Source organism: Pagrus major, chromosome 1 (genome assembly GCF_040436345.1).
Source record: "Pagrus major chromosome 1, Pma_NU_1.0".
Lineage (NCBI taxonomy): Eukaryota > Metazoa > Chordata > Actinopteri > Spariformes > Sparidae > Pagrus > Pagrus major.
Genome location: NC_133215.1, coordinates 28,294,214 through 28,430,094, shown reverse-complemented (window position 1 = coordinate 28,430,094; position 135,881 = coordinate 28,294,214). Strand labels below are relative to the sequence as shown.

The following is a 135,881-nucleotide window of genomic DNA, read 5'->3' as shown; positions in this document are numbered from 1 at the left end:
ATACCCTTATCCACCTGTGTTGTGGATTGAGTGTACGGTCTATTTGTCGCTCATGTTAATGACTTTTCTGAGTGTCAAGTTGAGCATATAAACAAACATGTTGCCAGAAATCTTGGGCCCCCTGACAGCAGGTCCCAGCAGCTTGGACACAATAAATATCTTCTGTGTAGTCCCTGACATTTTCCAGGATCCCGCTCCAGCTCTTATTAATCATAGACCCCTGATTTATTCATGGTTTCCCTCCTCTAACAGCTCTTTTAACCACACAATGGGCCCGGGGAGAATTCTACATTTCAGATGAATGAACTGAGAAATCTTTGAAATTCAAAGCTAATCATCAAAGTCCCTGAATTTCCACCCAGCACCAATAGTTCAATGAAGAGCTTTACCTCCCCTTCCAACACTGTATAACCTTACACGAACCATTTTTAACTTGGTAAGAGACACCTTAGCTCTGCTCATTACAGAGGAGCGCCTTGGCCAAAGAAAGTACGCTCCAAACCAGTGTGGCTGCTGTAATGTGGGAAACAGTGTGCTGTAACCGAGCAAAATGGATATTTCACTTCCAGTCCCCCAAAAACAGGAAGTCACTGGATCTAGCAAGAGTTTTCATTTAACTGTCAGAGGAGATTAACCCTTGTGTTTCATTGACTTTGGCTTAACATTCTCATTGTTTGGTGTCCTACAAACTCCACCACTGTAGGGGTAGAAAGAATTATAATAACTGCAAATTCAACATTTCTTTTTCTTTTTGTTTTTACATATTTATAGTTTTCTTCTGACTTTAAAATCCAATATTTAGAAAAATATTCATGTGCTAATTCTTCGCTTTTTCAGAAAATGGGTTCACACAGTTGATATAGAATACAAATACAAATGACTAAAAGGCTTTATTAATACACCAAATGAGTATTTATACATGTATATATGTTACATTATGAACAAATATATTTTCCTTTTGTTTGCCAAAAACTCATTCACAGATAAAGAAATGCACATCGTGTCACTCACATAGTGATGTCACTTGTGTTTGCGGTCACTCAAATTAACTTAAGTCATGAAGTATCAATGTGATAAATCAATGTTAAGAATTGAATTGATATAATAAAGTAAAAAGCATTGACAGAGCTGTTGAATAGCAACATACAGTTTATTCCTTCTTTAAAGCAGACAGTTAGACTTGTCATGGCAGGAGAACCACGTGCTCCTACTGACATTAACGACGGCTCTGTTCTGTTCACTGTCCAAATAAGATATGACAGTGGAGCTTTGTTGGGAATGGGTGAGCCCACTGATATCAACATACCAAAAATAATATGTGTCTCCTAAAATTTCTACAAAGAGTGGGAGACGTCATTAAGAGTTTTTTTTAACGCCTACGCAGTCGTGACAAATAGTAAGTTAGATGAGATAAGATAATCAATCACAAGCATGTGCGTGCATCCATGTGAAACAGTTTATTTATTTATGAGCCTTTTTGTCAGTTAATCAGCTTTCCTGTCCTCAAATTTTGGGGACCGACCAACCGACTGATCGACCGACCAGCTGCTGGTCACAGCTAATAAATGTAATAGCACTAAGTAAAGGTGCATACCTCTGCTAATGCCAACAGTAAACAACAGTCCCCTTTAATTCAAGCCTATTTCTATATCAAATAAAACATTTAAATCTGCTAGAGCCATGTTTTTATTTGGTTCTGCATCTAATTTGCTCAATCATAGTTAACAGCCACCTGAATACGCCTGACTTTTTCCATCAAGATCCAAGCATTAACACAAAACTAAAAGTTAATGGGGTCTATTCTGGGCCGAGACCCATCCTCCATCCAAGTATCATGGAAATCCATTCAGCGGTTTCTGTGTAATCCTGCTGACAAACGAACCAACTAACTGACCCACCAAACTGGGTGATGGATAAAGTCTCTTGTGTCTGCAGCAGTATTAGCAGTTTCAACAGAAGTGTGTAAAGCACGGGTTCCCAAGCCTCTTCCCTTGGATGGCCAAAATTATAACTAAATGGTGGCCCATGGGCCAAAAGTAAGCACCTACTGTATTGTATTGTTAAGATGCAGAATTGTGCTTTGGCCTAGGACAATCTTTTGTTCACTTCCCTCTCAGGGACTCTGTAGTACTTGGATCCAGAGTTACATCAATTGATGACTTCCTGAAATCAGGTGTCACGCTGCCCACCATGCTCAAATTATAAAAGATTGATAAATAATCAGGGATAGTGCATATTTAAGGAGGAGTTTTACCTGACAATAAAGACAACTACATAAACAGTCATTTAATTATTATTTTTTAAAATTTGTATGTAATTTTTGCTAGAAACATCTGCCGGGCGAAACCAAACCTTACAGTGGGCCAACTTTGGCCTGTGGTGTACAGTCTTATCATGCAAGACAATCCTTCTTTACTGAAGTCAAACATGTCAAATGTCACATAAAGATTAAGACAGCAGTTCAAATTGAATGCTGTAGATTTGTCTATCCAGATGTATTTCATGCTTGGCCCTGCCTCTTTACGAGTATTAATAACTCGGCTGACATATACAGGATATGTGCAGCTATTTATACTTTGTAGATTAGGATCCACAGGGCTGTGAGGTCTCTGCCTGTAACTGATGCAAACTGAGCTCTCTACTCCACAGAAGCGCTGGACTCCACATGCTGACTCAACCAAGTAACACAGGCAAATTCCAGGAAAGTCGTACACTACAGTACATTTGGGGGTTATGACTATTTAAACTGTTTGTTTTTTTTCTTTTTTCCCCCATCAACGCTTTGGTATGGTTCATCTGAGAGTCAGCGGAGGGACATACAGCCAGTGGAGAAGGTCCAGACTCAGTGGATGAACAGTGAGTCAGACAGTGTAACACACACACATGTGCAGGGTATTTTGGGGTAAAGCTAGACAGTAAATTAAATTGGTACCTGAATGTTAAACTTAAATAAACACAGTATTACATCTGATAAATTATTAAAAATGCAACACCTGCTTTATTTAAGAAGTGAAATATAATAAACTCAGTGTAATCCCATATTCTATACACACCACACACACCAAAAATACATGCAGGACTATTTATAATAGATAACAATAAAACGTCTTCTGCAGAATTAATCATCAGCCGTACATTCCTGAATAAATACAACCTCGTGTCACACATTTGTAAGTCTCACATCATTTACAGCACAGAGCAGTGAAAGTATACATTTGGCGATTTTACATAACTTCCAGTGACTCTACATTGTGTCACATAAACAATTGACTCCTCCACAGTGCCGTGATGATCAGCGCGGCAGTGCGAGCTCCAAATATGGAACCAAAAATATTGGGGAGCGACCAAAAATCTCTAAAAGCTCGCTGTAGGATTTTATTTCTGTGGTGTTTATACTGATGCCTCGTCCAGGCTAATGTAGCTGTCTCTTGATCCTGCTGAGGGAACAAGCAGATTTGGCTCCTGAGCAGCCGTTGACTCATGTTGTTTCGTAACGTATTGTTCCTTCTCCTCTTCGATTTGACTCACCTTGTTCCTCAGCCTCAGTCGGGGATTCTTAAAACAATCAAAGCAAGTTAAAGAAAGAAAAAAAAAACACCTTTATGTGAGATTACAGTTTTCTAAAAAGCTTTAAATTTGATGAATTTATGTTTTTAATTGCTTTATTTCTACATGAGTAAACAAACAATCCATATGTAAGTAAAACCAACACACTGAAGCTGACTGATATCGTACATAACAAACCAACTACAAGACGGATCGTTTCTGAGGCCCTCAGAGGTTGCAGACAGACACTAATGACCTTTTCATGATAAATCGTGTTTACTCTCTGATGTCAGAGCTATATTGGCGGACATGCTGGTGGAGGGTAATTTATGATGGTAAGACACGGATCAATCTGGTCCGACTCAAGTCAGGACTTTGTGTTAATTGTGTCAAAGGAAGAAGAACCCCGACTGAATTCACAAACAAACAAGGTGGCTAACAGGTCAATCAGTCTCATTTTCTGTCAGTGTCACCGCTGTCACACACACTCCTCTCCCTGTATCTCTGTGTGATGCATCTTTAGCTGCTACCCTTCAAATCTCTCATGAGCTGTTTATAGACGGTCATGGAAGTCAGCCAGCAGACTTCGCCCGCTCCCTTTGTGACTGGATGACACCAGTGTCCTCTCCACCGACAGTACAATGAGATCAGTCAACACATCAACACCGAGGGAGTTTTATATCCTCTAGCTGGAAAGTACGCCCACCATTTCTTGCCTACACATACACAATGTTTTTGGTGAATCTGAACTTGGGACTTCCCAAAAAATTCAAACAATGATCTCTTTAGGACATGCTGCACCGTCCGAACGGTGAAGACTAAAAATATAGATGTGTAACGATTCATAAAAACTGACCCGCCCAAAATAATTCCAGCATGTACCCACAGAAAAAAGAGAGAAAACATGACCTGAAATCTCGTGTGTGGTTTAGTAACAGAATATGAATGTGAAATGTGCAGCCAACATGGTGGACAAACTGCCAAAATGAATGTAATATACTTACACCCATGAAACTTTATTTTCAGCTTCACACCCATTGGATCAACCTTGCATGGAGTTTTTCACCTCTCTCACCTCTCTGCTTCGTTTCCCCTCCTCATCCTCTCCACTGGGATCTGTGAGTCATGGATTCAGGCCTGTGGAGGGCTGAGGTGGGTTGAGAAATTCACTTCAGTGCTGCTGCCTCGGGGTTGAAATACTCTTGTTATGATTACAAAGGACTGAAAATTCCCAGTAAGACAGAACAAAAAGAGCCAAACTAACGTTTCCACCCCGGTTGCACCTGCTGCACACTTTCATGTCAGTTTAACTAATTTTGAAATGTTTTTTGTTGAGGTTTGAGATATAAACTGACTGCACACCAAGTCCTGCTCCCCATAGCGCTGCACCCATCAAGCTCTTTGTGCCGTTTACAATGAAAATGGTGGACAATTTTAATGTTGAAATTCATAGTGATTTGTGAAACAATGGGTTAATCATTTTTAGACAGCATGAGACAAAAGCCAGCTTCCCTTTTTGTAAATGACAACAGTAAAACTATCAGATGTAGCTAACCAGCTTATTAAGCTAACGCTAACTCCGCAAGTCAAACCCATTTTTAAACAACCTAATCTTTTATGAAAGGCTCTTATACATATATGCACTTAATGACACATGATATCGTGCTAAATGACTGAGGCTAAAGCTGCAAGACAAGAAGTTAGCATCCTTACGATCCACATAAAAAACGTGGAAATAAAGAAACAGCATTGTTCTTATATTGCAGTGCGATGTTAGAAGTATGATGAGCAAAAATGTTATTTTTTTCTATCATAATCTTGTTTGGCTCCTCACATACTTGTTTGTAATGCTAGTGTATAGCTTAATTTACCTGCTTCTGCACAGTACTATAGAGCGGTTGGTCAAACATGCAAAACAACATGTGGAGAAATTTGAAGCTGAAGTCTTCCCTTCAACATGCCAGTGAGCTTAAAGTATTTTACATTGATTATAGGACAACTGATTAACAGATCTCGGTGAGTAAAACTTTGGGATATTGTGAAGACCTGGGTCCCATTGATTAAAAGAAACCTTTTGTTAGTGCCCAGACCAGCCCGGTGAGAGTCACAACACAAGCCTGAGTCGCTCTTCCTCTCAGCCTTTCCACATTACCATAGCAATCTAATCAGCACAAGTGTGATGTTTTACCCAGGAAGCCCAGTGATTAATTAGCCTTTTGCTTTTAGACAGATGTGTATTGAGCATGTGTAAATCAACCCAGATTTTGGAGCAGGGTCTCCCAGACAAAGGTGAGGGGTGAATGGTCAGTTGCGCAACAACGATGGCTGAGATATAGAAGGACGCATCTGTTATGATCTTTATCTTCCAGTTCAGTTTCAGAGGTTGTCAACACAGTCACAATGTGACAATTATCAGCAGGGATTATGCATCTGACAGACTCATCATGTAAATATTTAATGGGTTTCCAAGGGCTGTTGCAATAGTGTGGATATCCAGTAAATGTGGGCTAGAAGACAACTCCATTTCCTGATTCGTTGCAACTGCAAAGTCCAACAGTGGGTTCATTCATCTCTTGATATTAGCTTAATTCAGATTCCAGATTTTTTTTAAATAAATCCAGCCAGGCACACGGATATATACAACTAGCCAGCATTAGCTGTACGGGTAATTTCCTCCTTTAATAGCTGATCACTAGGAAGATGATCGGTTTGCTATCCAAGGCATCTTTTTTTTCCTTTTTCTTCTTCTTTTGAATTCCAAATTTACAAAAGTGACTGCCAGTGTAGCGAGTCAGACCTGAATTCACAGGAAATAGATTTTGTCTGGCAAGAAAGTGCTGTTATGGTGTACAGATGCATGAAACACAGCCGAGTTCAGAAGTCTGCTAAATGTCAAAGTAAAGATTGTGCACTTCCAGTTCTTGAGCACTGTATTTTTGGGTTTGTTTGGTATTTATGTCACCACTGCACTGAACGCAGCTGTTATCAAAGAAAAGCCATGTGTTGTTAATTTTAAAAGAAACAGCAAACAACTTTCCAACACACTGTTCATTTAACAGGAACTCAGACTGGTTTGTTTGACCTGTGTCGAAGGGAGGACAAGTCAGTGCTGGACCTACTTCGGACTGGCTTGAACATCACAGAGAATTGTCAGACTGACAGCTGGCTCACAGAAACTATGCGACATTGCACCGCCAACATTCACCTCAGTGCCTTTAGGGGAAATGTTAGTATTTATATGTTATCATGCTGATGGTGAAAACAAGCACACAGTTGGAACAAATTATATTAATCTTTCTTATGAAGTTATTAATAGACATCTGGATGCTTCTCCTCTTTCTTTTGGACTGGAGGTTTGATGTGAGCCTCCTGGGGGATTTGATAATGGTCATGATACTTAACTGTGGTGATACATGATATTTCTCATTAACTTTGCCCCTAAGGTTAATGACTGTCTCTGAATGTGGAGAAAAGTTTTAGCCCAAATGGCTCTTACTGCATGTTTTTTCTATGACATGTTTGTTATTGCAAATATTTTCCTTCCACTTGGCCTTCAGCGTGAATATATTTCGGCAAGGCCAGATTCATTACAAGTGCTAATTCGATAGTAGGGATGATAACAGGCCCATTTATTATCATTTTCTGGCAGAAAGTTGGTGCCTGTCAAGTCACTGGCCGTATCTATCTGGACTACAACAGTCACACCCATCAGCACATCTGTACTGCTGACTACTTCCTTTGTTTGCGTTCTTTTGGACTATTAGCTTCCTTATAGCCAAGTTTTCCATTTTTTTGTGATAAAACATCAGATTGTACAGCGACATTTAATCTGCAATATACATTTGTTAGAAGAAAATGTTCAAATAGGCATGAGGTATCCAACAATGTAAGATACCTTTGGGGCAATATATAGTCACATTATAATAAACTTCAACAACAAGATTGCAATCTACCACTGACTGAATACCAACATCACTGAGCATCCTCACACCTTTCTCCCTAAAATGCAGCGGATACACATAGATATAACTTGAACTAAGGTGTAAGATGATGGACAGACCTCCACTAATGGGACTGGTGCAGTGAAATCCTTGAAGGTGTAGGAATTTTAGTTAAAAACATTCAAACCAAACTAAAATTATCTATGAAGTTAGCATGCTAACCAAACGTCCTCCTTCCCGTGGTCTAAAGCTCCTGTGCTAGTGGTATAAACACCAACACTCTAAAAGTGCTTCGAGTTCTAGTCAGTTAATAGGATTGCTCGCTCCACTGCTAACCGAGCTAACTGAGCTAACAGCAGCTACAGTTATTAACAGTTAGTAGTAATATGCTGCCCCCTATTTGTTTGGAGTATGAATTTTGTGAAGGTGGCCAATTCTTACGTATTGCACCTTTAAACACCATTCATAAAAAATCTACAGCTAAAAAAGCTCCCAGCCTCCCGTCAAAACAACCAGAGTTGGAAAGTAACGTCCTCTCACACTGAGTTAAAATAAATCGCTGTGTTTTCCTCTGAAATGCTGCCAAATGATACACAATACACAGAGCACAGTGAGGGAAATCTGATCACATGCAAGCTAAAATGACAAATGAAGGCTAATCTCTGGTGGAGTGATCATCTGATACATCATTTATCTTCATCAGCGTTTCTTAATCAAGAGAAGCCAAGATTCATATTTTAATTTTTGAAATTTGACACCTTTCTTACTGTTTTTGAACTTGTATCCATTTGAATATGAATTTATTACTGGCACCTGCTCACAGTATGTTTGAAATGTGAAAAATCTCATATCTTTCCCAGACCTTGTAGGAACACAAAGGTATTATTTGTTCCAGATGCTTTCAAGTCTGGATCACCACATTGTGCTTTGAACAACCTGGATCTGGACCTTTGAGTGTTTAACTAACACCTATGGTAAAAGGTATTTGGCTCATTTAAGACTGACTTTTTTCTTTATTTGTTGCTTATCACATTACTACCGTCTTATGACTAACAGCACAGAGGGAAGCCTAGCTAAAACAATTTCTTAACCACATAAAATGTGTATCGGTCTACCCTTACATGGATGTAGCGGTGATTGGCTCAGGCTTGGGTTGTGGTAAGGAGCAGCCTGTGCCGAACATGGTTTTAGATTTAGTGTGTGAGGGTGCCAGGGCGCACAGATTTCTTTGTGGTAACACACACAAACATACAACCAGTAGTTAACTTCCTTGCTTATATTTCACTGAGTTACTGAATTGAATTTAAGTTTTGAGTTTACAGTGTAAGAAATAAATAAATGACTAAATAAGGCGTGCAAATTCAAATAGCTCATCTCTTCTTCACATCAAGTTCACAGCTGTTGAGGTTGTGTTGCAAAAGGAGGGGCAAGAGTCGTTTTATTAACTCATATTAAGTTTATTGAGTTTTCTTGCTGAAAGTTAGATGAGAAGATTGACACCACTCTCATGCCTGTATGTTAAATAGGAAGCTACTACCAGCAGACAGTTAGCTTAGTTTAGCTTAGCTTAGCTTAACACAAAGACTGGAAACAGGGAAACAGCTAGCCTACCTGAACCTGTTAAGCCCACTAATAGACACTTATACCTCATTTAATTAATCCATACACAAAACATGCTTTAAAAACAAGACGTTGCAGTGTAATGGGAGGTTTTGCTGTGTCTTTACCGGGGTGCATAGACTTCCTGTTGTCCTGTCATCACCGTAAGGGTGCCAGGCAACCATCAGAGACTCTGCAAGATGTAACATGTTGATGAGTGAGCTTTAGAGGTGCTAGTAGGTGGATTTAGTTAGCTTTGGACAGAGTCATGCTAATTCTTTTTCTATGCTAAGCTAAGCTAACTAGCTGCTGGCTATACCTTCATATTTAATAGACAGATATGAGAGTGGTATCAATCTTCTCATCTAACTCTTGCCAAAAAGTTTCCCAAATTGTCCCCAAAGTGTTTTTATGAACTGTAGGTGTATAAATAGTTACAAATTTACAGAATCAGGACTGAATATTGTCTTGAATCATGCAAGATACGACCCTTATGCATACGCACACACATGCGCACACTCTCACACACTTAATATTAACCTGTGTTTTCCTGAAAGCTTGTGCCCTTTACAGTAGGGATGGTAGTAATTTGGCAGAAGCTGCTTCAGGCCGCCTCATCTGACCTGACTGCAGTTTACCAAAGTTACACTGAAGCAGATTTACATCATTGTCTCCATCAGAGAAACAATGTTCTTTTAGTCACGCCAAAGATCAATTAAAGAGTGTGTGAATGTATGTCTTTGTGTGCTTTTGTGAATTAATATATTGGCGTGTGTGTGTGTGTGTGTGTGTGTGTGTGTGTGTGTGTGTTAGCTAATGAGAGCGTTCCTACATAAAAACATGTTTAAGTCTTTAAAATTAAGGAGGTCCTCACTGATATTTGCCCTTTTGATGTTTCATAAAGAACACAGGACTATAAAACGGGATTATGTGAGAATAGCAAGATGTATATTCACATCTAGAGTCAACAGATTTTATGACTATTTACAGGTCGAATATTAGTATTATGTCTCATCACTAATTCCCTGTATGAGCTAATGTTCCTGCCTTAAACCCTTTTATAGAAAAGTCTAACCACATTGTTTATCATCAGCTCGAGTGTCTCCTTTTGATTCACAAAACATGTTTTCGTAGAGAGAGTAGATTTTTTTATCCATTTATTTTTTGACCCTGTAGAAACTCAACTTGGAAAAAGAGAGGGGTTGAAAACGATGTCTCACTGCAAACCAAGGGTTGCTAAATGTGTATCTTCCATATGTATGAATGTCAACATCTCTACAATATGTGTTTTATCATGTTCAGATTACATCTATAAGAAATTACTTTCATGTCAGCATTAGAAGGGGATGGTGGTGGGGTGAGAGACCATTGTTTGAGATGGCATTTTACCGTTTTATTCATTAGTGTGAAATCACTGGATATATTTTACGAGACATCGGGACATCTCCAGCCTTGTTTGCGGTGACCAAAACAGGCATTTTAAGCCAAAGCATGATCTTTTCCAACCCTAACCAAGTGTTTTGTTGTGCATAAACCTATCCAGACCATAAGCACAATCTTGTCACGATATAAAATTGAAAATTGAATGAAAACGTAAAGTTGTAACATTTACAGTAACATAAATGTCAATTTCAACATATGGAATGTAAAGTTTTAACATATACAAAGTAATTGAGTAAATGAGACCAGAGAACACCAGTCAAAGCAACGATAGCATCAACAAACAGAGTTAAATTAAATTACTTAAAATGTTTAAATGATACCAGTTGAATTTCAGAAAATCTTGTGTCTTGTCTGTTGAATATAAAATCCAGGAAACATGGAGCACTCACCAGCCCTGTAACTGAGAGCTGGTGTTTCTTTTTACAAACATGATTGAAGGTAAAAGAGCAATGTGGAAAAAGTTTGTGGTTTCTGGAAACAATGTTGTTCAGCTGTGTTCCTCAAATCACCCTTCAGACCGTGTTTTGTCTACCTGACAGGGAACCCGAGATGCCAGCCCGTCAATTTGAACCGATGCTGAGGAGACACTGTGGGAACAAGGCTCAGTGATGAGCCCTTGATCCTTTCGTGAGGCTTCAACAGGTCCCCAAAATAAGGGCAGCACGCTGACTCTTGTGACTGCTCTTCCGCCCCAGCTGTTTGTGATCCATCTGCAACGAGAGACAGAAATAGAGAAACAAACAAGACCCTCAGGGAACCTGGAATATTGAGAAAACAGTGTCACTACTATTACGATAATTGAAGACTTTCATTTCACTTTATGTACAAATTCTGTCTGTGTTTGTTATTGATCCAGTTGTGTGATGTTATGACCTGCATTCACCCTCCAGATGATTTGGATTAACTGTACCACGACCTTCACGAATTCAAATCGGTGTACAGTGTGTACTAGTGTAGGTGAGATCTCCTGGTGAGTCAGGGGGATGTGAAGTTATTTTGGTTTTACTCAGGCTGGATTAGTAAAAAGGGCAAAACCGGAATCTCCCTCTGGGGCCTGGAAAGCTCCAAATTCAGTGTTTGTCAAAGGGTTTGTTGCCAGTTCAATTTAAACTTCATTTCAGAGCTGCAGCCCAGCTCTATATGGACTAAATATTATTGGGTCCTTGACATATATAAGATGATTGATGATGAGTTTCCAACAGGGCAGCCTGTTACACTCATTGATTTGATTGGATATTCGTATACACATTGAACTAAATAGGAGAGAAAACCCCATTGCTTACATGAAACAACAACATTGCCCCATTTAACATGCACTGTCTGACGGGCACACCAGAAGATATGTGTTTTACTTGGAACACCTCTAGCAAACAATTTCAGGAATCATTTTTCATTCTGTCAAAGGCCTTGGATGCATCAATAAAACACATACATACAGTAGAAGTTTGGCTTCCACTGTTTAGCAACTATCTCCTTTAGAGCTTTTAAAAGCAAACTGATTATCAGTAGTGGGAACAAACATTTTGTTACCAGGATTCTTTCCAGCACTTTAGAGAGAATACTTGCAGGGGTAAGAGGTCTATAATTATCCACGATATTTAATTTACCAGCGTTGTCCTTAAACAGGCACTTTGTCCATTTTCAACCGTGTTTGTAATCACTATAACTTTGGCAATGTATGCAAATGAACAACGTTAAACTTCTCAACATTTTGCCTGCACCTAGAGCCCAAAATAAAAGACAAAAGTCTGCAAAAACGTGTCATCTGGGGGACTTCTGACTGTTGTATCAACCACAGATTGTTGTTTTGCTTCTGCTATGTTCTGCTTTGACATAAATAACAATTGAATGATTTATTACATAATAGTATAACGATCACTACAATTTTGGTAGTATGTGCAAATCAACATTGTCCCCCACTTTTTTACCATCAAGAAGCAGACAGCCACAGTATTCACCATCTGGGCTGTTGTATCAACTACAGATTGTTGTTCCACATTTGTATGCCTGCATCCACGGGCGCAAGGAGTTGTATAGAGAGAGAAAGAGCTGCTGCTCTGTTTATTGATCAGTTACAGACACTTTACATGAGTTATAATTGTTGGCAAGTAAATAAACACTGTTCTTCTATCTGCTTGGAACTGTGTTAAATTAAATTATGAATTATTATGAATGAATGTCCCACTTTTGGAGTTAATTTAACTGATTATTTATTTCAACAAATTAAAAATGCCACAATTTAGAGAATCGATTTACTTTCTAAAATATATATAGTTTTTTTTAAACAAGTACAGTACATCATGACCCTGTTAAAAGCCAAATTATCATCAACTTTTACAGAGGAGCAATAGAAAGCATCCTGACTGGAAACGTCACGGCCAAGGAAAGGACGGCTCTACAGTATTACACTGTTGTACTCTTTTTCATTTTTTATTTTAATTTACAGAAACAGTCAACGCTGTATGTTGTTGTTTAGTGACGCTTTCTACTTTGTTTATATTATAATATCTTTTGTAACCTACTTATGTGTATATAATAGTCAAATGTTTGTTTACTTCAGCTTTGTTGTTATTATTTTTAGCTGTATGTCTGTTTCTGTCTAAATACATTAGGCTCAACAGAAAACTGGTTTCTGTTTCCTTGCTTGTGTACAGATACTCGTACTTGTATATATGAAGTAAAGCTGATTCTGATTCTGATTTATTAGAGTCATGACAGTTTCAAGCCCATCTGAGAAATAAGAAAAAAACATCTTCATCAATCTGTGAGCAGAGTAGCGGTCAGACTGGAGGTAAACAAAGCATGATTTACTATCAGCGGTATTACCAGAATGAATGAGCTGGCATGTTATATTCGCTGTGTCACCAAGGTACACTGTGTACCTCTGGGAGAACTATGCTGAGCAAGTTCAGTGTTGTGGTGCAGCATAAGTGTTAAGGTCAGGAGTGTGAGTTATCTGTCCGCCTGTCTCCTGTAGCGTCACACAGCTGCACAGAGCGGCCTGCACTAAATCTGTCATACTGTACTGTACACTCATCCCTGCATAACCACTCAGACTGAAGACAAATGCAGGGCTCTCCACAAACCTTTCCTAATCAGGTAAACCCCACAGTACCATTTATTATTAAATATGAACATTGTGAGATGCTCCTGTTATTGTTTGAGTTCAGTACTTTATGTGAGGAAGCACATTTTGATCCACGAAAACACTCGCTGCAGCGTGCTACCACTCACATTTCATCATGGCAGCAAGAAGGATGATGAAATGCAAATGAAATGAAGGGAAGGAGCCGTTGTGAAGAGATGGATGGCCTCAACATCCTCAGTCCAGACCAGTTTAAAGGAGTAACAGCAACACATAATTGATCCTCTCCTCAGGCTCAAAGGTTAATCGCTACCTGATCAATAACCATCTGCCTATTTCCAAACTGGTCACTTTTATCTATTCTTCAATGGTGACCTGCCATTAAAAATCAATCTAACCTGTGATAAAGAGGTTTTATTGAAGGATGCGCAGTAAATTCTTAAATGTTAACGCCATGGTTACACAACTCCATTTGCTGGCTGTATAGGCAGAGAAAATTTCCATCACAAAATCATACACGCAAACACGCAAAGAATGTCAAACAGCTGAATTTAAATTTAGAAACAAGGAGAAATTAAACAAATATGTGGTGCAAATGGCCACAGTATCACTCTGGATTGAATGCGGTTGGTCAAAAATGATTTCTTCATCAGTCTGGTCACGTAGTTTCCATGGTTTGGTTCTGACAGATGAAACATATGATGTGGGAAAACAGGAATTGCCAGTTAGCCAGGCAGGGAAGAAAATGTGATAACATTTGTGCTCTATTAAATGCCACCCAGCATTTGTGGACACAGTTTGAGTGTTTCTCACTTGCTACTGTGGCACGAGTCAGAAACAGAAATAATAATGGTCCTGGTTTCATTCCCCTGGCTCACCACCATGTGGTTCTGCGAATCAAATAATGGCTTCCCTGTGTCGGACTGGATTAAATTTGTCTTCATTAGATAGTTTGTTTCGTTCTGTCAGCCTCTCTTACTAATTTGATTTGAATTGATTCTGTGTTGATACAGTACCTTCGAGCCCACCTGTCTCTTATCAATAACATGCTTCACTGAGCAAAATCCTCAAGGAAAACTTGAATTTAAAGGACTAGATGACATTTTCAAAGATGCACATTCACTTTTGTGTCGAGATTTAGGCGGGAAGATCAATACCAATCTTATGTTTGTATGTTTAATATGAAGCTATATTAAGCTGTTAAATACCACTGCAGCTCCAACCCTGCGTATGACCCTGCTGCCACCACCTCTAAAGCCCACTAATTAACTCATTATATCTTGTTCATGTGATACATTCAAAAACCAAAGCATAAAAATGACAATTCACAAATTTTTTGAAGACTATTTCTTGACTGAGTAGTTGCCAGGCAACAGGTGATGGAAAGTCAATTGGGTTACCTTTGATACAAACATGAGGGTGGCATCGATCTTCTCACCTGACTCTTAGCAAGAATGCAAATGAGTGTATTTCTAAAAATGTCCAACTTAAACTTTAATGTTTTAAGACGGTGAAGGACATACAGCACATTACTCTATTGGCCATCGGGATTATGAGCTGCAGAAAAGAGCAGTTCGAATGAATCCAGATCCAATTAAATTGACAGCATTCACTTCCCTTAACAAACAGCGCTGAGTAAATACTGCCATCGCAAATAGTATTGAATGGAAATCAAGCCTAGAATCAGATCAGAATGAAAAGAGTAACACATTGTTTCTGGGCACATCTGAAGCACTTGTTGGTGTTTTCAGGGAAAAGGTTAATGTGTGTGACTTGATTGGTGTGTTGGGCGCTTGTGTCACAATCAACTATTAATAGCATCCCTGCTGATTTGATTAGCGGGCTGTGGTTCTTAAATCTTTCTCCGCTGCAGATTCACTTTAATTACCACTTCCCCTCTTTCATTTACACTGACAGGGCCACTCATTAATCACGACACAGAGGCGAGCCCTTCACTTTTATTACCGCAGACATCAGCAAAGCAACTAAGCACACGGCCAATGTGGTTTGGTTGTGGGCACTGTCATGGATCAGACCGTTCCCTGTGCTACGTCCTCCAGCTTATTTCTTTACTAAACAGGCTGAATGGCTTTAAAAATGTGTGTGTCTTTCGTTTTCTTTGTTTTAATTGTCGTGGAATAGGAATATGGAAGTCATATTAATCAAGTAGCACATAAAGAAATATGTCCTACACGAAGAATTTATGTTTTTCATTGTCATTCAGGCCTACATTTTATGTCAAGGCAAATGGCCATCCAATTTAAACCTCACCACAAGCCAAGCACATTAGCCAACACAGATGGAGACAGCCAGAGTCCCCTTACAGATTTATCGTATAAGAGGACTCTGTTATTGACTAAACATGGGTTTAGTTTGGCCGATGCAGTGTAGGGGAGATGTAGACCATTAAACACTGATATGGAAAACTGTCATTGGTTTTCGCTGCGACAGAAATGATTTATGAGTAAAACAGCCACAGAAATGTTCCGGTTTTACTGTTTGCAAAGACAACAGGAAGGAAGAAGAGGAAGAAATTCCAGTTCACAGAAATCTCAGGAATACATTTGATTGAGAAACTGTCTGGAGATCCAGTTCTGGATGTGTTTCCTGGCACCTGCAGACTTCCAAGCTGCTGAATTACATCATGACATTGGACTGAAGGTTAACTGTGAAAAGAAAAATGTTAACGCCTTTGCTGTCACAGTGTTCTTCCTCTGATCTAGGGGAATATACGGCATGGTCATTTACCGAAATTAGAGTCCAGAGAGCTCAGATTGTTCTGTGCTTAATGTTTTTTTAAAAGGCTGATGTTTGATTTTTTGCTTAAGCTTTAGCACTCAATCAAATGTGCGCTACCGTGCATCACATCCAGAAAACTAGTAGCACAAATCTTTTGTCTGATTTATTACAAATGAAGCTGTTGTGCACAGTTGAGAAGATGGTCTGTGACAGGATAAGGGAATGAATAAAGGAGAAAGTGAACACAAGCCAAGCAGCAGACAGAGAGCCTGTGCTTGTACTTGTACTAAAACAGCATGCATGTCTGTGTTTGGATGGCCACAGAGGCTGGCGTCCCAATCACTGTAATTTCTTGTGTCCTTTTTTACTTAACATTTCATGGAGTGCTCCTCTCCCTCCAGCTTCCTAAACCCCAACAATTAAATCCTGACAGTGATCATAAATTTTCCCATAACAGCCACATTGTGTTGGCTCTGCTAGTGCTAGTATCCAGTTACTGTGACATACTGATCCATTTTAGCCTTTTTATCATCCACTCTGGAGGCAGATAATACTGATGCCTTGTTAGGTCGTTGTCTTTGCTGTCCTGTTTTACTTTACTGACCTGAAGGTCAAACAATTTACGAGAAGGCTGAAGAAACAAAGATAAAGAAAGGAATTGATAATCTTGCATTTAGGCCTGAGAGCACTTCACAGATACATTTGTTTCACTGTGCACGATAGTGTCAGATCCTCGACCAGCCACTGACCTTTGTTTGAAAATCTTCACGGACATGGCAGCAGTAGACACAACATGGTGATAATGTATAGCAGAGGAAGAGACGTCATTCAGTAAGACATCTCATTTGAGTTTAAACCATTCTCCATTTTCCATGTATGAATGTAATCATATCTTTCTATTTTTAGACATTTCTATTTTTTGCTATTACATTGCACTGATCAATAGAAAGTGATATCATTCTCTTGTGTACACCTCTGATACAGTGACAGTTCAGAGTGGAGCCCATTGACAGACTGCATATGAGAAGAAAAAAAGCTTTATTGGACAGAAAGTCTACAGGATGCTGGGAGCTCTGTGAGGCTGTACTCAGGCTGGTTCTTTGAGCTAACATTAGCATGCTTACAATGTCATTGCTAACATGTCGATGCTTGCCAGGTAACGTTCACCACATTTAGTCACCAGTTACTTTACATATTAAGGTTTTTACATACTGAACATATGAAGCGTTGATAATGTTGTACATGATGTTCACCAGTACAGCTGAAACAGTTAGCTAAACTATCACTAAGTCGATTGACAGAAAATGTATTATTTATTTTAATAGGTATGAATTTTGTATTGTGAAGGTTTCACTTTGGGCTTTACAAATTAAGCAATCAATCAATCCATCGAGAAAAGAAATCAGCCTATTGATCCATAATGAAAATAAACATTAGTTGCAATGCAAACTACTGGTAAAAAACAGTGAAATCCTGATTTCACATTAATACATGAGAAATAAAAATCAAATGATTTAATGTATAATAGCATTACAGTCACAGGGGACATTTTATAGCATTTAGTGCTTTTAAAGTACAATAAGTTCCCCCAAAAAGGAAAATACAGTCATTATCTACTTACCCCTGTGCCAATGGAAATTCGGGGGAAGTTTTGTAGCTCACAAAACATTTCTGGAGCTCAACATATAAATAAACAGCTGTAACCCTTTAAGTTACATTTTAAGTGCAGGACTTTAGTATTTTTACAGTGTGTTGTAATACTTTTCCTTAAGTAAAGGATCTGAATACTTCCTCCACCACTGAATATGATATAAACCTGTTTGAATCCGCTCTGCTGTGGGATAGCACTGTGTCATGTTGGTTAGTTCGTAGTATCCAGGCTTTTCTATCAAGCAACTCTTTGTTTGGCATAAATGATAATTCTTTAATTTCCCATTTAAAGCTTTTATGAAGAACACCACAATCATCGTCCTAGGTTCACTGAGAATAATGGCTCTGAATATCTTGCTAAATGTAGTCGTTTGGAAAAAGCCCAACAAATCAAGGCCAAACTTGAACTAAGACATTTGTTCTAGCACTGAAAGAGAAAATGTTTGGTCTGGTGAAGCTTCTGCGAGGTCTAAATAAAACACCTCAGAATTAAAGTGATGTGCTCCAGGACCTTGAGCTTGACACATCCCTTTGAAACATTGAAGCCTTTGTTTTCTTTCACATCATGTCACATCAGAAGACCGAATGGGCCAATCCACTGAAGCGCTTCTGTCTAAACACTGTTGTTCTGTCTGCTCAATCGCTCCAGTGACTATAACAGGTCAGGTATGTTTCTGTGCAGGTATTTTTATTATAGGCATAACGTTGTTTAGTTTACTGTTGAAAACACTGACAAACCATCATCCTGAACAACCAAGTTGTCCTCAGTGTTGTTGGCTTCGGTTGACAAGTATTTGCTGTCACGTTATCGCTATCATTGTTGTTCTAGCCGTTGTACAGTGTTGACTGTTGCGAGGCAGGCCCTGCTATTGCCTCTTCTTAGTAACTCCAGTTCTGCAATAAAACAGCATGATTGCACTGTTTTCCCCAAAATGTTAACCTTGACCTTTAACTTGAAATCTGTGTTGCATCACCGGATATCTCACTATTGTACCCGGAGAACACAGTTTAAGCACTTTTTTGCTTTTAAATGCTTTTTTTTAAATGTTGACAATAGTGAGTATTATTGGATTTCACCATACTGAGACTTTTCTGTTTCTCTTGCCACAGTAAGCTCTCCCAGAGACATACAGTAGGCAAAACAGTAACTGAATATTAGAAATGACCTCTGGATTCCAGCCAGACAGCAGTTTTTAACAATTTGCACTACAAGGAGTGTGTGTTTCAAAGTAGTTGAACTTGTTTCTCTCCTTGACAGCTGGTTCGCCTCCCTCGGCTAAATATTCTCATGCAAACATTCCACTGTTTTTTTTTTCTGGCCGGCCGTTTCTGAGGCGCCCAGACAGATAGCATGTGGCTTTCCACTCATAATAACCAGCATCTCCTTAAAATGTCAATGAGGAATGCACATGCAAGTGACCCCTTGGTTACCATTGTTACACTGAATGCATCTACATGATGTTGCGTTGTTTGACTGAAACTAGCACGCTGGATTTGTGAAAATAACCATTGTATCTGAATACCCTTGCTGTAATAAGATCAAAACAATTTTCAAATATTTGATATCATTTTTGAGAGTTAGCCTGCTGGCAAACCAAAGTCTTGTCAGCTTCAAAGCTTCTCAAATGGTAAGAAATCTAACTGACATAAAAGCATGTGCTCTGCAGACGGTTTTTGGCAAAACGGGAGATGTAACGAACCGTTAAACATTTGTGGTGGGAGAGTTTTGAGTCTTGAAGCCAAGATGAAATACTTGTGTGCACATGCAACAAGAAAACTCATGGCTTTTTCTTTTTCAAACTTCAAGAAAGGATAGCGATCACACCCTAAACTTTTCTAATCTCAAGAGCTCCTTCATCTAAGAATGCTCAAAGGTCATCAGGTATGCAGTCGGGGGGTTTTGTACTCTTTGTGGTCAGTGGAAGGGGTGTAGGAGCCTAAAACCCATAAACCCCAGACTTAGTATTGGACGAGCCAATGGGCTGCAGAGGCCAAATGGCACCATTTGTTGGAGCAATTGATGAGGAAAATGGGGGCAACAGGGTCTTCTGTCAGAACGGCAGGAAAAACACACATGGCAGCCAAACGCTTGATTGTTGCACTTAAGAGTCTAAATGGGCGCTGGGAAAGGAAGACAATCAGAGATTGATTAGCGGCTCTTTAGTCCAAGATCAGCACACACTGAAACACACCGATGTGTTCATAAAATAAATGCATCATTCCAGTATAATAGAAATCAGTTTAATTCAACACGGACTCCCTAATTTGCCATGTCTGTTCTATCTGAATTCCTTCCATGGGCTTTGAAATAAACAGTGGTTTGATCAGAACTGCTTCTGTTTTGACTGACTGTCTTTTAACTGTTATGTGAAAAAGAGTCAAAGCTCTGTCCAAATGACTTCTGACTAAAATATCTCAACAACTACTGAATGGGTTGCTCTGAAACATAGTACAGACATTCGTGGTCCCCAAAGAATGAATCCTAATGACTCTGATAACCCCCTGACTTTCCTGTAATGCTGCTGGTATTTTGAGGTATTTTTTGCCTTTATTATGGCTGTTTTCATTGAAATATTTCATCAAGTATCGTCAAAATTGTTGTAAAATTTGCCACAAATGGTCATGTTCCTTGAATTAGAAACTTTTCATCCAGCGCCATCATCAAGATCTGTTCATTCCCATCAGCCTCAGCGATAGGCTACTTTGTGTCAAGTGCTAATTAGCAAAAGTTGGCATGATAACATGTTAAACAACGCCACTCAAGGTAAACAAAATAACTCCAAATTAGCATTGTTAGCATGTTAGCATGTTGAAGTCACCATTTAGCTCAAAGCACTGCTGTACCTAAGTAAAGCTTGACAGAGCTGCGAGCATGACTGTCAACTCAAAGTAAAGATCAGGAAAGTGGTTCTCCATCCAAACAAATTGTGAACCCACCGTGACATTACCCATTGGTTTGTGGACTACTGTTTTAAGTTTGGGGCCGAAACAGACCATATTTGGAAAGGGTGGAGCTGGGGAGGATACTGTGAGTGGATCTGACTAAGAACCCAAGGACAGGCTAGCCAGAGCCATTGAGTAGAGAGAGTCATGTCATATCCCTTTACTCCAGTGGACCATTTTTTCTAAAGCAGTGGTGATTAGCTGCAAACACTACCAGACCAGTACTGTAAATCAATAAATCATGTATTAACTACAAAAACCATCGTACTTCTGTCTCTTCTGTATTCATGCATTTAAATCGGATGTTAGAACGTACTGGAACTATCTGAAGTCTCTGTGAATCACATGACGATTGGCATTTTGAACTTCCGTTGTTGCGACTCTCTCTATTCAAGGGCTCTGGTGCTTGCAACTTGTCAATCATAAGGTAGCCATGCCCTAAAGCATACCTTGCTTTAGTGAAAAAAGTTTAAAACCAATGTATGTGTCAGTGCCGACCTCCTCTCTCCATCCTGTGAACCAGCAGCCAATTTGAGATGTTGCATTAACTTTCCAAACCACAACTTGTGCAACTATGTGTCCAGCTGGGCTGCCAGCTTCCCCTGTAAGATTAAAACAAACATGACCACCTGTCGCCCATATGCAGCCAGGACCAAAACTAGACATACATGGTTTTCCTGCTCAGAATGTCAAACAAACAGAAGAAAAACTGACATGTTTTCCATAATGCAGCTGCAAAAACCTTCAGGACTAACATCAGAGTCCTTGAGGAACATCTGGATCTTTCGTGTTTGTGAATCTGACTTTTCCTATTAGCTTCCATAATATTCAGGTATGTGGGTCCAAAATACAAATGCAGACAAATATCTCATAATCTAACTTAAAGGTGCACTAGGTAGTTTTGGGGAAGATGAGGAAAATCTTCATCAACTGAACACAATTTCATACTGTTGTACTTACTACATATTGGGCGGACACTGCCACCTTTTTTCTGGGAACCTTATTTTCCTCTGAGAACAGCTTGTTTATTCAGTTATGGAAAAAATGATAATAATCTGAGTTTGTATTACTACTATTGCAAACATTAAGTTTGAATTTATTTTTCCAAAACTACATAGTTCCCCTTTAACATAACCTTTCTTTCTTTCCATCTGTCTCCTTTGTGATGGAGACATTTATTCTGAGAAATGAAACAAAAACAAAATCTTTCTAATAACAGACTGATAAACAGCATATATCTGTGTGTGTATATATATATATATGTATAGATATATATATATATATATATATATATATATATATATATATATATATATATATGTGTATATATATATATATATATATATATATATATATATATATATATATATATATATATATATATCATGCATTGCATCTTTATGGATAAATGATACCCCAGTTTATTTCGAGCACGGCAAAAAAAAATAAAGGGGGTAGAAGAAACTGAATCTGTTCACATCGATCCAGTCTGCAGAAAACAAGAAGCTGAACAATGTCTTCACCCCTCCAAGAAGTAAAATCCAATGTTAATCTTGTTAGCAGAGTCATGATCTGAAGTCTGAACATTATGGTGACATTAGGTGACAAATATAGTTGTAATATCTGCTGCAATGTAAATCTCAGCAGTGCACAATGTGCTGCCTAAAGATAAAAAATGACCGTTTTGAGATAATTTCTAAGAAATGTAGGTGACACACATGAAGTGAGTAAGGAAATGAAAGAGTGCTGCTGAATGACTGAACTTTTAATGTAAACACAGACAGCTTCAGAAGGAGCAGCAGAGGGCTGAGACGTGAACTTGACTCAGGAGGCGCGCAGCACAGCACAGCACAGCACAGCAGCAGAGACGCCCACACACACACTGAAAGCAGAGACACAGACACAGCGTTATAAAACCTCCGCTCGGTATGTGAGTGTCAGAGGGGACACTTTACTGCCATGAAACACACCGACACGTTGAGACATGGGAAATACTCTGCAGAGGACGTTAATGTCTTGGAGTTTACCAAAAGGAAAGATGCTTTCTGTTCTTAAGAAAAAGACATTTTTTCATCTGTTTGTGGACTTTGCTGGGATCATTTCATAGATCTGTCTGTCTGTCTGTGGACATCTGCTTCTGTCTACTGGTTGATCAGCTGGACTGAGAAAGATATCTGAACTGGGTAGTGGTAAGTCATTTTTTCTTCATTTGAAATCTAACAATAAATAAGAATAAAGTTTAATAAAGAGATTGCCTAAATGTATAACATCTGACAATGATTTGATAAATATGATTTATAGGCTTTTGTTTTATTATAGTTGTCCTGTTCATACTTTCTTACACATTGCAAAAGTTGGATGATGGCATTTTGTCCAAAATTGCCAACTTGTTAAGTGAGAGTTTGTAGCCTATGGGGATGGACAGTAGGGCTATAATGTTTCTAAAATGAATAAATATGAATAATAAATAATGAATGAATAAATCAAACAAATAACATGACATGATCTGTGTATGTGCAGAAAGTCAGCTATTAGGTTTTCTACATTTGATTCACATCACAGTAGACCCCATGATAATCAGATCTGAGACATTGTCAGCGGTTAGTTTTCTCAAAAACTCATTTTGGGGGAGAAACCCTGGTAATTGCCTTGTAGGGTTGCCGCAGTAAACTGGTTTCATGGTCTACTGTGGTATGAAAATTGGCGGTGATCACACCATTTGCTTATCTAGGGATTGGAGCTCTACCATACTAGTGTCATTAAAACAAATATTTCAAGTATGTGTCACGTTTCCTGTCTGTCAGGTCACAATATTTTAGTAAATTATGATAAAGTGTCTGTTGAACAAAAGAACACATTTTTTCCTTCCTTAATTGTATAACACTGTGATACTGTGATACATTTCTGAGACGGTTATCAAAATGTCACTTTTGCAGCCTTGTAAGATCAGTTTAGATAAAAGGAAAAGGACTGCCTGATAGTGAAAAAATCCTCTATATGATTATGATAAAACAATATACAATATAACAATATACACATCAATAAACCATACTGTGTGTTGTAACTGTGTTATGTTCGTGTATTGATGTGTGTTTGACCTCAAGCCAAAGTAAACCTAAATGATCAGAGTCCATCAGGCAAACTGGTCACATCGTTAGTTAGTCGTTAATCTTAAAAGAAAATATACCGACTGTTTGGGTCGCAAATTAAATGAAGAGACAACATAAAGATCTTTAAAGAGCTGCCAGAACAGCCTCAAAGCTCTTGCTTGCATTCTCCAAGTGTGTGGAGGGATTTCACACCATTCTTATCATTTTCACACCATTCTTAATTTAGTCTGCATGGAAACATCTGCATTCCTGATGTTCCTTCACTCATTTATTCATCATTTTCCTTTAATTTTCACTTCTATGCATGTGCAAATGTGCAAATCATCAAATCAACAGTTTTGTTGATCCACGGCTCATTTACTTACAAATCTTCTTTCTCTTGCAGCCTCCCTTAACTATGGACCTCATGACCTTCAGTGTTCAGTGATGTTAGCGTTGAGCCACTACAACTCCTCAGCCTCCCCGCTCCTCCCTCGGCTCTCTAATGACAGCGCAGGGAAGGTGGAGGCCCGGGTGGCTGTCGAAGAACTGTCGCAGCAGGGAAACTCCACCTTGCTGCAGCCCACCACCAGTGGTGTCATAGTCGTCATACTGTCCATGACACTGGGCATCATCTCCAACATTGTGGCCCTCTTCATCCTGGTCAGTGCATACTACCGTCAGCGCCGGCGCACCAAAGCCACGTTCCTTTTGTTTGCCACTTCACTGGTGGTCACAGACTTCATTGGCCACCTGATCCCTGGTGTCCTGGTTCTCAGACTCTACCTCTCTGGAGGTGTGGCCCCCAAAGACTTCAACTCCTCTGACAGGATGTGTCAGTTCCTAGGTGGCAGCATGGTGTTCTTCGGCCTGTGCCCACTCTTCATGGGATGTGCCATGGCCGCTGAGCGCTGCTTGGGTGTCACCAGGCCGCTGCTGCACTCCTCCCTGGTCACCAAAACCCGCACAAAGATCTGCCTGTCTGTCATCTGGCTGGCAGCTCTGTGTGTGGCCCTGCTGCCGTGCTTCCAGCTGGGCTCTTACACCTATCAGGAGCCAGGGACCTGGTGTTTCATTAACGTGCTCAGTGACACTGGGGTGGTGGATGTGGCGTTTGTGGTGCTGTTCTCCGGACTGGGTCTGACCTCACTAGCAGTGGCGCTGGTGTGTAACACCATCAGTGGACTGACGCTGGTGCTCGCTCGGCTCAGGAGGAACCCCGGCTCCCATCACTCAGCCAAGTCCCATGACATAGAGATGGTGGTGCAGCTGGTCGGCATCATGGTCACCTCGTGCATCTGCTGGAGTCCTCTGCTGGTGAGTAACAGAAAGTGCAATGAGGGGGAAGCATACAAGTCATCAATAGGTCACCTACACAGGTTAGAGATTTGAGCTCTCCTCAGGACAGTGTGTTCACAGTGTTTGATTGACAGCCCCCTCACTGTCTTGTTGTTGCACCTGTTAAGGCGGAACAACTTTAATTTTCTTATTTGTGCATATAGTTTAGGGACAGCATACTGTCCTAATCAACCAGGGTGACTGAAAACACCTGTGTGGATGTGCAGGGACTTTTTACTGCCCATATTTGGCTTGTGTCACGCAATAGTGTCCCAGTAAGCCCTGTCAGTGGGTCAGCATGCACAATACCACAGCCTTGGAACAAGCTCACCAAAATGCAGTGCACCCATCATTAATGATATTAATTCCACCTGTGCTTTTCCTGCTTTGATAAGTCAGAATGTCTGCTGTGAAAAAGATTTACATCTGTTTCAAATTAGCTACATATTGTTGTCCTTTTTTGAAAAAACATACAAACATCGTGAGTTTGAGTGTGTGGTTTGTAGCAGCTACATCTCATATGTATGCATTAGCACGCTGGTAAGGACCAGAGAGACCGTCAGCTTCTTTATTTCATTTCTCAAAGATTTTCACTTTCCACTTGACTTTGTTGTGGAAACAATAGTTGTCAAAGAACGGGACTCAAATAGACCTGAAATAAATAAGAAATCAGTTCTAATCAGTGTCAATTCACTAGGATCATAATGAAAACCAGGGATGGAACGTAACTAAGCATTTTTTTTATTATTATTAGATACTTTGAAAATTTTACTCAAACACCATTCGTATGGCTGACTTTCACTTTTACAAAGTCAAAAAAGTAAGCTAACATAATATCTTTACTTTTACTCAAATATGACTAAAGGCACTTTTTTTTACAACATTAATGATAACACATTGATCACTTTGATGAGTAATGCATCCAGTGTGCAATCAGCAGGAAGATAGGCTCTACTGACAAACATTGATTTCAGATTGTGCTGCATTTTTTAACTGAGCAGATCAATACCTGCAGCATTTATACTCCCACCAAGTCTTCTTGATGCTTGCACTCTTTGCCCCTGTTGTTACAACAGCTGCCCCTCCAGCTGTTGTGTGTGTGTGTGTCCTCAGAAGTTACACAATAAACATTTGTTATTATTGTTGCACAATAATGGATTTTTGCCAATATCCAATATGCCATATGTCGATATTTTCCAGTTCATTTTGGCTGATATATGCTCATACTTTGTTCACCTAATTGCAGAGAACATTAGGTCTCTACTGTAGTAGAAGTAATGTCTTTGTAAGCCTACTCTTATTGTGATGGCCCACTAACAGATGCATACATTCAATGTACACATTCAGAATAACTCACTTGGTCAACGGTTCACGTCTCATATGCATAATTCATGTGTCATGTTATCATATTGGCAGAAATGTTGATTTCATTTATTTCATTTAAGCCCTTATCGGCTGATACCAATGACGTGCTGATATCATTGTGGATCCCTACTTGATTTTTAATATGCATCTGATAAAGCAATCGTAATTTGCTAAATTTTAAAGTAATAAAAAAATACTGGTATCAATATGTTGATTCTGCCATGTTTTTAACATTTTTCAGACCAGAAAAAAATCAATATCGGTCCTGCCTGATAATATTTTTCTATGGGTGCTTATACAGAACATCCATTTGTTGTGTTTTTATAAAAAATACACTTTAAGAAGCTGTTTGTTGTTGTTACAGTGCAAAGCTGAGATTTTTTGAGTAACTGTAGCTTCAGTGCAGTGTCATCACGTAATCATCCCAACCACATGTTTCTTGCCTGCAGATCTTGGGCCTGATGTCAGCGATCCGCTCCTACACAGGCTCTATCGGAGAGGACCTGTCCAACTATAAAACCCTGATGGTGATGGGCGTGAGGCTGGCCACGTGGAACCAGATCCTCGACCCCTGGGTCTACATCCTGCTGCGCCGCACCGTCCTACGCAAGATCTACCTCATCGCTAAGTGCCAGGCAGGCCTTAGGGGTAACATGTTAGGCCGCTGGGAGCCCACCTCCTTCCAAAGCTCGGAGAAGAATGAAGTCAACCACGTTTGAGCTGAGGGAAAGACTGATAGTGTATTTTGTGGATGTACCAATAAACATACCAAGAACTTGGCGTACGAAGGCATGTAGCATGGGAGTCCCACATCTGGAAGGAACTTACTTTGTGGCTGTGATGGTGGAGCCGATCACATCAGACATCACTTTGACATTTCTTGGCTGGCCCACTTTAGAAATGTTAAATGAATTCAATCAAAATATCTTGTGGTCACAGTTGACCAGTGTGTTCATGGTCTGACCTTTCAAATGGAAGCTAGCTAATGCTGTGATTTTGCACAAAATATCATAAACTTTCTCCTGTTTACTTATAATAAGTGACCATTCCTTCTTGTTATATTCTCATTTGGAAACTCATGGCCACAGTATATGAATGCAGTACTAACACGCTCTGTCCCGAGAGACTCTAAGGTGTTGTGGTTACCAGCTTTGAAAGTAAAATAAATGAGTTGCACAGTCAGTCTGTAGACCAATGTGGAAGAATTGAACTGTATTAGTGTGACCATGAGAGGGAGCTCCAGAGTAACACCAGAGGTATTTAGAGTGTATTTTTTCTGCTGAATGTATTTCATAGAGGAATGTTAATATTCAAATACTGTGGAGTTAATGTATATTTCAATTTAAATGTGCTTCCCTTGTGTTTATGCATTGCTTTATGTGAAATAGTGTAAGATTTTATAAGTTAATACTTGAATTGTACCCTCAATTTACTGAGGATATGTAAAGAACTTTACATTGAATGCAAATAAAACAATGCAATGTGACCTTATTCTGAATTTTTGCATTTATTTTGGACTAATATTTTTTTTGCTGAATAAATATGATCCTGTGTGTAGTGTGCTGTATGTATTATATATTAGTTACATTGTGAGTAACACTCCTGTAAACACTGGCAGAACTTCTTTCATCAGTGTCAGAGTGAAATACAACAGAGTTTATATTGCTGTACTTCAGTATTCTCTCAGAGCGATCTTCTTACTCAAGTATTAATGATTAAAATCTGTACTTTGGGTTTTGCATGAGTACACTGTAAAGAATTCAGTGCGATGACAGTTTGATCTGCAGCAGGGATTTCCTGCAGTCATTCTGGACTTCAATTAGGCGACAGTGATGACAAACAGAACGGGATTATCCACAAAGGTCATGCAGATTAATAACATATTAAGCCAAGAAGATCGTTTCAGCAAATCATTTGTTGCATTCTTGATTCAGCCACCTCTTCCAGTAAGCTGATTCCTTACTAGGGCAGGTGTGTAGTCCGGTAGCTCTGCTGTGAGTAAACTTTACATAAGGTGCAGTGCATCAATTAAATACTTTTATTAGCAGTTTCCCATTTCATCTGTTTCCTCCCCTGCATGATCTCTTTCCAATAACATTCACATGATTTGCAGCTGCAAGATTTTTTCCTTCTTACTTTCACAACCCTATCTGCCAAACTGAAACTGTTGGAAACAGCCAGTAATATCTTATAGCCCACTTTGATGTGTTTCCACCATGAGAAGTGCTCATGCAACACTGTGCTGGTCTGTAAATGGCATAGAAAATGGTGTATTCTATATAACAGCTACAATAATAATACATTTGCAGTGCTGAATGAAGTATTCATGCTTTTACTTTTACTTAAGGTAAAGTACCAATACAGTACATCAGTCTAAAAATACAAGTAAACGCCCTGCATGAGAAGTCCTACATAATTAAAAGAACAGAACTGAGGAACTCATTTTGTCCCTGTGACAGATATTTTATTGTATATGCTATTATTCAATTGTTAATACTGAAGCATCAGTGTGCACAGTAATTACCAAATGTACTGTTGTTGCTGTTAAAGCCAAAGTTTTAACTGCTTTATTAAGGCTACAGATGGTTTAGGTGGTTTAGTCCAGTGGACTAAAAACATAAATTAGATAAAAAAGAGACTTTTGCTTTATTTTGGTATATAATGGAAAATAAAATAAATAAAATCATGTGAGAGGTTTAGCGGGGAAATGAGTCTTTGGTGGAACTGCTAGAAACTATTATAAACTACTACGATGTGGCAAGAGGCCCCAACACTGCTTTGTTGTGTGGGGTCACAAGGTTATTAAGTTTAACAAATGTGTAAAATCTTAATCTGAAAATTTACTTTAACTGTCGAACAAATGTAGAGGAAAATGTAGTATATTTCCTCCTGAAATATAATGTAGTACTAAACTGTAAAGTTTACTGTAAATAAGACTCTTTCTATTCAATAGATACTTCACAAGTATCTGCTCATGGTAGTATAACTGAAAATGCTGAGCATGTAATGATGCACTGTGTCAAATATAATGAGGAGAGTCTGGACAAAGGTTGAGAGGAGACAGAGGAGGATGGAGGACAGCATACTGGGAGCTATTAGAGAGAAGGACACAAAGAAAGATGTCATTTATTTCTTTAACATCAGATTGTTTAACAGAATATAGTGTTTCTCATGATAAATTATTTTGATTTATATTTGTTTTATTTTTTAGTTCATAAACCCATGGAAACGAGTTCCTGTGCTACATCCTCCGGTACGCTAGGTGGCGGTATGTATCTAAAAGCAATGCGCGAAAACACGCCAAACAGACGAAGAAGAAATCAGGGGACCCTTTGCAGGTTGACGGCAACAAAAAGGTGGCAACATTATCGCGAAAAGGTGTACACCTGTTTATTCACTTGTTAACAAAGGTGAGCGCTAACTAGACAACTAAACTTGGACAGGAGTCAGTGGCATTGTGCGAAATGGACAAAAATGGCACTGGCACGCTGTCCAATGTAAGCTAGCCTGCTAGCATAAAGTGGGCGGTCAATGCTATAAACATTAGTTAGCTAGCTAACTGGCTGTCCTAGCGTTTGCAGTACCTTACTTCAACATGACCTGAAGGTAAACTGTGTGATTATTGCACAGCTATATTCGATCATCATCGTTTAGTTTGAGCCGAAAAAATGATAAATGCACACCTTGCTTATCTACAATAAGACGAATAGCCTCAGTCTGCTGAGCAAGTCACCTGCGTAACGTTAGCAAACAGCTACCTGCACGAACACGCATGCGGACAACTTGATGTCATTCATGACATTTGATTGGAGTGGTCTTATACCGCAAATTATCGACCAGTTCGAGGACTAATAAAGGGGTTTCCATCTAAAACAGGCGGGGTCTGGCTTGGGTCTGCAAGTCGTGACAACATGGCCGCTGCTTCAGCGTGGGATGAGCATCAGGCGTACGAGGAGCTGCTTTACTGGGACAGCCTCATTCAACAGGGCCACCAGCTCCTCCCGCATGACTTTGACAGGTACACACACAGCATGTACTACATGGTTAACTAAATGGTGCTAGACGTAATCAGAAGATAAAATGACAATTGCATGAAGACCATTGAATTTGTATGGCACATTTCATCACAAGTGAACTCTGTACTTTACATTCCAATGCATACAAGTAACATAAAGAGGAAAATACAGCTTATTAAGTATGTTTTAAAGACCAATATTAACAAAATAATAAAAAATACAAAGTAAAAGACATAAAAAACTGATAAAGTGTAGAACATCAAACACAGACACACACATACAAGTTAATCAAATGCCTGAGAAAATAAAAGGTTTCTGTTTGTCGTTGAATATAGGCACAGTTGTGACAGATCAGATAATAAATGAGCCAATGACAAACGCTGATTGTTGTGCTTGGCACTCTGTTTCACACGCCTGCTATTGACATGAAAGCTGGCACTGGTCTTCTGAGTTGTCCTCATTGTGTCATTTGGCCCATACAGGTACGAGGAGCTGCGTTACTGGTATGACTGCCTGTGCTACGAGGAGGAGCTGAGACAATACCATGACTACATCGCTGCTATTGAGGAGATTGAGGACACACGGCATCATGAGGTTCTTGTTTCAGCTTCTTACCTGAGTCATTTAATCCGCTTCGTGAAAAAAAACACCACATTAAGACTGAACATCTAATGCTTTCCATCACCACTTTGTTTCCTTTGTACTTCAAAAATATAGCTCTTCCTCTTGCACGAAAGCTGTATCTGATGCATGTTGATGTTTCTTTTCCAAGGGTTTTTTTTATCATGCACTTCCGAACTCTTGCCACTAATAGTATACTTCCCTATCTTATTTTTAATTTTTTATCTATTGCGTGAGATTGCTTTTTCACTGGAGTACATTAAAGTAGCACAAGACTGAATAAGTAATTCAGTCTATTTGTTACAAAAATAAATTATTATTATATGACTACATTATAAACTTAACATACATTTGTTCTCATCTAAACTAAATTGTTATTTTCTTTGACATAAATTATGTTACTTTTAATTAAGGAACCTGTGGCTCCCCCGGTGCACATTCGATCACAATATGATCGGCACGTGATGGCTAAACACTCTGAAGTGTACCCCTCACCAGAGGAGCTGGAGGCGGTGCAGACGATTGTCTCCCATGTGGAGTGTGCTCTTAAGACGGTGTCTGACCAGATGGATGTTCCAAAAGATGACAAAGAAGATACAGAGGCAGAGAGGTGAGCGATGCGTCCAAATGGTTTGTTGCAGTTGTCCCAATGATTTAAAAAGTATATCAAAATCCTTTACCTAAACTGTTTCCCTTTTCATAAATATAGTTGTCTTTATTCTTTTTTTCCTCCTCACAGTGCAAGTAGTGATTCAAAGGAGCGTGTCCTGCGTGGAGTTATGAGGGTCGGTTTGGTGGCTAATGGACTGCTACTGAAGGGAGACAAGGAGCTGGAGCTGGTGTTGCTCTGCTCAGACAAGCCTACTATCACCCTGCTTAAGCAAGTGGCTGAAAAGTTGACTGCGCAGTTAGAGTTAAATGTGAGTACCTAGAGTCGTTTTATATCATCATCCAAATTATTTTTGTTTCTTAGACATTAAGATTCCCTCTTTGCCTTCCTAACGTTTTGTTCCTCTTTAATAGGAGATTTCAGCGGGGACATATACAGTAAGCCAGTGTCCAGGGGATGCAGCCATTGCTGTGACAAGCACCAAGTCGATCCTGACTCTCACTATCCACATGACATCACCTCTTGTCAGAGTTGTGCCAGAAAGTGCAACTGAAGAAGAAACAGAAGGTACGTATGTTGGTCCAGCCTCCGACTAGACATCAGCTACCACAGGCCTGATCTGTGTGTTCTCAGTATGCAGACACTGTACCGCTCCACTGATCTGTAACACTGCACTGCCAATCAAAACGCCACTCGTCCATCCTCATCTCATTGAACCTCAGTGGAGCTTGTACAGTGACTGTCTCAGACCGATGCCAGTGAACAACCAATGAATGTTGGCTCTTCACTCGCTCGAGAGTCCTGTCGTCGTCTTGTGATAAACTGGCGTTTGCCAGCACTACACTTTCTCTTTAGTCGCTGATACCTTCTGCACTTGTTGTTGATAACAATGCCAGTCATAAAAACAACTTTGTTTATTCTTGTTGAATTGCTTTCATGTTTTAAGTGAAGGCATTTCAAGAATAACAAGTTAAAGCGCGCAATGCATGTACCTGATGCTGAACATGTACATTTGGCACCAGCTGCAGCAAAACTGATCAACAATGAGAAGAAGCAAAGAGAATTAAAATTTGACCAGACAGGAAAAAAGTACACAAAAACGTAATCATCGTTCAAAGATTGATGTGTTGGTTAGTGGAGTGTTTGTCAAGCTTGAACTGTATTCACATGGGAGTCTAAAGTTTTAGTGAGATATTAAAAGGTTAGGGGGAGTTTGCCAAAGCCCCATTTACAGAACCATACCGGTCTGAGTGCAGTTTTAGTCCATTTGCTACACTGCACACTGGGGCTGCACATTGAAAATGATGGCACAATTTTGATTGTGATGTCAGCTTCCACCATCCCGACTGGATCAGACAAAGTATTACTGACACTTCATGTTTGAAGGGCTTACTCTGTTGCTTCAAATCAAGCACTCCCTGTTAGTCAGGTGTTTGTCATGGCTAATGGTAAACCTTTTATAACACAAGGGTTGATGGTACAAATACATCTTAGAGGAAATAATAATACATTTAATTTTTATTTAAAAAAGAGAGGGAAGCTCAGGGAGCTACTATGACTGAGTATATGGTTAGCTCACCAGCTACAGCAGTTCACATCTGGTCCTGTTAGCAGTCATGTAAAAGTACCAATACTTAAATGTAAAAATACTCTGTTTCAAGTAAACATCATGGATTTGCAGCCTGAAGTGCAACATGAAAAAAACTAACAAACAAACATGAAAAAACAGGTTTAACAGCATCGATGAAAAATCATAATCATCAGGATAGCAAATAAAAACAATACAATGACTACCATCATCCTCCTAAATAAACTTTGACCACCATAACATTCTGAATTAACATCATTCGATAATAATAATAATAATAATCATCATCATCATCCGTAACTCATCCAGTGAGTGTAATCAGTCAGCATGAACACATGATTATCATTGCTTTACAGTCAAAGAACATCAACAAAACTTTTCTAGCGGCAGAAACATTGATTACTCATATTTCCAAATGATAATTTCAGTAAAACTTTATTGTGATTATAACTTTGGCTATTATTGTGCAGCCCTCTTTCAAGCATATTTTACTACTGGCCATCTGTTTCTCAATTTTTAATCTGTCGTACGGACAGAAACCTAAAATTTGCTGGGGATAGATCAGAACAAATGTATTTGTAGTGTAGAAAATGAGCTTAAACTTGCGCTATGCTGGTATGGCCCTTTGTTTCTGATCTTTCACAAAGCCTGTTTAAGCCACATTTGGATCAGGGACTACATCAGTTTTGCTGCAGTGTGGGGCAGACGTGAAAAACTCTAAATGCCTGTGGTTTACAACTGATTGCCTTTTAGTTTGTCAAGTTTTTTAGGAACGCTGGACCTTTGACCAACTGGACACACTGTCTCAGGAGGGGGGTAAAGCAGCAAACCCAAGCCGAGGGGCTGAGGGAACGGGGTATTTATTGTTGACCCAGTGCAAACATTAACGACATGCAATGTTGTAAATACTACCATGTCTTTATGACAGTCTTAACATCCACTTTCACAGTAGAAAAGTTAGCTGGGATCTGTGACAGGTGATTGTTTTACTTGTTGGGACCAAAGATTTACACATGATGTACTTGGGGCCCCCTTTCCCTGCTGCTGCTGGTTTGGGGAAAGCTGCTCCTCCCTGAGCTGTGAGACAGAGCCGACCCCCTTGGTCAAACTGTACCTTTTCTTCTTACCCCACCTCGTCAATAGAAACGCGAACAGTCAACGATCCGCCGGACATACTGGACAGGCAGAAATGCCTATCTGCCTTGGCGTCTCTCCGCCACGCCAAGTGGTTCCAGGTTTGCATTCACGTCCTTATTTGTACGTAAGGTTGTTTCTTTGAATTGTCTCTATTATTTTCTCTCCAGTTAAAGAGAGTAACACTGTTTAACTGTTCTCTCAGTTGTTGTTGATTTAGACCATAATCTTAAAGGGGACCTATTATTCTCATTTCCTTATTTATATTATTCTGGCCCTTTATGCTCCTTAGTTCATCCTTTGTCTGAAACACTCCACTTAAGCTCCTGTCTCTTTAAGGCGTTCCTCCCTAAAAGGCAACTTTCCTCTGATTGGGCAAACTTGTAGAGGACCACACACGGGCATCACCCACTGATCTGATGGCGACTTGAGCACCGCCTCATCCTCTTGCCAGGAGGCAAGGGGATCCAGCGGAGAGAGTTCAGATAATACAACCACTAACTGCACGGGTAACTGAGCTAACGACAGCTAACGATATGTTAGCAGCAATTAGTGGCTACAAGTAAAGCGTCTGTCCATCATGAGACTTTGTAAATCACTGAGAGTTCAGTCAGAGCAACATCAGAGTCAGGTTGTCATTAAAAAAAAAATTATTGAAAACTTAGTATTAAGAGCAGTCCTTAGCTAAACCTTAGCGTTTTGCTCACAAGAATACTTTTTATATACATTAACCTTATTTTGAACTTCAGCTGTATTAATGTAATAATATTGTAACTTTATATTTGACAGAAAATAAGGAAATGCATAATAAGTCCCCTTTAAAATGTCAGAAGTTTGAGTTTTAGTTATTTAGTCATGAAGAGTGATCTTCTGATCCATACCAATGACTGATTTGGAGAAATCATTGGTATCGACTACAGCATATAATTTGATTCATTAAAATGTCCTCTGTCAGACTGAGCTCTCTCAGTATCAACTCCACTCCCTGTTTGAAAAGTTGTTTCTGTTGACCAACAAACAGCTTGTGGATAAAAGTGTGTAATCATTTGTATTAGACTTGTTCTGACCTTTCCATGCTTTGTTTTCGGGGTCAGAAACAGAAGCTCCTCTGACTTAACTGGCTTTTGTTTGTGTCTCCAGGCCAAAGTCAACGACCTGAATTCTGCCGTCGTCGTGATCCGGCTCATGAGAGACTTGTGTAACCGTGTTCCTACCTGGGCACCACTCACAGGATGGGTGAGTAGACGTTTGTTGTAGTTGTGTATAAACCAGCACAATTTTTAGCAGCTTTGTGATAAAAATGTTGACTTTTTTTCTTTTAATGGTGCAGCATCTTGAATAAATATTGTCTCTATTTTCTGCTTTCATCTCCATGTAGCCTCTTGACCTGCTGGTAGAGAAGGCGATTGCTACATCTGAAAGGCCAATGGGTGCGGGGGAGTCATTGCGTAGGGTTTTGGAGTGTGTAGCATCTGGAATCCTTTTGGAAGGTGAACTTTTTATTCAGTTGTCAAACCAGCATGGATGTTGATACACTGGTATTAATATTAATGTGCTAATCTAACTATGTGTGCTAAGACGGCCCTGGAATTAGAGATCCATGTGAGAAGGACGCGGTCGACGCCACAGCAAATCTGACTCCACAGCAGCGTGAAGACATCACACAGAGTGCTCAGGTAAGATAAGGCTGCAAAAACATGCAAGCACGCTCATATTTTAGAACCCTCAAAATAGTACCTAACTTCTATATTTTCCTTAGTTTGCCTTGAGGCTCTGTGCGTTTGGACAGATGCACAAGGTGTTGGGGATGGACTACAAACCTATAAAGCCACGTAGATCAATGGGAGCCAGCAAAGATGGCGCATGTACGTAGTGATGTGTCCTTTCCCCTTGCTGTGCAGTTCACCTTAATGAAAGGATCTGTTCTCAGATGTGTTTCTGTTGTCTTGTGCAGGCCAGATACCATCTGCCGGCCTGCCAGCTAAGAGACCTTACACAGAGGTGGAGAAGGAGGAGGATGAGCCCCATCTCAACAGCAAACAGAGAAAGTATCTCAAGTTCCAGAAGCGCTTTCAAAGGAAATCATGTTAGTAATGAATATATTATATATATTATGAATATTACTGTGACCTGCTGACATCTTGTAAAATGTTTCATGAAAATCAACTTTTAACTCTATGACAAGTACATTATGTACACAAATCCACATGCAATGGTGCCAGTTTATTATGAACACTCAGCTAAATGTTAAGCATTTTAATACCTCTACAAATTACCAACAATAATGTGCATGACTACTGAAGCAAATTAGCGCAGAGCAACATGTTTTTTATATTTCTGTACTTTTCCACATAAGTTGTGAGAGTACAGAGTCATGGTGTCAACAGTGCTAATGCTTCTTAAGGTTGACATTAGAGCCCCTGGGACATTGACTCATAAGTGTTGTTTTTAATTACACTGAATCAGGAATATTTTGACAATAGAAACTGTTTTAATAGTAAAAATTATGTTTTGCAAATGTTCCTCCCAATTAAACAATTATTTTATTATCATTATTATTATTATTATTATTATTATTTAAGTGATGAATAAACATTTTTGTTTGTTAAATCTCCAGAATTATTGAATTTATTCTGCTCATATTATTTTCTCTTAGCCTTTTCTCCACCTGTTTCTTTTCTCCGTAGTCACAGATGATTTTAGTATGAATGCTGTGATGCGCCTGAACCAGTACAGACCTGGTCTGGAGTACCGACTTACATCTCAAACTGGTCCGGTCCACGAACCAGTCTTCACAATGGCTGTAGATTTAAATGGGAAGACCTACGAGGCAACAGGGCCCTCCAAACGAGCAGCCAAGCTTAATGTAGCCACCAAGGCAAGACTCTTGTATTTCTATATTGGTTGCCTTTAAGTTGCATTATTATGAAAGATAGTCTCCTAACTTACCTGCATGACAGCTCACTTATCGGTTACAATGATTAACCCATTTTTATGTCTTTGTACCAGCAGTAGCCATGGCTGAAGGCCTTATGTCATCTGGTTGTACATCCCTCTGTCCCAGCTTTGTGAATGCAACATGTGAGGAATACCTTGAGGGAATTTCTTAAAATTTGGCACAAATGTCCTCTTGTTCAAGGATGAACTTATATGATTTTGGCAGTCAAAGTCATTGTGACCTCAGAAATCAAATCTTTTGCCATAACTGAACGACTCATACGCTAATTAAGACATAATTTCACACAAATGTCTAATTGGATAGAATCAATTGATGATTTGTTTTAAAGACTGGTCTGGCCACTGATTTGTCTCTTCTGCCATTTAGTGTCGTCACCATTTCTGCAGCGGCAACATTGTTCAGATTTTACATGTAAGACATTGGTTACGACAGTAGCCTGACTTGATAATGGAGAAAAAACTTGACCCTCAGTCACATTTCAAGTGATGAAGTAGTGAAGTACTGTGTAATATACTAACGTTGCTGTACTAGACTTACATAGAAAGTGAAGTTAAAGTAGAAAATCATTTACTTATTAGGACAGCTTGCATTGAAACCGATTGAAACCCGCTGATATTTTTGGGAGACACCACTGCAGTAATGGCAACTTGTCTTCTTTCTGTCTTCCAAGGTCAACTTCACTGTGCCATCGTAAAGTTCTGCAAAACCATACGACCATATTTCACACTATGAACTAACAGTGCACACACTAATAAACATACAGCAGTAGTTCACCACAAGTTCATTGGCTTTTGTGATATTGGGCTATATGTTGTCATTCGCACCATGTAACGAAGCTCTGTCAGTCCTCTGTACTCTGTAAGACATGCTCTGAGTGAAGGCAACATGTTTCTCACTGGAAATTATTCACTGGAATCACTCATAGTTTTGTACAATATAGTGATGACTTCTTCTTTGCCAAAACATAAATTGTTCAGTTCATCAGTTCATCTTCATATTCAAAGGCTTTATTAGTCTGGACAGAAATGGATGTAAACTGCAACTTGACTGCTGTGTGGAGGCATACAACCGCTGTTAGCAAGTTAGCTTAATGTTGGTCTAAATTCCTGTTCCCTGAAGTGAACTGATTTGCTCTCAGACATGTCACTTACAAAAACCAAACCGTTTATCTTTGCTACGTCCGTGACAATAAACTTCTCAAACTTCTACCCAGCTGTGCTCTACTTAGTTTATATTTTCTTGTTGTGATAACAGTTTTTTTATCAGTGGCAGCCTCCACTGGAGATGTGAATGAGGGAAGAGTTGTTGCTGTCAGTTAATATTTTGATTTTTGTCATTTACAGGTCCTACAGGATCTCGGCCTTCCAACAGGTTCAGAATCTAAATCAGAGTCCAGTGGTAGCACTGAAGGCATCGTGGAATCAGTGAAAGCTGCTTCAACGGCCTCAACTACATCAGAAGATGTATGTACCTCAGTTCCTCCCTCTGGATTTAAAAACATCCATAGAACCTAACATTTTGTTTCCTCAGAAAGAAAAAAAAATCCATGCGAGATGTTCTTGAGTTAAGCATGTATGTGAATTTAAGAGCCATTGTTTGTCCACTTGCTATGAACAGAGCGGTCAGGGTCCTATCTTGACCAAAAATGGCAAGAACCCTGTGATGGAGCTGAATGAGAAGCGCCGCAGCCTTAAGTACGAGCTGTCTGCAGAGACTGGGGGCTCCCATGAAAAGTGCTTTGTCATGGAGGTGAGTCAGCAGTATCCCTGGCAACATCAGTCTTTGCTTTCCAAATGTGAAGTGAACATTACAATCAAAGTACTTTGACCTTCATGGTAATGTTGGTAGATCTTGGGTCTGTCCTGCATTACAGCTCTGATATCTGATGTGAATCAAAGTTCTCTATGGGAGGTCTGACCACTGCAGAGTCCAGTCAAGCTTTTCACATTAGTGAATTTGGGCGGGGGGGGAATCAAAGACATTAATAGACATGGGTTGACATTGAATTTGCTTAGTGCAGATTTTTGTTTGAACCTCAATAACAATAAATGAGAAGAAATTCTTATTTATTTTACTCTTATTTTTTCTTGGTGCAAGAACAGAAATCAAAGTTCTTTTGTTAATTTTTTAACCTAACATTAGTATGTACATTATGTTCCACTGTCCTGTCACTGTAACACAGCACCACAATTGAGAAGCATTCACATATTCAAGCCTCTCTCTTTTAAGTTGTCTGTGACCTTCTCTAAAGCCTGTTAGTTCTCCATTTAACTTGATCGTTGTCTAAAACTGTGCCTATTTGGGTTTTTGAGTTTGAGGGGAATTGTCTAAAAAGTCCTTTAAAAGTCTTTAAAGAACAAGGTGTTTAAGAAGGTGTGGGAACCCTGATTTGTGAAGTGTTATGAATGTCAATTTTCAAAGCTATTAAAACTTTGATCTGCTGTCTTTTTCCTGTCGATCAGGTGGAGGTCGATGGGCAGAAGTTCAAAGGGAGAGGCTCCAATAAGAAGGAAGCAAAAGCCTTCGCTGCCCTCGCTGCTCTAGAGAAGCTTTTCCCAAATGATAACGAAGTGCCAAATGTCAACAGAAACCCTGTAAAGAAAAAGGTCACCTACACAGACATGGTAGGTTATTTACTCAATGATAAGATCTCTGATTGATCTTGTTTAAACCTTGAAAGCTCCAAACCAGTTAGTGTACATTTTCATTAGTGTAAACTGAATGCACACATGGCGGTCCAGCTTTTAAATTGATAAAACTTGAATTTCAATTCAGTTCTTTCAGTTCTTTAATTATATATAAAAATTGTTACATCCCTAAAGAATACATGCTCACTACTTCAAACAATTAAAATAATTTATACATAAAGACAATAGGTAAAATTCCCCAACACATTACCTACTGCATGCACATCTCCACAAGAGCATATTCTGTCACCTAAAAGCCTGCCTTGCTCTTTACATAAAATCTTCTGCCGTTTCCTCTCCAACAGCACATCCCAGGCTTCGGCACCATCCGTGGTATTCCTTCGGACTCCGGGTCTCGTGGCTGGGGTCCCAACAGAGGTCGAGGAAGGGGCCGGGGAAAACCGTTTCCTCCAGGACCCAGCTACAACAAGAGTAAGGAATTTTACACTCACAAAGTGTTGACTTGGACTTCAAACACCTGCAAGGAAATTAACTAAATAGTCTTTTCTTTCCTTCATTTTAAAAGCCAACTACAGTTATGAGAGCAGCACCGGCTCAGGCTATCGTAAGTATTCACTGTGTGCAGACTGACTTTAGGTTGTTGAAACAGAACAGGAATAATTGCTCTCCAAATACATCATTTTATTTAAAAGTTAAGTGAGGCTAAATAAAGTAAGTTCCAGCGCACTATACTTGGGGAAAACAGCAAGCCGTAAAGTCATGGAAAAACGTTGCTTATTTTATAAAATACACCCATCCCCTCAAACAATTACAACTTGATTTCCCTCTAATCAACCTTATTTAAGCATTAAAAGTGATCATCTTTATAGTGCGCATATATATATATATATATATATGTTATATTCTATTTACCATATACTGTCCTGTTCCTGTTGATGTGTATATTTTAGATTGTACCGAGCATGTGTTTGTTTGTTTTTTGTTGTTTCATGTTGAAGGAAATTGTTATAAACTAATGATTTTACATAGATTGCTCAGCATAATCCTGCTCTTGTTTGAACTGCCTTGTAGATAAACTTTATGGTAACAACGCAGCCAGCAACGCAGCCAGAGGCGCTGGCGCCACTGGATCAGGCGGCACCACGGGCTATGGCACCTTTTACCCCGAGAGCAACACATTCTCCTCCCCACCCATCTCCAGCTCCGACTCCAGCACCACGAAGGGGGGAAACTACCAGTCCATGCCTCCTCCTGCCGACCAGGAGAGCCCCTACAGCTATGGGTATGGAGATGAGAAGAAGAAGATGCTGACCCAAAGTCAGAATGAAGGCCAGGGAGGAGGAGACTACTCTATGTACAGCACAGCTTACCCTAGCTCAGTGACGGGTGGACAAGTTTATAATAATTATGGTGAGTAAAGATGTTGTAATATCCTGTTTTAAGTGAAAATACTTTAGATAAGGGAAATAAGCACACCTTTTGGTTTGATCTCACTCTACAGGATGGGGGAACCAGTCGTCCTGGGGGAATCAGCAGGGGTATGGCGTGTACCAGGGGTTCGGAGGACAAAGCCAGGGCTCATACTCTGGATATGGCGACACAAATTATTAACCTCATGTGCAGCCTCTCTCACCTCACTATGCCATTTATTGGCTCTGACTTTGTCCACCCTTGACGATGACCTGGGATAACCACTCCTGAAAAGGAAGAAAAAGTGTTCGTGTTGTCTCTGAAACTTGAATTCTGCTGTTTTTTTGTTTTTTACCTCACTTGTTAGTTCTTGGACATCTGTAGGTGACAGAAGGAATTTCATCTGGTGAAAGTCTACCTGTTTTAAATGCAGCATCCCTCATGTCTGTGTTGGCGGATGTAAAAAGAAAAAAAAAAAAAAGACATACCTGTTTTATCATTATGTTTTTTTGTTTCTGAGGTTGTTGGTTTTTTTAATCTAGTGTACTGGTTCTGTATCAGTATGTTATTGTTTTTATTGAAAGCTGCTTGTAGTTTTGAACTAAAGATTTATTCATTTCTGTGTCACATAAAATGCTTTTTATGACCATAATTTTCCAGAATTGCTTTAAACAAGTACAAAGTACACAGATTTAGAATTTAGAGCCAGGCTCCCCAAAGTTGTCCCACCATTAGGGTCAGTTTGGCCAGCCAGATGGTTCTGATAAAACAAAGATTAATTTCAAAATTATATTTCAAATGTGTTTATTCTGCTAAAAAAAATTTAGCTAAAAATGCTCTCTACATAAGTTGGATCCTTAATTATTTTTCATAATCTGAGCATGGCGTGCAGAGTCACACTTTGTGCAGGAAGTCAGTCAATTAAGGTAACTTGAGATTGTAGTACCGTTATGCATTTTAAAAATAACAGTAACACTGATGTGAGGAATATATATATATATATATATATATATATAGAGAGAGAGAGAGAGAGAGAGAGAGAGAGAGAGAGAGAGAGATGGATATGGCGATAGAGAGAGATAGAGATGGATAGCGATAGAGATGGATATAGAGATAGATAGCGATAGAGATGGATATAGAGATAGATAGCGATAGAGATGGATATAGAGAGAGATAGATGGATATAGAGATAGTAGTAGTAGTTGTTAATTTCAAAATTATATTTCAAATGTGTTTATTCTGCTAAAAAAAATTTAGCTAAAAATGCTCTCTACATAAGTTGGATCCTTAATTATTTTTCATAATCTGAGCATGGCGTGCAGAGTCACACTTTGTGCAGGAAGTCAGTCAATTAAGGTAACTTGAGATTGTAGTACCGTTATGCATTTTAAAAATAACAGTAACACTGATGTGAGGAATATATACATATATATATATATATATATATAATGTATATGTATATATATGTATATATGTGTGTGGGTGTATATATATATAGAGAGAGAGATGGATATAGAGATAGATAGCGATAGAGATGGATATAGAGATAGATAGCGTTAGAGAGAGATAGAGATAGATAGAGATGGATATAGAGATAGCGTTAGAGAGAGATAGAGATAGATGGATATAGAGATAGCGTTAGAGAGAGATAGAGATAGATGGATATAGAGATAGTAGTAGTAGTCTTGTTGTTAAACTTTCATGCCAATAAAGCCCCCTTTGATGGATATAGAGATAAATAGTGATAGAGATAGATAGTGATGGATGTAGAGATAGATAGTGATAGAGAGGGATAGAGATGGATATAGAGATAGATAGCGATAGAGATGGATATAGAGATAGAGATAGATGGATATAGAGATAGATAGAGATAGTAGTAGTAGTCTTGTTAAACTTTCATGCCAATAAAGCCCCCTTTGAATTGAGATAGATGGATATAGAGATAAATAGTGATAGAGATAGATAGTGATGGATATAGAGATAGATAGAGATATACAGATGGATATAGATATATAGAGATAGATGGCGATAGAGATATAGAGATAGATATAGCGATAGAGATATATATAGTGATATATATATAGATATAGATATAGATATTGCTCACATCAGTGTTTCTGGGGACGTTTTGCAACACTCGTGAGTGGCTTCTGCATGCACATGCAGGTGCTTTGCAGTATCAGCCAGTGTAGCATGTACCGTCTCTCTCTACAGCTATGTGGTTAGCAAAGATGGGGTGAAGCCTGACTGACCCCTGTGAGGAAATTGGGTCATTATAGATGCAAAGGTACTCTGATTTCCAAGGGGCAAATTGAAAAGGACGCAAGCACAAAAATACAGTGTAAAGTAGGGAATATAGTGGTAGGTGAAAGAACTGTAAATGCATAGTGCCACCGTTTACAGCAGTCTCATAGTCTGCTTTGTATTTCAAGACATGAAATATAAACTATATACAAAAGGGAATGCACCGCCACTGAAGCCTTTAAGCCTGTAATGGGAATGAATATCTTGCTGTTGGCTTTATCATCCTGAAGACATACAGTAACATTCTTAGTGGTTATTGAAAGCTTTAGCTCAACAAAATCACTATTACAGAGCAACCATATTTGTTGGATTACATGTAGCGTAGGTGCATGAATGCACTAAAACAAAGATTACATTACGTTATGACTATGCATCCTGCAAACAGCTGTTTTAAGGAGATAAAACATAACTGTCACTTGATTCCAAAACAAATGCATGCATGAGCTTTATCAAGATCTTGATAACGGGAGTCAGTGTGACACTATTGTCAACAGGGACCGCCACAGTCAACAAAAAATGACTTTTAGCTGCTTTATTATTGCACTGATACAAAAGAAAACAAAAAAACTTAAATAGATTTTAAAATGTGCTCAAAATTGAAACAAGAAGGGCTTAGATATATCCTGACCTTCAGTCCCTCATATGAGTCAAGCACCAAAAGCAGTGGATCCTACATTTCCCATGATGCCACTCTCAACAGGGGTTATTTTTTAAACTTTGATAGCTTCCTCCACAATCCCAGAAGACATGTGCCCCTTTAATCAGGCCTGCTTGTTTGTGTGAGTGGAAGAAATAATGTGTGTACTTTGAACGGTGCACTGAACACTGTCATCACTAGTGCTAGTTGCTCTTCATCCGGCCATGTAAGCGTTTGTCTTCTGTTCATAGCCACAAAGAGTACAAGACATCATACCAGGCTGTGAGACTAAACAAGCTAGCTACGCCTTCAGCAGTCAACATTCCCAAAGTATCTAAAAAATATGGAAGCACAGAGTTGAAAAATGAAGAAGGGAAACAGTGATTAACACTGAAGTGGAAAAAATGGAGTCTGGACACCAGCTATAATAACCATCGTGGATCACATGTGTCCACAGTCCCAAGACTGAGTCAGGATGTGAGCAATGATCATGCCCCTGCGCCGTGTCCCGGGGCTGGTCCTCCTGCTGCCTCTGCTCTGGGAATGCTGATAAAAGGCGAGCAGGAGGAGCGCTGCGAGGACGGAGAGTGTCCCATCAGGTCATCCTGAGCACACCTCACCAGTTATCAGCTGTGAGTGTTTTTTTTATTTTTATCTTTGAGCTCTGGCATTATTATCTCTGCACTCCTGACAAGTTGTTTTTCCTGTTTGTTTTCTTTTGATAGGAGACGACTGAGTCATTAGATCCAGTTTTACTTCGTGGTTTGTTTGTGTGTTGAGGCTGAAATAGGTCATTTGATCTGTGTGTTTCATAAAAAGCAGAGTTTCTTATGTAAAAGAAGCAGAGATGCAGTGCTATGCTTTGACAGACATGAAATTGTGACCTCTGACCCTCTCAGCCTCATGGACATGGCTACTATGATTAGCTTCTATTAGCCCCAGCTGGGGCATGTCAGCTTCAGGCTGCAGCCAATCACAATTCACCTTTAGGTATAAAGCAAAAGATCATGTTGTTGCTTGGTGATGTTGGTAGAGAGGAAGCAAAGGGCTGCACGGTACGTTGCAGCTGTGGTTTGTGACGCTTGTTTGTTCCTTGTCTGGTTTCTTGGCTGAGGCGTGTGTACTTTCATTTTCATTCTCATTGGTTCTAGCGAAGTGTCTTGTTCTGCATTTGCACTGTTTCGTTCTGCTGCTAGCTGAAGGTCTGACTGTTGTTTTCTCTCCTTAAAGATGGCACTTACACTGGTATCCATCTTAATTGCTGCCATCCCTGTGGCCTACTGCTATCCTACTGCCTTCCAAGACCTGGAGGGACTTAGCAGTAAGTATCACTTAAACACAGGCTTTCTTGATCCCTGGTGGTTAACTTTAAGTGTGAGGTCTCTAAAGATTTTGTTATGTTCCCTTCCCTCACAGAAAACAGAACCTCCATTAAGTTCCTGGCTGTAGGAGACTGGGGTGGAGTGCCTTACCCCCCCTACATCACCGCTGTGCAGAAGACTACAGCTCGAGAAATGAGCAAAGTAGCAGAGCAGATGGGAGCTGACTTTGTTCTGGCCCTTGGCGATAACTTCTACTACAGAGGTGTGGACAGTGTGGATTCTCCTCGCTTTAAGGTCAGTCAAATGAACTTTGTATTATAAAAAGAAGAAAAATCTTGTTTGTTTTTTTTTTTGTTTTTTTTTTTATGGGAAATTTTTGACCCCAAAAATGAACATTTTAGTCATTAATTCTTCACCCCCATACTGATCAGAAGTTCTGTAGTCTACTTAACATTTCTGGAGCTTTGCAGCATTCTTAAATGTAAAAACATAAAATGGCTCCATACAGCTCCATCTTTACCCTAGTCTTGGGAAGAACCCGAGATCCCAATTGATGGTGGGTGTTATTTACACCCTGGACGCACAGTTGAGCTTGTGGATCCACTTCAGGTGTGCAATAACATTTTTAGCTTAGCAGCTACAGTTAAGATTTTGGCTTTTATAAGGGAGCGAATTACATCTTTTCAAATCAATTTGAGGGTCTCCATCTACTTCAGTTATTTAAGAGGATCACTTGAATGCTGTGAATCTCCAGAAAAGATTTGTGGACTATTAAAAACTTCCCCAAACTTTCCATTTTCATGGGGCTGAGTACATACTGACAGGTTTTTTTATTATTATTTTTGGGTGACCTTATCCTTTTTTTTAAAGCAAAATGTTTTCACCTCCATCAGGACACTTTTGAGTCTGTGTACACCGCCAAGTCTCTCAAAGTCCCCTGGTATGTGCTTGCTGGCAATCATGACCACGCAGGGAACGTCAAAGCCCAGATCGAGTACAGCAAAAAATCTGACAGATGGTGAGGAGAAACTCAAACCTGTTTTCAAAAAATCTTTTTTTTTTAAACTGATAACAAATCTTGTGTCCCAACCTGGCTTTCTCTTCACTCTCAGGAAATTCCCCGCTTACTATTACGAGCTGAACTTCCACATCCCCAACACCGGGAAGACATTGACCATCATCATGCTCGACACCATCATGCTGTGCGGCAACTCTGACGACTTTGTGGACGAGAAGCCCAGAGGCCCCCTGAGTGCTGTGGATGCCAACCGTCAGCTGACCTGGCTACAAGAGAGACTGGCTCGGTCCACGGCAGACTTCCTGTTGGTGGCCGGACACTACCCTGTGTGGTCTGTGTCTGAACATGGCCCTACACAGTGCCTTCTGCAGAGGCTTCATCCTCTGCTCAACAAATACAAAGCCACTGCGTACCTCTGCGGTCACGACCACAATCTGCAGGTTGGTTCATGCAGAATGTCACAAATGATTGTAAGAATCTGTTAAACTGCTTTGATCACATCTTTTTGTCCCTTTTTTGTTTTTTGTAGTACATTGAAGAGTCTGATGTGGGCTACGTGGTGAGCGGTGCTGGAAACTTCCTGGATCCAGATGTCCGTCACTGGAACCATGTTCCCAAAGGTTCTGTGAAGTTCTTCACTGGCCAAGCTTCAACACTGGGAGGCTTCGTCCATGCAGAGGTCACAGAGAACAAGATGATCGTGACGTTCTTCCAGGCTAAAGGCACGTCTCTCTACCGCACCGTCCTCTCCCAAAGGAGCTTTGAGTAGATGAGCTCACAACTGAAATGGTAGAGTTGTTAATTAAACAGTGTTAGTCTGCAGTGTAGTTTAAGATCAAAGTAATGGCTGTTAACCCGTTTTTTTTTTTTTTTTTTTAAACTTTGGCATTAATATTATGAAGAAATTGTATGTTTTTTAAAAAAGAGAATCAACTAGTTTTACATGTAAATTTATTGTATGATAAAAGAATAAATGTGGTTTGTAAAGAATATGTCTTGTGACTTGTACAGTACCACAGGCTTGTGTCATCATTTTTAAATGTGGTTTTCAAAGAGTGCTTGCAGTGTGTCATATGCACTCACAGCCGAAAATGGATCTGAGGAAGCTGTTTCTGTATGGACTTTAATTCTGAGCCTATAGTTTTATCAACACACGCACTCTATTTGTCAAATGTGGTTTCACAAGATGTTGTCTTACTTTAAACTGTCGTGAACATCTGACGGCTGCTCTTCCTGTCTTCAACACTTCAATGTGTAAAATTGGTTGAGTTGCCCTAAAGTGTGTTTACAGGTCTTGAGGGTGCTACTGCTTATGTGGGAAAGTAGTATAAAGCCTTTGTGACTCCAGAGGACGCTGCATGTAATCTGCTGAATTGCCTCAGTGGCTGAGCTGCATTGTGGGTAATGTAGGCATCAGGTTTTGAAAAGCAGTCCGTTGACAGTTTAAAAACAAATGATCAAAAATCAATCCAGCAGAACCAGAGCGATCATTGCTCTTATTCCACACATTTTTCTTGCTTTTCAAAACCTGGCACCTTCATTACCCACAGTGCAACTCAGCCACTGTGTGACATCAATGTAGGCAATTTATCAGATTACATGCGGCTTCCTCTGGAGCCGCACAAGGCTTTATTCTATGAAATGTTTTTTTTGTTTTTTTTCAAGCACATTGGTGGCATTACCCTTTTATATTTCAATGTTAATGCTGCCTTATATTTTTAAAGATTATGGATCTGTCTCACTTTACACCTTCTGAACTTGATCCTTTGATCTGAACACTTAAAATGCTGCACATACAAAAATATCTCTGGGAAACCAAACCCTACAGTAGGCACTGTTCTTGGAAAAGGATGTTTGTAGATATTTATTTGGGCCTAGTTTCTTACATGAGTCATGGTAGGAATATACTATATTTCTATTTACTATATATGTCTATTCAGCATCATAAGTCAACCACTATTGTAAATATGACTGGATGAGCACAGTGGCTCAGTTGTTCTGTGCATGGTTGGTCCATGGTCAGCTGCCATGACTTTGCAGTTATGCACATCTAAACCATTAAAATTCTTAAGGCCTGTTTATACCACCCTTAGCTTGCCTGTTAGTTTATGCAGTGAGATCTTGCAGGAGCAAAACACTAATTGGTTGAGAGTAGACAGAGCTGCATGACTTAAACATTTCCAAATAAGGATTAGAGTGCAAACCCGTGGCTTGTGTTTTGCCTGGGATTAGTTAAATGGATACCAAGATGAGCCCATTTGTAAAATCACAGCTGTTCATGTTGCATGACTTCTACCCATTCATCGATTTTGCAGCTTTGCTTAATTTTCTTATTAATTAGTGAAAACCATGATGCAGGGGTGAGAAAGGGAAAATGGTATTTAAAGTGATCAGCTGGTGCTGTTCAGCATATGTGTTTTTACTGCTACCATTTGCAATATAAAAATAGCAAATGTCTTAATTACAAGAAGCCTAAAAAAACTGATCATCTAGCCTTTAAATGTCAGGAACACGCAGTAGTTAAATGTGTCCTATCAGAGACCCATGTGCAGAGATCAGATGTGCACGTTGTTGGCTGCTGCGGAAGGACAGGAGACAAGAGGTCAAGACTTCCCCAGCCACTACTTTTTTGTCCGTCACAGAGAACCACCTGGCCTGCCAGCAGAGGATTAGGCTGAATGACGGCAGATTGGCAGTGGCTGCAACCAGGATAAACTCAGCCAACCAATGACAATTAACCTGGGGGTGAAGCCAAGACCCAGAACAGACGGTTCTCTATTTTTTCTCCCTCCTGCTGACATGTTGAATTGTTTAGCTTTGCTAATGGCTGTATGGTGTAAGGATTATTACTCTGCATCAGGAAAATAAATCTATGCACAATTTATGCAAATAACCACTGCATGTTGGTCCAAAGGTTCACAAAGCACCAAATAGGCCAGGGCATGCTATCTTATTTTATTATGTAATGAAATGCCATAGACATTCTTCCTTGTCTTTTCCTTGTCTTAGTGTGTTAATTATTAATTAGGATAAGTTACAGTCTGCTGTGTCATGCGTCGTCAGACAGAGATGGGCTGAGAGTCAGTGGTAATACGAAATTGGCCGAGGATAAGCTGCCACCTGAGGATAAAGGACAGGTAAGGATCACTTAACCCTGACTGACGTAAACCTACTGCAGACTAAGAGAAAGCCTCAGAGAGCTGCACATCGGGTCAGACCGACTGATGATTGGACCCTTTAGTAATAATATGCAGGAACTGTATGTGATGCAGGGCTCTCAGTGGGTGCCCTAACTGGTTCGCAGGAAATTCATTAAATTCAGGATTAAAGCAGCTAACATAGGTTTTTTTTTTTTTTTTTTTTTTTTTTACAATAACCAAGTTTCAAGTGACAACGTGAAAGGGCCTCGACCAGTGAATCTAATGAACCTATAGAGAATTACCACCTGAATCTGCAGTTTTTCAGCAGAGCCAAACCCCCAGTCCAAATGTGCACAACTGCAGCGTCATAATCCTGTGCTCACATGTTCCACCTCAAAATCCAGACGACGGCTAATCCCAAAATGTCTCTTGACACTGGTGAGCACAAATGATCGATGATTTAACAAGCAGTTAGAGTTGTGGAGTTATGTCAATAATGCAGTGTAGGATGAACACACAGATACATCCTGTGTCCTCATTTCCTTTGACCTCATTCATTTACCAACATAGACACAATACAGGATCTGTCACACTACACTTCTCAAAATAACTTCCTTTTAATATCTGCACTAAAACATAGGCAAGCACTGTGATGCATCTTTTTTGGAAGGTTTAACACCCCGGGTCAGAAGCTACTCCTCCTGACATTGAATAAAAGCTGCATGAGATGTGATGTATAACCTTTGGATGAAGTCATACATGGAACTCTCTGTTCGATCACCTCCTCACAGTTTGACCTTCTCTCAGTCTTAATTTGCCCCACCTTAAGCTCTTACCCATCTGCACCGATTAAAGAGCTCCTATGCCACCAGTGCACCTCTCATAGTGTCAGTGTGGAGTTAAAGAGCGCTAAGATCTTCTGTGACAGGAGGCCTGAGGAAATAGGATTAACAAAGCTTCTATCTTTCCTCAAGTCAGAACTGAAAAAGCCATTTTTAAAAAGAAACTGGCTGATTTTCTAAAATAAATCTGCAGGTGTTGATTTGTTTGAATGACATATGTTTTACCAGGGAACTCAGCCCAAAAAGGAACTGAGTGAGAACTTATGGGAAGTAGAACAAACAATCTAATGTCATAGTAATCAGGCAGAGAGAGGAACTTCACTTTTGACTGATGTGTTTCTGGTCGTGAGGCAGGAGTTGTTGGCGTTTGTTACATGTTGGAGAGAAAATGTTTGTTGCTGCTCAGTGCGCTACAGTTACATCTTCTTGTTCCGTTTATTTTTTATTATTATTATTAACATTTTCTTAATAAACCTGCCCAGTTCGGCAAACCCAAGACTTGGTTGCTTCCTGCTCACCTGTGTTCCCTGTGTTCTGTTTCACACACACCTGCATCACTCTCCTCCATCATGTGGCTACATCCTAGCTATCTCACAACTTGTTTCACTTCAGTACCAGTGACTTTCCGTTCCACATCAGTGCATTTGTTATTCCACCATGTAAAACACTGACATGGAGACATCTGCCAAGACTGCCAGTGCTGTTACGCAAGCAAGCAACATCTTACACAGAGGTCAGTCATGCTGCTTTGGACTTAAATCAGCCCTACACTGCTGCACTGAGCATCATCACTGACTCCACACTTCATTCACACTGTTGGCTGTCTCTAAACGCCCCAGCCTGGATGCAGTGAATCCAACCAGAATAATAATGTCGGTTTCTGCTGTCCGATTATCTAATTCTACGGCTCAAAAGTAATAAAAGGATGCTGTATTAAAGGTTAAGCTGCTCATCAAATCTTCTCTCCCTAATCTCCATCCCTTACTGAATACAGGCACTCTGGGTTCAACAGATGGAAAGAGCAATGTTAACCAAAAATTACCTAATATTTAAAAAAAAGACAATGTTAATACTTTGATGTTTATCCAGCGAATGACAGCAGAGGTGAAATAATCCGAGAACAAATGAGAAATGACTGAAAGTGCTGAGGCTGTGCATGTGTTTGTGATGTCACAGCCTTCATGGGCTTTTAATATCCCAGGATTTCTGCATCTCAGTCAATATCCTGCTTAAAAAGGACCCTGAAATCTTTCTTTTTGAGTTGTGTAACAGTGCGTGTCTTTTTTGATGGCAACTGCAAACAACAATAGATCTGGGTGCCTCCTGCAGTGACATCCTGAACGCAAATCAGATCACAGTTTAACAGATATGACTCCAGTGAATCATGAACCATTATAAAGGCCATAATGTCACACTGTCACAGTTGTGCAGTGTAGTGTTGCATTTTTAGTAATTTAACACCATTTAAATGAGCCCTGTGGAGTTTTCTTATAGACAAACAATAGTAAATTTTACATTTAGTGTTTATTACTAAAACACACTGTGTGCATTTCATCTCATAGAACATTTGCAAACCTATCTTTTAAATGTTTTATGCACTGTTTACGTCCATGTTTTCTTGTGTTCCTCTTCTGTGCCATTTTAGTGTCGTTCATCATTGTTTCTTTGCCGAAATAGGCTTTTATTTTGTATTGTATTAATCTGGTGCATACTGTGCCTGTCCTTAAAAGGCATCACATGGTCACCTGAAAGCGGTCACCTCCACTAATTGAATTAACTCCACCCTATTACTTAGTAAGTTAGGCCGATCCTCCTAAGGAGCACAAATATATTTAGCATCAGAATAAGATTGAGACACAAGTGTTAGCAAACATTGTCTTTGTATAGTATTCACCTTTATTTGACACAAGAGCTCAACACAGACACTTGTCTCTCCTGTAATGTGCGCACTGCTCTCTTCATCATTTATACTGTATTATATACTGTATGATACATTAGAGATCACTTAGTGAAACAGTGAAGTTTTGACGGAGTCTGTCATTACTGAGACGCACCCCTGTCCATGTCCAAACATGAACTCATTATTAATTGGGATTATTTTATGTTGAATATCTCCTCATAACTCCATACGAAGTTTGCCAAAACAGGTTAAGTTCCTACATACAAACAAATATAACAGTATGGACTGATAACTGAGTCTGGCAGGAGAAGGTAAATAATAATGATGCTAACTTGGCACAAGTCCGCAGGGAATATTAACGAGTGAAGGCTGTCCCACTCAGAGTCCCAGGCTTGGATCCTGAGAAATGGTCAAGTAGAGAGATCAGTAACTCCGACAGAAGTAAATCCATACGTCCTGATTGGCCTCGATCACTGCTTAAGTATGATCCCAGTCAGAAAATATCAAAAGTCTTGCATGCAGAGTCGCCAGGTCTCTGCAAGTCACATGATGTTGCTGGCTTGTGACACACATTGATTTTCACAAGATGTTCCCATAAATGATTCAACTTTATCCAACAAAAGGTGTGAAATGTGTTTCAGAGGTGAAAACAAGGAGCTAAAGAAGCTCAACTAAAGAAGGAAATCAAAGCAACAGGGGAATAAGAGGAGTTTAAAGCAGATGCACCACATGAAAACTGTCTTGGATCCTTCACGCTGTCTCATGCATCACTCTCCCTTGGGAGTGGGTGATTGTAGGACGGGCTATTCACGTTCAGGGAGGTGGGAAAGAACGAAGGTATGTATGGAATGACGGACATCAGAGGGCTGGACAGCGGGCTCTCATGCAGGTGAGCCATGGGGATGATGACGTCGTCCTGGTTCCACACGTGGAAGGCATTTGGGTGCGAGTGGGTGAGGGCAGGTGGTAGTTGCAGAGGGTTGACTCCTTCCATCCTGCCGTCTTTCATCATGTCGTCATCAAGCGGGCCCAGCAAACAGTCTGTGGACGGGTCAAAAGAGAAGGGATGAGAACCAAACAATTTAACGCCACCATCTTCATCCCAATCCCCACTATCCTTAAAAAAAAGTCCCTAAGTGTTTCAATTAATTTAAGATTGGTCGCTGTTGTAGACATTTACATCAAGTTTGCTTCATAACTGGTGCACTTTTGCTTCATCTCCAAGGGAATCTACTGAAAAAATATATTCTTTGTTTTCAGCTTTTTTAGTTGGTACAGAGACATAATAGTGTATATTAAGCTAATCTTATTGAGGGTAAGAGAATCTGACACAATTCAATGCATATTCTCTACAGCGAAATGAAAATTATAACATTATCGATTAGTTGTTTGGTCTATAAAATGTCAGATATCCGAAAATATCAACCTAAAACCTCAAAATATCAGTGTCTCCCAAAGTCCAGGATGACATCCTCAAATGTCTTGTTTTGTCCACAACCCAAAGATATTACATTAACTAGCACAGAAGGGTAAAGAAACCAGGAAACATTCACATTTAAGAAGAATTTTCCTCTTAAATATTTCTCAAACCGATTAATCATTTATAAGAACAGTTGTCGGTTAATTTAATGATGGACAACTTATCGATGAATGTTGCAGCTCTACCCTTCAGAGGATATCTACCCAAAGCACTGTTCAACAGGCTGGCTTTTATTTTTGAGAGCATTCTCAAACAATGTTACATAAAAAAAATGTTTTAAAAAACAAGTTCTGATATACGAGACTGCTACCTCCAATGGATTTGAGTACCTGTTATATCCAGCATGAGGTCTTTGATAAGGTGACCCACGATAGCGTAGGCCACAGCAACAACGATCAGAGCGGCCATCAGGAGGTAGAGGACAGATTTAGGGAGCTGGATGAGGTCCCTGGGAGGAGGCTTGTACTCCTTGTAAAGTGGCTCCCCATTTTGGACCAAGTACTGGAATGAAAGTCCGCCTTCGTCTGTGTAGTTAAAGCTGTCCATATTCCCAGAGCCTCTGCTTCCTCCAGTGATGAGAAGTTATTCCATTATATTCAAAGTGAAAATGTTCCCAATTTGATTTATTCACTTGCTGAGACGTCACTCCCTAAAATGCAGACAGGCAGAAAGAGCAAAAATATTTAAATCTTCTCATTTAATTAACTTTAATATAAGGCAGATGGAAGAATGTAATGCAAATATATTCAAATAGCCATTTGAATTTACCCTCCAAATGGCTATTTACCTACTCATTTTTCAAGATACAAAGAGCTACTTTTCTGATACTAAACAGAAAATCGGCCAGTGAACAAATTCACCCACCTGTCAAAGCCACGTTTTGGCAGCTTCCAGATTAAACACATTTGGGTCTTTTCAGTGTTGGTTCACCAACATCTCCCTATTTACTTTCTTTAGCATCGTGCTGTTGTATCATCAGTCCATCCCACAAGCAGAACATGTCAGACAGCCTCTGTGCCTCTCTGCTGTGTGCTGTGTCCTCTGTGCTGGAATAATTCAGACTGTGAGCAGTGGAAGAGAGAGAGAGAGAGAGAGAGAGAGAGAGAGAGAGAGAGAGAGAGAGAGAGAGAGAGAGAGAGAGAGGGGGGAAGGCAGGGATTAGATTTCCAATCACAGCAACGATCAATCAGCCCCTCATCCCACTTAATCCAGGAGAAACAATCTGAGTGAGTGCTTTCTGCCCTGTAATGCTCAGGGCAGACACACACGCACACGCACGCACACATACACACACACACACACAATGTTAGATACACAGAAGCTAAGAAGTTCTTTTTTTGTTTTAACGGATCCCAAAAAAGGCTGAATTTAAGTCTTGCACAACTTCCGGTTTTGTTTCTGTTTCACTCACTACTGAAAAAGCTGATAAATGGCTACATGTCTTTATTCTAAATTGAATGGGTGCTGCATTGGTTGAATTGGTGAAAGCAATTAATTGTATTTTATTTTATTTTCTATTTTTTGCATATTTGTACCTACCAGATCCAGTGTAATAATAACTTGTTTGTCCTTTTTTTAAAAAAAAACATAAAGCACAACTTTTAATAGGACTGTACTGGAGTTGTAAAATTAGTAGTTTTCTATTTTTTTTAACAAGATTATTCCATGTAGCTAATGAGGTTGTCTCTTCTTACAGTGTGGTGCTGTAGCTAATGAGGTTGTCTCTTCTTACAGTGTGGTGCTGTAGCTAATGAGGTTGTCTCTTCTTACAGTGTGGTGCTGTAGCTAATGAGGTTGTCTCTTCTTACAGTGTGGTGCTGTAGCTAATGAGGTTGACTCTTCTTACAGTGTGGTGCTGTAGCTAATGAGGTTGACTCTTCTTACAGTGTGGTGCTGCTGACCTCCTTCACTTCTTCCACCGCTCCTAACCGAACTGGGTGAGGATATGTCATTTTAACCAGATACTATATATTACCTAATAATATCATACATATTTTACGATTTTAACAACATAAAATCAAAACACAAAAACGTAAAACAGGCCGCGGGATTTCGGCCTTTGTTTTTTAAAACATAAACAGAATGAAAATTAGTTTAAGCTAGCAAGATGAAGTACGTTAGCATTCACGTTAGCCGTTAGCGCACATAACAGCTAGCCAGATGCACACACACACAACTAACGCGCCAATTTTACATATAGTGGTTATCTGAAGGAAAAATAAGTATAAGTATTTGCTTGCAACGTACTGTTGTTTGATGTGAAGCTATTGGTAAAATTACTTTTTACTTTTAGCGGACAAGAGGGGTTAGCTAGCTAAAGCTGTACCTAGGTTTAAGTGAGAACTGATCCATCTCCTTATTCTAACATTAGCATACATTACAGTTTCTTATTAACAGGTTATTGTAGTCGAAGAAACTTACATTTATATTTTCTTCACAAACATCATTTATGTATTAGATGTGTCTTATTTTTCTCAAATTTAGAGTCCAACAGAGCAACATGGATTTTTCCTTAGATGAGCTGCCGTCCTCTTCACACTCCACTCCCAAGAGCCGCCATGAAGACTCAGAGATGGTAACATGTAATCATATAAAACTAAAGACCAAGAAGTCCCCAAATATATTTAAAATTGTGACAGCACGATATTAATTTGTGGTAGCGCCATAGCCTACTGTTGAAAAAGTTGAGAACGAGACTTGTGAACAAGTTACTATTTTCTGTTACAAGATGTGACACATGATTTGTATTATGTACATATATGTAAATGTCTGTCATGATGAATGTTACAGATGTGAACTTATTTCCCCAAGTCAACAATTTGTCCCCACATGATTGAAGAGTAATTTTAAGGCAACTGTATTTTTGAGATCTGTGAATTCATACTTTTTAGTTACTGCACACTTGGCGATGGTGGACACGTTTACAGCTGTTTTGTCATTGTCCTTAATACAGCCAGAAGACCATGATTCATCAAGAGGGATGTCCTCAAGCCTGAGCATTACTGACATCCAAGAGAATATCTGGTACAGTCCAACCCATTCACTGAAGTTATCATTCATAAATTAGCATTCCTAAGCGGTACCGTCCACTTGCCCCAGGAAGAACTGTACGTTTATATTCCTTAATGAAGAAGAAATTTAGGTTGGAGCCACGTTCAACCTGCATGCATGTCACTATCTATTGTAGCTCTAGCATTGATGATATCCGTGGAAGAGTGCAGGATCTGGTAGAAGAGATTAACGACAGCCGCACCAGTGACCAGAAAGTGATGGACAGCTTTGAGGAGAAGTTAATGAAAAAGGTAGAAAATATTTGTAATGCTCCCGGTCCTGTTCTTCACCACTATGTACAGTTCATATTTACCAAGTACTCCTTTCATGACTTTCATGATGGGCCTGAACGCACTTCATGCTCAAAAGTAAAATGCTGATTGTGGACTGACACATAGGCACTTTTTGTTGACTGTGTCTTACACTGTCGCTGGCCACAAACGTTCTAATCTGGTCATTGGTAAGATTGTTTTTTTTTACCCCTCATTTTATTCCCTAGGTGCCAGAGATGTGCCAGCAGATGAAGGAGCACATGTACACGGTGTATGAGGAGAACAGTAATAAGATGGAGGTGAAGCTGCAGGAGTTGTTCGAGGTGCTGGAGAGGTGCACTAAGCTCAACACGGAGCTCATGGAGGCCACCCAGGCGCTGGCAGGTCTCAGAGAGGACCTGGACATCAGCCAGACATCAGAACCCTGACAAACTAGCTATTACTCTGATATTCATGCTATTTTTGAACTAGTTCATGTGTTATTCAGAATTACTTACTTATTCTGAATGTTTTCTTTTATTATATTGAGTATTCAGAATAGTTGCATGGATAATGCCCTTTGTTTTTGTGACAATCCACGGTTGGCTGTGTTGTTTATTTTTAGGGCAGTAGTTCAGGTTATAAGTCAAGGTTTCAATGAAAAAACCAAAGCTGAATCCAGGTTATATTTATGGTCAATTTCAGTATCTATTGATTTATTAAATGAAACCAACAGTAACAGATAAGCATATTTATTTGTCTCTCAGGTGTTAACATTTTAAATTTGTTATTTATCATAGTGCCCCATTGTGTCTGTAGTTATTTGTATTTCACCAATGCAGTTGTTCAGACCTACTCTGACTAACATGATAAAAATTTTAAATGACAACAGAAGATCATTTATTTTGAATAGTGCACACAGCATCTCAGATGAACTCACACCTTCTCACTCATTCAAAGTCCTTTATTTACATATTAAATTATCAGAAAATAAACTCATAATGCCACAACTTCACATGCACCTGCCTCATAATCAGTTCCTGAAGTGTACTTCAGACAACCGTACAAGCATTATGACAGTTGGACCCATCGCTTTGTGAGGTTGACCTTAAAAACAAGCCTAAAGTACCAAACAAGAGGGGCTGTAGCAATCAGCTCCTATCAGGTATTTGAAAAAGTATAAACATAATGAGGTATTTGTGATTTATCCCACCAAGCAAAACTTCAGTCCACCTTGTGTTTCTACACATATAAGTTTGCCCAATGAAGCCTGTGTTTTGCAGAGGTCAGATGAACAGGTACTCCAGTTCAAATACACATCAAGTCCATTTCAAGAAGACGGTGAAGAGCCTTTACTTTCCAACAGTGAAAGACTGCAGTCCAGTGATTGCTCGGCCCAGGATCAAGGCATGAATGTCATGAGTTCCTGCAAAAAAAAAACAAATACACATTATTGAGGGTTTTTTGTTTGTTTTTTAAAGGCAAATTGGCTACATTTATTTGTACTAACATTTGGTTAAAAAAACACAACAGAATAGTGAACCAGAGTCCAAAAGTGGACCATCTCTATCTTCTGCACTGCTGCCCTCTCGTGGTGGATGCATATAACTGCAGCTAAAGTTTGAAATCCTTTTCACTACAACACTTCCTTCTGTTGGTGCTTTTAAAAAATGAAGATTAGATGTATCCACTGGTGTGTGCCTACCCTCGTATGTGTTGACGGCTTCCAGGTTCATGACGTGACGGATAATGTGGTACTCATCTGCGATGCCATTTCCTCCCAGCATGTCTCTTGCCTGCCTGGCAATATCCAAAGATTTGCCACAGCTATTCCTCTTCAGCATGGAGATCATCTCTGGTGCTGCTCTATTAGGGGAAGAAGACACACGTTAAAGAAAAACTGTTTTTATTTTGACTAGAAGAGACCACCGGTGTGTAGAGAAGGCGCCAAAACAAGACAGAAAGAGAAGACTCACTTCTTCTCATCGATAAGTCTTCCCAGGGAAAGACATGACTGCAGCCCAATGGTGATCTCTGTCAGCATGTCAGCCATTTTCTTCTGCATCAGCTGGTTCCTGGCCAGTGGCACCCCAAACTGGATTCTGATTGGAGGATAGAAAGACATGAAATCCAATCCTTCTGTAAAAAAGCTGATAATGTAATGTCCTCTGACCTTGTTTAGGCAACGCACATAGTGTAATCAGAACATCATGTACCTGTCCAGAGTGTACTGACGGGCAGCGTGGAAGCAGAATTCAGCAGCTCCCAGAGCTCCCCAGGCGATGCCATACCGGGCGTTGTTCAGACAACCAAAGGGACCCTAATCACCAACAAAATAAAATGTAACATATCAGCATGCAGTAATATTAATGTTGTAATGTAAAGGTACAATTAATTAAACTTGAGCTCAGAGAGCAGCCACTTACAGCGAGACCAGAGACGTTGGGCAGCAGGTTCTCCTGGGGAACTTCCACTTCATCCATCAGGATCATGCCAGTGGCGGACGCCCTCAGCGAGAACTTGCCCTCAATCTTGGGGGTGGCAAAACCCTTCATTCCACGCTCCAAGATGAAACCTCGCACCCTGCCATCCTCACACTTTGCCCACACCACTGCGATGTCTGCCACGGGGGAATTTGTGATCCTAGCAGGAGAAAAAGAGGGAGAAGGATTTCATGCATTAACAGAATGATTTCACTTTTCAGTATTTCATAAAGAGCTCGACACAGCCATGTTTCATCAAAAGTTTTCATTTTTAACTAACCTAATATCAGTTTATCAGTGAGCTACCTCCAAAGAGAGAAGCAGGCTTCTTCAACTTTTAGGATTTTCTTACATACTGGCAGCACTGTCGCAACATCTTTTCACATCATTAGCCTCAAAACACCGGACGTCCATGTGTCAGACACAATTAAATCCACAGTAGTTGACAGTAAACATAGGAGTAAACATTTTAAACTGGATAATAGTCCAAAACTTATGGTGACACTGGAACAGAAAGAATTGTCCTTATTTTCTGTACTATCTGAATTTAAAATGGGTCAGATTCTATTTTTTTTTTTTTTTGCCATATAATTATTAATTTTTATATAATTTTCCTCTATATATCAGAAGTTTGAAGTACATTGTTAGATTGACACACCAGTGAGACCGAACAACCACCTCATATGGTACCATCTAACAGTGGAGGAAGTATTCACATCCTTTACTTGAGTAAAAGTACCAATACTGTTAAATTACTCTCTCTACAAGTAAAAGTCCTGCATTGAAAATGTTACTAAAATAAAAGTATGCAAGTATAATCAAGAAAAATGTATTACACCAATCAAATTTTTTTATTTTAGTATTAAGAGTCAAACCAGAAGTCGGTGCTTTTTGTAGTTCTACCTACCAGGTCTTGGCTCCACTGATGGTGAAGGTGCCACTTGATGGGTTGTATTTGGCCTTGGTCTCCATACCGCTGGGATCACTGCCGTGGTTGGGCTCTGTCAGGCCAAAGCAGCCCATGATTTCTCCACTGGCTGCACGACAAATAAAAACACAAGGGAAGCTCTTGAAACTGGACATTGCCATTTTTAAAATGTTGTGTGCAAATGCAGAAAACATCCGTCTCACCCAGGCGGGGCAAGTACTTTTCCTTCTGGGCCTCTGTGCCGTAAGCATTGATGGGGTGCATGACCAGTGAAGACTGGACACTCATGACTGACCGATACCCGCTGTCCACTCTCTCTACCTCTCTGGCAATCAAGCCGTATGCCACATAGCTAGTGCCTGCACAGCCGTACCCTGCAGAGGAAGTAAGACACAGTGTAAAGTCCTGCATATAATCCAAACATGACGATATTGTTCCTAAAACAAAGACCTCACTAACTCTTATATTCTCTGTGACTGATTATGAGGTTTTGTTTTCTGTTTACCTTTAATAGTTGGGCCCAGGACGCCTAACTCTCCCATCTCTGAGACAATCTCCCGGTGGAAATCTGTAGCCAGATGCATGTTGGGAAAACAGAAACTGACAATCAAACACTTATCAGAAAATAAACACATTTTGCACAGTTCCAACTTAAAAAGTGTGTAAAAAGCCTAACCTGTGGTTGAATTAGCCTAGATGAGCATCTAAAAGTCCATTTCTGCTCTGGATATTTAATCATAAATGAATCCCTAAAGTCTGACCCACACATAACTCCTCTGAATGCTCCGACCACAGATGTGTGCTCTGCTTACGTTCATTTCTGTTGGCCATGAGGATACGGGGCATGAGTTTCTCCTGGCAGTAGTCCCGGAAGGAGTCCCGGATCATGATCTCCTCCTCTGTCAGCTGACCCTCCAGTTCCAGGGCGTCCCGCCAGTTGAATGACACCTTGGCTGAGAGTCAAAACATGTACATACACACACACACACACACACACACACACAGTGGTTATGTCACCATAACATGTGGTAACAGAACATGTGAAGGAATCTGCACAGACAAGTGTTCAACTCATTAAAGCTTTACTTACGTGCCTTAGCCGGCTTTTTGGTTTCTTCAGCATCTGAAGGAAGACAAGTAAAAATGTTGAGTCCATTATCTTACTCAAATTTAAACAACTTATGTCTGTTTTCGCCTCCTGTATTTGCTTTTTCACACACTCTAGCTTCATATGCATCAACGTTTCAGCCTTAGGCCTTCGTCACAATCAAAAACCGGCTTGTCTTAAGTTGCTGATCTTGAAAAAGACCTGAGGGCTTTGAGTAAAAAGAAAAATGGATACGAAGCTGAAATGTGCAACACTTTTTTTCTACTTTCTAGTGTACTTGCAGTCTCATTACAGCCCTAAGCATGTGTTACCTTTCTGTAATATGCTAAAAGCTCTAAATATTTTTAAAAAATGTAATAAATTATTCCAGATGTACCTCTGGAGGCTGCAGCAGCTGTGCCCTGGGCTCTGCACACAGTGACAGCAGCACATTTTTTGCTGTTAGACAGCAGACGGGTGACAGCACCTCTGAGAGCCATATGTCTACTGAACAAAGAGGAAAATGAGATATGAAACATATATTAAAGTTGTCATATTAATTCATATATATGAACACTGTATAGGCACATTTCCCAGTTAATAAGACATTTTTATGCAACAATATTGAAAATCGAGGTGCCAGACCAGCGAAAATCAGGACAATTCGTCAAAATATAACACACATTACTATTTCTTTATCTACCTATGTAAAATGCTTCATAGTAGGCTCCTCACCTATTTGTTTTTGTTATTATTGCATTTTTATCACTCCATGCAGGACAGACAATAGGGGCTTGATCAAGGTTTGATCAGGAACTCGGTTTGAACACTATTTCAAATGTTTTCTAGACGCAGAAAAGGTAAAATTCAAACTGAACGAGCCTGTTTGTAATGTTTGACATTCATCAGGACATAGGAACATGTTGTCCCCCCCTCCACACACACACACACACACTCTCAGGCTGAGTCCTGTTCAAACACCTAAAACCAACGTTGGTTTTAGGTGTTTGAACAGGACTCAGCCTGCAGCAGTGTAAATGTTTAGTTTAAAGAACAGTACCTGTATTCCTCTCGCTGAGTTTGTCTGATGATCCGGTAACTTTTCTGCGGTGATTCAATGAGCGTTAAAAAAGTCGCTTAAATAACACTTGGTGACGTCACAGGGATATGTAACGTTATATACGGGAGCTCCTTTCCTCCATGACAGTTGAGGCAAAGCATCGGGAGCATATAGTTGTGCAACGCATGGGAGTTATGCAACCAGCTTTCATGCCTTGAATAAAGAGGCACTAAAGTGTGTTAAATACACGTGTGCAGTTTTCCGTCTGTTGTGAATGTGTGATGCTGCTCTCTCCTCCGTGCACAGCACACTATTTGGACTTCTAGTGAGTGTGTGAATTAACTTTGCAGCACATTTCCACACCCAAAATGGCGTTTCAGGACTGCTGTGGGCCCGCAGTGTGTGGAGGGTGTCGGCCCACGCCCTTCCAGCTCATTGGCTGGTAAAATAAGAAGCCATGTGCAGACACCGAGTGCAGTGTGAGTGTCTGTACCCAACTTTTGTAAGTGACTCTGCAGCTGACCTGGAGGCAGCTGACAACAGGCACAAACAACAGCAATGACCTCAAATCAAATCTATAATCTTAATGAAGACAGATTGTCTAGTATATGGTCGTCAGCCTAATGTAAGCCCCTGGATTTTAAAGAGAAACGACCGATGACTTTTTACAATGTAACCAGCAGTAGTTCTTAAAAAACAAATTAAAATTCATCATTAACATGACTGTTAATGACATTAAGATGTACATTGACTTTACAAAGAAATGTGTTTAAAAGCTTGGTAACAGATATTTTGTGTGTGACTTGAAACCTGATCATGATCATGATCATGTCATACATTTAAATTATTCACTGATTTACCGGCACACCCTCACCTGACACTATTGTGGCAAAAGGAGGGAATCTTCATGTGGTTTAAGAGTCATCATGGCCAGTTTAGCTTCTCAGGAAACCTCTCATGATATGATGTTTCCAGATAGTAGCTACTGACTGTATGCTTACTCATGATTACTCAGGGTTTCCTGCTCCTGTGATCTGATAAGCTCAAGATCTTAAGATTCATAACAAACAAATAGGAAGCAGCATATCACCAGAGTAACTGCTAAGTGCTGCTAGCTAGTTAGCCCAGTTAGCTGTGTAGTTAGTGATCATTGAAGTCTTTATCTATGTGTCACAGTAGGTATTAAAAGGAATAGTTGTTTAGTTGTAGGAGAGTGGTGGAGGATGCACTCACATCCTTACATTAATGTAAAAATATCACACAATACAACATTCTATAATAACTCCATTAAGGAGGCGAGCCCTGCATCTAAAATTGTATTGAAGTCGATATACATAAAAGATTAATCACCAAAAGGTATCAAATGAAAAGTACTGTCAATGTTATCATTTTACACATATTACAGTATTGGATTGATGTAACTCAAGCATCGACATTAAATTGTGTATTTGGTAAATGTTTTGCCAACTTAGGCTAATTATATATATTATATCCTGCTTTGTACTAGTTTAATCTTTCAAAATGAATCATATTTTATGTGATGAATAACCCTTCAGCTATCTGGAAAAAAGAGCTACCAAATAAATACAGCAGAGAGCAATATTTCCCTCTCAACTGAAGTTGAGAAGAGGTATAACATACAAATACTAAAGTTATAGCTCTAAATTTGGCATCTAAATAGGCCTAGCACTATTTTTCCACCACTGCTGTGCTCTTGTCACTGGGTGTATTTTCTAACACAGTTACACAAAAATGTTAAAAACAACGCTCTTCAATTTAATCTCAATCATGAGAAGGAAAGCGGTGATGTTTACAGTGTTTCTGAACGCACTGAGTTCAGCATTAGACTTCAGCATTGCTCCTCACAAACACTCCTCACATTCCAGTAAAGTAGCGGCGAGACCGAATGGTTTTGTCCCGCTCAGGCGCGCTCTGATTGGCTGTGGCAGCTGTCAGTTAGCAGGTTCTGCTCTGTCATTGGCTGCCTCGGCTCTCCGTTAGCTGGGAAAGCTTCGTGCCTCAGTTTGGTTTGGGATGGTCTCTCTCTCTCCCTCTCTCTCTGAAGCGGTCTGTTATTGATGTTTCTTTCCTCGACATTTCCATGGTAACTGTCCTGTCTAAGGTCTGAACAGCAGCCAGGAGCCGAGCAGTGTGCGAGAATGGAGCTGGAGGAAAAAAACCCGGACCCTAAATTCGGTAAGAACAGCTTTATTCTGATGTTTTCTCCTCCATGTTTCCTTTTTCTTTAAACGGGCGAAGAAATGGAAACAATGACTGCGAGCGATGGGAGGGTGTGGACCTCACGGGTCTCGTGCGGCTCTGGAGCCATCCTCATCCTCCTCAGCCGGCTGTTTTTTCAGAGGAGTTCTCATCTTCAACCTCAGAGAAATGTATTGAATTACTCTCCAGTTTTTCATTTGACAACACACTGAATGAAGGCAACGTGCTGTAAATGGATGGTTGTATTCGGCTTGTTGGCCCTATGTTATCACTGCATTATAAACTATCCAGTTCCGCCTAGTTGTGTTGATTTATGGCTGCTATAACAGGGAAACTAGGTTATCATCCATTCAAACAAGGCTTGTCTCGACATGCTTATATTCATATTATATATTAAATTGGCTTCATATTCAGGTTATTTTATACAGTAGGAACACAGAAAAACAGGCCACACAGGGGAGGAGGAGTGGATAGTAGGCTATGTTTGGTTTATTGTGTTTTCCCTTGGGCTCAAGAACCAGTTGGTGTTTCGTAGATTCACATATGGAAATTTCATCCACACAAACACATGCACTTCACAGACATTCATCGCTTTTGTTCACACTGAATTCCTGCATGCACACATTATGGAGAAACCCATCCTCTATACCAGCTGAAGACATGACTCATCGCTGTTTATTATGTGTGTCACACATGCATCCTCTCCACTTGGCAACAACTTATCAGCCCACAGTTGCCCTGGTGTGGTCTTCTCATGTCTGGGCCGGGTTGTTGTTCCTATGGACTGTTGAGTCATGAAGTTTTCCCAACCAGTGTTATTCTTGCTTTAATACCCCATGTCACTGTTGTTACATGGGAGGACGGCCATAGAGCGCTTAGAAGCAGACCGCAGTCTCAACGCTGGTATTCCACTGGGAAGACAACACTAATGCTTTCTGACTGTGGAGTTGTTGCTTCTTTCACAATGTAAGATGCTCCCCACAGCCAACACCCACAATGTAAAGTGCTCATCCTCTCCACTCAATCCACGGCGCTCCCACTGTGGAGCATTTCCTCATAGCTTTCCTGTTACCATGTTAACTGCTCCTTTTCCTCGGCTCCCCTCCCCCATGAAGGCAGAAAGGTCAAAAAACACGGCCCTTTTAAACTGGATATAAAGGTTTATACGATGCAAACACACAATGCACATTCCAGCTCTGCAGAAGTCCAAAACAGCAGTTTTTATCAGCAGAGCTTGACCTGGTTGCCTGCTACCTGCACTTTACCTCTGTCAGTGAGGTGTACATGCAGGCAGGGAGGCAGGCTGCAGCCTGCACTGCCTGGATTATGTTCAGCCTTGTCTGTCCGACCCACTCAGCAGACTCAGTCAAGACGCTTCCAGTCAATATCAAGCTGGCAAACCCTCAGATGCATTGCCACACACACTGCATCTACACAGTGACACACAGCTGCTAAATGTTTCACAATGAGCGCTTTGGACTTGGGAAATCAGACAAATTCTCGCTGTTTGATCCGAGTACAGAGAGACAGTGATCGGAGCCAGTGGTTGTCAGTTTTTAAGGATTTATCTCTGCTAAAAGAGACTTTAATGTGTTTCCTCCTTCCTTTTTAAGAGCATGTAGGCCAATGACCTCATTAGTAGCTGCCAAACTGTAGTTTATTGAAGCAGTTACAGCAGTAAAACAGTTGTACATACAGTCATTTCTGTGACTCCAGCAAGTACAATAATCTTTATCTGCATGCCCTAAATACAAAGATAAAAATGTCAGGAAAAAGAGCAAATAATGTCTCACAATGTCTTCTTGCATGTACAGACAGACAGACACAGACACAGACACAGACAGACAGACACACACACACACACAAACACAGGGCCCACAAACCCATTAAGGTAGCCAGGGAAAGGTTCATCTGATAACCCCTCTGGGCCCATTAGTGAATCACATCAGTCATGACATCATCACTTCCTTTATCGCACACACTCACACACACATACACACACAATTGTGACTAGAAAAACGTATCATATTATCGGTGGATGCAGAGACTGTCTTATGCCACTTTGAGCATTTTTTTCTATTACATTTTTGTAAGTATGTCATGATCTTGTGATTTCCATGCTAAATGCAGACTGAGATCATCTGTTCCTGTGGGTTTTCAGCATCAGGGCACCTGCTGTATGTAATGACCTACCTGAGGAACCCAGTGCGAAACAAAACATCTGCAAATGTATACCTTTTTGAAACATCTCTTCCCTGAGTTGCTGCATTCACTGAGATTGACATCAGCAAGCTACTATCACATTAATTGTGTCAGTTAGATGAACAAACAGGACTATTTGCAATACATTTGGCTATCTTCACACAACCAATCTGCTGGAATGCTTTTCAGCACAATCAGTGATTGTTTTATGGCACAAAGCAGCAGCTCTAATAGAGCAGTGCCTCTGACACTCGCAGATGGTCCTCCTGATGGAAAAATCACTGTCAATGTTTATTCTCTTCAGTAAAGAGAAGAAGGAAATGTGTAGAAAACACGACGTGATGGTAGGGAGGGCGAGTACAACCAAACAGCAACAGCAAACCCTTTTAAGTCTTTATATAAATACTATGCAAACAATCAGTAATAGCCTTGTTTCTAACTGCAGCCAGAATACTAAACACCTCAGCACTTAGTGCCATGCTAATACACACAACTATAAATAGTGCTATTGTCTTAAAATAAAACACACAATATTCAGTGAATTAAATTAATTCAATTACACAGAAGATCTTGAAAAATACTACAGCACAGCCTTTTCAGAAGTAACTGTACAGGCAACGTTTTTTATCAACAACTCCTTATCGTAAAAACAACATACTGTTATTGCTGTAACTGTAAAGACCAATCAATGCATGGATATCATCAGCCCATTTTAGATTATATATGTTTGTTGCTCAGCAACAAGAATTTGCAGGAAAGAAACACCAAAGATGCATTTGAAACAATGTCTCCATTACAGAGTTTGTACATTCGAAATATCCCAAATAAAAGTGAGTTGTTGTCTTAATACTTTGTTTTTTGTATAGATTAAATAAATAAAATATTACTTGTAAATTAAGTGAGTTTAAGACAAGCTGGTATGGAAACCTTGTTACCTTTGGAGAGAGCCAGGCTAGCTGTTTTCCTTTGCTTCCAGCCTTTATACTAAGCCAACCTTCTCCTGCCTGTACCTTTATATTTAATCAACATACATACTGTATATGAGAGTTTATTTAGCCAGTAAGTCACATTAAGATTAGACTCTTTTACAAATGAGACCCAGCCCAGACTCATTTAAAATAGCTGCGTTAAGGATGTGACAAGACAATAACAACATCAAATCAAGTCGCAATAACAGCGGAAAGTAGAAAAATGCATTTTATATACAGTGTGTAGACATGGGAGCCATGTTTAGGCATGTGTGACGCACCTGCAGCTGGCAGTGACCACTTCCATTATTCCGCATTTAAATTAATTTAAAGATATTAAGGTTTCAAGTTTAAACTTGGCCTCTCTCAAAAATGCAATTTCTGTGGGGCTCCAATACAGGTCAAGGACACTGAGTTTCTTAAGAACAAGGTAGAGTTTGTATGTGCAAGGACACGGCACTGTGCATGTAACAGGCACGTATGTGTGGTCAATAGTTTGTATTTCACGCTATTGCATGCTGTCAGTCTGTCACATGGCGACGGAAGTGGGCGGACCAGATCACGGGCATGTTTCACCAGAGAACACGTAGGACGGTCTTATCTCTGTTGTACAGCTCACCCCCTTTTGTATGTCACGCACACATCATAACCAAATCATTGTCTTAACAGTGCATAAGGACATTTCAAGAAATCTTTGTCCATTGTTTAGCGAGTCACTGATGTGAAGTTTGCATAAAAAAGCACGGAACAAACTTGGAAATACAGCTAAAAGTAGAAACAGGAAGCTGTAGAAGGCCATACATCGCACTGGATGAGGGTTAAAGAGAAACTGTTTAATGGCAGTTTGCTGTATTTGTTGAGACAGTGATATTTTTTGAGTCATGTGACCACTGAGGTTAGGCTGCAGCTGCTCTGCGTGCAGTTGCACCCTGTTAAACAGCTGTAAGTAGCAGGAAATGGTGAAGAAAATTGATTTAATAGAATGAGTTTAAGCCCAAAATAATTGTTATGATGCCGGAGTGAAAGGCTGTTTTGATTACAGAACATGTCCCTCAATTTTGGCATCAGCAGGTTCACAGGCGCCACAAGTCTTTGTTGCTGTTAATGCTCCTCTCTCAATTCCCTCATCAGCAATGTTTTTACTGCAATTCCCCCGATGAGCCCTGAGCCAAGAGAGGGACCGAAGAGAGAAAGAGGGAATAGGAGGTGAAGGCAGAGCTATGAATACAGTGAAAGGAGGAAGTGAAGAGTTAGAAGTTAGTAGACGCACTATAAAGGAAGGAAGCGTAAAGAAACTGGCAAAACACAACAGACTAAGAAATCTACAAGACCGTCCATGACAGAAACTGAAGGAGAAATAACAACGGAATGACAAAATACGAAAGACAAGGTACTGTAACAGTCTGGATGTATGATGAAGTGGAGGCTCACAGCTGAGACAGATATACAATACTTTAAGGTCCATCGATGCCTTTTGTGGTGGTGCCAGTTGTGTGTGGGCAGCCTGCGTATATGTGTGTTTGTGTATAAGCAGTGTGTGGTGTTGCAGATATAACTGCATGTAGCACTGGGTGGGCACTGGGCTCGCCTCTCACTCCCACTTGGAGTCTGTGACAGAGCTTAAAGAAGAGTTTAATGATTCTTCATCGTGTGAATCGTCAAGAAGGCTGCGACAGACACTCACAGTAATGTGACAGGATGTGTGTTAACTCAGTCTGGTTTTCTCATAAGAGGATGTTGGTAGAGGAGGTTACGTTTACTGAACTCATAACTCAAGCTGATTTCCTGAGTAAAACATATTTAATTTGTAACTTTGAACATGAACGATAAGCACGTTCATTCCCCTCTGTTTGAATGTGTTGGCTCATGATGATCTCACTCTAGGCAGAGTGCACTTGGTGGATGTTTCTCCTCTGCCGTGTCTGAGGTGTTTCCATGGCGGCTGGTGATGTCCACAGGGAGCTCACCGTCCACAGGGAGCCATTTTGTTTGTTGCTAGGCATGACAGTCAGGCAGAAAAATCCTTTTGTTCTGGAGACTGTCCTTTCTTTGTCAATACACTTGAACTTGTTAATACACCCCACTGTAGATAGTGATAAAGCATTGCAAATATTAAATACTGTATGAATTAGTCAAGAAATTATTTGTTAGTGTGTGTAATCTGTGTGAAATAGCCAATTAGCCACTGCAACACAATAAGCACTTAAAAAGTACTGAAGGAAAAGTCCTAAAAAAAATGTTGTGGCTATTTTGCCTTTTTTATGTAATTGTGACAATATAATACTGCTTGAAATTGGTGATGGTGTGTAGAAATGTTGTAAAGTAGTTAATTACAAGACCAGAAAAAAAACGGTACCATAATCACATCATTTGCCATTTTAGACGTAAAGCACAATAAGCTATGTATAGTATGAAGGTAATTTGTACATATTTACACTTAACTTATTAGGAGATGCTCATAATATCCTTCACAATTTAGTATAATTTTATCATCATATCATTCAGTGCAGTGGTGTCATGATGGTAATTGTACAGTTTTTATCATTTCATAAAATTCAGTTCAAATTAGTCCAAATGAGTGATTCCAGGCATGACAGTCAGGCAGAAAAATCCTTTTGTTCTGGAGACTGTCCTTTCTTTGTCAATACACTTGAACTTGTTAATACACCCCACTGTAGATAGTGATAAAGCATTGCAAATATTAAATACTGTATGAATTAGTCAAGAAATTATTTGTTAGTGTGTGTAATCTGTGTGAAATAGCCAATTAGCCACTGCAACACAATAAGGACTTAAAAAGTACTGAAGGAAAAGTCCTAAAAAAAATTTTGTGGCTATTTTGCCTTTTTTATGTAATTGTGACAATATAATACTGCTTGAAATTGGTGATGGTGTGTAGAAATGTTGTAAAGTAGTTAATTACAAGACCAGAAAAAAAACAGTACCATAATCACATCATTTGCCATTTTAGACGTAAAGCACAATAAGCTATGTATAGTATGAAGGTAATTTGTACATATTTACACTTAACTTATTAGGAGATGCTCATAATATCCTTCACAATTTAGTATAATTTTATCATCATATCATTCAGTGCAGTGGTGTCATGATGGTAATTGTACAGTTTTTATCATTTCATAAAATTCAGTTCAAATTAGTCCAAATGAGTGATTCCAGGCCGTTTTAAAAAGAAACTAACATGATATCAAAATGATATGTAAAAAGAGTTTTATCTATTGGAGAAATATTTCTATAAAAAGTGTCCAATTCCAACGTCAGTATCAAAAAACAAGTGATTCAAGTATTAGGGATGGGTCATGATTTTTGAATACTCGAATAGTCAATATTCAATTAGAAAAATGTGAAAAATTCCATAGTTTCTTCCCTTGTTTTTACTGGCGCCTGGAAATACCGTGATAGCACCAAGTGTACCTGTAGTTGGTGGTTAATGGGCTTCCATTTAGGTCTTCAGTGGTTCTCTGAAAGAGTTCCTGAAGTGAAACCTCTAGTTATTGGTTCACAAGTCATAATGCATGTGTTATATAGTCATTGTCAGTCTGTGTCTTATAATTCAGGGGAGAAGTATACATCAATATATCTATGCAATAATTTATAGCAGGAGGCATTAACAAGCCTGTTGTCTCTTTTTATCCACAGGGGAGTCCAGGAAGTTTGACCCAAACTTCAAAGGGCCGATTCACAACAGGTGAGACGTGTATTTCAGTCACAGATCATAATTTGCTTCTTTCTGTAATACGGAACGCCAATAACAATATTCTGCCTCTCCTCTTTCCAGGGGCTGCACAGATATCCTCTGCTGTATCCTCTTCATCTTAGCCTTGCTGGGGTACTTTGCTGTGGGTATCCTCGGTAAGATTGATCCTCCATTACTACAATATGTACTGATTCTTGTAATATTGTGTAAATTATTTTTTCCGCGGTTTCTTAGATACAGTCCAACCTAGACACCAAGTACAATATTAACAGATAAAAAAAGAGAAATATAATGTAATATAATTCATTTGTGTACTACGTATCTGTTGATTTTAATGTTGTCTTTTATACCAAATAATTATGGTTATTGCTGATCCACGGACAATAAATAAGGACAAAAACAACATGAGACACCATCGTAATGAAGTCAAGATACCTGAGACGTTCGGTTAACTGGAGAAGAGTTATAAGATGTGTTTTATTTATCTTGCACTGAAGGTCACATTGTTCTGCACCTCCCTGTGTGTGTGTGTGTGTGTGTGTGTGTGTGTGTGTGTGTGTGTGTGTGTGCGTGCGTGCGTGCGTGCGTGCGTGCGTGTGTGTGTGCATGTGTTCTCCAAATAATAAATAGTTTACATATTGAAGACGAAATGCTTTGTCTGTCTGCTTTCCAAGAATGCAAACCTTTTTCAATGTCTGTACTGGCTAGAGTTTTATTTCTCATTTCTCATTTGAAATTTGAAATGTGTCAGAAAACATTTAGATTATTTAATTCAGTATTGATTGTAAGATCTGTTGATACAGAAGAGCACTATGTGTTATTGTTATTTTATCTGATGTCCGCTTTTGTTCTGAATGACTTGCATTCTTCTCCATGCAGCCTGGTCTCAGGGTGACCCCAGGAAAGTGATCTACCCCACAGACAGCAGGGGGCAGTTCTGCGGACAAGCTGGAACACCTCTGGAGTGAGTCACCTGACAATATGAACATGATGTCTACAGTATATGTGTCCTTGAAAACCTCTCACATGCAGATTATCGACATTTATCTATAATACAGACCAAATAATAGTTGTGTTTTACTGTTTTCACGCAACAGAAAGAAGCCACTTCTGTTCTACTTCAACATCCTGAAATGTGCCAGTCCTCTGGTGTTGCTGGAGTTCCAGTGTCCCACCACACAGGTCAGAAACCATATCTACTTATCTTTCATGGGCATTGCAACATTTCTCATTTCTAACGATCACATTAATTGACATGATTGTATATTGTTGTTTTTGTGCAGTTATGTGTGGAAAGTTGTCCTGACAGGCACCTGACACTGGTGAAAGCCAAGTTAGGCAACAAAGACGACCATGAATACTACAAGCAATACTGTAAGGATGGAGTGGACTTTACCAAACTGGTACGTATTAATTAATCATGTTACATACATGCTTAAATGTAAATTAAAGTATGACAAAGAATGTTTAAAAAGTACACTAAAGGCTGATTAACATGATTCAGAGTCCACCGGAGATCCTGAGGGACAGCTTGTGTCCGGCCATGCTGATGCCCAGTAAACCCTGTGAGTGAGAAGCTTTTTCTTCTCTCTCTCTCCTCATTTTACACCACAATACGAGCTGCTGTGTCTGTAGATCTGTTGTTCCATTAAACGGATCATCTCCTCCTTCCACAGTCACGCGTCGCTGCCTTCCTGCTTTGGGAACAATGAAAGGCGGGGTGGTGGTGGTGGGCAATGAAACCAGTTTTAATGATGGAGAGGGCAACAATATCAATGCCACGGACGTGCTGGAGGCATCCAAGTGAGTCTGTTTCACTGTATGCAAACATACATTTACACACAAAACATACTTATATCATAAGGAAGCCAATCAGTCTCTTTGTGTTGCACAATTTCAGAACTGTTTGACTGACACGCTGGTACAATCACATCAACCCTAAAAGTTGTAAAAGAAGCTCAACAAATAGCCATGAAATGTATGAAATTTCAAGGGGTCCCCTGAATGCTATCACTAATAACTTTTTGATATAATTAATGCTGAAAAGCTTAGATGATTAGTGATTGGCTATTTGACAGTCAATTTATCATTGTTAATTTAATCCAGTTGGGTTGTGGATTGTTGGCACAATCTTCTCGTGCTCTTGGAACTACTTTCTTTTTTTGACATTTTCATGTGATAATCACAAAAAATAGATTAATCAGTAGGAATGAAAACAGTTCTTACTTTTAACCACAAGAAAAATGCTTAATAAACCAGTTCAGGCTTGACACTTTCGACACACATCTTGCTATGCTGTGTCAGCTGACAGTTCCCCATCATATCTCTCTACACTGATTTGACGGCTCATGTAATGGTTTTACTCTCTCTATGCGCTGATGTGTTTTTGCTACATTGCTGCTTTGGTTTTGCTCTATTTGTATGCACCCTGAAGGGTCTATAGGTCAGGGTTTTCTATCAGCTTTATTCCCACTGGGAGAGGTTTCAACAATCCCTGCATTTGTTCCATTATTTATGTAAATAATATGTAGTTTCAAATTAAAAGTCGGCTTACCGGCTGTATGGTTTAACTACTTTTATATAGTGAACCTATTGCGGTATGCTTATATAGATTATTAACATTACGTGCTTTTGCATGTGTTATTTCCTGATGAATGTTAGCATCAACTAGCTAAAAATGCTGGTGCTCAGTGTGTTTAGCAAACACTGTTTATACTATAGTTAACCTAGCTAGCCACACTGTCCTCTCAATTGTCCCACTGAAGTTACATGCACACTGAAAAAACTGATTTAAGATTAAAGGAACAGCATTAGTGTTATAGTTCTTTCTACACACTTTTGTAATTATTTATCTAACTATGTCATTATTTCTTTTATGTTATTTAGCCTTTATTTAACCCAGTTACTCCCATTGAGATCACAGATCTCTTCTACAAGGGAGACCTTGACAAGAATGGCAGCAACACGGAGTTACAACAGTAAATTAACAGAAAACACAATCAAATACTCGAGATAAAATACTTGCACATACACAACATGGACTCAGTTGATTTTCACCACAGTTTTAAAGCTGTTCAGTGTTACAATATTCTGAAGTTTCAGTTCAGTCTGTAGATTGTTCCATGAAGTGGGTACCGAAAACCTAAAACCTTCTTCTCTCAATTCAGTACTGACTTTGGGAACAACAAATGACAAAATGTCAAGAGAACAAAGACTGTGATTTCCATATTTCAAGTTTAAAAGAGTTATTGATTCAGTTACAGGTTTATTAAACTTGACTGATAACCTTACTAAATTATGTTAGGTTCAGTTCTCCATACTTACTTAATTTTGGAGTGTTTTGTTTGTGGTTTGTGATTTGTTTCCTTCTGTTACAGGAAATCAAATGTGGTTGTTGAAGCTCGCCAGGTGGCCATGAGAATCTTTGAGGACTACACTCAGTCTTGGCACTGGATATTGCTGTGAGTCTGTCCTTTTTTTAGTAGTCACAGTAACAGAAATGTGTTGTGTAGAACTTCACAAGACAAAATCACCACTAAACAGATCCAGTCAGCCAACATACTGAAGCTGTCGAAACACACACAGTTATCATGGCTGTTAAATGTCCTCACTCAGTATATGAAAAGCATGACCGACTTTAACTAATTGATCACTTTGAAACCAGAAAAATGCACGACTTCCAAGATCACATGAAAAAGTGCTAAAAGGCTCCGCTCTTATGCTCAGTATGTTAAAACATTTGATGTGTCCACTCTGCAGTGGTCTGGTGATCGCCATGGTGGTCAGCTTGATTTTCATCGTCCTGCTACGATTCTTGGCCGGCATCATGGTCTGGGTCATGATTGTTTTGGTTATTCTAGTCATTGGATATGGTAAGTCTTCCGCCTCTGTAGATCATAAAGTTGTATCTGTTTGTTATACAATGAAAAACAACTATTTGAAATGTATATATTTTTTTTTAGGAATTTTCCACTGTTACATGGAGTTTGCGAGTTTGAAGGGAGAGCCAGGCGCTGACGTCACCATCCGTGACCTGGGCCTGCAGACGGACTTCTCTGTCTACCTGCAGATCAGACAGACTTGGCTGGCCTTCAGTACGCATAAACACACTTAATTCTTCAATTAGTCTCATATAAAATGCTGTTAATCTAATGCCTTCTCTGGTTTGCAGTGATCATTCTGGCTATTGTAGAGGTCATCATCATCCTGCTACTCATCTTCCTCAGAAAGAGGATCCTGATTGCCATCGCCCTCATCAAAGAGGCCAGCAGGTCAGTCTGAATCCCAGTATGGCATTGTGCAGCCTCTTTCCAATATGTCTTCTCAGCTAAGGGTACAAAAGTGACCAGACCCGTTCACATATTTTAAAGCCACCCTAATCAATATTTTTAACTTACAATGGATTTAGTGAACGTGTAATGTGAAAGGGGTCGCTCATCATGACAAACCCACGGAGATTTATCACCCAACTCTGCAGTTCCCCTCAGCTCCACGAAGCATTTTAACTTCTTTCAGCTCATTGTTTTGGTGTTATGGCCCACAGATTAACAGCTTTGGTTCAGTCTCATGGATCTTATCAACCTGGTTAACAGCTGTTGCAGGCAGATGTTTTCAGCCAACCCAGTAAAGTCTACCTGTTCAGCAAGAAAACGGCAGATAGACACAGTTAGCAACGAGCTTGTGAGCACAGTAGAGCTTTTAGCAGCTAAATAGCCAAATGTTAACCTCAGGAGTTGGTGGAGACCAAAACAGAGCTAAAATGAGGCTGAATATTGGACTTATATTCATCAGGTGGCCAGAAACATAACTCCAAAAGAATGCTAATGTTACTATGTTTCTGCTGGATGTGTAAATAGGCAGCTGTTAGCTAACACCTTTAGCATAACAACATTATATATTTGTCTTAATAATAGTTAGAAGCGCCCTTTAGTTCTTATACTTAAACATCAGAGTGCCAGGCTGTGTTTCTTTGTTTGGGGAACTTTATTCTACCTTTCGGAGAGTATTATACCCAAGCTTGTGACATAATGTTTCCATTGTTGTTTTCTTTTTCAGAGCCGTTGGGCATGTGATGTCATCACTTTTCTACCCACTGCTGACCTTTGCCCTCCTGGCCATTGTGATCGCTTACTGGGCCATCACGGCTGTGTATCCTTACTTTTGTTAAGATGGTGACCAAAGATGGGCAAAACATAAAAGTGTCACTTTATAGTTATGCACTGCTTTATTTTTTTCACTCTGCAAAAGAAAATAAAGACTCATTACCAGTCAATTTGAATGATCATCTACAGTATATTAATAACTCAATTAATCCATCAATTAAACATTCAATCCATCACATTTATATCACTTATCTTCTTCTGAAGGCTGTTGCAACATGTGCCTAATATTTATTATTCTTTCCTGCTTTATTTCTTGTTTGTGACATATTTTCATAAATGTACAAGTAAATGCAGATGAGTCTTGATTGTGACCTTTTCAGATATATCCTCCCTTTGTTGACATGACCTCCTTGACCCCTCTGACCAGTTTCTTGTCCACATCTAATGAGCAGGTGTACAAGGTGTTCAACAAGACTGATTGCGAGTACTCACGAGATACCTGCGACCCCAAGGTACGCTTTTAAATGTCACTGCCACAATATATTAACTGATTGAAGATGTGTTTGGGATTCAGCTAAAAAGCCTGCTCATATTTGACACCATTCAGGAAGAAACAGTTTGGTTATGTCACTGTTAACCTGGACAGCATCACACTTTCATCATGGTTTGCTGAATTAAAAAATCCCATCTTAAATTGTCTGGTCTGCTTCCTCCTCCAGACATTCAACACCTCCAATGTTTCAGCTCAGTGTCCTGATGCAGAGTGCCTGTTTGCCTTCTATGGTGGGGAGACCCTCTACCACAAATACCTCATCCTGTTCCAGTTCTACAATGTCTTCCTCTTCTTCTGGTGCGCCAACTTTGTGACAGCTCTGGGCCAGGTCACTCTGTCGGGGGCCTTCGCCTCGTATTACTGGGCCTTCAAGAAGCCTGAAGATATCCCAGCCTACCCCATCTTCGCCTCGCTGGGACGGGCCCTTCGGTTAGAGGCTGAATTTGTATTTGAATTTTGTGTCATGTGTGTCAGTGTATTTTCAAAACAAGCAAGTGGAAGTGAGGCATATGTTAGGTCAGTAGGTGGGTTACCCTCCCTGTGTGTTGGAGTAAATGTGTCTCATGCTCACAGTTGGCTTGTGTTTCCTCCTGCTGTCCAGATACCACACAGGCTCCCTGGCTTTTGGCTCTCTGATCCTGTCTTTGGTCCAGGTCATCAGGGTCCTTCTGGAGTACCTGGATCACAAATTGAAAGGTCAGAAGATTTAATTTCAGAATAGGATGACCGACCTATAAAATTACTTGGCTGTGCATCTTTATCATTATTATATGTTTATCAGTGTTTACATCATATGTTTACATGCCCTTTTTTTTTTTGTCCTATCACATTTTGTGTCACTGCATTTTTACTGCGTCTCTATGGAAACTCCATGGCGAGAAGCCGGGAGAACTCAAAAATGTATTTTGTGCAGGACAACACGGTTCTAATGCCAAAAATCATTATCAGATTTGATGGTGATGATCATTTCTATTTATTTATCCTTTAATCAAAAATAAAAACACAAACAAACCAGAATCGATACATACAACATTTTTCAAATGCCGAAAGTACCAATAATTAAAATAATAAGGGCTCCACATGCTATACATATTAAAATAATTAAAATTGTCAACCAATACATACAACCTTGCTTGTCCCTTCTAGCTGCTGGCTCTTCCTCCCGCAATTCATCTAATTTCACTGAATTTTAGTCATGTGACTGTCACTGTCAGCCTAGTGATTTTGGACTTCTCAGTTGCACCGAGGAGCACAGAATTAAATGTCTTATACAGGATCTGATTAGTGTGAATGGTTTTCTTTTAGCAAGATTTTAAATGAGACATGTAGAATAAATTGATTTTGAAGGAATATCACTGTTTTAAGCTTCGATTTGGTTACTTTTACTGATAGCAGCATTTGTAGTACATGTTTCGTTTAAAGACCATCTGAAATTTGAAAATTGTTGATTTCTCGCAATGAAAAACGTTTTAATTTTGGCCTTTTTTAAAAAAGAAAACATGCCTATGAATTGCATGTATAGTGCCAAAGGTCAGAAAAATGCACGTTAATGTATACTGCAATCATCAAAGACCTGGTTAAGATGCCTGGATGTGCTGATTGTCAATATGTAACAGTGGCAAATCATGCACAGTATTACTGCTATTGCATTGTCAACGTTTCTATATTTCCCCCGCTGACTTTGTCTTGTTTGCACCTTTCATACAGGTAACCTTTTCATACTTCTCATACCTCTTCACACGTTTTCATATAGCTCTGTGTATGTGCAGCAGCTTGCAGGTGCACAGAAATGTCTTTTCTGATATATTTATAGCAACAGGGATGCTAACAGAGGTGCATGTAACTTTAACCCAAGTACGACCACAGGCCATAATCAGGTTAATCTATGGTTTAAACACATCCAGTCATTGGTTCGTTCATGTAACTCTAACATTGTCACTCTCATCCTTCAGGTGCTCAGAACAAGTGTGCTAAATTCATGCTTAGCTGCATGAAGTGCTGCTTCTGGTGTCTGGAGAAATGTATCAAGTTTCTGAACAGAAATGCCTACATCATGGTGAGTTCTTGTAACAGGAAGCAGCTCACTCAGAGATGCTGATGCCTGGTGAGGTCTTAAAGTGATACATTTTTTGGTCTTTTTCTTCAGATTGCCATCTATGGAAAAAGTTTCTGCCCTTCAGCTCGAGATGCCTTTTTCCTTCTCATGAGGAACATTGTCAGGTAGGATTTCACTAGCTTATATTAATATCCACAAGCATAAGACTACTACAGGTATTCGACAAATCAAGCTATTCTTAGCCTAATTTAATTTGATATACTCTCGCGTTCTCTAACCGTGCCAAATTCAACACAGGGTGGCTGTTTTGGATAAAGTGACCGACTTCCTGCTGTTTCTTGGGAAGCTCCTCATCGTTGGAATTGTTGGTAGGAAAGCTTTTTATTTTTAGACCAAAATGTCTTTAAACTGGAGAGAGATCTGTCTGGATTTCTAATTTAAATCCACTAACTCACATCTTTTTTTTTCGGTACAGGGATTTTCTCTTTCTTCTTCTTCTCTGGAAAAATTAAAGCAGTGGAGGAGGCTGCTCCGTCTCTGAACTACTACTGGGTGCCAATTCTGGTGAGCGACAGTTATATGAGTATGATTTCATCCTTAGTTTTTGAGCTCACCTGTGGGCTCCGATGCCACAGCAGAGGTGTTGACGTATGTGATTTTCTTCACGTAGACGCTGGTAGTGGGATCCTACCTCATCGCCCATGGTTTCTTCAGTGTGTACGCCATGTGTGTGGACACACTTTTCCTCTGCTTCTGTGAGTATCATTACCTTCAGCCAGATCTCCTGCAGATCTCCTCTCTTCTTCCTGTTCTTCAAACACTCATACAACTGTGGGAAGCTGGGGTTTCTTCTTCCTGCAATGTTTCTGACTCATCTTCTCTTTTGTCTCATTTCTCCCTTTATTTTATTTTCAAACATTCCCTTTATTTCATGTTTTCATTTCCCCCTAATTTTCCATTAACCCAACCAAAACACTAAATAAACACTCACGCAAAAGGTGAGGACTTGGAAAGAAACGACGGCTCGTCTGAAAGGCCTTACTTCATGAGCCCCGAGCTGCATGAGATCCTCTCAAAAACAAAGAGGCTGGAGGAAGATGGCGATGCCGTTGAGCAGGTGGACTCTGCCAAGCAGGAAGACGAGGTGAAATTAGAGGAAGAGACCCCTCTTAACCATCAACAAGACGGAGAGATCCAACTGAAAGAGCAGACGGTGCTCAGGCAGGACAATGAGGAGGAGGAGCCTCTGAAGTCCAAGATGGATTCTGAAGGCAATGAGGAGGAGGAGCCTCTGAAGTCCAAGATAGATTCTGAAGAGCCCAAAGAGGAGAAAAATGAAGAACAAAAAGTAAGTGAGGCAGTGGAGGCTGAGAAGAAGGAAGAAGAAGAGGGAGAAAGAAAAGAGGTGAAAGAGGCTGCAGAGAAGCAGGAGTCAAAACCGGAGGAGAAGACAGAAGAGGCGGCGCCTCCAGCTCTGGAGACTGAGAAAGAGGAAACCGATGAAAAGAAAGAAGAAAAAGAGGAATCTAAGGAAGAAAATCCTCCCTCTGCACCACAGGAATAGATGTTAACAGTAATGTCAGGGCAAAAAAATGAGGCTTGGTGAACCTCAAAGAATGGAAGAACTGTACAACAACTTTGTGATATGGACGTGTTAAATGTGCGGCATACAACAAGCTAAAATTAAGGATGGCCTTGCTATGTGAGTGACGTCCAGCTGGAGAAGGTAGACATGTGAAGGTTGAAGCAGGTCAAAAGCCCAGTGCATCTCTGTAGCTTGAACAAAATGCTCTCTTGTGTTGGTTTTAGAACAGTGTTGGTTTTATATTGTGAAGATCTGTAGAACATTGTGAGTGCTGAACCTGTGCCTGATTGCTGTCACTAATAGTTATTGTCTTAATCCTGTTATGCACTACAGAACCACTAAGTACCGTGTTTACACTCAGAACAAACACATCTCAATCGATGGTGAATCTCTTTCACTGTTTACAATAATACCAGCTGACGCCAAAATGTTACAGACATATTTGATATACTGTATGAATATTGGATCTTGTTTTTCCTATGGAACTTGTATATATACAGTTGTGTATGTCTATTATGTATTTTTTGGCTTCGGTCTTGTAGAGATCCTCGCCAAGATGGGATCCCATGTATTGTATTGCCACCTACTTGCCTTGGTATTTCGGACTGGCGTAAGCGCTGTGATTGTGTCGCCATGACGCAGCCATCGTGACCTTTCTGCAGACCCCAACGGTTGTTTACTGATCTCCCCTGGTCTCGCTCTGTCCCTATCCCTCTGTCTCTCTTTCTCTCTAAGTGCTGCATGGTGTTGACAAGGCCTTCTGAATGCTCTCAACTAACCTCTCTGGATGCTTTTGTACCTCTTTTTCTTGTTTGTCACCTTGTGAAAGATGTAAGTTGATTTTCCACTGAAATTACTGATGACATTCCACATTTATTGGATGTAAATCTTAATTAAAGGTGATTGTATTTAATCAGAGTAGTTCTGTTATGGCTCTATACATGAGTTTGAAGGCGGTCTGGCGTTTGGAAGCAGGTGAGTTTTCATGTCCAACACAGTCAGCCAGTACTTGGATTTTGTCTTAAAGGGGCACTCCAACAATATTACATGTTGAATGTTACTTTTATTGTCATGGGAAGTGCTACTCAGCCTGACATCACTCAGTTGACTTCAGGTGATGATAATCCCAGGTTGAGCATTTGCTAGTGAACAAAGTGAAATGCATTTTGGGAAGCGTAGTGTTGTGGGTTTTTCTTACTTCACCCATGTTAGGGGCTAGAATCAGGATATCTCTGGCTTGCTGCATTGATTAAGAGGATTTTTAAATACACAAAGATATAGCAAGACGAAAAGAAAAGAAAAACAATTCTTTGTGACAAAAATGTCTCCTTCCTTATCCCTTTAAGTGTCCCAACCCCCAGGGTGGGAGTCTCTGATACAGACCGGTCTTTTATTTTATTTTATTTTATTAAAGAGTAATTTAACACGAAAACGGTGTGCTAACCTGTAGTGGTTTATCTTTCACCTTCCTGGAGTGATGTCCAGGTTTACTTCAGGACACCATGACATCACTGTTCTGTGTGGTGTCAAGTAGAACAAAGCACATTTCAGACCACACCCAACAGACTTGAACATTTCAACCCCAGGGGGCAGTAAAGCACTGCTTGTCAGCCTTGTGTTAAGTTACTCTTTAACTGTCTTCCTTCACTTCATGGAGTACCCCTTTAATTCTTAGACCTTAAAACAGATATAATGCTGTGATTATCTGAATAATAGATAGACAATGCATGAATACAAGAACAATGACATTACTGTTGAGTGTTAGCGTGATGTTGGGAAAATATAGTTCCTCAACTGCTTCTGTCCATGTCACAGTGGAGGATCTGGAGCGCAACGATGGATCAGCAGAGAGGCCGTACTTCATGTCGCAGAACCTGCTGTCCCTCCTGAAGAAGTCCAATGAAGAACCCAAATCTGTGGATTAGGTCACAGCTTTGTGTGTGTGTGTGTGTGTGTGTGTGTGTGTGTGTGTGTGTGTGTGTGTGTGGTGTCTTTAAATGACAAGGATTTACAGTGCCATTTCCTGTGCTACATAATGTATGTACAGTATGTTTGTGTCTTACTGCCAAATGGGATTAATTATGTTGTCTGTATGATATTATTCCTTTTGTATTTTCTTACGGAGTCTCAAACCTATCGACTCCCTTACGTTTCTCATCAAAGGTGATTTTATTACAGAAGGAATGTGGAAGCTCAAGTTACAGATAATAACTGTAGATAATTTAAGCATCGGTTTGCCTTAAAATTCTGTTGTTTTATTATTGTACTTTTCTGTCTTTTTGTCACTTTTTTGTGATTATTCTGTCATGCAGTTTACTTGGAAGCTAGAAGGGTCCAGTATAGTAAAGCTTTCTAGAGTAAAACTATGCTTTATCAGTCTAACTAAGCATATTGCACTGTTCAAATTGATTCACCAAAGCAGGGTTACTAAACTGCATGCAATTAAAAGCTCAGTATGATATCAAAGCCTTAAGAGATTACAAATGAACCAAGTGGTTTAACTTGGATTAGCATTCTTTATTTTTTAATACCTTTTTTGTTAAAACTCTCCACTGATTTTAAAACATATCCATGAATATTGTGCATATTTTGAGTCTGTAAAAGTTTTGCATTGCCTTTCATTTTTTTGTGAGCTAATAAATGTTTGTGTTGCCATATCAGTGTTCAAAGGAGAAACAGGACACTGCTTTTTAGGTTTATTTGGGTACAATGACATCTGGATTATTGCTTCTATCAGTGTTGTCCCTCTTAGGAGGAAATTGTTTAAGACTGACATACAACTTTTTTAATATGAAATAAAGTTATTCTTGAAGAATAAGCAAGGAAAGATTGACATATAAGAGCATTTAACATTTTAGATGTACTTTAACCTTTTTAACATAAATAAATTGTGTTCAAGTTTGTCATGACAAGGACACAAATTAGACCGAAGTTTTATTACGGAAAGTGTATGCAACACACGACCAAAATAGTCATAATGGCAATGTGTTACATATGGATGGCATTAATACATCTTTTCCATTTTTGCAAACCTCTTCAAGGACCCCACTTAGAGAACCACTGGTTAACAGTCATTTGGCAAACATGATATCAGCTATGAATGTGTAAAGTGGTCACAGTTTGGTGATACAGGCCTAGTAGCCATTGAAAGTTGACAATTTATCTCAAGCTGCTGTATTCTTTCTGTATTTGTCTATAAGGAAGCCTTTATATTTTACTTTTTTTACAGGAGAACAGTGGACTAGGGAGGGTTTTTTGTGTCTTTCTTTTAAAGTTGGCTGAGTGGTGTTTGTGAAAGAAGGAAATCTTTTGTAAATAAGAATATGACCCTGAGCCACTGCTGTTTCATACGAGTTACTTAGAAACCTTCAGCCTCGCTTTGGGGTAACAGGCAACAGGTGTCTGTTTGGGTCAAGCTTACCTGACGAAGGGAACAGACAGGAGTCTCTGCTAACTGTGTAAAACACCAACAAAACAAACATGTCGTTCAGTTCCAGCTCAATTAAACCTCCGCTACATGACCAGATAACGGAGATGAAGCGTAAGTGGGTAAGTTTGTTTAAAAGTAGTCTGGCCGTTGATTTCAGTTTATGCTGGATTATTGACTATCTGACTGGCAGACCACCGTATGTGCGCTTACAACACTGTGTGTCAGAACACAGAGTGGTCAGCAACACCGGGGCCCCACAGGGGACTGTCCTCTCCCTTCCTCTTCACCCTCTACACCACGGACTTCAACTACTGCACAGAGACCTGTCATCTCCACACGTTCTCGGATGACTCAGCAATAGTTGGATGTATCAGTGAGGGTGCTGAGGATGAGTACAGGACTACTGTGGACAACTTTGTCACATGGTGTGAGCGGAACCATCTACAGCTCTAAGTGACAAAGACCAAGGAACTGGTTGTGGACCTGAGGAGGACCAAGGTGCCGTTGACCGCTGTTTCCATCCAGGGGGTCAGTGTGGACATTGTGGAAGATTAAGTATCTGGGAGTCCACATTGATAATAAGCTCGACTGGGTAAAGAACACTAACGCCCTCTACAGGAAGGGACAGAGTCGTCTCTATTTTCTGAGACAGCTGAGGTCCTTCAACATCTGCCGGACTATGCTCAGGATGTTTTATGAGTCTGTGGTGGCCAGTGCTATCCTCTATGCTGCTGTGTGCTGGGCAGCAGGCTGAGGGTAGCGGACGCCAAAAGACTGAACAAACTAAACTGAGTGATGTGGGAGTGGAGCTGGACTCTCTGACGGTGGTGTCAAGAGAGGAGGATGCTGTCCAAGTTACATGTCATCTTGGACAATGGCTCCCATCCACTCCATGACATGGTGGTCAGGCACAGGAGTACATTCAGTACTAGACTGATCCCACCAAGATGCACCACAGAGCGCCACAGGAAATCATTCCTGCCTGTGGCTATCAAACTGTTCAACTCCTCGCTCTGAGTGTCAGACACTCTAAGTCAATAGGAGGACTCTGGACGCTTTGTTTCTCTCTGATGTGCAATAATTAAGACAAACAATGTGCAAAAACCCATATTCAGAAGGATGATTCACTCACCGCTGCTGCTATCACTAATGATACAAGTTAAATGTGTCACAAGTAAAGCAGCTACAACGGCTTTTAGGTTTGTATTCACCTGTGTTCTTTTCATTTTGATGCATACATACAACTTGCAAGTACAGATTCAGATACAATGTGCAAACATTTTTCTCTGTCTTTTCCTCTCTTCAAAATAAATGTACAGGTGAATATCATGACGGCATACAGTCATAACAAATTCACTGTTGTCATACTAAAATGTAGTCTGTCTCGCTGTGTTATCTCCCTTGTTTCCTACCTTTCCTCCCTCCATTTCCATCACTCCTTCCCTCTCTTCTTCCTGCCAGGCTGAGTTACAGCAGCTGGAGGAGCTGCTCTACAAGGAGCGCAAGGAGCAATATAGCCATCCACAGGAGAGAGGCTGAGGAGCAAAAGGCCCAGGCTGAAGGGGCTGATAGAAGGGTGAGAAACACATGGTGGTGTATGTACAATTTAGGGATATTATTGTAAGGTATGCTTTTATTTTGATGTTGTTCCCTCTCTTGATCGACTACTTTCTAACTAGTCATGTGCCCTTAAACATGCAAATGACATGAGGAAACATGACCATTAATGGGCCGACGACTATCAGTCCAAAAGCAGCCAATCACATTTTTGGTACAAATATAGTTTACTTCAAAACAGAGAAATTCTGTAGAGAACCTTGAATAACACGTTTTGCATCATTCTCAGGCTCAGAGAACAGCTATGCAATGATTTTGCAGCTTCTACTCTTTCTCTGTAGTTTTATCAGTGACAGACAGATGCTGGAGGAGGCTGAGCAGCAACTGCAGGCTCAGCAGCAGAGGTGTGACGCCGCTAAAGAGTGCCACGATTGTCTTGTTGAAGCCCTCAGTACTGTCCGAGCCAGGGTGGAGCACCTCGCCTACAAACTTCAACACATCACACTGGTAAATACAACCTCAACCATCATGATTTGTCCAACTGTAGTACAATCGACATTAATTATTCTTAATATGTGTTAATGTTCTTGGTTTTAATTTCCCTTTCTCTCAAAATTATTCCCTTTCTCTCCAGAGTGAGGACACAGCGGCTGAGGTGTCTCCAGACTCAGATGAGTATGAGCTGGAGCTGATGACTCAGTGCGAGCTGAAGTTGCAGACGCTGCACGAGGAACTGCAGGGAAAGGATCTGACGGCTCTTATGAAAGAGATGGAGGAGGAGGAGGCGAGTGGAAGCTCCACAACACTCATCCAGCATCGCAGTGGGTTGAAGCACAGGTTGGGGTTTTGGATAGATTTTGCAGAGGTAGTCCTCGTAAACTGACTCAGAAGGCTTGTCTCCAGTTTTAGTGACTTTTACAGTAGTATTCCCCCAATAGGAAGCTCACACAAACTCGATTAAAGTGCTTCTACCCTTACATTCTTTGATCATTAAAAAAATAGTTTGTGTAATTTCAAAAGACAAATGAAATAACTAACAGTTGCCTCTGTGAGGGAGCCTTGATCTTTCAATCATAAATGCAGTTCTGGCAAAGAGCATGTTGGGTCTCTTGCCACAAAGGAACACAGCATGGCAGAGCATGTATGTAAGTGTGCCGCTGTGCTTGCATAACGTATCTGAATGGAAAGGCAGCCATTAGAGCCACCTGAAGTGTTTGTTCGTGATTACTAACGCTCGCAGCACCTTCTGTTTGAGGACATCGGGTATCAGAGTGTACCATAGGAAACACGTAACACTCTGTAGGCCATTTACTAATGACATTGACTATTTTACTCTCAGATCCATTTTTAGAAGGCATAATCTTTGGGACTGACGTACATCTGAGGTGATAATTTCAAAATCAGTGCAGCCTTGTTTGCTTGACTGGGACTATTAGAAACTGCTCGGCTGTCCTGGCCACACAACTGGCAGCTCGACCATAATGAAGTCTAAGAGAATTGGACCAACTCGACATCATACCTGTTACCAAAAGTGCCCCAATGCTAACGGTGTTTCACATGCTCCTCAGGTGGTCCTGTTTCCTGAGTTAGGAAATGTAAGTCTTAATGTGGAAACAACATGGACGCTACAAAGAGAACATCTAATCTAGATCACTCTACTTGGACACGGTTACAACCTGATACCATATTACAAATTACATACGGGCAAAAAATTATCATTTAGTAAAAATGTTCTTACCATCAACTAAACATTTACTGTCGTCCACCATGTTTCTACACATCGAAGTTAACAAGTGGCCGATACAAAAATCTTTGCCAACTTTCCGAGTTGTTGTTCCGTCTTCTGGGAGCTTCCTACATGAATTTTGAGTGAGCTGGGAGCCAAACACACACAAACACACTAATACAAGCACACAGTCCAAATCTGTCATTATCCCAAACTGTCGCTGTTTGTGTCTCAGAGGAGGAGAGCGAAGAGGACGAGGCTGACATCATCTCACAGGACGTGTTGATGCGTCAGTCTCAGCTCATCATTGACTCCAAGTCCAAGAAGAAGGGCAAGTTCTGATCCGACAGCCTCCACAGTCTCAAGACTTCAAGGAAATCAAATGATCTGAACTAAAAGCTGATTGAAGTGTAGAAGGAGCTTACTGTATTACTATATTACTATATTGACCATCCGAGTTTCCCCTTTGCTGTTTTGTCCATTTAATTCACCTCGACAATTATTATCAGCATTTTCTACAAAGAATCTCAGGTTTGGAAATATATTTTTAGACATGTTGAAAGACATTGTTGAATATTCATGACTAGACGTATTTGTACTTTACTGGTTACTTGTTGTATAAGTGAGTTTGTTTTGACAACAGTAATGTTCTCTGTCAGGTGTCATTGTTGCACCAACACTTGTTTCGCCGCCTCTTTTTCACAGTTCAGATTCCACCCTCTGCCTCATGTGAAACCAATAGGAACAATCAAACTTACACTTTTTACCATCTATTTTGTTCTTTTTCCTTTTTCTTTTTTCCACCATCAATGACTTTATAAGGACAAAGCAGGTCTCTCTGTCATTGTTCTGTTGATGGAAACCTGTCCTTTATGAATGTAATGGGGTTTTATCTTACACATGATGCACTGCAGGCTGCAGTTCACTGACAACCTGACCTTTATTTAATGGGTGAATCACATCAACACTATGCATTGTCCCAGTAAAAGATGTGATACAGAGCTGCATGTGTGAAGCCTAACCCAACACCTGAACCATCTGTGCTATGCTCAGCATCTCAAAAATGGTTCTGTCTCTTTGCTCAAAGGTTTTGTGGGTTATGGAGTCAGCTCTTGAATGTAAGGTGGATTGACTTGTTTTGTGCCCTGGTTATCTGCAAAACAGTAAATCTTCAGACAAACTGTCAGAGTTTAACCTCAACAATGTTTTCTGTCTCATCTTACTGCAGCTGCTGTGATGAAGAAACTCACAGAATATAACTAGACAGACAACTTTTGGCTGCCTGACCTATTGAACCTGTGTGTGTTTGTGTGTGTGTTCGTGCGTGCATGTGTGCGTGCTCAGTAAATTCCAGAGAAGGTTAAAATAACAGCAGTTATGTCATAAGAAGTATTGATGTTCAGTGTTGGTTCTTTCCTGTCAGTGTCTGATGTGTCCATTGCTGTCTAAAATCCACATTTTGTGTTTTTAGCTTGGGTCAATATAGAGGCAGATTTACAGCAGTTGTCTATTAGCCCACATTCAAAATATTTAAATCTGTCTGCATTCTTGACCCAGACAAATTACAATTATTCAGTCAGGTTTGTTATTTTTGAACAAATAAAAGCCAAAAGACAGTATTTAGATCAAGATAACCATTTTGGCTTGTGACTCCTAATGAAGTAATATCGACTTCTGAGTCCTTGTCACAGGTTATTCCCATAGTGTTGATGTGAGTTGTGAGAATTTCAACCGAAGTGATTTCTACTTCTCAGATTCTTTCATCTGAATTGTTTTTATTGTCCTTGAGGTTTAAATGTGTCTGGTATTTCATTAGAAGAAACTGACAGATTATAGAAATAATGATGGTTTTTTTTTGACCCTATGGGTGGTCCCAGTTACTGACTCGGGCCATTATCAGACACTAAAACTCTTCACTGATGTCTTTTGTGCAGGTAAAGACACACTGGTTAATGAAATTCTAGGCTCTGCCATCAATAATTGATTCAATAAATGTAACATGTGTAGGGACTATGTAAAGGGTCTAATCAAAAAATTTATTATTTTAGTTAATCAAAAAATGGAGCGCAGTTCCTAGATATGCCTTTTATAATGGAGAATAATTTGAAGCAATACTCCATGAAACTGATCCCCTATAGGTGTGATTACCAAAGTGTGGACCGTGGCCCACTGGTGGGCCGTGAAGATACTGCAGGTGGGCTGCGAGAGGTCAGTTACAATAAACAAATACATAAAGTTTGGTATCAGCAACAAGGGAATTAAATTACATGTTATTCTTCATTTATCTGACCTATTTCTCTGCGGTCTTACAACAACATTATTTAACTTGGGACCAGACTTTGACACATCTGAACGAGTCTTATATGGTGTCATTGTGTGGGAACTGTTACTGCATGTGTTGCATGTCGTGAAAACAAAATGCCAGTTTACAGATTGTTATGAGCATGGATTATTTATTTGCAATGCATTACCTATTACTGTTGAATTACTGTTGCTGTATATGAAATTTAAAAAAAATACTCCATTTTACATATTAAAAAAGCTTGGGCAGGCCCCAGAAGATTTTCCAATTACAAACTGGACTGCGTTATTCTTAATTCTGGGAATGGCTGCCCTAAAGTAAGACTTAAAGCAGCTACAGGGAACTTTCATTTTTTGTTGATTCTGGCGGCCCCTCTGGACAAATGTGGTATGAGCACCACCAATTCCTGTGGTAAAGATCTTGATCTGGCTAGTGTATGCATTTGTTTCGGGGGCAAGTGAAAGAAAGAAAGAAGATTGTACTTTTAATACAATTTTTCTTTTTTAACCCATTAAAAGTGCCTTGTAGTATGGTTAAGATAAAAATGAAGAAAAGGGGGAGAGGGATCCTTCCTCTGTGTCTCTTCCTGAGGTTTCTTCCATCTTTTTTTCCCTGTTAAAAGGTTGGGCTTTTTTTCAATATAGCAAGTTTTTCCTCACTCCAATCAAGGGTCTAAGGACAGAGGATGTCGTTCACTGTACAGATTGTAAAGCCCACTGAGGCCATGTGATTGTGATTTGGGGCTATATAAATAAAATTGATTTGATTTGGTATAAATAAATGTCATAAACAACATACGTAGACACATATTATCCAAATATTTACAAAAGAAAAGAAGAAAAACCAAAACCAGAGGCACAGACTGAGACTGCAGAAAACAAACGTTGTATAATGACACAGGGTGAAGTTATTATAACATATTTTAATTTTAGTGATCCTGTCCAATATCCTACTGCTGTGCGTCTCTGCTACATCACAGACCTCTATGAAAGTTGTGACGTCCAGATTTGATTATACGAATAGAAAATATCTTAAAACATTAAATACACACAAACATAAGGTCTGACTGAATGGAGACAACCTCCATCATGTTGGACACTGATCGGCTAATCGGCAATCAATCAATAAATCCGTGCTTCTCTGTAGGCATTCATTTGATTGGGGTTTGTCTTGTCAGCTGATCGACCAATCAGTGAGAGGAGGCGGGCCTAAGCGTCCTCGTGCAGATTTAGATTTTTGCTGCCAGTCGCGTGAGTGAGTTTCTCCTCCTGCCTGCAGACCCCATCCAACATGAACCAACAGTATGTGTAGGGTTCATCACGTTGTTCTGAAGGTCCATCCTGTGACACACCAGCAGGTAAGAACCATTTCAGCCACTGACAGATGAACTCTTGTTGTCTTCAGCATGTCTGTGCACCATCAAGCTTCAGTGTTTGTGTCAGTCTATGTATGGTCCAGGTGGAAATGAGGCCAGAGAGTTTGTGCTTTATTGTATTGAGGAGGCCAGTGAACTGGAATGATGAGATACAATCAAAATGGGATAATTATAGTAAATCTCAGTGTAGAGCCAAACAGGGAGGAGGCCATTCCAGCACACACACACACACACACACGGGTAAACATGCCCACATAGCATCATCCACCCACAAACACAAAGAACAATCCTTCCACAGTGATAAATGCCAGAGTCTCTTCCGTCCAAGTTTCACACTGTCTCTACATGAATATTCTGACTGGATGAATTCAGTCTTCACCAGGATTAAGCAGACGCAGACTCAAGGGAAGGAAATTTACAGTTAAGTAACTATTTTTTATGTAGCTAAATGTGTGAAGTGTGAATGTGTACGTTAATGTTTTAAATTGTAATCTGATACTAAGATATCCATTATTGTTCTTGGAGCCGCTGTAGAGGAAACATTTCTCTGTAGCTGCCGTTGTTTGTGAGTTGTGTATGTGATTGAGTATGTGGCTTCTGTTCACATTTAATGTTTATATTTAAGTTAGATACTGCACAGTCTTCATATTTCATACTTTCATTGATTTGATTTTCTCATGATGTGGCAACTGTAAACCCGTTTGAGACCAGCTACATACAAATAACTTAAGTGTTGTGATTTGAGTAAAAGCTTTTATGTTGGTGACACAGATGGTCACCAAGAGAATATCAGTTTAGACAAAATACTCAATTTAGGGGTTTTTGCATTCCCAAACTAGTTTGTGTTGTCGTGCTGTGCTCCTAATGAATTGAGTTAGGCTGAAACATTAACCCTACTTCTGTCCTAGCCTGGGTAATGTTATAATGATTATTTCGCACAAATTCAACTATCACTGACCCAGTTTTTTAGGACTTATAGCTGGGACAGGAGGTTTAGGAATGTACCCTTCTTGGACACTTCTTTATTGGTATGAATAAACGTAAAAAAAAAATTAAAAATGGTTGAGCAGTGAGACTGTTCCTCATGTTTTTTTCACGCTCTCCTTCCTGGCACAGATGAGGCAGCAGGTGTGGAGGAGATCTCACGAGGTGTGTGGGCCTGTAGCGTGACACAGTGGGCGATGCGGACCATTCTGCCTGTGTGCGGAGGAGGTGATGGAGGGGAGTCCCGCGGCCTCCGCAGCAGGGTGGGCAGGATGAAGAAGCTGTTGTGGCTCAGGCCGAGTCATGGCGTGGACGTCCACATGGACACGGAGCCCGGCGTGTGGCTGACAGGCTTCCAGGTGTTGGACACTGAGGGACAGAGTGAGGTGAGGAACTACACGCCTGACATCCATTTTGTTGTATTTTACAATTTCACCTCAGCATTTTAACTAAGTTCAGGGGAACTCACTTCTTTGAACTTTTCTCAAATCAAAGTCTGTTATCAAAATGTAACACATGGGAATTATGCAAAGAAGTCAAAACCACAATACAATTATCTCCACTGTAAACACTGTGTATTTCCAAGCTTCTGGTCCAACAGAGACTGAGAGAAATCAAATACACACAGAACAAATCACTGAAATACTGAAATACTAACATTTTTGAGGAATTCCACCGAGAGCGAGCAGATAACCTAGATATATATAACACTCTTGTTGTGATATGACCTTAAACGTTGCCTTGGAATTTGATTAATGTAATGTTAGGAATTCTAGCTTACTTGGCTGCTCCAGAGATAACAGATTCAAATGTCTGAGGCTATTTGACTGTAACAGTGTAGTGAAACAACCACTTTTACACTTCTGTCTTAGTCCAAATCTAGCACTTGTGAGTAGGGCCGTCTGGGGTCTAGAGGGTTAAATAACAAAATAATATTAAATAATAATTTTAGTGCAAAGAATGAATTTCAAACATAGCAGAATAGCCTACAAAATTAGATGCAGCTAGTCAACATTTGTGAAAAATGTTGCATTTGATGGCACATATCGCGATATTCAATAATATCTAATATCGGCCCAAGCCTACTTGCACGAGGAAGTAACCACATTTCCTCGTTGATTAATCCGACAACTCTTTTGCAGATTAACTGTTCGCAACAAAGGTTTCCATTCAACAGTTCATGAAATATTTGGCATTCGTGCTTGATTATCAATTTAAACGTTTAATAAATTACTAGAATATTATTTGATTCATTTCCTGGTGAGCTGAGTAATTAATTTATTGGCAAATTGCTCCAACACTAACACAAGTAAGGTGTGTTAGCTGGGTTAATATTGTATGTTGATGTATGTTATGTTACTGTTCAATCTCCCATGAACTGTTCAGTATAGTGGTGTTTATTTTAAATGCCTGTTGTCTCTGATATGTAGGTCATTACTGAGTGAATTATTAGGGCTAATTGGTGTAATCGTACACACGTCTGTGACGGAACAGCTGTGACGGTCATTGTCTACGTCAGGTTCCTCCCTGGGAAATTTTGCAGTTGTTCCCATTAAGCTCAACATTTCTTCTCTGGAGACGTCATCAACACCATCAGGCATTCAGTGACACTGAGAAGGAACTACGGCTGATTCTCCAGGAAGTAGAATATATATATACGGGTGTGCTGAGTATTTCTAGCTAGTAGAAGCCTTTTTTTAAGCACGTGAGCTTTTGAGGAAACAACTTTAATGGCCATGATTCTGCATCACTTTGCATGCATTCTTCTTCTTGTTGCTGGCATGCCACCTCATCACCCATTCATGTGTCTAATGAGGACTAATTGAGGTCTCTCTCGGCGCTGTTTCTCTGCTCTTTTGTTCAGCGACTGTAGAACGAGGATGGGTGGGCAAACATGGAAGAATGATGGTAGATTTTCACTTCAGAGAGACAGAGACTCATTAGAGAAACAAAAAGCTCATTCTTCCTTGTGAGTTTAAAAGAACAGTGGACAACCTGATTTAAAGACGTCTCTTTTGCTCAGCTTGTTAGCGTGCTCAAAGCGTCGTCAGCTTGTCTCTGACTATAATGAAATTTAGTGTTTTCAGTAGTACCAAACGCTCTTAATTTGTACATTTTTTCTTGATGATGTGCTTTCTTGGAAGTCACAAGGTGCCGATACTTTTTAGCAGCAGAACAGACCTGTTTCATATGGTATGTCTCCACCCCGCCCCTGACACCATGGGCAGGAACGCAGGCTAGAGGCTGTCATGAAAAACTGTCCCGACTGGATTCTTTCCAAGCGGCACTGAGCTGCAGTCATCCCGACGTACTGATGTCGGCCTGATATCAGCTTCTCCCCTCTAGCAAACGGAAACGCTTTTGCATCTTGCCTTTAATCGCTTCCTGTAAAGTTATCACCTGTATTTTTATAAAACTGAAAATAAACATTTCCTGATGAGAATGTGGAGTAGGTTAAAAAAGCAGGTGAGCCTGCTCCTGATCCAGAGAGAGAGCTTGAGGAAACTGAAATGTAATAGTTTATCTTTTGATGTGTACAGTTTGGCCACCAGATGTCACAGTATTGTCTCTGTCGTTCATTTCTGGAAGGACAAAAGTTTAGATACAATATGTCTACAAGGAAAAAATCCATGACAGTCATCAAAGCTGGAATACAACCAGTCTTGTCATTCCTTGGATTCAGTGTTTTTTGCAGCCAGTTCAAAATATTTAAGAGCCCAACAGTATACATGTGCTGGATATGAACCATCACACCATTTGCTGATTCTGACACCAGAGCACACTACTTTTATCTATTTTTTTTGTTTTTTTTTTGTTAGCAGGTTTGTTACATGACCTTTATTTTCTAATGTCTGATAACTTGTTGCCAACCAAATGCATGATGAAGGTTTACAGAACCTGTGTACCTGAGATAAGCATTTTATTATTGTAGGATCTTTGCAACTTTACTATCATTCCAACCAGATTCCAACAGCTGTACTTTTAAGTTTCTTTCATAGTAGAATTAAACAGGAAATGTAAAACATACAATAACCTGCAGGTTAAACCACCAACTGAAGTAATTAGATCCAGCACCATATGGACTGGCAACAAAATCAACTGGATTTATGCCTCATTCTGCAGGATTTCACTGTTTTCCATTTTGAAATGTTTCAGTATTACTTAAATAATACTTTTGAATAATACAGTAATTCAAATAAATGAATAAAATGTAAAGAGTATTTTTTAAATGTGAAATAGTTACTGTTAATTTTAAAGGATTTGAATACTTTTCCACCACTCTGGCAGGTTGACCCCAGTCGATGGTTGATCCCCATGTGTATGTACCACTACTAATCTATCTTGGTATCTCGTACTACTGCAGCCACTGTTTATAGTAAGGGGCTAAAATCAATAATAAGATGAAAACTGTGGCGAGACAGTAGACAACAATACTCCAATACTAATGATTGCATATGTATCCTTATTCAGAAACCACCTGGAACTGTTAAGTGCCAACGTTTCTTTCCCCCAAAAAAATCTGTATAACTAAGCATTCAAAAGACACTGAATTCAGTCCAATATAAGTATCCAGCCTGGTTACTTGAAGGACATTTAAATAACAAAAGATAAACTTTCCTTTTAAGCTCTCTCTAAACATTTTAAATTTAATTATTTTTTTTAGGCTGACCACTATTTGTGGTAATATCATCTGTATCAATAAAGCTCTAGTCGTAGCCTTATGTTTAAAATCTGCATATTAATATCTGATGCCTGTAGTCCCTGTATTTTCATTGGTCAATATCCGTAGCCCCTCCCTCACCTGTCTCGTTAGCCCCGCCCAGTGACATACCGCTCATTCCCCGTCCTGCTCCTCCCACTCAAACCAGTCCATCCACTGTCGCACTGTGCGCTCTGCCTCCCACGTCTCGACTCAATTCAACTTTTGACTCGTATCGCACTTTTTTTTTGACATAAATTGTAAAAGATGAGATTGTCAGATATGACTCAGACTGAAGTGAGCTGTCGGAGGAGGAGGGAGCTCAATCCGTAAATTGCGGTCTGATCACCTGCATCAGAAGAGATTATTGACTGAAGACTCGAGGACTTCACCTCTCCTGGAGGAGGACAAACATGGGAAAATGGCACTTATCGATGGTAGGTTGAATTACATGTGCGAGTTGGACTGAGTTTGAGGTTGTCAGTCAGTTTGTGAAACTTTCTATCTGCTGTGCTGGTGCAGTCAGCTCCATGTGAGCCTCGTCCTGCTGTTGTCTCCAGGACAAACATGTTGATAGAATGGTTTCATTCAGTGCAGGGACGCTGCATCCACCAGGGTCTCATTGTGTCTGGCAGACGGCACACTGATTTGTGTCTGAGTTTCTGTCATGTGGTATCAGGTGTCTCTCAGCATGGTCTGATTCTATTGTTACACATGTGCTAAATAACACTGTGATTACTTATAGCCGGTGTGGATAAAGTGGGCCAGTGTTTTCTAGCAGTCTAGTCATAGTTGTTGATGGTCAGCAGCATCATGCCTCATTTAGTCTGATGCTAGAGTCCAGTCCATTATGTTTGCAGATCTTGTCATATAGACACAGAATAGGATGAGGATCAGCTGGTGCTGCTCAATGCAAAGAAGTTTTTTATGTATTTATTCATTTTTATTTTTATAATTTACTTGTTGTAAATGTAATGTTTTTAGAAGTTTGTGTCTATTGCATTTCAAGTTTTAGTGGTACTACTTCAAGCCCGACTGATGTATCAGTTCGCGGTTATCATATATATCAGTGTCGGTATATATGTTGTCTGATATGCACCAATGTAAAAAAACACAGATTATGATGCTAAAAAAGATGCTGGAGAAATGTATAATAATAATAACAATAACAATTATAATAATACATTTATATTGGGCTTTTCATGATACTCGGACCCTTGACTAAAATTACATTTAAAAAATTACATTATAATGATTTATAATGACGAAATTCATTTTAGACAGTAATGTTTATTGTTTAACTGTCAAAGTGTTTGATTACCATATTTGAGGGATCATTGCAAATAATGTTTGTATATCAGCCGATATATTGATATCACCCCCCCAAAATCATGTTATCGGTTGGTTTTGCAGAGTCTTTTATTCAGGAAGAAATGTCATGATGTATCCTTGAGGAGTTTTTTGCGGCACGTCTCACTGTGTTATGTTATCATCTTCGACTAAGTTTCCATGTGAGAAATCAATCTTGTATTGCTGGGCCACTTACTTAAAAGTGAGTGAAACATGCCTTGACTTGTCCCCTTCAAAATCTGTCGAGGTCAAAGAAAGCCCTCCTGATCTCTCCTTAACCACCTCTTTATTATTTCTCTAATCTCTACAGTTATGTTACATGCAGTGTAGTGTGACAGGAAACGTATTGCTGTTGATATTCCAATCAGATACAACATTTTTAGAGAATTATTTAAAATATTTTTTTTTATATAATGGACAGTGACATTGACGAGACAGGAAATGGTTGTGACCAATGCTGTAGCCACTCGGCTGCCAAGGCCCTCCATACAAAGTTGGAATTAAATTATGAAAGAACTGTGTCAACCTGTCCCATGGTTCATTAGATTGTCCCTGTTTTTGTGGACATAAACAAATGTTGCAGTGAATGTTTCTTGTCCTCATCATCTGCCCAGTCACCAGGTGTCTGTCTGCGTCACAGTTCAAGGCTGGGTCACAAGCAGAATCTCAAGAATCAGATTAATTGACGTTGAGCATTAACGTCTTAGAAGAAATGACTCAGTCTGCAGGCTTATTGCATTTGTCATGAGGTGTTTGTTTTTAGATGTGTAAGATTGTCACAATAAATCAGTGAAGTTCAGTCAGTGGAGAGATTAAAAAAAAACTTTCAAAGTTTGTTAGTTTCTTTTTGTCAAGTGTTTTTACATATTTCTTTTAAAAATCATGTATGTATGTATGTTTTTTTTATTTTCAAGCACATTAAAGTCTGTAATATCTACATATCTACCATAACCTAGAGAAAGGAGCAGACGTAGGCTCTTACGTGTATCTGGGTCATTATTGTCCACATCTTGATGACCTTGCGTTCTCCTCTGCAGGATCCGGTGCAGGAGTGGGGGGAGGAGGAGGAGGACGGAGCGGTGTTTGGCATCACGCTACGCAGGGAACCCGTCCAGCCGGCGGCCTCAGACATGGCAGAGCCCCCTACAGCCTTCAGCTTCGCCCAGTACCACACGGTGAAGGTGCGCAGGCTGAAGGCCGCCACCCTGGAGCGTCTGGTCACCCACCTGCTGGAACCTGAGCATCGGGAGCCCGACTTCGTCCGTATCTTCCTCTCCACCTACAGGGCCTTCACTTCCACCAGCACCCTCATCGAGCTGCTGTTTCAGAGGTGAGACACTGTCCACACCGAGGAACTGCAGACTTGAGTTGAACTGAGACGTGTGTTAACAAAAACCATGAGGGCTCAGACAGCTGGTCTGGAAGCAAACACAGGACATCACTGTTGCTGTTCAACTTATAGAGGAATCTATGAGATCTGTTCATCCTGATTGAAACACTGTTAGAGTTAGATGAGAAGATTGATACCACCAATACTCACACATTCAATATAAAACTGGAGGAGCCATTAGCCGTTAGCTTAGCTTAACATAAAATCTTGAAACGAGGGGCAAAACGGCTACATTGGATCGGTTCAGAAGTAACGAAATTAGCCTACCAGCACTCTTAAAGCTCACTGATTAACATGTCATATCATGTTTGTTCAACTGAAGTGTAAAAACTTGAAGTTTTATCTTTGGACAGAGCCAAGCTAAGCTAATCAGCTGCTGGCAGTAGCTTCTTAGCTAACTCTTGGCAAGAAAACCTCCAAATTAACAATTATTATGAAGAACTACCCAACTGTCAAATTCATACTTAAACAAGGGGACAGCATATCACCAGAGTACCTGCTAACTGCTGCTAGCTGTAGCTGCCATTAGCAAGTTAGCTCAGTTAGCTCAATTAGCCGTGCAGCTAGCAGTCCAGACCGGGAGTTCAGAGACCTGAGGAAATGTTGGTGTCTTTTTTTACCACTCTCGCAGGAGCTTAAGACAAGGACGAGTAGGGGCTAGCTGGTTAGCATGTTAACATCAGTATGTATCTCTGCAACACAATACAACGACGTCATAACATCAACCGTTATTACATTTTGTCAATAATTTTAATTTTTTAAAAAATGTTTTCAACTATAATTCTAACATATTGCACCTTTTTTAAAACTGCTTAAAAAAATATTCCAAAAGGTAAATCACAGGAATTTATGATGTAATGCTAAAATGGATGAATGTAAAAAATACAAAAAAAAGTTGAGTTTAATGTACTTAATCTACAAATTTCGCCTTTTTGCAAAGTTAAGTTCGTTTGAAGTTTTGGGTCTTAATGACACGACTGCTTATCAGAAACCAGACACAGATTTAAGGCGTTAATATTTTCTTCGACACTGACTTGTTGTTCCAGTGTGCTACTTTTAGATAGGTCATTGATGTATGTAAATGTTAGTAGAGCATGTGCATAACATGAATTTCTAAAGAGGCCAGTCATTTAAAACCCTCTATGTTGCCACAGGTATTCACAAAACAAAGCTCTATTGACGCTGGACAAGTTTCTATGACACGTGTTATCGTCATGTACAGAACAAAGCAGTCGGGAGCTTTGTTTCATTCCTGAGTGGTCATGACTACACCCTCCACACCCAGCGGAGCTACTTCTTTATCTAATATGTCAGATTTAATTTGACTCAGTGCGGAATGTGAATCTGCAAGTAAATATATTTCATTCTTCAACACAGAAAGCCTCTTTGGTTATCGGGTCCTTACTGCTCACCTTTTCTCAATGTACTGCAAATGGCTGCCTGCATAAAACCAGCCATTAGTGCTGTTCAGGTGATATATTATTCGTCAAACAGTCGCCCTCATGTCTGTGATGCTGGTGGCAACTGGTTTCCTGTGAGGTCAGCCTCAGGACGGTCTGGGAAATGTGTTTTTCGTCCTTTTGCCTCACAGGATTTTGTACAGGATGTGACATTTTGTTTCTGTCATCAAGTTGGAACCACCTGTAGTGTAACCTGATAGGTGCAGTACAAATGTATTGTTATTTTTCATTTTTTAAAATCAAATGTAATTTTCAAAATCTATTATTTGCTCCCTAAATGTTTTATAATTACACTCTTAATTTGAAATTTGACTCGTTTGTGTCACATTTGGTGCAGAAGGGAGATTACCCAGTAATAAAAGTTTAACCTTGTTCATACAAAGGCGAGACCATGGCAGTATGCTTCATTTATACTGCGTTTATATGTTTATGATGCCATCATTGATCCCTGAGGGAGACTCTCATCACTCAGTCACGAGGCCACAGTGTCTCTGCAGGGACTCAGAGTGTTGCAGGACATTTCCACCGGATGAACAGTTATAGACAATCAAACCTTGGACCTTCTGTTGTTTACAGGATATTTTCTGTCACCACAAGGCAACCATGTTGTCCCTGTGTGTGGTGCTTATCATGGAAGTTTCGTTCTCAGCTGATAGCTAATTGTGTTTACTTTTCCACAGAGATGACTCAGTCGCCAACCTGGATAACACCGTCTGCCTGCGCAGGTGAGTGTGGTCACTTGTTCAAAGGTTTACATCATCTCACTCCAACGAGACTTTTCCCCTAAAATTGACATTTATTATTTTTTTCATTTGTCTGTCTCAAATGATGCTGATGTGTTCCAGGCCTCCTTTAATCTCAGTCAAAGATCAACCTGGACTAACGTTATAATGAACACATTAATTTCATCCCCCCAGTACCTTACCCCCGGTGATCCGGCTGTGGCTGGAGGAGTACAGTGAAGACTTTCATAAGCCCCCTCAGTACCAGGCCCTCCGCCTGATGTGTGTCCACTTGCGGCATCGCCTCTGTTTCAGACGTCTGGCTCAGACTGCAGAGACCCTCCTCAAGAGGCTCCAGGCCCAAGGTAGAGAGTAATGTGTTGATGTAAGATTTGTTTATGTCCTGCCACCACAGTGCCTTTACTGCAGGCTGCTGTGCTGTCATGGTGGCGTGCGTGTGTGTGTTTGTTTGTGTGTGTGTGTACTGTAGTTACAAAATGTATAAAATAAGTAGATGATCTGATTAGAGTTTCTGGTAACTCGCTGCATAGATTCTCGTTATAGAGAAATAATTTTGAAGTTTTGCCGACTGTCCATCTGTTATATTCAACTGCATATATAATCCATCTTTTTATTCATAGTAGATTAGCTCCAAAATTGTACCAAGGTAATTTATTTATCATTATACAACATGGGGTTGCGTAACGAAATGAAAGATTGTAACTACTTCATGCTAAGACATAATTCTGTGGTGCATTTTTTTAAATTTTCATCGTGGGGATTTTAATCAGCAGCAACAGGATAGTGATGATATATTGGTTTCCGTCCACATGTTGTAAGTTCAGCATCACTTAAACATTGTTCATCAGCTTTGACTGCATTTTAGCACCGAGCATCAATGACGTAGATTTGTCCCCATTGAACTGTAGAGGATATAAAACCCTTTCAGAAGCCTGTTTCTTTGTCATTTATGATTTGGTGTGTTTGACAGATTGCAGCCGGTCTGCGTCAGAGCACAGCAGTGGATCGCTGCAGCAGGAGAACAGAAATCAGGAAGACGGAGGAGAGACGTCAATTAAGGAGGAAGACAAATGTAACTTCATGGACTTCCCTGTGAGAGAAGTGGCCGAGCAGCTGACCAGATTGGACGCTGTAGGTTTCATTAACAAATATATCAAATCTCCTCTCTGTGTCACTGTGGGGTTTTCATTAATGTTGTCATCACATCTTCTCTCAGGAACTGTTTGTCCGAGCGGTGCCCTTCCACTGTCTGGGCTGCGTCTGGTCCCAGCGTGACAAGAAGGAAAACCGAAATCTGGCACCCACCGTCCGCGCCACCATCTCCCAGTTCAACGCTGTCACCAACCGTGTCATCACCTCCCTCCTCTGCCCGTCCTCTCCCAGCCCTTCCACATCCTCTCCCATCTCATCACCCAGCTCCTCCTCTGCCTTCCTGTACCCATCCACGGCCCCGAGCTCGCCTCGCTGCGCTCACACCAGCCCCGCCCACAGAGCGCGGGTCATCGAGAGGTGGATCTCTATTGCTCAGGTCCGAAAAAAATAAAGGTTTACAATGAATGAACACATTTTTTTTTGTAAAAGTTGAATAACAAAACTGTATTTTCTTGTATTTTCTCTGTGCAGGAGTGCAGACAGCTGAAGAATTTCTCCTCTTTGAGGGCAATCCTCTCAGCCCTGCAGTCCAACGCTGTGTATCGCCTCAAGAAGACCTGGGCTGCTGTCAGCAGGTCAGCAAACAATTTCAAAACACTAAACTGTTGTTTTATTCATAACTTGGAAAACAGTTCTGTAATAATAAACCACTGAGTTACTTTTTAGGGCACAAAATTGGCAGAGAACGAGTAAAGAGAAACAAAAAAAATCAATTCCTCAGTTTTTCTGAATTATTTATCTTCTTTGAGCATGCAGCTTTGTTCAAGGTGAATATTGACTCTACAAAAAGGCTTGACTGATTGAACTTGTTTGGTTTCAGGGAGAGCATGGCCACCTTTGACCACTTGTGCGAGACCTTCCCTGATGAGAACTGTGTGCTGACCAGCAGAGAGATCCTGGTGGAGGTAATTACATGTAGTTTCTTTATAAGACTGATGGCGCTGCCTAATGAGAGAAAGATCTGTGTAGTTACTGTTATAGGTGGAAGGGTGTTGTCATGATGGAACTGAGTTAAATTGCAATTACAGATTAAGGAATCGCTGAACAAACTATTGAATGACCCACAGTAAGAACACAACAGGTCATTTCTTTTTATTTGCCTTTTTATTGTTTTTACAGAGCTAAATACTGAAATTCTCCTCAGTTGGAACAATTTTATATGTATGATATCATTATAATATGACTGTCATTGAGTTTTAGAGTTATGGTCGAAACAAAGACATGACTAGATATTTAAAGATGTCACTTAGGACATTTGTTTTTGACATTTTATATTGTTTTTTTCATTTCATCAATTAATTAAAAAATCAACAGAACAAGCAATAATGGAAGTAATTGTTAATTGTTATACACCCATGTCAACCTGTGAATATCCTAATGTCCTGCATGAATGTCTCCAGTTCACCTGCTGCCACTCTGTCCTTTGTTCCCTGTGGAAAACAATTGATATGAATGTTTATTTAGTGATAGTTGTTATACTGTTATGAGCTGTCCAGCTTTCATTAAATAAAGAAACGGCTATTCTTAGCAGCCAACACAAATAAAACTACAGATCGAAGTGGGCACCAGCAGTTATTAATTAGTTTTCAATCAGTAGTTATTCATTTTAGTGCATTAAACTGTCAGATACTGTCCTTATAAACACACACACACATGGCTGAGGAATGAACAGCACAATAGGCTGTAACTGTGTGGCTGTGATTATAGAGACACCCTCCCACACCCAACAGCACCCTGCCAGCAGGTGCTCAACCCTGACGAGAACAGTTATGTAACGAGTCTGATTTTGTTTTGTCATCTCACACCCAGGACTCTCACATTAACATCCCGAGTTATTTTATTTTATTAAAGTTGACCGGACTGTTTATTTTCTGCAGGACGGGGGTCACTCAGATGGATCCAAATCACCGCGGCTCTGCTCAGCGTCCAGACAGATGGTGAGAACAGAAGTCCTTACTGTGTTTGGAAATTACCTTCCTCAGTTTCAGGTCTGACGTGTCAGCTGAGCCAGTCAGTAAAAATGAAAGGCAGAGGTCTGTTTCTATCCGTCTGGATCATCAATTCTACTTCCCTAAAAGTCTTTTCAAGCTGGTTTAATTTGTTAAAATAGACCCCAGAGTTCCAGTTCCCCTTTCTTTTCAATCTGTACATTGGATGGAAAGAGTTTCCACACTTACAGCTCACATGACTGTCAGTTTTCCCCCGTGCGTATGGAGGGATATAAAAGCTGACATGTGTGCAGCGTTTCCCATAGTTGAACAGTTTACTTAGCCCGGGTGGGGCTGTGTGTAAAACGTTTTATAGCCCCACGTTCACTCTGTTTAAATAGTGGTGATGTGTTTCTCAGTTGTCTTCAGTAACAATTATTCTTTCACTTTACTGCGATTACATTCACTGAGCTTGATAGTCTTTCCTCTTTAGATATTAAGATATTAAAGCTGACATTAGCTAATTTTCCATTACAGAAGCATTTAGGAGTTAACCACGCTAATAAAATATTTTAGTATTTGTATGTAAAATGTAATAAATTAGTCAGAAGTGGATTCTGTATTTTTGTCAGTTGTGCAGCCACAGTGTGAACATGTTGCCCGATTTGTGTCCTCAGAACGTGAGCAGTGGTGTGGTGCCGTACCTCGGCACTTACCTGACTGTCCTCACAATGCTGGATACAGCCCTGACCGACACTGTGGAGGTGAGCATACATTACATGCGCAAACCCATCTGTTGATTTGATCCTTTTCATGGTACTTTGCCATAATTATAACACTTGATGTCTCTTTCACAGGGAGGACTCATTAACTTTGAGAAGCGCAGACGGGTAGGTGTCGCCTCCTAGTGGTCTCTCAAATGAAAGACTGTGATGGTTCTCGATTTTAAAAGCCAGCCCAGACAAAATATAAAATGTTTATATGATCTGTTTTATTAATTTCTCTTCTGTTTATTAATATTTGCTCTGCTTTATTTCTTTCACTCGCAGGAGTTTGAGATTCTCTCTCAGATTCGGCAGCTTCAGGCTTCCTGCTCCCACTACAACCTTCCGGTCAGCGCTCACATCACCACCTGGCTGCAGGCACATACACTGCTCACAGACCAGGAGAGGTGAGACACACAGACGATTAAGTGGACTGAAAGACTTTCACAAAGAAAAAAAATGACATTTTCTTGACATATCCTTTTTTGTGTCCTGAAGCTACGAACTGTCTCGTGACCTGGAGCCTCCAGTTGACCCCTGTCCCAGTTCTCCCAACTCGTGGAGCAGTCGCCTGCTCACTAAGAAACTCGCCTCGTAAGTCTGCAAAAGCACCTCCAGCCTGTAACATACTTATGACCCTGACTGCTGTGTAAAAAAAAAAAGTGTTATTTTAACAGTAGAACTAGTTCTAAATGTTGATTCACATGAACATGCATATAGACAGTCATGAGATAAATGGGCCAGATTTTATTTTAAATTTAAGTAAATGCCATAGTCTATAATGAACTAACAAACATCCTGTCATTCATGGATATGTACCATAAAGATACGTGCCTGGCTTTTCATGAAAAAGTACGCAACTAAACTTTGATCGTGTGTGCAGGTTGCGAACAGTCAGTGACAGCTCCCTCAGGAAGACCCACGCTGACCAGATCAGTGTGTCGTCATCTGGCTCCAGCAGTTCGGACATGGAGGACCTCTCTGCCCCTCAGCCCTCCCCCCTCAGACTCAAACTCAAGGTATGAGCCCAGACAGTCTCCTGTGTTTATTGTCAGAGTGTATGGAAGTCAGCAGGGACAGAGCTTTAAAACATAAAGCAACTAAAGACAGTTTCACTGGGATCCTCTTTTTAAAATTGGAACATGATTTTTATATTTCCTCTTTCCCTCCCTCAGTCTCTCTCAGGCTCCCTTCACAATGTTGCAGAGGATTTCTCCTCCATGTCGTCCCTCTCTGCCAGTCTATCCAGCTCCTCCTGCAGCTCCTCACATCCGGACCTCAGCTCTTCTTCTCTGGTTTTGAGTGCTGAGTCGTCATCATCCTCCGGCTTCTCTCCTCAGGCTGCGCTTCCCGTCTACAACAAACAGGTCGCTGACTCATGTATCATCAGGGTCAGTGTGGAGTGTGTGAGCAATGGAAACATCTACAAGAGCATACTGGTGAGGACAATGGTTTTGTAATCTTGTGATTTTCGAGGTCAGCCAGACAGTTTTTGTTTGACTTTGTGTGACAATTTCTAAAAAAGGAACGAGGAAGAAAAGACAAAATGAACACAGAAGAGGATGGAGCTGGTGTTGCTTAATCATCTCTGTCAACCTAATTACATGGAAGCAGAACTGAAGTGTTCACTAAGGTTTCAGTTTTCCAGTGGCTGCTGTGCTGTAATCAGCCCAGGATTTATGAATGAACCCTTTGACACAATTTAATCAATTTAAGCCGCAACTAACGATTATTTTACTTCTAAATGTTATTAATCAAGTGATATTTTTTTTCTCTAATTTGATAAATATATTAAAAGTCTAAAATAATGGCTGATGTTAAATGCAAATAACCAAATGCTCATTTCAAAATAAAGGTCCTCTATCTCGAGGGTTCTACTTGATAAAAATGTTAAAGCAAATGGTTGATTATCAAAATTGTGGTTCTTATCTTATAAATGATTATTTAAAAATGGCTTAAATGGATAATGCCTCCCTTCAAATATCTCAAATATGAGAGATCTCACTGTAGTCACTCCATTAAAAATCAGGAATACCTCCAAAAATATGTTCAAATGATCATTACAGGCTTTCAAATTAAGCAATTGGTACATTTCCAGGTATTCAGAATGAGAGTTAAAACCTTGACTCAGGTTGTATGTTGACATCTGGCTGTCTGTTTCATCTCCAGCTGACCAGTCAGGACCACACGCCTCAGGTGATTCAGAGGGCTCTTGAAAAACACAACATGGAGGACGTCAGCTGCCATGACTTCAGCCTCTGCCAGATGCTCAACAATGGGAAAGGTAAGTGTCATCTCCTCAGGTCTCTCCTTTAGCAGTCTAATATCATAATAAAGTGAAAGAAATGACTCATATTTAGCCCAAATGTGATCATACAGCCTGTTAAAGTCATTGTAGGGTGAGGTTTAAATAACAGAACTGAGGCCTCCTTTTCTTGAGCAGGACTTTCCTCTTCTTTCTTTATCGTGAGCAAATGCACAAACAGTAGTGACAAGTAGTATTTAAAGCTGATTATGTCGGGCTACTGAATTACAGAGCTGCCAATCAAGCAGCGTCACCACATGATTAACACTTTCTAACTTTGAGCCTCATAGGCAGGAGACATTCCTCCGTTTTCTTCTTAGTTTGCACTAAAAACCTTGATATTTTTTTTGTGTGTGTGTAAAGTAGCTAAATATGTACATCAATATTTGATTTAACAGTAGAAAAAGTTTTTGTCTATAACATGAAAAGTAAATGAATGTAATATCTTTGCTCGACAAATCTACTGTAGAGGAAGCAAGAATCAGTTCTTTGACGTCTTCAGTAAACTAAAGTGCAAATCAGCTATAAGACGCATAACTCACACATCTAGAAACTGCTATAGCTCTTATTATATTTTAATTCTTCTTCAAATAGTTATGAAATGCTGACATTCCTGAAAATTAACCCCCACATCATTTTGAGAAATATCTGTAATCACTACCTGAAATGGAAGTGGATAAACTAGGCTAGTGGAAAATAAACACTGGAACACTTCATCATCACTTTATTCCTCTTTCTGCCTCAGAGCTCCAGATCCCAGACAAAGCCAACGTGTTTTATGCCATGAGCACCTCCGCCAACTACGACTTTGTGCTACGGCAGCGCTGGAGGACCCATGGGAGACATCTCGGCTCGTCTTCTAGTCCTGGAGCTCAGCCCAAGAGCCGCCACGGCAAATAAAACTGGGCTGTCCTGTACGAATGTTAGGAGCACATCTAGAAGACGGAAACAACACATCTGTTGTATCGACTCACCACTATGAGATTGTCACAGTGCAGCAGATATGAGACGCTCCTCCATAGAGTGTCCCAAGAAGCCAGAGAGCTTGAGGAGCAACACTGAGATGTGTCCGACCAAGAATTATTTTGGACAGTTTAAAGAGTGATGCAAGAAGAGAAAAATGTCCAAGTAAGCAGAGAGAAGAAGGACACTAAGAAGAAACAGAGACAGTAATTAGGATTTTGTGTTCTCATATTGTTCTCCATCATCTTAAACATCAACATCTTTTGGATAAATGAACCACAATTTACTTTTTCCTAAGATACACACTCTTTTATCACTGTGGACAAACGCACGTTACATTGTGGATTATTGTGCATCATAAGCTGAACAGCACTTCATGTTTCACTGCATCAGGAGCAGCTGATGATGATGAGTCATCACATCATCATATCACATCATTCTACAGGAGGAAACGTGGCTGCGGGATCAGACCCAGTTAAAGTCTGTTGTCGGGGACTGGACCAGCAGATGAAGCCTGTTTCCTTTAGCCTGTGTGGCTGAATGACTAACTGACTTTATAGCTAAGTGACTCAGATGGGATGATCACCGTTTGTTGATGAGTAAACACTCCTAAACAGATCTGGGTCAACATGTAACTGGTCTGGTTTCAGTTATGCCAAGAACAATGAAACACTGTTTGGACCCAGGCTTGTCAACTCCTCCCGGAGTCACTAATGAGTCTTCTAGTTGAGGATTTCAATGTTTTAATGTAACTTAATGTAATTTTATCAACTTAAATTATTTAATGCATTTCAGTATTCAGCTTTTAGGGCAAATGTGGCACAATGAAAATATGTACGTTTGTTTGTTTTGGTTCATTTTGGATCCTCTCTTCAGCCTTTAATGCTACACTGTTTTCAGACATAAATGTGCTTAAATTGCTTTGGTATCTAATAAGCTTAACTCAAGTTTGCTTTAGTTGTACTGTCTGCTGTTGTTAAATGAAGGAGACGCTGTATGTGAGCATATTACAAGTGTTTATTCTCAGTGGGCTTGCCACTTGCCTCCCTGTGAGTCAGGTGAGGCTTCTAGTCACTGCACTCTGTAATCCAGGCCAATTAAATAACAACAGAAGTGGTATATAGCTCACTCCACCTGTTTGACTCTGTGAATGAGATTAATCTGAAGAGCGGTTCATGTATGTGAAAATGAAGTGTCCCAGTATGTGAATTTGATTTGATATAAAAGACCGTGTCAGTGATGTGAAATCCCCCACAAAACTCTAAGGTAGCTTTCTACAAGTATTAAACGTGGCTTAAAGTCATGTTTTTTTATTTATTTTTTTCAGCCATTGGATGATGCACAAAATGAACACAAAAACACACACCGGTGAAGTTTCTCCTCAGTTTTGTGCAGGATTTTGCATCTCTGGGTGCAGCTTGAGTGCTGCTGTGGTTTGGTAAAAGTCATTATGAAAGTTGGTATGAGAGGCGTGGCAGCTGCAATCCACAGTATGAAGGATGTTCAGCGTAACTTCTGCTGTGCTTCTATTATCTGTTTGTCTGTTAGTAGGCTTTCATGCTTATTCTCTCCAATATGTTTGAAATGTTGTCAACATTAGTCTGTCTGAGTTGTAATTCAAGCCTACCTGTATGTGTTAATTATTTTATTTCAACAGATTCTTTATTTTTAAAGTTTAATTCAAGCACTTCTACTACCTACTAATAAAGCTAATTTACTATTTATCACTGTGCTGCAATTGTAGTTATTTCTTTTTATTTCCTGAGCCTAGAAAAAGGGGAAAGGCTGATATTTGGGTTGTTGTATATCCAAGTAAGTCCCACTGTTCTAATATTAAATTTAGGCTTCAGTTTATAATTATGTTTTGTAGAATTAATATGAACTCTGGTTTTAATTTCACAATTACTCAAAGTTCTGAGTCTGTATTAATATAATGCTCACAGCCAACCACTAGGTGGAGCCACACACAGATACTTTCATGTTTTGTCCTTCATGGCACATTCTGGTTCAATTCAAAGACAACCAACCAGTTTATCCTTCAGTCAAACATCCAGTCTTTTCAGCTGTGTCCCACAGTTTCTTCAATATAAAACACAAAATCTGTGAAGAAACGACATTGTCGCAGAAGTTACTGAGAATAAAACACATGTATCATTGTGACTAATAAAGAGCAGCAGATAAAAGTGAGTGAGGAGAGAAGAGGAGAGGAGGTCAACGGGGTTGTTCTCCTGCCTCTGCCCCCTGATGAAACACCAAACAATGCGGGAGGTCAAAGTTCACAGTGACAGATGTGTGTGTGGTGGCTGGAGGTTGTGACCTGTCTGGCCACTGCTGCAAGTCGTCTGACCTCTAATTTTGCTTAACCTTAACCTCCACTCACTCTTTAAGGGGAGGGGTTAGATTTGAGTTCTGTCTGTCTGTCTGTCTGTTGGTCGCTCGCTCGCTCACTCGCTCACTCGCTCAGAGACAAAAATATACTCCCTTATTTCCTCTCCTCTGTTTATCATTTTTACCTCTGCCAAGGAGGTAATGTTTTCATGCATGTCCGTTTCTTTGTGTGTTGTTTGGTTGGTTTGTCAGCAGGGTTACACAAAAGCTCTTGAACAGGTTTCTACAAAACCTGAATGGAGGATGGGTCTCGGCCCAGAGTAGACCCCATTAACTTTTGTTGCAGATTCGGATAAAGGGGTTTAATAAGGGTTCATTTCTCAGAGAACAAAGCATGGATCTTCATGAAAAATAAAAAAAATCTATTAATGAGTACATTTCGATGCGGATCCAAATAAAAATCTGGATCTAATAAGATAGATAGATGGTAGTATTTTTTTAAGCCGCTGTACTGTAACAAATAGGATATTGGATTGATTGAATTAAAGGGGACTGTTTGGCCATGGCGGAGGTTTGCACTCTACTTAGTGCCATTCTAGTTAACCGTGTTTTTGATTTCTTCCCTCTACTTTTTCTTTTATCTCCAACTGCTCATCCTGTGTTTACATGTACTCAGTGATGAAAAGTACCTGAAGTCATTTACTTAAGTACATTTTGAGGTACTTGTACTTTAGCACTTCCATTTTCTTCTACTTTATACTTCTACTCTACTACAATTCAGAGGAAAACATGTACTTGTTCCCACTAGATTTATTTATTTAATTTTTTAGTTGTCTGTCTAAATCTTTCCAGATTGAGTTTAGTATTACAAAATATGATCAGTTAATACATTATGATGTAATATTATAGATTAAGAGAAAACTTTATTGATCCCTCAGGTGAAATTCACAAGCTACCCAGCAGATAAACTGTATAAAGTAATTAAACCAGCTTTACCAGCAAAAATATAATTTACATTATTTTTAAATATGCCATAATGAGTACTTTTACTTTTGGAACTTTGAGTATATTTTGATGTTAATACTACTTTACTTAAGTAAAACATTTAAATGTAGGACTTTCCCTTGTAACAGAGTATTTCTACACTGTGGTATTGTTTCTTTTACATGAGTACAAGATCTGAGTGCTTCTTCCACCCACCTCCGCCTGTACAGTATGTGTGGTATGTTCAGTATGCAGTGTTGAGTTATAGTTTGTGTTGATTAGTATAATAACATCCACTAATGAACACACCCATCTTTATGTGTGTGATTACCTGTACTAGTTTTGACTTGTTACACTGTCATCAGGATTTCACAGTGACATTTGGTCACATGTTCCCCTCAGGTGACGGCTTTTATTACATTAAAGCATCGCTGCGTGTGCGGGTTGTGGATAAACCAGTGGTGATTTTTTCAACATAGGGCAGAGCATCCTCTCTTTCCTTACTTGTGGTCGTTTTTTTCTTGCTGTCCTCGTCTGCCCCTGGTACCTCGTGGCTAATCAAGTCTAAATGACTTCCAGTGTGTGCAAGGGCAGATGAGGCCACTTTCCTGGCATGAACTTACAAACTTTTCAGTCAATCGATAGGCTGACGAACACTCAACTGGTATCATGTGAGAGCAGAGTATAAATTAGTCTCAGTTCAGCCTGGCTTGACTCCACTCTGGGCTGCTGGAATTAGTTTTACATGATGTTCCAGAGAGCATTTGTTCCTTTTAATGGCAGGAATAAGTCCTGCAGCATAAATCTTCACTAGTTTGGTTTAGTAATAGCTCAGACTGCAAATATGCAAATAATAATTTGTTTGGGAACAACATTTTAGACACGTTCCACATTAAACCTAAAACAGTCTGGTGAGTGGGACCAACAAAAACTGCAACGTCAGGGACTGTCACATAAAGATTTAAAATCAAGAAGATGGTCATTACAAATGTTAAGGGAGTAATTAAGATGAATTAATTAATCAATTAAGGCTATTTCAATTGAGCATGTTGCTGCAGTTCCAAATTTTTGTGAAACGCAAGCTGTTTATACGTTCACTAGTCGTATAAAGCGATTAAAAATACTTTTTTAATATATATATTTACAGTAGATAATGCAGTGTGATAGATATGAGAATAGCATACATGCAGAACTGGGCTGTGCTCAGTGAACAATACTGTCTGATGACTCTGAAGCAGAGATATGATTAAATTGTTTTACAATATATTTAACTTTTTTGTCAATCAAAGGTGCGAGTCTAAGAGGATTCCCAAGTACTTGACATTGTCAACCTCACTTGATGATGTCATTCTTTATTTTTCCCATGAATGTTTCCTTTTCATGCTGCTTACTCATAGAAAAACATATTGAAACAAGGGACTCAGTTACTTTCCTAGCTGTTCTCGCAGATGTATAAATAGGCATATCATGAGCATACATCCGACTGCAGGACATCTGTCAGGTAGGTCATTGAAGTGCGTACTAAAAAGCAATTGACCTAGACCCTACCCCTGGGGTATCCCCATGCTAATGAAGAAGTTGGATTTTTCCCCCTTGACCCCGACACATCGCACTCTTCCCCTGAGATAACAGTCAAACCATTGTGAGGTCTGATCAGAAAAACTGGAATTGGAACAAGTTTGCATATCAGCACATTGTGGTAAACAGTGATAAAAGCTTTTATTCAAATCTGAGAAGACTGCTCCCACAACATGACCTGCATCCAAAAGACCTTTTATTTTATTTGTACTTTTGTAGCTTTTTTCTTTATTCAGCAGATATCAAATACCAATATTGGTGAAGATTGGATGGGATTTAAAGGACGAGTGGTAGAAAAAAGCGTGCCAAACTAAAAGATCTTTGTGCTGAAAAGGGTGTGGACTACTTGCAGATGCAGAGATGAACCTAAATCCAGGGCATTTTGCATCATTTTGCTAAGGTTTGTTCTAACAGACAGAAAATGTTACTGACAATATCTCAATACCTTTTGGTGGAGGTAAATAGTAGTAATAGCAGCTATTTGTTGACATAGTTTCATATTAGTAAATCTAAAGGCATTTTATTTGGAATTCATTCATTACCCTGAGTAACTATTAATAATGTAGTTTATTATTGCCACCAGCCAGGGCTTTAGATTTGAGTCATTAACAATTTGTTACTAATTTTACTGCATTTGTGCTGCACTTCTTTAGAACTGTGTCCAACTTCCCCCTCCCATTCAAAAGTTTCTGAACCCACTGCTGTTAACAGTGTCACACACACACACACACACACACCACACACACACACACACACACACACACACACACACACAGTGACACACTTATACATTTAGTCTAAATCCCTCCATGCAGACAGCTGTGATCGAAGTCATGCGTCACTAACTCCACCCCATTGTGTCAGTACTGTACATCAGTTGCATGTCTCCTGTTCACTCAACTGAGAGTAATAACCAACGACTAATCACATATTAGTGTCTCTCTCTGTGTGTGTGTGTGTGTGTGTGTGTGTGTGTGTGTGTGTGTGTGTGTGTGTGTGTGTTTTCTTTCATGTGAGGCAGAGGTCACTGTGTGCATGTGTCTACAGTAAATGTATGCGATTGAGCAAGCTAATGATAAGCATGTGTGTGTGTGTGTGTGTGTGTGTGTATATGCTTGTGGAGTCATGCAAAGATATACAGTGCAGTAGGTCAGTGGGTGAAGATCTGCTCATACACTCTTGTAAACATACAGTTGTGTGTGTGTGTGTGTGCGTGTGCGTGTGCGTGTGCGTGTGTCCTATGGTGGTTGTACACTTGCAGGTCTGTGGTGTAACAGTAGACAGATGGGAGGAATGGCCGAGACTAATCTAAAGGGGTTAATCCACTTAATAACCACCACGTAGGACTGCAGGTTACCTCACCGCAGCTCCAACATGTTGTTTGTCCGTCAGTTTGCTGGAGCTCCAATAATGTGGGCTTACAGGGGAAATGCCGACCGTGCAATATTCTTGATGAAGCAGCATCAGCTGTTGGTACTGTATCTGCAGCAGAGCATCAACTTCATAGAGATTTGTATCATGAAGGATAAGTTCAGTTTGATTTCTTAGGATCTGTCTTGATAAAATACTCACAAGCCCATATGTACATGTTTGTAATCAGTTGTCCTCTCCATACTGGCCCCGAGAGATCCCTTCCTAATGTGATTTCTGTCTAAAAATGCATTATAAAATGTATCTGAAGTTAATATGAGGCTGCGTCATTCTGCATTAGCAAAATCAAGTGGCTACCCTCCAAATTTACAGGCCTTTTAGTACAAAATCACCTCTTTGTGATTGCCTTGCTTGGCAGCAGACTGGAGGGATAGTAAAACAAAAATGGCATTTATTTCTAAAAAGAGCATAACTGGAAGCTACCCACTTGTCCTGGCAAACCCAGACTGAAAGCTATGGTTGTGGAAAACAGCCACAACACATTAACTGTATGTAATTGATTGTTAAAAATATCTTTGCTCTGCTCAGGAAGCTGACCCCTCTCTCCTGTGTGACAGTAACCCACCATCTATCCCAAACTTGCCCATGTTTTTTGCTGACTGGTACTTACATATTTACGTATGAAAGTTAATTATGTTATTATGTGATTAACCAAAACTATGATCTTTCCCTAAACCCAATAAAATACAAGATTTTTGTGCCTAAACATATATTGTCCCTATGCAGACAAGTAATGACAATTGTAGTCGGACACATTCACCAAAACAGTTTTCTAGTTTCTGGGTTTATGGCCCATTGAACAAGTGCAGGGGAATGTTCTGCTGTAATACTGCAAGTGGCCACTGGCTAAAATTGGAAGCAAGTCTGAGCAGCACCACTATATCTGGGTCAATAACAGGGCCAAAACTTGTGAAACGACTGTTTCACAATGTCAACAATGTGATGTTTTTAAAGCCATATAAGTAAGCCCCTTTTTTATCATCAGGCTTCATACTGTATTATCGTTGGCAACAGACAAAGGTTACCTGCAGACTACTGACGCCTGTTAGCTTAGCTAAAATGAGGACTGTGGATTTTGTTCCCCATATTTTACATTGGAGTTGGCTAGCAAGAGATTTTTACACATGCAGCGTCAACAGAAGGATGATTAGTGGGCAATAACTCATTCAGTGTACATTCAGCCATGTGAGGATTGTACAAGCAGCAGCTTGGAGCCAAAAATAAGTGTGCTGTAGTATTTTTTCGTATGATACGTTTTAGGTCACTGGGAGGTCAGAGGTCATCTTCACAATTACCTAGCTAGCTAACATTTAGCTAGATGCAAGCTTGATGACTCATTTCAAACAAAAAATATACAACCCTTTAATTGCAAACTTGACAGCTTAAGTTAAAAAATGTCATTAATGAAGGGTGGCGGGTGTTTCACTTGACATAAAAACAATAAACTACATCAGCAGCAAGAGTCCACGAGTGTCCCTACTGATCCATTAAAGAGCTGAGAGCCAAAAAGATGAAATAATCTAAATTACCATAACATACTACAACAAAAGCAATACTCCACTTAAATATGGCACACACCCTGGCAGCTGTGTGGTTGTTTTTATTTAGGAGTTTTAATGGCCTATTTCGGATCAGTAGACCATTTACAAATGCTTTATTCATAATGAACAAGTTTTTATTAGAAACAACATATAAACCCTTATTGCCTCACTGTGAAGTGTTACCAGAGCGTCTCATAAAGGCGGGCAGTGCTTCCTCTCTGTGTTTAATTAACTTTATTGATCTCCAGTGATGTTCCAGTTCAAATATTTATGGAACAATGTGGCAGCTTGGATTTGAAACTGCCCCCTTACCTATAATGTGTTCAAAGGCTGTTAGTGTTCCTCTGATGTCAGTAAAATGTTTGCACTGTACACACACAGCTCACAAATATGAATCGTTTTCTGGGAAAGTAGAGGAGAGAGATTCATAACACCTGAGTCAGAGGTCTCCAACAGCTACGTGGGAAACTTTGGAGTCTGGACTGAATCTACATGATTATGTCACGTAGCTCTTCTTTGGTTGTGTTAAGAAATGTGAATACTTTACTGAACATTGCATAAAAAATATGATTAAAAAACATTTAGATAGGAGAAGAACAGTTTTAACCATACAGACAATCTGTATGGTAAATATGTAGCTGGAGCCGGCAGCTGATCAGCTTAGTCTACCACAAAGACTGGGAACAGAGGGTAAACAGCTATCCTGGCTCTGTCCAAGGAAAACAAAATCTGCCTCCCAGCACCTCTTCAACTTACCAGTTAACATGCTACATCTTGTTTGTTAGTTCTTACAAAGAATTAAGTGTACAAAAGAAGCAGTGTGACTTTTGCAATCAGTCATGACTGTTTCTTGACAACCCGAGTCTTGTTATCACAGTGAGGTTGCCAAGCAGAAACTCTAGCAGCAGAACCAGTCTTTATGCTGAGCCCAAACTAACCAGCTGCTAACTGCAGCTTCATATTCTCATACAAGCGTGAGAGTGATATCAATCTTATCATAAAGAAAGCAAATGAGGTACAACACAAAATGTCGAACTATTCTTTTTAAAATTTTAAAGCAATGATATGCAAGAATTTTTATTTTTTTACGATTGGGTTAATAAGGTTTCGTATTGCAATTCACTGATACACCACTGTTGTATGTAAGCAGCTACACACAGCTGTGGTTCTACTTCAGAGCATGGATATCTGACCCGAACCTGTTGGGACCCATCAGGCTGGGCCGGATTCAGACAAGAATTTTGAAATTATGATTATTATATGCTTAATTAATGTCTTTTTATTATATCTTTTTGCATAGAAAATTTTTTTTTTTCACAGTAATCTAAGCGGTACGTGTCAATTTTAATAATAATTTAATGCTAAACTCACAACTTCACTGCTTTTGCCTGGCTCTGCTCACATTCACCATCACTTTCTGCCACTCGCTCTCTCTCACTTGCTCAACCACAAACGTGGTATGGCACACACCTTTTATTTTCACCTTTTCATCAATAGGGTAATAGAAATGCAACGGTAGCAGGTAACTCATCATCCCTATGCTCATTCACTTTTTTTAGAGGCTACAGATTACATCCAGCTCTTGGCACAGAAGCTTACAGAGAGTCGTTGCATTCAAGATGACGCACTGTCTCATCAGTCACATTGGTGTAAACTGTCAGGTTTTTAGAACACTGTGACCACCACATTACAAGTAGGTGCAAGATTCAACTCTTCCAGTCGCAAATCTTTTGTCTGAACAGGGGTTTCACTCCGCCAGGCTGAAGTTGGGCTTAAGCCGGGCTTGAGTCAGGTTTGAGTTGGGTTCAGACATAAAAAACAGAACACCTGTCAAGTTCGGGTCGAGCTCGCTCACTACTCTCTCGGACTCTGCCTGGTTCGGACTGAAAACTACAGCCCGAGTCGCACTCTGTTCTGCTGCCCATTCCTGGAATCATCCTCCTGTGCTAGCAGTGTAAACATTAACAATCTGCTGATGCTCCAAGCAGAAGTTAGCAGTTTCTATAGCAACAAGTAAAGCCTTTTGTCCATCAGAAAAAATCACAGAGAGTTGATGCAAAGCAGCCAGAGGACAATTTCTCCATAAAATATGATCCAGCTTCAGTGACATAGATGGTGGTCATGTAATGCTGTAAAGCGCTATTGACTCGCCCAACATCGTGCAAGTGTTATTTTCGTGTTATTTTAAGGTAATATTGTTACATAATGTTGCTTTGACTTTCCAATTATTCAGAATAAATAAATACTTTAATCCCTTGAAGCTGTCGTGCAGAACAGGTGAAGGTTCAGCAGGCTAACAAATTCATCCGGCAGATGATGGATTGTAAAAGTCAAATGCCAAAAGGGTACATAAGAACTCACACACACACACACACACACACACACACACACACGAACAGGCTACTTCCTGTAGCACAAGGGCACAAGATGTGGTAATGGGACCCAAGGGTGGTTTAGCATTGCATAACATGGAGCTGATTCATCTCTCTCGCACACACGCGCGCACACGCAGTTATTCCTACTGGCCTACTTTCATTTCAAAAGTGCACAACTTTCTTGTGGCCTATTTTTACGTTGTGATGTAAATGCATTGCTGTGGGTGTGTCCTAGTGTGTTACTGAAGTTGGCGGCCCTTAAATCATTGTCTTACACACACATCTGTGGCAGTGCACACACACACACAGACATCCACTGACCTATTTTACAGTGCTGTGTGAGACAGAGGCAGCAGGGATTGAATGGGTCATGGCAGGCAACATAACTCTCTCCTGAGCCGCAGCCAACCAAGCATGTTCAACAGAGGAGTCGTTTTTCCCCCTCGCTCTGTTTTCTCTCTCAGGCTTCCTGCAGGCGTGTTCCCAATCTGAGCTCCATTTGTGGTGGTGGAAATAAAATACACAGCTTTTATTATTTGTACAGATACAACCCTGCCCAATGGTAGTAGATATACTTTTATTCATCACTGGAGTTTTGGCTTGATTTGGTCATTTTGAGATTATGAAACATGCACTGCAAAATTATTACGGTGTTTTAAATAAGACAAAAAGTGATAAAAGTAATCTAGATGATTACAATAATTATCACAGGAAATTAAGGATGAAATTCAAAGGATGTACCTCGGGTTTAAAGATAGCACTAATAAATCTCACTGAGGAGTCCAGTCATGCTGCAGTGTTTAGCAAATGTTTAATAATTGATTAACTGCATTCCAGAGTTATTTATTCTTTGACTGGAAAACTTCTCAGTGACCATTATGCATGTGTTTAAAACCTGTGTGGGATAGTATCAGCCTATTTCATCACCATCAGCCTTATCTTTGTTGCTTTTTCTGATTTTTTTTTTTTTTCAACAAATGCATCACAACAGGTCTCTGTCCTGACGGGTCCCAATCAAATCCAAACTTTCAAAATGTTTTTATTTTTTATTTGATATGATCAACTTAGAGAACAGTGAGAAACATTTTGTTTTAACATCAGCGGACATGAAAACCATATCATTTATTAGGATTGGATAGTGAAAAGAAAACATTTATCAGATACTCACTAAGTTAATGATATGACAAAACCTGAGCACATTGGGCAGATTGAAACTTTGCACAAGATGTCATTCTTTTCAGTTAAGGGAATATGGGTTCCTCGTTCCTCGTATATTTGCATCTTAATACAATACAAAACTGTAAAATATGTGTCTGCTTTTCGGGCCATCATTAAGGGTACAAGGTTAATTTATTCATTTATTAATTTTTCAAAAAAGCAAGGGTTTAAAAAACTAAACTGTGTTTGAGTCTGGCTACATGTATTTTTAGAAAATGCAGTGTGTAATGATGAACTGAGGAGTCTCACAGCCTTTGGGAAGAAGCTGCTCCGTGGTCTGGTAGTACAGCAGCGGATACTTCTGTATCTTTTGTCAGATGGCAGCAGGGTGAACAGACTGTCCATCAGAAAAAAATCACAGAGCTGATGCAAAGCAGCTAGAGGACAATTTCTCCATAAAATATGATCCAGTTTCAGTGACATAGATGGTGGTGATGTAATGCTGTAAAGCGTTATTGACTCACCTAAATAACATCATGCAAGAGGAGGCGTTCGGGGCGCAAAGCGAGAATGAAAGAGGCACCCTTCTCCTCATTGCAAGTCAGTGTACCATCAAAATGATTTTGAAGCATTTGAAGAATTTTATTTTAAGGTAATATTGTTGCATAATGTTGCTTTGACTTTCCAATTATTTGTTATATAGTAATTAATAGTAGTAGTAATATTAGTAATAATTAGTAATACTATTATTAGAAGTAATAATAGTAATATTATATAGTATATCATTATATACAGTATTGTGTGGCTGGGGTGTTGTCTTTTAGTATCCTTTGGGCTCTGTGCAGGTACATCACTTCACCGATATCACTGATATCTCTGTAGATGTTTAGGCATTCAGATTCATTGACAATATCTTTCCGTCTCACCAGATTTGTTTGTTAGTACAGGATTAAAGGGGCACTACGTAGATTTGGTGAAGAGTCAAACTCAGAATTTTAATGTTTACAATACTAATGAGGTAAAAATACAAACTCTAGCCCCTTTTAGTTAGAAAATGCGCCACATTTGCAGCCAGGTAAAGGCTGCAATCTGCCGTCTTGTCTATGTGAAACGGAGGTGTAATATTCCTCCTCTTCAAAAAAGCCGCCACTGGGGTAGGTGTAAACATGTGACGTGACGTGAAGCACGAAGTTGGGCGTGAACAGTGACGAGTGATCTGGTTATTGACGATTCTCTCGGCTGTGATGGTTAGCATCTCCCGGATCTCAGCGGCTTTCCAGTTGCTCATCTTGACGTCCGCGGATGAAGTGGTGAACTGACTGCTGTGATCAGCTGTTTCCTGCTTTTAAAACTCCCGGCTGTGGGTCACACAACAGTGCACGTCATCGACACCTCCGCCCATGTCATGCAATTGCCAGCACATCGATGCCTTGGATTTACATAGCAATGGAGGTGGCAAAAAGTGTACCCTCCGAGGCGTCATATTGGCAGACCAAAACAGATCCCCAATATACCGCGGTCTGTCTAAATTCGCGGACCTAGCCGCAAAAAGGACAGCCAAATTGGCGGGTTGCTGTCCAGTATAAAAACTGCTTCTGAATAAACAGGCTGTTCTCAGAGGAAAATAAGGTCCCCAGAACACTGTTTGAAGCTAGAAAGGTGGCAGGGTCCGCCAATTATAAAGTTAATAGTAAAACAGCATGAAATTGTGTTGTCCTTTATATCAAAAATCATTCAAAGATCTCTCTCTTCTGATTACAATTTCTTCCCCAAAACTACAAAGTGCACCTTTAAAAAAACAATTAAATATTTTTCAGCTATATTCTAATACACAACCACTATCAGTTTATTCAGTCATGAAAACGAAGATTTCTTTCTAAACTGTTTATTTAGTTTGTTTAGGCATAAAAATTCAGTTAATGAAGATCTTTCTTTTCTGATTAAAATTTCTTCCCCAAAAACTACAAAGTGCACCTTTAAGCTCAACAGTGGTGGAAAACTCTGTGGTGACTCTAGAGTCTGTTGGGGCTCAAGGCAAAAACTCCCCACAAAAAACACAAAAACAATAGGAAATCCAAACCTTTTTTTTAATTTCCAATGTTCAAATTAGTAATAGTAGTAATATTTGTATATGAATAACATTAAAACCAGAACAATTAAACCCTAAATTAATAAATAAACAGCTTTAATGTTGAAAGCTGGGTCAGTTTTGTCTCATTGCACAATCAAGCTGCCAATGCTTGCCTTCTCCCAGATTTCTGCAGTGAGTGACGGTGTTTGACATCTGCTCAGCATGGAATAAACTCTGCATCCTATTGCTGAACAACTGGCTGAAATGACTCACACCTGAAAAACAGAGGTGTGAACACATAACTACGCAGTCCAACACGCTCCTCAGCTACATCCTCGTTACCCCATCACTGCCTCTCCCTGTGCTGCTGACCTACATACTGCAGCATCCCGGTTACATAACCAGCCAGGGTTGTTGATCACCGCAGGCAGCGCAGGGCCAACACCCCCTTCTCTCACACACGCTCACATACGCACACAACCACTACTCGCTACGAACGCACCAGCTTTCATTAGCTTCCTCACATTGTAGGAAGTTAAAAATCCACTGCTGGGCTCACACCTGAGAGACAGGTGGATTTTTAAAAACAGCTGGTTACATCACAAGTCACTGTCCTCCTCAAAAGTACAAATTTCTGCACACCAAAAATATCTCCTCAATCAATTTTCATAAAGTGGATGAACTAAATTTAGAAGAGACTTGAATCTTTGATAAGAGGTCACTAAAACTCGACAGCAACCCATAAAAAGTGTAAGAATGATGAAAATGATCATATAAAAACGTCATGCAGCTTTCCAACAGATAAATCTGTTAGCTTTGGATGATTAATCACTTTGTTTGTGTAGTTCTTCTTTTTTTTATAAATGTCAGCTTGATGCAAACTGATACGTTGATGTAACCTGTGTGTGTGTGTGTGTGTGTGTGTGTGTGTGTGTGTGTGTGTGTGTGTGTGTGTGTGTGTGTGTGTGTGTGTGTGTCTGTCCTACTGACCTGCCCCCTCAGGCAGCAACAAGAAAGAGCCTCTCTCTGACTAGTTTGCTCAAGTTTACACAGTAGAGGCATGTGACGTAACCCTCCCTCCCTTCCTCTTTCCTTCCTCCTCTCTCTCTCAGCCCTTCACTCTGAATAACCCCCCTCTCTCTCTCTCTCCCCCTCCTCTCCTATCCCTCCTTGCTGACCTACTTTTACGCTACTGGCCCGTTTTCACAAGCCTCCGCACAATACAAAGCAGCTTTTACAGCTCAAAGATGGGTAGGAAAAAACGGGGGGGGGGGTGAGTGAGGGAGAGAACAAGAGATACCGAGGAGAAGGGGAGGAGGGGTGAGGAAAGGATAGTGCACTACAAGGCACTGCGGTTTTCTCAGGAATGTCACCTTGTTATAGCTGGCTGGTGGGCGGCATGGAGGGCAGAAGTGAGAACACATTAGGAGTTTCATATTTCTGATGAAAATCAGTCAGTCTGTCTGTGGTCAGCTGCTTCCACACTGGTACACCCTTCCTCTATCAACCTGAAACTGAGATGAAGAACAAGCCAGTGTTTCTCTATTGGGGAAGTGCTGTTGATGCATTTCATTTGCCTCCACAAGTGATTTTTTTGTTGACGTTTTCAGACCTGCTGTCCCGGGATTCTCGAGAATTTGGGTGTTTCCGTAAAATTGCAACACCTCAGTATCTGATAGGCTGTCACTCCTTTAATGGCTCTTATGTAACCACTTTTCAGTGGCACGCTCACCCCATGCCAACTTGTTGTTCCCATCAGCTATTGGTCCATTAAAGGCAGGGTCAGATGGAGGCTGCCACACACTCTGTACTCAAAGTCTGACGCAGTTCTCTCTCAAGACAGTTGCGTAACTTGTTTTTGCTTGTTGCGCTCTGATACATTCTGGGATTCATCTCTCTTCGATTGTCCAACTAAAGCACATCTGTTTAAGTAATGGGCCGTGGCATTGAGTAATACTGGACAACGTTAGAAACAGAGAACTAAATATGTAGCCTTGCCTGTGTGTAACCACTAAATGACGTAACACCACTGAATACATGTTTTAAATGCTTTGTTCGCGACTGTTTTAATCAACTCCCTGATGCTCTTAAGTAACACTTTCAAATATGAATTTTAAAAAGCCCCTGTTTTCTTGTGCTTTTTATTAATTAGTATTATTTTGTTTGTTTTCGGTCAGTTCAGGGCTGCTGAACAAGGTGTAAATACCACATTTACATATTTTCACCTTGTGAATTTGTTGCAAATGTTTTAGCAAACCTTTGCTTATTGCACATTAAGAAGATACGTAGCATCTGAGCATCAGAGTTGTGTTTCTGCCTTCTTGTCAAATTTAAGTCCAATGTGCACTTTCCTTTTAGCTTGGTTTTGGTCCCAACCAACTCATCATGGAAGTGTCTCTTTAGCTGCTAAATACTCCACTATACTTGATAGCTAGTGGCTAACTTTGTCTGATGTTCGGTGCTGGGCAGGTCGTGGTCTTTTAGCTGGATGAGAGTAGTGAGAGTGAACCAAAGCAGGAAAGTTGCGGGCCATAAAACCAAAACAATGAGCTGAAAGAGGCTAAAAATGCTCCAGAGCTGAGAAGAACTGTTGAGTTAGTGATAACTTTCTGTGGGTTCGATTTAACTTTGACTCCTTTCACATCGCTTATCATAGTAACATCATGGTAAACCATTGTTAGTATAAATATTGATTACTGTACTTTAAATGTTCTACTAATGCATTTATTTGCCTCATGCAAAGCTCTTAAAATAAACCCCTGTGCCTCTGCCATGCTCACAACCAATTAATTTTTATTATTATCATTAATCAAGTCCCTTACTGTTTGAGCTAACCACTCAACCTTGAGTTTTAAAAAATATTTTATCCACTGAATATTTTACCCTTGTGAGCAGACAGCCTTGCTGTAAAATATGAGGTGTACTTTGTAGTGTTCATTGTGACCGTCAGTATAAATATATTACATGAATCCTCAGCCTGAGGTTAAGTTTAGCCAACAGACTCCCTCTTGTACTGCAGTAACACAGAGCCTGTGGGTTGTTCAGATTTTTTTCATTTTAGTGAATCCCTGCCAGGAAGCAGCATTAAGTGATGACGTGGTGAACCAGTGAAGTTTTTCTGGCTGTGTCGGCTCACGCTGAGCTGTACTGGCAGACTGGGATGTTGCTGTCTGTGAGGTGTGAATCAGCAAGTTGGCCTTCTGCTAGAAAAAGGCTGACCAGGATATGTCTGCGTGATTGTGTCACATGCACTTCATTAGAGCGACTCAAAGAGTTCAGAAGAGACGTACGTGAATTCAACAACCTTTTATTTTTTTTCCCCCATTTTGAATCTTTCACAATCAAAAAAAATGAGTGTTTTGTAACCATTTTGCATATCCACATGAAGTATAGAAATACATAATCACTTCTGGACAAGCCTTATTCCATTTTTTTCTTCTTTTTTTTCATTTTTTGGAAAGTCTTTCGGCAAACAACAAAGGTTATACGTTAACACAGAGTACAAATGGAAACTGGGGCAAAGGGCAGCATGGGTAAATACACAGCACAACCAGGAAGAGCATAGAGCAAAATGACACAACAGGATGACAGAAAAATACACATAATAATAGCCAAAATAATAACGGAATATAATAGAAAATAACAATATTAATAAAATAATAATAAAATATGACAGCAGTATACAAGAGATAGAGCGACAACTTTACATTTATACATAGTGGCCAGAGGCAGGCACCAGGAAGTGAAACAGTTAAACTTGTACAGACGGTATGATCTAGCAAAAACAACTCAGTGCGGAGGTGAGTGGGATCGTTAAGACATTGGCCAAAGTGGGGACGAGGGACAACACAATAAAGAGGCACCTTATGAAGAGAGAGCAGCTTTGCTGGTTTGGAGAGCAATTTTATTTATTAGACAGACAGTTTGTGTCTGGAAATGAAGATGTATTGATTTTTGTTGAACGGCTGGCGAACAAGGTTTGCCTTGTGCTTGTGTCAGGTTTTGCCAACAGCAATGTGTGACTGCATAGCCTTGACTGATATGCGTATAACTGGCCTAGACTGTTTTGACAGCTTTGAGTGTCAAAAGAGCTCAGATCACCTGAATGAGGCCCCCGATCTGATCCATAAATCCGAAAAAAGGGTACCTTTGTTTCTAACAAGTTGTGGCTCATACTTTTAGTTCTTAAAAAAAATCTTCTTTGAGGCATTTTCTAGACAAAAAGGACTGTACAAGGTGTCTCAACAGGAACAAACTCACTAAGTTGAAGTCTACGACTTCTGCTTCCCACTGCTTTATTTTTTGTTGTTTTCGCCACATTTTTCTTCGTAAAATATATACTCCATATATGCAAATTTATATGTCACAGTAATATACAATCTAAGTGCTTCAGAAGTGAAGAGGGTTGTGTGCAGATGTTAAGAGGATGAAAGGTACTGATGTGGTCAGAGGGAGAAAGAATGTAACTCTTTGCCAAAAAGGAGACGCTAAGGGAAGGATGTGTACTCTTTGGTAAAAGGAATGTTCCCATAATGCCACAATAGACGCTGGCCAGCCACCAAGGCAGTTGGTACAAAATGAATAATTGAATAATGTTTGAATTTCCCACAAAGGAAATATCCCAGACTCCAGCTCTGGAGAGTTTCATTCTGTCCCCTCCCTCATAAGTGATCTATTATTTTCATTAGAGGGATAGGTGGGAGGTAGGAGTAAAGAGAGTAAAGGGATGGGGAACAGGTGACACAGTGAAACTTTATGGTGAAATCACATCCTAACAACAGTTCACACAGATCACTGGCTACTTCTGTCTTGTAAGGTGGCGATGTGAATCATAATTGTCTGTCCATTGTAGATGACAAAGAGGTGACAGGAAAATGCTGCGCTGCCGCTATATGTCCTTAATCTCGCCTCTTACTGCGGCCACCTCTGCCGCTGCTGGATCCCCTCTTCCCTCCCTCCTTTTTAGCCTCCGCCCTCTCATTCACCTGAGGCTTGACCTCTTCTGCATACCCAGTCTCATTCTCCATGTCTTTGCTCTCGCCGTTGGTCTGGGCGCTGTGAGGGTTGCTGGGTAGAGCTAAGTAAGGGTGTTGAGGCAAATTAGGAGAGGGGGACATGGAGGAGTTGACTGGTCTCTCCAACTGCCCTCCTGCCGCCCCATTGGACAAAGCTCTGTACTTGAGGCGCAGCTTGTGGGGCAGGGCAGTGCCTTTGACCTCAGGTTGTAACTCACTATATGAGCCAGCAGGTCCTGCAGCCTTCTGGTGGTAGCTGCTGATATCTGAGGAGGACGAGGAGGGGGACTCATCATCTGTGGAGCCCTCCTTGTCAGAGCTACGAGGGTCCCCATCACTGGATGAGGTGTCCTTAGTGGAAGAGTTCTCCTGGTAAAAACCGTCAGCCCGGGGGCCTCCCTCGTAGGTGAGCACTGGGGGCTCTTCGTCCAGTGTGTTGAGGTAGCTGTTGTGCTGTGGGAAGGACGACTTGCCCTCCTCAGTGTTATTGATCAGATCAGGGGCAAAGGGGTTCTGGTGGCTTTCTGCATGCTGAACACTGCTTTCCTGACCCTGATAGCTGTAGTTCCCATGATGGTTCTCACGCTGTTGTTGGGCATCGGATTTGTACCTTTGCTGCAGCTCCTCTGCCAACTCAGCATGACCATTAGTGTATTCATACTGAGGTGAGTCCATTGTCTTTGTCCTCTCTAGCTTCTCAGCGACCTCTGTGATGGTCACTGAGCAGTCAGAGAACTTGGAGGTTGAGATGTTCTGGCCTTGCAGCAGTCTGCCCTGCTGGGACTGCTGGTCCTCCGGCCTCTGGTTCTCCATGGGATAACAGCCGCTGCTGGAGCGGTACAAGATAACACTCCTCTGTGCGGAGGTGGCCTGAGGAGCGGGACTGGATGCCTCCATGTGGCATTGCTGCTGCTGTTGGGGGTGCTGGTAGTCCATGGCGCTTTCAGCCAATGAGGTGTTCTGCTGGTGAGTTGAAACCAAAGCAGTGTGGTTGCCATGATAAGCCCCATTTGGCATTCCATTGGTCATCCTGTTAGCGACCCCATTGGAAATCCCGTTGCTTTCCAACCTGGCCATCTCCATACTTGAGGGCTCCTTCTTTATGCTGTAGCCCATGGGTTCGGGGCTGTCTCTGGAGGAGCCATCAGACATGTCAGAGACGGAGCCCCGGGGAGAGTAACCGTGAAGCATGGTGTGGCGTTCGCCACGGCCTGACTGTTCAGTTTCAGAGGAGTCAGAATTCAACATCACCTGGGATGCACTGGAGTAGCCGCTGCTTGAGAGGTAGGCGTTTGGGGTGCCATTGGTGCTGCTCCCGGTGATCGCAGCATTGGTAGCAGCAGCGCTGTTGGTGATTTGTTGACTCTTCTCCATGTAGGAGGCTGTGCTGATGAGGCCAAAACGCAACTTGAGTTGAAGAAGCTCAGTTTTAAGACGAACGTTCTCGTCATTCAGCGCCATGACCCGGTTCTCAAGCACCATGTCATTGAGGCGACGCTTTTCCCTTGAACGCTTTGCTGCTTCATTGTTCTTCCTCCGTTTTTCCCAATAACAGGCATCTTTCTTCTCATCAGAAATAAACTCTCTCTTGCGACGGCATGCCGCATTGGGCTTGGACCCTTTGGGCTGGCGGCTGACCCGCGCTCCAGCTTCAGGAGTAGGGGATGGGAGGCTGTAGTTAGAAAAAGTATCTACCTCCATGGCATTTTTGTTGCTGGTGGATGGGATGTGTATACTCAGACTTTCCATTTTTTTCCCAGCTGGGGGCCAGAGTGTAACTCTAGCAAAGGGCAAAGGGGGGGAGGGAAAAGACCAAAACTATATGAGCCTTCTGTTTTGTTACTGAGGAGTTTGACCTATGTCGCAGGATCAGCAAAAACTTCTTGATGAGGTATTTGTGCTCCTCGAAGGGACAGCCTCATTGATTTCTGTTACTAAACTTTCAAGATTAAAATTTTCAAGTGTCCAAATTAGCCAAGAAGATTAAAAAGAGGTGGAACTCCACAAAAACCTCAGACATTGAAGTAGTGTTCTGAACAAAGAACCTAAAAAAAGAAACAAGTTTGTTTCTTGAGCGAAGAGTCTTCCAGCTATCTTGGTAAATAGTTCAAAGCGGTCTCTGGAGTCTCCCTCGAGGTGATTTTGAGTTTCTCGCAGTCTTCCTCAATCTTGAGCAGAGATGTGATGCCTGTCAGGCCGCTGCCCTGCTTCTCTCAGTGTCTCACAGAGGATGTAGGTCAGTACGTCTACTTCGGGGCTCCCTGAGGATCCAGCTTCGGTGCTGCGGTTTGCTGACCACTAACTGTTAAGAAGACAGGGAGAGAGAGAAAGAGAGTTAGATTATCTTGAAAACCATTGCAGTCCATTGTGGCATATACATGTATAATATTTCAGTCAAGTCAAATAAGATTTGTGAACTGTAGCACAAGCATTAATGTGGGTCTCCTGAGTGTAGTAACTAAGGCTCCAGATCAATATACAGTCTGTTGATCACAATTCAACCTGTGCCAGAAATCTGTGACATAACCCCGCAAAGTTACGTAATGTTTGTCTCTCTTATCTCTGTCTCCTTGGCTTCACAGAGAAAAGGAGGATGGATGCAGAGCGTGAATAGCTGCACGCACCAGGAGTACATTGGGGCTGTGGCTGGGATTAAACATGCTGTAAATGCTGCTGCTGCTGCTGCTACTGCAGAGCTCTTGCGTAAGACCAGGGCGCTGTCATAGGCACATAATGAGGACTGAGGCAGGCTGACCTAGTATTGGCTCTGTAGAGACTGACAGATAGGGGGCTGAGAGGGGCAGAGAATGATCGGGGATAAACTTGATGTATATTACTGTAATTATAATATGATGTGTGATGAAAAAAAATGTGTAATTATAATTTATTTTTCTACATATTATTTTTCTTAAATGTATCAATGTGGACTAAAATGAGTGAATACTGGAGGGAATTGAAAGTAATACATCAAACTCATTGAGGAGTGGCAGAAATGGGAGTGGACTGTGTGTGTGTGTGTGTGTGTGTGTGTGTGTGTCCATGGGGGAGGGGGGATTTCCGTCACGACTGCAATGTCTCAGTTTCTCTGGTAGCCGTCACATTGTCTGAAATTACACAACACTTCCCTATGCAGTGTTAATGCTACAGGAAGCCTTGCACGTCCAGCAAGTCTTGCACCACGAAGTTAACAACAGTGCAGAGTGCAGCTTGGACGGATGTTGACGGCGTTATGTAATAACTAGATCTGCTGTTGTTTTACGCCTGAGTCCTCTGGTTCTCTCACTGCACAGCATTACACAGTTGATATGCAGTAATTAATAACACATCATTACACTGAGCCCCGGAGTCCACTGCAAACATGAAAACATGTTTTTATGACACACACACAGGGAATGAAATAATCTAGGTCAGTGTGCCTATGGGTAACAATGACTCCTCTGGTGTCTATTTTCATTTTGCAACACTGGAATTAAATGTAGCTCAAATATTAACTTCATCACTTGCTTGTTTGTATTTACCTCATCTTTCCTTTGTTTTTCTTATTTTTTCAGGGCTCCCAGTTTCTATATGAATATTGGAAACTGGAATCACTGAACCACAATTAATTTTTTGGATACTAAGTTGTGTACAGAAATTTAACTTGAATCATAAATCCTAAATTTTAAGCTTTTATACAGCTTGAAACTGAAATCAAACAAGAAGCAACAGTAACATTGAGAATTTAAGAGAACCGGATACATGCAGAATATTTCCTGCATCTTTTCATTCTAAACCTTAAAAAAACATTGTTGGAAAATGTTGGTATTATTACAGTATATATCAGTTATTTCAGAAACAGCAGCTCCTAATCCAGATTTATGTTCCCATATTCTGTCTGTATAGTGGTGGCTGTAGTATGAGACCAGACAAGGCGCGAGCAGAGAAAGCAGATCTGAACAAAGAAGCTCCGCTGACTGTTCCCATTACTAAAACTGTGATGGCAAGAGGGCACAAAAACACACTCACATCCCAAGTAGAGTAGAATAAAAGTGCTCTGGTTGAACAAAATTGACATACATCAACCTTCTTTCACTGTGCTGCAGCGTATTGTTCCCATATCAGAAACCACTTATTTCACACTGTAGAGCCAATGCGACCTAACTATTTAATCTAACGTGCACCTTCTCCAAACTGGTTACGGCATTTCTCTGCTTTCCCCAGAGTCGATGACCCTGTTACATTATCTTACATAAAAAAAACGAGGTTGTGACCTTGTGAAACAGCTTTAATTTTGCTTTGAATAATAAACCATTTAATTACTCATGTCTGTTATGTTGTAATTCAGGGGTAAGTCTAGATATGCTGCACGCTGTTCTCCAAATTTAATTTTCCCTTCAGTGCCAAAACAAGGATTTTACCATCCCCTTTTCTCAAGGAACTGAAGTAAAGCTGCGCCGAACAGAAAAGGATTTGGACTCAACCACCAACAGATGTGGAAAAATGTGGGGTCAGCCTGCCCCCCTCTCCCCCACCCCTGAATAATTTTCATAAAGACTTGCAGGGGAGGGGGGGGCACGAAACAAAGGCGGGCGGGCGGGAAGGAAGCACGCATACGTCTGCGCTGTCCCACTGACCTAGAAACGACGCTAAGCAGTAAACACTCCTCCTGTCTTTGACGGTGCGCCATAAAATAGGTCAGTAGGACTGCAAGGGAGGGAGGGCAGGAGAGGGAAAAGAGAGTATTAGAGTGCACTCTAAAAATAGAGCGACAGAAAGAGGTGAGGGAGGGAGGAAGCAGAGGGGGGATAGGGTGACAGGAGGAATTCAGTTGGTGGAAATGAGAGGAATTTTACAGAATCTGCAGCAATAAAAGAGACGAACCTGAAGACGTCATCTGCCTCAAAAATCAGATTATGAAAACCCCAGTGACTTTCACGCAACATTAACCTGTGTTCGCTCTATAAAACCTGATGACACCTTTTGCTGCACGTAACAATATGTAACAGCAGCAGATGAAAAACAATAGTGGGAGATGGGGAGATGGCATTGACGTCAGAGCACACACCCATCTCTGCAGCCACATCCACACATAACAGGCTCTCTCTCAGGACTGCAAGGGGAGGGGCTGCTGTTTTTGCTCGTAACGTACGTGCTCTGAATTTTTCTTGTCGCGAAGCAAAGCTTGTGTAACGCATGCATATTACATAGCAGCAGAAGCTACAGGTTAGTGGCTGTGAATGTCCTGCAATCTTCCCATTCACTATCCTATCAGTGCATGTTGTGCTCTGAATAAAAACAAAGACTAAAGCTAAATTTAAATAAAAAAAGAGATATGGGACATGACACATTGTTCAATTGGCTCTCCGAGGAGGGAGTGATTGAATGATTCACTGTAGCTCCTGTATCCGTTTGTTGTCAGGGTTTTTGGCTTTTGAAAACACGACTCTGAAGTCTGAACTAGTTCCCAGGCACATGCCGCTCAGGGAGGAATGTTTCACCTCTGACCTCCTCTGAGGCAAGTGTGAGTAAAACGCATGGCATCCTTTTCCCCTCCTCCATTTTTTAAGTGATCCAACACCACACACGTGGAGGGGCCCCAGCTAGGAGTCTCCATTTTGTCCCACGGCTTTTGTGTCAAGAAACAAAACTAGGAGACAGGAATCCAGACATTCCAGGTCAGTTACTGAGACCTATGGCTGAGCGCCATTTACCACTTCCTCTAAGTAATAATTGACTAAAACACTTAGACTTTTACTAATAATTACTGACAGAATACTTGAGCTTTACAGAGAAATGCTCATTATTCAGCGAAGGTTGCAAATGTGGTGAAAAGTAAATTGAATATTTGTTTCCAAATAAATAAGCATGACCTTATCATGTAATATGCAAATCTGTATATGCTTACACAATTGCATAATATTTTGTTTAGTGTTTTAAACCTTACTGGGTCAACTGCTGACATGTGACCTACATCTTTTCCAATTCAATCTGATTACTTGCAACACGTTCACATCTTTACTTAAAAGTCAAAGGTTTTAATTACTTAAAGTCAGCAGATTAACAACGTAAAAAAAACAAAAACAAAACAAACACTAAAGTAGGAAACTGGTGAAGAGTAGCTGTAGTTGCTAAAGTCTGCATGAATCTGTTGTCTCGCTATTACTCAGAGTATCAGACAGAGTGGTTAAAGTAGTCCACAGCCTGCCCTGTACACCTCATGTGTTTCCTTGCCCAGATACAGGTCTGACCTATATTCGCAGAGCTGGCTGGGACGGAGCAATGCAGATGGCTGTGAAACCAGACCAGCTGGCAGCAGGCGGACTAAAAGCTCACCAGGACTCTGCCTGCCTTTCACCAGACAGGGGTTTCCATGCATTGCATCACATCCTGGCTATTCATTTGTTATTCTTATTTCATAACAAACTCACGCCAAGATCTTGGAGAGTTTTGTACCAAACAACAAAAAAAAAAGATTCTTGTGTCTGTTTCAACCTTGTTCTGCTTTTTTTGTTCCGTGTTTTCTCTTGGAGGAGAAAAACCTGAGCGATTTTAAAAATAGCTCACTGCACTGAGCAGCTGTGTTACATCACTGATGAATGCATTTCTAAAATACATTTCCCACCCATTCAGACTTGCTGTATATATTTCTGCTTTTAGAAATAAGGATTTGGTATTAATCTGGGTATGAAGCGCAGGGTGTGAACGGGAATCAATTACAGGCCGTTCTGTCCCAGGAGAGAGCTGCTGTTTATTGCTTCTCCCTGCTGCGTGCTGGTTATGTCATACCCTCCAACTCCCTCACAGCAAAGCTCTGTGCTTTACTTAACACATCCTACCAGTAAAAACAAGATCCAGCCAGTGACTCACTTTGAATGAAAACCAGACATTTTGTGACTTTTGCCTTTTTCTTTTATCCTTTGAACTTGAACTATCCATAATTACGAGAGTGATGTAACCTGGGAACAGGAGCAAATACTGTGCACATCAGGAGAAAAGGACTTTTTGTATAAACATAACCATGAATAAAACAGTTTGTTTGTTTCAGCAGATTTCTGATGCATTATTTTTTATTATATATATAAAATATTAACACAGGGTATATAACCAATTTTTTTTTTTTCATATATTCGCTTTTTAAATGTCTCATATCCTCCTCTCTGATCTACCTGTATTGAAAATGTGGCATTAGTAATATATGAATAACAGAAGCCATGTTTTAATCCAGTCTGTTTGCATCAGCTGGACAGCCACAAACATGAATTCATAGCTACGCAACTAAGGTGATCTAGTGACCTACATACAGCCAACATACACCTACAGTCAGTAGCATGCCACGTGCAGAAGCTAACATAGTACAGTGTGTGTCTGCATTAACCAGACAACACAGGGCAGCAGCTGCCAGCAGTCCCTGGAAAACACCACCATGAGGGAAATAACCTCGCCTTGACATTGAGCACATAACGTGGGATACGACCGGCCCCGTTTTTTTCCCGTCTGGCTACATGTTTCTACTAAACGTCAAAGCGACAAACGCAACAAAACTAGCTTAAAAACTAGCTTATTAGCCCCGCGAGCGCTGCCTTTAATGTGACAAAAAGCCGCAAAACGTCTCAAAGTCACGGCCGCGCGGATCTCCGGAGAGTCGCCATGTGAACAATAACCGGCCATAAGCATCATGCCCTCACCTCAACACACACAGAGACACTTGTATATTACAGCACAGCGAGTAAAGAACATAATGTGCTACAAATAGACAAAGACAAAGACAGAAAAGCAGCTCAGTCACAACATACCTTTCCATGTCCTGGAGGAGGGGAAAAAAAGATTCAGGCTTCCCCGACACAAAAGCTGTCTCGCTCCCGTTTCCTCCTTTCCTTGTCCTTTGAGAAGAAACCTCCCGAAAAAGCGAAAAGTTTTCGTCTGCCGGTCGTGTCGGTGCTCTGCTCAGTTGTGGGTGAGTCAGTGGGTCGGGTGGATGCTGTTTCTGTCTCTTGGCTGGCGCTGCCTGTGTGTAGTGCGGTGTCGGACACTTTGCTCCAGTTTCTCCGGCTCCCTTTCTAGAAATATGTGTTAGTAGGTCAGCGGTTGCATAACAGCTCTTAGGCTGCCTAGTCACGTTTTTGTCCTCTATCCCTCCGCGCGAGTCTCTCTCTCTCTCTCTCTCTCTCTCTCTGTCTCTCTGTCACTGTGTCTCTCTCTCTCTTCTCCACCCGTCCACCTCTACCTCCATCTCTGCTCCACAGTGTAGTGCCAGGTTACGAATACCATTTACGCAAACACCATATTGCTGAGAGCTTCAATAATAGCTGTAACATCATGTCCTTCAACTGTGCCAGTACACTCACTGTTACATGTTCTGTCATTGCACATCATCGCAGGCTATATGTTCCCCTGGTAGATACTTTGTAGATAATGAAGCAAAGGTCAACATAATCCTGTTAAAGATCTTCTTACACCACTGCTTGTAAGTTCAACTTTGGACTTGAACAGTTGAAGGACACGATTTCAATGAGAAATATCTTTGAAGGGGCCTTAAAGGGGCACTATGTAGTTTTGGAGAAGAAATTCAAACTCAGAATTTTAATATTTACAATATTAATGAGGTAATAATACAAACTCAGAAATATTTATTTCTTCCATAACTAAATAAACAAGCTGTTCTCA

The 135,881-nt window shown here is 40.3% G+C and overlaps 8 protein-coding genes across 11 annotated transcripts; 6 read left to right on the top strand and 2 right to left on the bottom strand.

Moving 5' to 3' along the window:
- The first annotated feature begins 22,940 nt into the window (after positions 1-22,940).
- Positions 22,941-28,229, top strand: LOC140997835 (prostaglandin E2 receptor EP1 subtype-like). Its single transcript, XM_073467886.1, has 3 exons — positions 22,941-23,135; positions 24,442-25,352; positions 27,188-28,229. The coding sequence occupies exons 2-3, from the start codon at positions 24,483-24,485 to the stop codon at positions 27,455-27,457; spliced, it is 1,140 nt and encodes a 379-aa protein (XP_073323987.1). The 5' UTR covers positions 22,941-23,135; positions 24,442-24,482; the 3' UTR covers positions 27,458-28,229.
- Positions 28,230-30,051: 1,822 nt separating this feature from the next.
- LOC141002190 (interleukin enhancer-binding factor 3-like) lies at positions 30,052-42,376 on the top strand. Its single transcript, XM_073473399.1, has 20 exons — positions 30,052-30,148; positions 30,615-30,756; positions 31,237-31,348; positions 31,789-31,985; positions 32,115-32,295; positions 32,399-32,552; positions 34,717-34,808; positions 35,848-35,943; positions 36,086-36,197; positions 36,286-36,383; positions 36,467-36,572; positions 36,662-36,793; positions 37,395-37,585; positions 39,010-39,129; positions 39,284-39,415; positions 40,129-40,290; positions 40,659-40,785; positions 40,880-40,918; positions 41,386-41,724; positions 41,816-42,376. The coding sequence occupies exons 2-20, from the start codon at positions 30,650-30,652 to the stop codon at positions 41,923-41,925; spliced, it is 2,607 nt and encodes an 868-aa protein (XP_073329500.1). The 5' UTR covers positions 30,052-30,148; positions 30,615-30,649; the 3' UTR covers positions 41,926-42,376.
- A 3,423-nt stretch (positions 42,377-45,799) lies between these two features.
- acp5a (acid phosphatase 5a, tartrate resistant) lies at positions 45,800-47,995 on the top strand. Its single transcript, XM_073468003.1, has 5 exons — positions 45,800-45,986; positions 46,082-46,281; positions 46,881-47,005; positions 47,100-47,445; positions 47,535-47,995. Exons 1-5 carry the CDS (start codon positions 45,896-45,898, stop codon positions 47,772-47,774), a joined length of 1,002 nt encoding a protein of 333 aa, XP_073324104.1. The 5' UTR covers positions 45,800-45,895; the 3' UTR covers positions 47,775-47,995.
- Positions 47,996-56,867: 8,872 nt separating this feature from the next.
- syce2 (synaptonemal complex central element protein 2) lies at positions 56,868-58,118 on the top strand. Its single transcript, XM_073470903.1, has 4 exons — positions 56,868-56,942; positions 57,321-57,391; positions 57,555-57,669; positions 57,918-58,118. Exons 1-4 carry the CDS (start codon positions 56,868-56,870, stop codon positions 58,116-58,118), a joined length of 462 nt encoding a protein of 153 aa, XP_073327004.1.
- A 500-nt stretch (positions 58,119-58,618) lies between these two features.
- On the bottom strand, positions 58,619-63,415 carry LOC141019415 (glutaryl-CoA dehydrogenase, mitochondrial-like). Of its 2 annotated transcripts, none has more exons than XM_073494365.1 (12): positions 63,228-63,415; positions 62,565-62,674; positions 62,171-62,203; positions 61,893-62,033; positions 61,586-61,648; positions 61,284-61,454; positions 61,060-61,189; positions 60,096-60,312; positions 59,886-59,989; positions 59,646-59,771; positions 59,375-59,535; positions 58,619-59,095 (listed from the first exon to the last, which is right to left on the bottom strand). In XM_073494365.1, the coding sequence occupies exons 2-12, from the start codon at positions 62,665-62,667 to the stop codon at positions 59,022-59,024; spliced, it is 1,323 nt and encodes a 440-aa protein (XP_073350466.1). In that variant the 5' UTR covers positions 62,668-62,674; positions 63,228-63,415; the 3' UTR covers positions 58,619-59,021. The 2 variants fall into 2 exon arrangements, with proteins under 2 accessions (XP_073350466.1, XP_073350539.1); XM_073494438.1 differs by having other exon boundaries at positions 62,565-62,671.
- Positions 63,416-65,366: 1,951 nt separating this feature from the next.
- On the top strand, positions 65,367-84,455 carry slc44a2 (solute carrier family 44 member 2 (CTL2 blood group)). Of its 2 annotated transcripts, none has more exons than XM_073463059.1 (22): positions 65,367-65,423; positions 72,275-72,323; positions 72,414-72,487; positions 73,212-73,296; positions 73,430-73,514; positions 73,616-73,735; positions 73,837-73,897; positions 74,009-74,135; positions 75,710-75,793; positions 76,092-76,204; positions 76,295-76,426; positions 76,504-76,603; positions 77,388-77,480; positions 77,862-77,946; positions 78,154-78,416; positions 78,589-78,683; positions 79,940-80,043; positions 80,134-80,207; positions 80,341-80,411; positions 80,519-80,607; positions 80,714-80,798; positions 83,444-84,455. In XM_073463059.1, the coding sequence occupies exons 1-22, from the start codon at positions 65,387-65,389 to the stop codon at positions 83,551-83,553; spliced, it is 2,136 nt and encodes a 711-aa protein (XP_073319160.1). In that variant the 5' UTR covers positions 65,367-65,386; the 3' UTR covers positions 83,554-84,455. The 2 variants fall into 2 exon arrangements, with proteins under 2 accessions (XP_073319160.1, XP_073319169.1); XM_073463068.1 differs by lacking the exon at positions 65,367-65,423 and adding an exon at positions 69,832-70,007.
- Positions 84,456-91,855: 7,400 nt separating this feature from the next.
- rgl3a (ral guanine nucleotide dissociation stimulator-like 3a) lies at positions 91,856-110,481 on the top strand. 2 transcript variants are annotated; one of them, XM_073480666.1, is made up of 18 exons: positions 91,856-92,000; positions 93,135-93,388; positions 99,090-99,382; positions 101,583-101,627; positions 101,820-101,989; positions 102,616-102,776; positions 102,862-103,173; positions 103,269-103,372; positions 103,618-103,702; positions 104,675-104,734; positions 105,403-105,489; positions 105,583-105,615; positions 105,775-105,896; positions 105,988-106,083; positions 106,373-106,508; positions 106,665-106,928; positions 107,659-107,773; positions 108,540-110,481. In XM_073480666.1, exons 2-18 carry the CDS (start codon positions 93,200-93,202, stop codon positions 108,692-108,694), a joined length of 2,427 nt encoding a protein of 808 aa, XP_073336767.1. In that variant the 5' UTR covers positions 91,856-92,000; positions 93,135-93,199; the 3' UTR covers positions 108,695-110,481. The 2 variants fall into 2 exon arrangements, with proteins under 2 accessions (XP_073336767.1, XP_073336849.1); XM_073480748.1 differs by lacking the exons at positions 91,856-92,000; positions 93,135-93,388 and adding an exon at positions 96,976-97,139.
- Positions 110,482-125,514: 15,033 nt separating this feature from the next.
- nfil3-5 (nuclear factor, interleukin 3 regulated, member 5) lies at positions 125,515-135,284 on the bottom strand. Its single transcript, XM_073475600.1, has 2 exons — positions 135,011-135,284; positions 125,515-129,540 (listed from the first exon to the last, which is right to left on the bottom strand). Exon 2 carries the CDS (start codon positions 128,985-128,987, stop codon positions 127,122-127,124), a length of 1,866 nt encoding a protein of 621 aa, XP_073331701.1. The 5' UTR covers positions 128,988-129,540; positions 135,011-135,284; the 3' UTR covers positions 125,515-127,121.
- Positions 135,285-135,881: the final 597 nt, after the last annotated feature.

Excerpts from the sequence above, each read along its gene's own strand:
- LOC140997835 (XM_073467886.1), top strand. The coding sequence starts at position 24,483 with ATGTTAGCGTTGAGCCACTACAACTCCTCAGCCTCCCCGCTCCTCCCT. Across the intron at positions 25,353-27,187 it reads TCTGCTGGAGTCCTCTGCTG|ATCTTGGGCCTGATGTCAGC; the intron begins GTGAGTAACAGA and ends TCTTGCCTGCAG.
- LOC141002190 (XM_073473399.1), top strand. The coding sequence starts at position 30,650 with ATGGCCGCTGCTTCAGCGTGGGATGAGCATCAGGCGTACGAGGAGCTG. Across the intron at positions 31,986-32,114 it reads GAAGATACAGAGGCAGAGAG|TGCAAGTAGTGATTCAAAGG; the intron begins GTGAGCGATGCG and ends TCCTCCTCACAG. Across the intron at positions 41,725-41,815 it reads ACAAGTTTATAATAATTATG|GATGGGGGAACCAGTCGTCC; the intron begins GTGAGTAAAGAT and ends CTCACTCTACAG.
- acp5a (XM_073468003.1), top strand. The coding sequence starts at position 45,896 with ATGGCACTTACACTGGTATCCATCTTAATTGCTGCCATCCCTGTGGCC. Across the intron at positions 45,987-46,081 it reads AGACCTGGAGGGACTTAGCA|AAAACAGAACCTCCATTAAG; the intron begins GTAAGTATCACT and ends CTTCCCTCACAG. Across the intron at positions 46,282-46,880 it reads TGGATTCTCCTCGCTTTAAG|GACACTTTTGAGTCTGTGTA; the intron begins GTCAGTCAAATG and ends CACCTCCATCAG.
- syce2 (XM_073470903.1), top strand. The coding sequence starts at position 56,868 with ATGGATTTTTCCTTAGATGAGCTGCCGTCCTCTTCACACTCCACTCCC. Across the intron at positions 56,943-57,320 it reads GCCATGAAGACTCAGAGATG|CCAGAAGACCATGATTCATC; the intron begins GTAACATGTAAT and ends TCCTTAATACAG. Across the intron at positions 57,392-57,554 it reads GACATCCAAGAGAATATCTG|CTCTAGCATTGATGATATCC; the intron begins GTACAGTCCAAC and ends TATCTATTGTAG.
- LOC141019415 (XM_073494365.1), bottom strand. The coding sequence starts at position 62,667 with ATGGCTCTCAGAGGTGCTGTCACCCGTCTGCTGTCTAACAGCAAAAAA. Across the intron at positions 61,649-61,892 it reads CATGGCCAACAGAAATGAAC|ATTTCCACCGGGAGATTGTC; the intron begins GTAAGCAGAGCA and ends ATCTGGCTACAG. Across the intron at positions 59,536-59,645 it reads AGACTTATCGATGAGAAGAA|AGCAGCACCAGAGATGATCT; the intron begins GTGAGTCTTCTC and ends TTCCCCTAATAG.
- slc44a2 (XM_073463059.1), top strand. The coding sequence starts at position 65,387 with ATGGAGCTGGAGGAAAAAAACCCGGACCCTAAATTCG. Across the intron at positions 72,488-73,211 it reads CTTTGCTGTGGGTATCCTCG|CCTGGTCTCAGGGTGACCCC; the intron begins GTAAGATTGATC and ends TTCTCCATGCAG. Across the intron at positions 80,608-80,713 it reads ACTACTGGGTGCCAATTCTG|ACGCTGGTAGTGGGATCCTA; the intron begins GTGAGCGACAGT and ends TTCTTCACGTAG.
- rgl3a (XM_073480666.1), top strand. The coding sequence starts at position 93,200 with ATGCGGACCATTCTGCCTGTGTGCGGAGGAGGTGATGGAGGGGAGTCC. Across the intron at positions 101,628-101,819 it reads AACACCGTCTGCCTGCGCAG|TACCTTACCCCCGGTGATCC; the intron begins GTGAGTGTGGTC and ends TCATCCCCCCAG. Across the intron at positions 103,174-103,268 it reads GGTGGATCTCTATTGCTCAG|GAGTGCAGACAGCTGAAGAA; the intron begins GTCCGAAAAAAA and ends TTCTCTGTGCAG.
- nfil3-5 (XM_073475600.1), bottom strand. The coding sequence starts at position 128,987 with ATGGAAAGTCTGAGTATACACATCCCATCCACCAGCAACAAAAATGCC.